This window comes from Ictidomys tridecemlineatus, chromosome 2, assembly GCF_052094955.1.
Source record: "Ictidomys tridecemlineatus isolate mIctTri1 chromosome 2, mIctTri1.hap1, whole genome shotgun sequence".
Classification (NCBI taxonomy): Eukaryota; Metazoa; Chordata; class Mammalia; order Rodentia; family Sciuridae; genus Ictidomys; species Ictidomys tridecemlineatus.
Genome location: NC_135478.1, coordinates 19,991,547 through 20,094,160, shown reverse-complemented (window position 1 = coordinate 20,094,160; position 102,614 = coordinate 19,991,547). Strand labels below are relative to the sequence as shown.

At 46.6% G+C, this 102,614-nt stretch overlaps 4 protein-coding genes and 2 long non-coding RNA genes across 14 annotated transcripts in view; 3 read left to right on the top strand and 3 right to left on the bottom strand.

Annotated features, from left to right (window-relative positions):
- The window catches only part of Zbtb47 (zinc finger and BTB domain containing 47), a 10,189-nt gene extending 9,255 nt beyond the window's left edge, over positions 1 to 934 (top strand). Inside the window, exon 6 of the mRNA XM_005337926.4 lies at positions 1 to 934. This exon is cut by the window's left edge and continues 885 nt beyond it. The gene's annotated coding sequence lies outside the window, so the exon portion shown is untranslated.
- Positions 935 to 19,017: 18,083 nt separating this feature from the next.
- Klhl40 (kelch like family member 40) lies at positions 19,018 to 27,886 on the top strand. Its single transcript, XM_005337924.3, has 6 exons — positions 19,018 to 20,218; positions 21,450 to 21,610; positions 21,871 to 21,978; positions 22,133 to 22,318; positions 24,010 to 24,156; positions 25,001 to 27,886. The coding sequence occupies exons 1-6, from the start codon at positions 19,061 to 19,063 to the stop codon at positions 25,110 to 25,112; spliced, it is 1,872 nt and encodes a 623-aa protein (XP_005337981.2). The 5' UTR covers positions 19,018 to 19,060; the 3' UTR covers positions 25,113 to 27,886.
- On the bottom strand, positions 25,783 to 40,248 carry Hhatl (hedgehog acyltransferase like). Its single transcript, XM_005337925.5, has 12 exons — positions 34,427 to 40,248; positions 32,651 to 32,769; positions 32,220 to 32,287; positions 31,580 to 31,693; positions 31,265 to 31,459; positions 30,701 to 30,910; positions 30,121 to 30,292; positions 29,607 to 29,751; positions 29,435 to 29,470; positions 26,726 to 26,927; positions 26,167 to 26,308; positions 25,783 to 25,988 (listed from the first exon to the last, which is right to left on the bottom strand). The coding sequence occupies exons 1-12, from the start codon at positions 34,816 to 34,818 to the stop codon at positions 25,864 to 25,866; spliced, it is 1,920 nt and encodes a 639-aa protein (XP_005337982.2). The 5' UTR covers positions 34,819 to 40,248; the 3' UTR covers positions 25,783 to 25,863.
- Positions 40,249 to 40,385: 137 nt separating this feature from the next.
- Positions 40,386 to 92,324, bottom strand: Ccdc13 (coiled-coil domain containing 13). Of its 9 annotated transcripts, none has more exons than XM_078038044.1 (16): positions 92,178 to 92,324; positions 78,088 to 78,313; positions 76,124 to 76,272; positions 71,534 to 71,676; positions 69,789 to 69,878; positions 65,694 to 65,810; positions 64,367 to 64,471; positions 62,051 to 62,212; positions 59,280 to 59,456; positions 57,626 to 57,832; positions 55,309 to 55,448; positions 54,682 to 54,765; positions 52,344 to 52,472; positions 42,601 to 42,755; positions 41,679 to 41,793; positions 40,386 to 41,119 (listed from the first exon to the last, which is right to left on the bottom strand). In XM_078038044.1, exons 2-16 carry the CDS (start codon positions 78,306 to 78,308, stop codon positions 40,960 to 40,962), a joined length of 2,154 nt encoding a protein of 717 aa, XP_077894170.1. In that variant the 5' UTR covers positions 78,309 to 78,313; positions 92,178 to 92,324; the 3' UTR covers positions 40,386 to 40,959. The 9 variants fall into 9 exon arrangements, with proteins under 9 accessions (XP_077894170.1, XP_021590700.1, XP_021590701.1 ...); XM_021735025.3 differs by having other exon boundaries at positions 41,679 to 41,757; XM_021735026.3 differs by lacking the exon at positions 92,178 to 92,324 and adding an exon at positions 92,038 to 92,176 and having other exon boundaries at positions 41,679 to 41,757.
- Positions 92,325 to 92,902: 578 nt separating this feature from the next.
- On the bottom strand, positions 92,903 to 95,517 carry LOC120891470 (uncharacterized). Its single transcript, XR_005735898.2, has 2 exons — positions 95,314 to 95,517; positions 92,903 to 93,193 (listed from the first exon to the last, which is right to left on the bottom strand). It is a non-coding gene; the product is annotated as an uncharacterized LOC120891470 (long non-coding RNA).
- LOC120891471 (uncharacterized) lies at positions 93,183 to 93,802 on the top strand. Its single transcript, XR_005735899.2, has 2 exons — positions 93,183 to 93,592; positions 93,726 to 93,802. It is a non-coding gene; the product is annotated as an uncharacterized LOC120891471 (long non-coding RNA).
- Positions 95,518 to 102,614: the final 7,097 nt, after the last annotated feature.

Sequence of the window (102,614 nt, the reverse complement as noted above, 5' to 3'; positions counted from 1 at the left end):
AGACCCAGTTCTATTCCCTGTGTAGTACGCCAGGTGGGGGCTGGCCCCCAAGGATTTGCTTTTCTCAATTATACCCTTGCTATTAGGCACAGAGATCCCCAACCTGCACTACACTGCACCTGGGGCCCCAAATCTGGGAGGTGTCCCAGAGTTGCTGGACCTCAGTTGCTGTGGGCCAGGCCCTGGGTAGGCAGACAGGCTGACTTTCTGCAGTCAAGAAGTCCCTGCAAATGGGTGAGACCCCAGGGGCAGGGCCCCAGGAGGCTTAGGCAAACATTTTAGGGTTCCAAGGTGCTATCAGTGGGGAGGGGAGAGGGCTGCTGTTCATAGAGCACCCCTGTCCTTTCCCAGCTACCCTGGCTATATTGCCTACACTAGGAGACGTGCACATATGTCTGAGTCTGTCAGCTCCCCAAAGGCTAGCTCCAGGCCTCATCCCCTCCCTAGGCCTAGCCACGACCTGCCCAGCTGGCTCCTTGCCCCTCCAGGGTCTCTGCACTGATGGGTGGGCACCCACAGACCTGCCTGTGAGAGGAGCCTGCATGTTCAGGCCCTGGGGGAGCCCAGCCTGTGCCCAATGCTTGCCCCAGGAGGCAGGCACTACTAATAGGATACCTTTTTTGTTGTCATTTAACGTCTTTATTCCTACCTTTAAAAGTGGGAGGAAGGTTCCATAAGCTACATGTTTCCTAGTTAAGCTCTTTCCTATTGTGTTTCTTAGATTTTTGTTTGTTATACTCTTTGCACCTTACACCCCCAATTCTCCCCCCACACCACCCACCACCTTCCCAGTATGGCTGGAGTGGGAAGAGGCCTGGGCCCAAGAGACTGGTAGAGGAACTGAACCCCTCTGACCTTCTTCGAGGCCCATGGCGCGGGGGGCAGAGGGCTGGGGACATTTTAATCATCAATAAACGAAGCACTTTATTCTGTACAGATGTGGGCAGGCCCAAGGTGCCCGAATGATTTGAGGATCTATAGTCCAAGCCACACCACGCTGGTTATTTTGGGCTTGGAGGGGCAATTCCTGCAGTTTCCTGGTACTTGGGCCCTTCCCTGGCCTGGTTGAGTCTGAGACTGCTGTTGGAGCAATACCAACCAGAGTCTATACATGGACCCTCAGGCACCCCTGTGTGTCCTCTGGGAGAGAAGCCCCTTCCCGGGGATGAGGTTCCAGCAACTTGCAGAGTCAGGGCTGAGCCTTGCAGCCTCCTGCTTTACATAGCTTTTTTTCCTCCCCCATCCCCCTTGATCTCTGGGCTTCCGTGATGTCCTCAGGGTCCCCTTCCCTCCCACTTGTTATTTCTAACCTCTGGCCCCAGTGCCTGGCAGCTCTTTAGAGCTGGCTCACGTTTCCCCCCAAAGGTGGATCTCCCCATGTGGGCTGTAGGCAGGTACCCCATGGCTTCTCCAATTCATCACTGGCACTAGGGTCTTCCATGGCCCTCCTTCAGCCTGAGTCGACCTGCAGTCTGCCCTGCCATATTTTAGCAGGCAGAGGTCAAAGGCAGGGAAATGGCAGAGAAACTGTGTGCCAGGAGCTGGATTTCCTGGTCTTGTACGTGTCCTCTGTAGAGGTAGGCAAGGGGGTCCAGGCAACTGGCTGGGCACTTGTCAGAATGGTCACTGTAGCTGTAGGTGGGCATGGCCAGCCCCTCTCCTGGGAGGCCCTGTGTTCCTGGTGCTAAACGCTGTCTTCATCTTGGGCCCGTGTTGAGGGGAACACCTTTCCGGCCAGACCACAAGGCCAGAAGCAATAATGGAACCTCAGCAGTGCCGGTGTGGATTGGGGGGTTCTCGTTTTACCACCTTTACGTTTTTCTTTTTAAGACAAATTGCTGAGTACCCAGGTGTTGGTGTGAGGGGGCTGGGGCATCATACCTGCTTCCCAGGGCTGGGGAAAGGGAGGCTGGGGATCGTCACCTGGGGTGGAACTGCTGGGATCCCTCTGTGCAGCTGGGTTTTTTTCAGTCTGTTGGACCAGATCTCAGGTGGCAGAGCCTGGGCCTGCCACCGCCTCGGCTTCCCTGGGAACTGTGGTCTTGGGCCAGCTGTGGGGGATGGTCAGCGTGAGAGGTGGGCCTCCAGCCCCTTGGCCACAGTTCTAGGAGCCAGAACTGGGGTCAGGACCTGAGACTGTGACCCTGGCTTGTGCTGCCACAAGCTCCACAGTGCCCTTCACGGGGGCCTAGGTGTGGGTGCCCTGCAGCCCCAGAATGTGGGGGACAGCAGGGTGCGAGTGAGAAGAGTGAAGGGGAATAAAGTCAGTACAACTCCTGTCCCTTGGCCTTTTCTTTACACCTTGCTGCCCCGCTGCCCCGAGCAAACGCAACACGTCATCCAGCAGCTTGGCACACAGGCTCTGCTGGCATCTGCACCTTGGAGCACCATGGGCCTCATCTCCCTCCTTGTCAGCATGGGCTCAGCTTCATAGAACCCCAGAGCTGAGGCAAGGGCTGGGTCAGATAAGGAGGGGACCCGAAAGAGGAGAGGCTCTGTGGCTGCTGAGGTCCTAGCAACAATGGTGATGTCCACAGGAAGCCAGGGCCCTGCCCGTGTAGTTTCCCATGATCACCAGGCATGGAGCCCTGGGCTGGCAGGGACTAGTGTCTCCCATCCGTGTGCTCAGCCCCAGGGGTGCTCTATATGAACCTATCCCTCTCTCGTCCCTTCAGTCCCTGGGGAACTCTGAGGATTATTTTATTGCACAGCTAATATATGTAGCATGCTCTGTGTGCTAGATGGAATTCTAGGCCCTGGGGACATACAGTAAATGAGACCCTAATCCCTGGATACATAGAGCAGGGTCAGACAGGACCTCCTGGGACTGGGAGAGAAGTGTTGTGGGTAGGTCCATTGACGGGACAGAGAGAAGGCAAAGGGTCCCAAGAGGTAGATGTCGCCTTGCACGGTCCCATTTCTTTGAAAGCCACAACCTCAAATCGAGGCTTGCCTGGGAACTTTTGGTGATGATTCTTTAGCTGTTTCCATCTCTTGTCTCTCTATGCATCCTTTTTCCTTCAGCTGTCTGTCCTCTGTCCCTGACCCCACCCTTCTACCTGCTACTATTTTCACAATAGTTCCAACTTCACACTCCACAGAGCCTTGGGCTCTCACTGGGCCACCTCAGAGACTGCTGGGTGACAGTGAGTTTCGGGTGGTGGCCACAGTGGTCGGCATAACTGGAGCACTCACCTTCACCCAGTTTTGCCCTTTGGGTCCACGCAGCTCACAGACCCCTCCCTCCCGGAAGCCTAGGTGAGAACAGAAGGGCCCCTGGGGGAAGTTGAACTTTCTGTCCTAAAGCATGGTAGGCAGCCATGAGAAAGGAAGTGCACCCCCTTGGCCTTGGGCCTACACCCCAATTATGTGGCTTTCAGAGCCAAGGCTGGTAAAGAAGCGGTCAGGCTGGGTTCTGCTGCAGTGACAAACCACCTGCACATCTCAGGGGCTCAACGCTCCTGGCTCCGGATGCAGATCCAGAGCAGGCGTTCTCCACGAGGAGCCTCTCTGTAGCTCCATCATGTTGACAGAGTGACTAGAGCCAGGGAGGACACAGGCCGGGGAACGACACCTTGGCCTTTCAGGGCTGCCATCCAGAGGTGGCTTAAGAACACTTCTGCTTGTCCATGATTATCCAAAGTTCCATGGCCATGCCTCAGTTCAAGGGGATGTAGAGATACACCTCTGCTGAGTGGACGCAAAGAGAAGAGTCCTGGAAACACGGATGGGCAGCAACATGCTCTCCAGCGGCCAGGCTGCTAGGTGACCAGCCTGTGGAGCAGATTTCTATAAAGTCCCTGGAGGGTCAGCAACAAAATTGAAAAGCAGCATCTACCAAGGCTCTGGGCAACTGGAGGTGGAATGAACCTACTTGGGTCATCCACAGATGACAGGCTTGAGGCCTATGTAGAGCAGGGAGGAGGACGGGTCCATCCATCCTCTAACCATATCTCCAGGGAAGAAGCAGCAGCTCGGTTGGACGACTTCTTGAGCCTATCTTCTCACCCTTGCCTGAATCCAGCTGAGATAGAGCCTCTGGAAAACCCTGTGGCCAAACCTATCCCCATGCACCCTGAGGCCTCTGCCAAAGACAGCAGCTGTCACAGACTGAGAACACTGTACAGTCACCCCTTACCCTGCAACCTTCGGAAGTGTCAGAACCTAAGAACGTAGGCTCAGAGAAATAAAGCCTCAAAAAGCAGTGGATCCAGGACTTGAGCTCAGAACTGTCAGGTACCATGGCCACATTCTCTAGGCACTGCACAATGCCCCTTCCCCCTCCATTCAGGAGAACTAGGGATGTTGTTTGCAAACAATGGAGCCCCTCTAGCTAACTTAAGCAGAAAACAACTTCATGGAAGGCATCAATTAAATCTGAACAGAACCAGAGACTTAATCTCTGGGGGTGTCGTGGCACTTCCTCCTCCACAGAAAATCTGGGCTAAGCTTCTCCAGAAATCTTCACCATAATTAATTTTAGGACTATCAGCAAAAAGTCTCCATTAAGGAGTTCAATGTAAGTGAACTTCCTATTTTCCTGTTGCTCTATTTTACTTGGCTACTGGCCTGGAAGAAATCAGCACTCCAGGTGCTGAATGCCTCTTTACTAGTTTTTCACAAACATTTATTCAGTATAGTAGTTTGTAGAAACGTGTTTGCAAATGCGAAATGTGATAATAAAAAGATAAATCCTTTAACAAGGCCTCTGGCCTTGAGCTGGGGCTTCACAGAGATGTCTACATTCTTAAGATAAGTTACCAATTGGGCTCTTTGGTAACAGCTGGCAGGGGGAGGAAAGAAAGGGGAGAAGAAGCTCTCCCCTTCTCAGGTGCTGTCCTTGAAGGGTTTACTTGCCCAGAACAGTGAAAGAAAAAAAAAAAAACTGCTTTTATGTGAACTTCTACAGACTGTGAACTTCTGAGCCCCTCCCCTTACACACTGGGTATAAAGTTCTGAAACTACCTGAACTTGGGGTTCAGGGGATTGCTTGATTACAACGAAAGTTATGCCCTCTGAACCTGGCTGTAGCCAAATAAAACTGTTTCCTGCTATCTTTGGTGCTGTGCCTCCTCTGTCTCCTACAACAGGATTACATAGCCAAGAACAAACCCAAACTACTCTGCAGGACTTGCCCCAGGGAGGTGCAGCTGCCTCGCCCACTTGAAAGTAATGGTACTACTGGATGCACACAGGAAGCTGTCTTAGCTTGCCCCATCTGAATCCAAGTCTCACATGGGAGTATCTAATTGACAGATCCAAGTCACATGTTTATACCCTAGCTGCAAGGCAGGCTGGGAAAGAGTTATGCCTTCCACTTTGGACAGGTGGTGCTCACAAGGCAGTTCATTCCCAATCAGAACAAGGCTGTCTCAACTTATTGGGTGCCAGGAACTGTAACATGAAACCACCATCTAGCATCTTACTGCCCAGTGGCAGCAAAATCCTCCTCCATACAACAGGAACAATATTCACATACACCAAAAGTGCTCTTGACTAACAACCTTCCTTGTAGAAATAAGAACAGATCCATCTTCTCCCCCAAAATGGGACCATGTAATTTCTCATTGAGAACTGTGTCTATCTCCAAACCCAGAATCTGCTGGCAATCGCTGCTCCTATTCTAGCTCAACTGTGATCCTGTTTCAGTGTTTAGAAATGTGTGGACTCTATTTTAAATGTGAACATCACCAACCAGACCCTTTATAAACCAAAAGGGAAAAGGGAGGAGGAAAGAAAACTCATTACGATAAATACTTAAAATAGCTAAGCTACGGAACCAACATAAGTGCCCTCAACAGATGAGTGGATAAAGGAAATGTGGTACATATACACAATGGAATATTGCTCAGTCATAAAGGAGAATGAAATTATGGCATCTGCCAGTAAATGAATGGAACTGGAGACTATCATGATAAGTGAAATTAGCCAATCCCCCAAAAACCAAAGGCTGAATGTTCTCTCTGGTATGCACATGCTAACACACAATAAGCAGGTGAGGGAAGGATAGGAGTTCATTGGATTAGACAAAGGAGAATAAAGGGAAGAGAAGGGGGATGGGAATAGGAAAGACTCTGGAATGAACTGGACATAACTCTACTATGTTCATTTATGAATACATGATCAGTGTAACTCACATCATGTACCATCACGAGAATGGGAAGTTATACTCGATGTATGTAAAATGTGTCAAAATCTACTCTACTGTCATATACATATCTAAAAAGAACAAATAAAAAATTTTAAAACAAGATAAACACTTAACTCTTATCCAGTGAAATGTTAATTTTAGTTGTCATCTTGACAGAGCGAAGGGATGCCCTGGTTGCCCCAGGGAGGTGCAGCTGAAAAAAGAAAATTCTCACCAGTGTGGATGGGCATCATCCATTCCACTGAGGGCCCAGACAGAACAAAGAGGCAGCAAGGGCTGGGGGTGCGGCTCTGGGGTAGAGTGCTTGACTCCCACCTGCAAGCCCCTGAGTTTGATCCTCAGCACCACATAAAAATGAATTTTAAAAAAATGCAAAATGTGATAATAAAAAGATAAATCCTTTAACAAGGCCTCTGACCTTGAACTGGAGCTTCACAGAGATGTCTACATTTCTAAAATAAAAGAAGTAACCCATTGGGCTCCTTGGTAACGCTGGCAGGGGGAGGAAAGAAAGGGGAGAAGAAGATTTCCCCTTCTCAGGTGCTGTCCTTGAAGAGTTTACTTGCCCAGAACAGTGAAAGAAAAAAAAAAAAAACTGCTTTTATGTGAACTTCTACAGACTGTGAACTTCTGAGCCCCTCCCCTTACACACTGGGTATAAAGTTCTGAAACTACCTGAACTTGGGCTTCAGGGGATTAATTGATTACAGTGAAAGGTATTGTGTCCAACTATAACTAAAAAATAAATTTAAAAAAAAAAGAGGCAGCAAAAGCACAAATTCTAACTCTGCTACGGCTGGAATATCCATCTTCTCCGGTTCTTGACCTTCAGTCCTGGTTCTCAGGCCTCTGGTGTTGGGCTGAGAGTTAAGGCATTGGCTCCTTTGGTTCTGAGGCCCTTAGACTGAGCCCAGATAACACCCCTGACTCTCCTGGGTCTCCAGTCTGCAGATGGCAGGATGCGGGACTTGTTAGCCTCCATGGTCATGTGAGCCAATTTTCCCCCCCATAATATATATAATTATTATATTATTATAATAATATAATAGTTATATTATATTATTATATTAATATAATAATTATATTATTATAATAGAATAATAATATTATAATAATATAATCATATAATTATAATTATATGATTATATTATTATATAATGTATATAATATACATACATTATATATTTCTGATTCTCTGAAGAACCCGGAGAAACACACCTGGGATGGTCCTAGGAACTCACCCGCAAGGGTGTCCCAACTCTATAAACTTGAACCATAAGAGCCCCTAGTGGTCCTGCAGGGAGTGGCTTTAGTCACCAGCTTACCTTTTTACGATTTTCCCCCAATTTTTTAAGTTGAAACGTGATATGACTTGGGTACGAGGCCTCCCTCAAGTAGCTCATGTGTTAGGCAATGTGGGAATGACATGATTCGATTATGAGAGCGGTAACTTCATCAGTGGATGAATCCATTCTACAGATTAATAATTTGAATAGACGACTGAGTCAAAACTGTAGGGGGGGGGCGTGGCCGGAGGAAGTAGGTCCCTGGGGGTGTGGCCTTGGGATTCTATCTTGTCCCTGGCTTCTTTCACTCTCTGCCTTCTGGCTGCCACGAGATGAGCAGCTTTCCTCTGCAGACCCAGAGTCTGACGACCATGTGCTAAAACTCTGAGACTGAGCCAACATGAACGTTTCCTCCTCTAATTTGTTCTTGTTGGGTATTTGGGTCCCAGTGACAGAAAGCAAGGTGAAATTCACGTCACATAAAATTAAGCATTTTAAAGTGAACAATTCAGTGACCGTTTAGTGCATTTAGAATGTTGGGTAAGAACCACCTCTCTCCAGTACCAAGACGTTCTCACCACCTTGAAAGGAAACTTCCTGTCCCCATTCCCTCTTGACCCCAGCCCCTGGCAAACACTGATCTGCGCTCTGTTGCTGGGGGTTTGCCCATTCTGGATATGTCATGTAATCGGACTGTATTTAGCCATTTGTTCTGATTGATGTCTCTCATTTAGCATGTACTCTGTAGCACAATTTCATTCTTTTTTATGACTGACTAATAGAATCTATTGCCTTGGGTCTTTCAGGATGGGGCAAGACTCCTTCTTTGGCTTGTTCTTGAAAATCAAATGGTCCAGTGGCAGTCTCAGCTTCCAAAATAATGGAAAGATGCTTGAGCTCCCTAAGAAAACAGTCCTCTCTCAGGTACCCTGACCTTTTCAATCAGCAGAGTCTAAGACACAAACAAGGATGTGAATTCCCTGTGACTGGGCCTCTGGCTATGGGAGAAAGAAGTCCCTACCCCACTCCACAACCTGGTTCTGGGGCTCAGGCATGCGGAGAAAAACTGAGCCACATATATACCGGGTGCAGGTTTAGAGTATATTTTGTGACCTGTAGACTGCTCCCCAGCCCGGCAGGCCCAAGTCTCCAGACTGGTGCCTTGTTTGATCCTTTCGTGGACAGTGGTATAGGAGGCACCTGGCCATCATCACACAGCTGCCAAGTAGCCACACCCACGTGCAACGTCATCATCATCATAACTTGTGAACAGCACAATAAGAGGGCTAAAATTTGGAAACTTGAGAAGCTGCTTAAAAACAACCCTCCCAAGCCAATTCCCTGTTAACACTTGGCTAAGAATGTACCCTTTTAAATTCATGGCAGAAATCTTTAACTTTTATGGTTTCTGTCTTAGTGGACTGATTTTTTTTTTTTTCCCTAAGCCTACAACTTATCTCCTCCTTAGGATCCTTCAGAGGATTAAATTTCTGGAGATAGTGACTGCTTATTTTACCCTGACACTGGAATGAGTTTTCCTGGGTACAGAATTCTAGATTGGATATTACTTTCCTTTAAGTGTAGATGTTATTTTGATTCTGGATCCTGTATGTTGGCCTGTTCCTCCACCCCACTCCTATCCTGTTGTGACCTGTTTTTCTCCCTTGGAAGTTCTCAGAATCTTTGCTTACAGTCTCCAGTTTCATGAACCTTCACAATGCTCTACTTGGTGTGGATTGTTTTTTTTCCTCATCCATTAAGCTAGATATTTGGTGAGCTCTTTCAGTCTGGGATGCATTCTTGAATTCTGGCTGTAAGCAGTTCTTTTCCACACTTTAAGATGTGATCTTGAAGGCAATGATTTTTTTTTTTTAGATTGGATCCCAAACACACAGGCAACAAAAGTCAAAATACACAAATGGGATTATATAAATTTAACTAAGGAACTTCTGCACAGCAAAGGGAAAAAAATCAACAGAATTAAGAGACAACCTACAGCATGAGAGAAATTTTTTGCAAATGGTACATCTGACAAGGGATTGACATCCAGAATATATAATGAACCAAAAAAGCTGAAAGAAAAAAAAAACTAATTTAAAAAATGGGCCAAAGAACTCAACAGACACTTCTCAAAAGAGACATGCAAATGGCCAAGAGGTATGTGGAAAAAGTGCTCAATTTCACTAATCATCAGAAAAATGCAAATCATAGTCATTATGAGATATCACCTCACCTGGATTAGTATAGCTATCATCAAAAAAACCCAACCAAAACAAAATGCTGGCAAGGATGTGGAGAAAAGGGAATTCTCCTACATTTTGGTGGGATTGTAAATGAGCCCAGCTGCTATGGAAACTAGTATGGAGATTCCTCAAAAAACTGAAAATAGAACTACTAAAAGATTCAGCAATTCCAGTTTGGGGTAAACAGCCAAAGGAGATGAAATCATTATGCCAAAAAGATACCTCCTCTCCCAAGTTTACTGCAGCATTATTCATTGAGAATTTTCTTTTTAATATTTACTTTTTAGTTTTTGGCGGACACATTGTTTGTATGTGGTGCTGAGGATCGAACCCGGGACGCACGCATGCCCGGTGAGTGCGTTACCGCTTGAGCCACATCCCCAGCCCAACTGCAGCATTATTTATAAGCTAAACTATGTGTGAGGTTTTTATCAGTCAAACTTCACTTTCACGTGTCACACTTTTGGTGTTGTGTCTGAGAATTCTTTCCCTATCCCTAAACACTGATGATACTCTCCTGTGAGATTCCTTAGAAAACTTGGAATGGAACAACCATTTGACTCCATTATCCCACTCCCCAATCCTTGGTATATAGCCAAAGGACTCAAAATCAGCACACTACAGTGACACAGCCACATCAATGTTTATAGCAGCTCAATTCACAATAGATAAGCTATGGAGCCAACCTAGGTGTCCTTCAATGGATGAACGGATAAAGAAAATGTAGTATACATAGTCAATGGAATATTATTCAGCTTTAAAGATGAATGAAATTAGAGCATTTGCCAGTAAATAGATGGAGTTGAAGAATATCACGCTAAGCAAAATAAGTCAATCCCCCAAATCCAAAGGCTGAATGTTTTCTCTGATATGTGGATGCTAACACACAATAAGCAGGGGGAGGGAAGAATAGAAGTTCATTGGATTAGATAAAGGGGAATGAAGGGAAGGGGGATGGGAATAGGAAAGACAGTGGAATGAATCAAACATAACTTTCCTGTGTTCATATGTGAATACACGACCAGTGTAACTCCGCCTCACGTACAACCACAAGAATGGGAAGTTATACTCCATGTATATTTGGTATGTCAAAATACACTCTATTGTTATGAATAACTAAAAAGAATAAATAAAATTTTTAAAAGGTACTCTCCTGTGTTGTTTTTTATCACGTGTTAACTTTCTTTTTTTAAAATTAGAGTATTTTAGTTACATATAATAGATGGGTCCTGTGGTTTTTTTTCTTAAAAGCTTTATACTATCATCTTTTGCATTTAAAAAAATATTCATTTATTTTATTCTCTGAGTCAGCCCCTGACAGGACTGCCTCGTGTGTGTGTGTGTGTGTGTGTGTGTGTGTAGTTGTGATAAGATACACATGCCCTATCTTTTTAACCATGATTGAGCATACAGTTCTATGGCACTATGTACGTGCACAATGTTGTGCCGCTGTCACCACCATCCACCTCCAGAACTCTTTGTCATTCCAAATTGAGATTTTGTGCCCATGGAACAATAATTTCCCCTTGCATTCCCATTCCAGGCCTGGACAACGTCTGTTCTACTTTCTGTCTGTATGAATTAACTACTCTAGGAAACTATATAAATGGGATCATACAATATGGGTCCTTTTGTGACTGGATTATTTCACTTAGCCTAATGAGTTTTGTCTGTGCTGTAGGATTTTCTTCCTTTTGAAGGCTGAATAATATCCCATTGTTTGTATATACTGCATTTTATTTATTTATCCATTGATGAACATTTGGATGGTCTTGGCATTCTTTCTGAAAATCATTTGATGATACATGTGAGGGTTTATTTAGTGGCTTTCTATTATATTCCATTCCTTTTCAGTCTATTCCACAGTTCATATGTCTGTCTGCATATTAATACCAGACTGTTTTGATTACTGTAGCTTTGTAAGAAGTCTTGATACGAGGAAGTATGAGATCCCCAACTTTGTTCTTCTTTCTCAAGATTATTTTTAGATATTTTATGTCTCAAGCTTATGTCTCATCTTGGGTTTATTTTTATATGTGGTGTGAGATCTAGCATTAAAGTCTGTTTGTTTTGGTCTACAGTTTCTCTAGCACCATTTGTTGAAAAGGCTGTCCTTCCTCCATTAATCTGTTTTGCACCTTTGTCCAAGATCAGTTGAGCATACTTAAATTTAATTTCTGGGTCCCACTGATCTGTGTCTAATCTATGCCAAAACCATACAATCTTGATTACTATAGCTATATAGGAAGAATTGATATCAGATAGAGTGATTCCTCCTACTTTATTCTTCTTTGTTAAGATTATTGTATTTATTATAGGGCCTATGCCTTTCCATATAAATTATAGAATAAGTTTGCCTAAATTGATTAAGAACTTTGCTGGCCAGGTGTGGTGGTGCATGCCTGTAATCTCAGCCACTTGGGAAGCAGAGACAGGGTTATCTTAAGTTTGAATCCAGCTTGGAAACTTAGCAAGAATCTGTCTCAAAATAAAAATATAACAAGATCTGGGGATATAGCTCAGCAGCAGAGCATTTGCCTAGCATGCACAAGGCCCTGGGTTTGATATCTGCAATATCATAGAAACATAACAAAATATGCTGGGAAGAATTGATATCTTTACACTGTTGAGTTTTCCAATGAATATTGTATACCTTTCCATTTATTTAGATCTTCTATGATTTCTTTTTTAAAAATTTTTTTAAAATATTTATTTTTTAGTTCTCGGTGGACACAACATCTTTGTTTGTATGTGGTGCTGAGGATCGAACCCGGGCTGCATGCATGTCAGGCGAGTGCACTACCGCTTGAGCCACATCCCCAGCCCCTCTTCTATGATTTCTTTCATCAGCATTTTGTAATATTTGGCATATAGATCCTGTAGGTTTTGTCAAGTTTATGCCTAGTTTTAAATTTTCTTTGGAGTGACTATAAATAAATGATATTGTTTTAAATATCAGTTTCTACACATCATCATTAATAGATAGAAATGTAATTGATTTTTGTGTTCATCTTAAGTCCCCTGACCTTGATGAACTCATTTATCAGTTCCCAGAGAGTTTTCTTATTAACTTTCTTGGATTATTTAATCTTTATTCCTGAAAGATAGTCTTCTTGTATATAGAATCCATGAGTGACAATTCTTTCAGTCTTTGAAAAATGTTGTGCCACCTCTTTCTAGTTTCCATAGTTGCTGATGAGAAATCTGCTGTCATCTGAACTGGCAATTTCTAACTCCACTCCTACTCCATAGGTAATGTATCACTTTTCTTGCTTTCAAGATTTTTCATTTGTCACCAGGTGTGGTGATGCATACCTATAATCCCAGCATCTCAGAAGGCTGAGGCAGGAGAATCACAAGTTCAAAGCCAGCCTCAGCAACATAGTAAGGCCTTAAGCAACTCAGTGAGACCCTGTCTCTAAATAAAATATAAATAAGGACTGGGGATGTGGCTCAGTGACCTGGGTTTAATATCTGGTACCAAAAAAAAAATTTATTTGTCTTTAGCTTTTAGAAGTTTAATTATGATATGTTTTGTTATGAATTTATTTGGGTTCATCCTGTTTGAGATTTGTTCAGCTTCCTCATTCTGCTTAATTTTGTCTTAAATTTTGGTGGTTTTCAGCCATTATTGCTGCTATTACTCTTTTAGCTCCACTTTCTCCTTTCTTGGATTATAATAATACACACATTGGATCTTTGTTGCTGTCTCAAGTATCCCTGAGACTCTATTCACATCTCTGTATTTTCTTTCTGTTGTTCAGATTAAGAAACTATTGTTCTGTCTCTCTTCACAGTGATTTTATCCTCTGTCACTTCGTCTTTTCTAGTGAGGCCATCCAGGAAATTCTGTTTCTGTTGTACTTTTCAGTTTTATCATTTCCATTGGGTTCTTCTATTTATTTGCTGAAATTTTCTATTTTTAAATTTTTGCTTTAGGAGAATATTTAAATTATCATTGAAGTAGTTTACGACAGCTGCTTTCAATTCCTTTCCAGATAATTCTAATATACGATTCATTTTGGTGCTGGCCTCAATTGATTCTTCCATGTTCCAATTGTGGTGTTCCTAGTTCTTGGTATAATGGGTGGTTTTCAATTGCATCATGGACAGTTTGATCATCACGTTGGGAAATTCTGATTCTTGTGTCGTTCTTTTGTAGTAAGAGGCACTCATCTTGCTTAAGTGTCAAATGCAGGTCCCAGCCTATGCTTGTGGGCTAAGATTCAAATGAAGATTTAATTGTCAGAACCTGTGAATCGTTGCTTTCACTTGCTTGGTTTATCTGAGGGTGCTGTGGCTCACACTGGCTCCTGCTGGTGCTGCCTGACAGCCAAAGGAGCTTCCTTAGGAAAGTCTGCCCAGTGTCTCCCAGTGGGGGAAATAAGTCTCTGGTCCTGTGTGAAAGGAGAGCACTTCTCGTGGCTACTTATTGTTAGTGGAGCTTCTGATTAATCCCCTTTGCTGGTGGTACTGGCCTGGAGTTGTTGGAAATATTCCTGTTCAACTTGCAGGAGAAATGAGCCTATCTAGGCTGCCTCTGTTGCTAGGTTGGGGGTCAGGGTCATCTTCTCTTGGGGCACATGTAAAACACATGGCTGCTGAGTAGTTCCTTCCTTCTCAGGTCCCGAACCAATTCATCATCCTCTTGTCAGAGTTATGCTTTGATGCCATTATTTTACGGTTTATATTTATACATTATCTTGTCTAAGATATAAGTTGTCTTTTCGATTATTTTTAAAAGCGGAGAACCAAAAAGCTCATTGAAAATTCAACACGTGTGAAGGGACAGCGTCCCTATAAGGTGATCTGGCCAGGTTGTCTTTTAGAGGTCCCTCAGTTTTTGCTATCTTTTGTTTTCCTCTTGGGCAGTCATATCACTCAATTACGATTCCCTGTCTGCAGGGCATCACCAGGCTGCCAGCTTTGGGGGAACCGAGTGGGAGCAGGAGCTGTCCAGTTAGAACATGGAGTTGCTCCTTGTTGGGTGTGTGGGAGACTCCCCCTTCATCATGGAATCCCTTACCCCTCCCCCTCCTCGCCAAAGGGTGCCAAGCCCAAGAGCGCCAAATTCAAAGGTTTTCTCAACCAATCCGCGCAGGACACGGTGTCTGATCGCTGTTCCTGAGTCACCCTGCCAATCAGCACCCGCCACGTCACCTAGGCAACCCTTCTTAAGCCCAAGCTTGCAAGCTCTCTGTCTCTGCCCTCTTCTTCTTCTTTCTCTACTCTCTTTCTCTTCCTTCCTCTCCTCTCTCTGCCCTCTGCCTCTCCTTTCCGGGCATCCCCCCAATAAATCTCTTGGTTGAATCTCTGTCTCGGGTGAGTCACTTTCCTTTCACTCGTGATGGCCCTGTTTTCACCTGATATGGCCACCGCCAGCCCTCCTGGGTGTCTGTCAAGAGCTCTCTAGTTTGTCTTCTCTAGAAATGAAACCTTTAGCTCTGCCCAGGTGCTTTGGTGTGTGTTGTGTCTCACTGCTTCTGAACATATCTTAAAACCAATCCTCCTATTTATTTTCAGCCTTCTTTACTTTCAGGCTCTGGCACTGCCAACTCTGGATCTGTTCTGGGGGTTCTAATGAAGATAGGGGTTGCACCTGAGTTTCCATTGCTCTCTCAGGTGGTAAGCTTCTCTTCACAAATCGCCCACTCTCCACAGTCCATGGTGTGTGGCTGGTTAGTAAGTCCTGGGAGTTCCCATTATGTATTTGTTTTCTTTTGATTTCTCTACTTTAATTGTAGTAAAGTTCCAGGAAGAAGCAAAAGAAATGTGTGAATTTAATATGCCATCATTAACTGGGAGACTTTCTTCACTTCTATCAAATGAGAGTGTAGGTCAGAAGCAGTGTTAAGTAGGTTCCATGAAAATGAGTAAGGCATTACGTCCATGAAAGGAGGATGGAGAGTTTGAGCCCAGCCCAGGCAACTTAGTGAGACCCTGTCTTGAAATCAGAAAATAAAATTTAAAAAGGTGGTGGGGGGGCTGGTTTTGTAGCTCTGTGGTAGAGCACTCGCCTAACATGTGCAAGGCCCTGGGTTCAACCCTCACTACTGCAAAAAACAAAATCAAAACCAAAAAAATGCAAAGAAACCAAGGATTTATTTGCAACCCACCCCCCCAAAGGTCAGATCTCATTACCACCCATGATTTACACCCTGCTCCACCTCTTAAAGTCCACCACCATACTGAGGACTAAGCCTCCAACATAATCTTTAGAAGGACATATAAGGACATATCAAGCAATGACTTGATAGTTGCTAGAAGCAGGGTGACAGGTACACAAGATGTCAGAATATCATTCTCTCTACTTTTATATGTTTCTGCATTTTCTATAATTATAATCTAAAATAAACAGTGGATCTCCATTTCATTCAGAGAAAAAAAACCCAAAGTCCTCACAGTGGCCCACATGGCCCTTGTTTTAGTCAGATTTTTTGCTGCTGTGACTAAAAGCCCCCACCAGAACAATTGGGGTGGGGGGGGCTGCCGAGGATTGAACACAGGGGCATTCGGCCACTGAGCCACATCCCCAGCCCTATTTTGTATTTTATTTAGAGACAGGGTCTCACTGAGTCGCTTAGCCCCTTGCTTTTGCTGAGGCTGGCTTTGAACTTGAGATCCTCCTGCCTCAGCCTCCTGAGCTGCTGGGATTACAGGCATGTGCCATCATGCCTGGCCCAACCAGAATAATTTTAGAGGAGGAAAGTTTATTTGAGGGCTCACAGTTTCAGGGATCTTAGCCCATTGAAGGCTGGCTCCATTCCTCTGGGTTTGAGGTGAGGCAGAACATCATGGCAGAAGACTATGGTTGAGGGAAATGGCTCACATGATGATCAGAAGCAGAGAGAGAGAGAGACTCCACACTCCAGATACAAAATATATACCCCATAGCCACACCCCCATGAACTACTTCATCTAGCCACATCCCACCAGCTTCCAGTCACCACCCAGTTAATCCCATCAGGGATTAATTTACTGGTTAGGTTAAGGCTTAACACAATCATTTCTCTTCCAAACCTTTCACTGTCTCACATGTGAGCTTTTGGGTGACACCCCACATCTAAACCATAACAGCCCTACCTGACGTCTCCACCCTCACCTCTTCCCCAATCTCCTCCTACCTCTCTCCTCATTCACCGCTGCAACCCCACTGGCTTCCTTGCTGTTCCTGGAAAACACCAGGTGCTCTCCTGCCTCAGGATGTTGCTTCCCCTGCCTGGAAACCTCTATGGTTTGAACCTAACCAAATGGAGTCCTTTCAGGGAGTCCACCTGGAGTCCTCCATGTGAATTTCTACGACTTTAATCTATTGCTCCCCACGTTCCCTTCTCTGCATCACTTGTCTCCACAGCCCGTCTTCACCATCCAAAGTCCTATATCAATTTTTTTATGTGTTGCTGTCCCCTCTTAAGATCCACTCCCAACAAATGCAAGTTCCATAAAGACAGAAATTCCTGCCCAATTCATTCACTGCTCAGTCCTCAGCATTTACAACAGTGCACAGTAGGTTCTCGAAGAATGAAAATGTGCAAGTCACGTATAAATATTCTAGTGGAACGCCTCCTAGGGAGTGAGCACTATGGGATTCATCATTCTCTAAAAATACCTCATTAAGTCATTTGATAAGTATAAGCGAATTCTTTAGTCAGTACCTTTGATCTTGGGTATATATAAGAGGAAAATAAGGTCATGATTACTGGAGATTTTTGTTAATCTTGGGAAGCAGCACTGTAGAAAAGGATTCCCCCAGCCTTCAGAGGTGGGCAGATCTGCTTTAGATCCTGAGTCAGTCATGTGGTCATTGTGTGACTTGGCTAAAATGCTGAGCCTTTAAGGCCTGTCAATGAGGACATTGACAGTGCTTGCTAGAAAGGCTTTTCAGTCCAAGGCTGGGTTGGGGGCTCACCACAGGTCCTCCCTGAGTGAACCCTTGCACTTTTAACAAGGTAGAAAGGATCCCCTCTGGGACCTGCTGGTGATGTGAGTGATGGTCAGATGCACTGCTCAGAAGAGACAGGCAGTGGCATTTCAGAGATCACAAAAGGGGAGGTGACTCAATCCTGGCCCAGCCCGAGGTCCTCTCTCCTATCCCCCTGCCAAAGCACAAGGTTATAAACAAATGACTCAGAGGAATGATGGGGGAGTGCCCCATAAGAGTTCATACCAGTGTCCTGAGGCTAAATTTAACCTACAGCTGCAGTCTCGGGCAATTTGGGAACAAGTTAATCTTGGTGGTGTGTGTGTGTGTGTATGCGCATGTGCGCTTGTGCTGTGGGGGGAAAGGATGATCAGGAGTAGGGTGGGCATTGAGGCTGACTGTCCTGGGTCTCAACACTGATGCCTTAGAGCACAAGTGGGGGCAGGAAAGGACAAGCCTAGTAGGGACCAAGGAAAATGAGCCCAACAGCCAAAGTCCTGGAATATTAAAGATTTAGGCATTACTCTTTTGACAATAGAATTCACAATAGCACTCCCCTAGAATGTCAAACCCCTGTGTCTAAACACCTAGAATAGTAGATCCTAGGGAGAAATTTTTCTAGCATGCCTGACCCCTTAGAATGCTAAAAACCATCTGTGCACTCCAAGGAACACAGGACCTCGGTGCTTCCAACCCTCATCAGACTGGACTGAGACCCTTAGAGTCCAATTCTCTATCTTCTCATTGTATGGGAGGGAAAACAAACGCTTGACAGAGAAATCCATCCTGTCCCGAGCTCCACAGGAAAATGGTGGCTATCTTCAAAGCAGGAGGATCTCAGAGTTGGGGAAGAAAAAAGGAAAAGGTCTTCCCATTTTATAGGTGAAATTCCACACCCAGGTTCTTGGAGCAGAAAACACGTTGGGTCCAGGGTTTTTCCAGAGTTAGATATGCTCCAGAGAGGGAGGTGGAAGTACAGAGAGTGCCCAGGCCCAAAAGGCAAGAAGAAAGGGAGACCCTTAAAGAGAGGCTCTCATGCTTCCCCATTCTCCCAGAGTCACAGCTTGAGCCACCCTCTTTCCTTGAGGAAGCTCCAGACCAAGAAATCCAGAGTCAGGGTCTGGATGTGCATTTTTTGGAAATGAGGCAGGAAAGCCTACATCTTTCCAGGAAAGCCCAAACACCCACCTTTGCAGCATGAGCCCCCAGGGTTGAGTCAAGGCTTCTCCAAACACCTCACCCTTGCCCCATGAGCCCCCAGGGCTGAGTCAAGGCTGTTCCAGGAGGGGCCTCTGTCCAGCTGTCTCCTGTGCGTCATGTGCAGGAGGCCTAGCAGCTCATCTTACAAGCCAGGGCCACCTTTATATATAGCCCTGTGAGGACAGCTGCGCAGTCTGAGGGCTGCCCAGCAGAAAATCAGGGGTGCAGAGAGGAACACTTGGCACTAAGGGCCCCCACCATGACTCTGGGCTTGGAACAAGCGGAGGAACAGCGGCTGTACCAGCAGACGCTCCTGCAGGATGGGCTCAAGGACATGCTGGACCACGGCAAGTTCCTGGACTGTGTGGTGCGGGCAGGAGAGCGCGAGTTCCCGTGCCACCGCCTGGTGCTGGCCGCCTGCAGCCCTTACTTCCGGGCACTCTTCCTGGCTGAACCAGAGACCGCTGGCGAACTGCGCCTGGAAGATGTGTCCCCAGATGTGGTGGCCCAGGTGCTGAACTACCTGTACACGTCAGAGATCGCGCTGGATGAGGCAAGCGTGCAGGATCTGTTCGCCGCAGCACACCGCTTCCAGATCCCGTCCATCTTCACCATCTGTGTGTCCTTCCTGCAGAAGCGCCTGTGCCTAGCCAACTGCCTGGCCGTCTTCCGTCTCGGCCTACTACTCGACTGTGCCCGCCTGGCGGTGGCTGCCCGCGACTTCATCTGCTCGCGCTTCACGCTGGTGGCGCGCGACGCCGATTTCCTTGGGCTTTCGGCCGATGAGCTCATAGCCATCATTTCCAGCGATGGCCTCAATGTGGAGAAGGAGGAGGCGGTGTTCGAGGCGGTGATGAGGTGGGCTGGCAGCGGTGACGCCGAGGCGCAAGCAGAGCGCCAGCGCGCGCTGCCCACGGTTTTCGAGAGCGTGCGCTGCCGCCTGCTGCCTCGCGCCTTCTTGGAGAGCCGCGTGGAGCGCCACCCTCTCGTGCGTGCCCAGCCGGAGTTGCTTCGCAAGGTACAGATGGTGAAGGATGCACACGAAGGCCGCATCACCATGCTGCGCAAGAAGAAGAAAGACAAGGGGAAGGAGACTGCTGGGACCAAGGAGGCTGATAAGGGCTCAAATGAAGCCAAGACAGGGGAGGATGAAGAGGATGAACGTGTCCTGCCTGGGATTCTCAATGACACACTCCGCTTTGGCATGTTCCTGCAGGACCTCATTTTCATGATCAGTGAGGAGGGTGCAGTGGCCTATGATCCAGCAGCCAACGAGTGCTACTGTGCCTCTCTCTCCACCCAGATCCCCAAGAATCATGTCAGCTTGGTCACCAAGGAGAACCAGGTCTTTGTGGCTGGGGGCCTCTTCTACAACGAGGACAACAAAGAGGACCCCATGAGTGCTTACTTCCTGCAGGTGCCTGGCTGATCTTGGGAGGGACCAGCTAGTGCTGGGTTCTGGGCACTGAGGGGCAGTTTTGGGGGCCAGGAGAGGTCTGTGTCTACTTGAGGGCATTTTACTGCGTCTAGAGTGAGATAGTAGAAAGTTGAAGATAGTTATAGGCAGCTGCACAACTTTGGTATCTCGGTTCCAGATGGATGTTAGGTCCAGATTGGAGCATATTGGGAGTTCTAGCCCTACACAGTGGTTGGTTCAGGCACAGTGAATAGGAAGAGAAAGGCCAGTGTAGGGAGGAGCATTTGCATGAGCATTTGCAAGTCGTGGGACAGGACTTGGCTTATGAAACACATAGTGTCCTAGATTGACCATCCTGCCTAATCCTCTCATTGTACAAATGAGGAAACTGAGACTGAGGAAGGGTCAGGACAGTGGAATGCTCAGTCCAAGTTGGGGGTTGTTACTCTGGAATCTCAGGGGGCAGAAAGAATTTCCTGGAGACTAGCAGTGTAGGTTTGAGCCTTTCTAGTTGGGTGGAATTTGGAGATGGAAAGGGGAAGGTGGCAGTATTCCTGATCACAGAACGGTGAGCAAAGGACAGAGACAGGACTGGGATATAGAAAGCTGAGGGGGTGAGGGAATCCTGGTGCCACGGTTAAGCTCACTGGCTTCGATGGGACCTAATCATGGTTGTGAGGGGCAGCTCCAGCAGCCAGGCCAGCAGTGAAGTCACTGTTTATTTTCACTGATCCTCTGTTTGTCAATAGGAATTATTCTTCCTGCTTGATAAGGTTGTTTGAAGGTTAACGATGCTAATGAAAGTGCTCATCAGCATAGCCCTCAGCTCTCAGAAAACGTTCCAATAAGATGAGCCACTAGTATCTTTATTATAAGAATATGGAGGTCGACAGGGCTGAAGACTGTAGATTTTAAGGATGTTTTTAAGGAAGTAGGGTTACTTTGAAGTTTCCAGAGCAGAGGGCAGGCAGGCCTCGAAGAGGAAATGGCACTAAGGAAGGGCCAAGATCACTGCCGGACCTTTCTCCTCAGTTCTGTGCCCTGGTGCCCCATTATGGTGCTACTTCTCGGCTGCTCTCTGCCCAATGATGGGATGGCAGAGGGGCACCGCCTCCAGGGCCGCCTCCAGACTGCGTTGGCCCGCAGGGAGCCCCTACTCCTTTCTGACCCGAGGTGGCTGGTGGGGGCGGGAGCGGGGTGGGCGGTGGCTGACTGGACGCCCCGCCCACAGTTTGACCACCTGGACTCGGAGTGGCTGGGCATGCCGCCGCTGCCGTCTCCGCGCTGCCTCTTTGGTCTGGGAGAGGCTCTTAACTCCATCTACGTGGTCGGCGGCCGAGAGCTCAAGGATGGGGAGAGCAGCCTGGACTCGGTCCTGTGCTACGACCGGCTGTGAGCGTGGGCTGGGGCGGGCCGGGTCCTGGGGAGGGGCTGTGGATCGAGGTGGGAGCCCCGAGTCCCATACAGTCCCCGACCGCTGGGAGGGGCAGAGGAGGCGAGTCCTGGGCAGGAGCGTGGGTGGGTGGGGCCCAAGGGGGAGTTCCTGGAATGCTTCGGGTGCACCCCGAGTGAGTGTTGGGTGGGAGGGTGAACCAAAGGCCGGGATTGGGCGCACCCTTGAGTCGGGCATCCGCCCCTTGCGTCCGCTCTAGGTCCTTCAAATGGGGCGAATCGGACCCTCTGCCATACGCAGTGTATGGCCACGCTGTTCTCTCCCATATGGACCTCGTCTACGTCATTGGTGGCAAAGGCAGCGACAGGTGAGGCTGGGTCTGCTTCAGCAGAGTTGTAGGTTCCAGCGAAAGCAGAATTCTCCTGAGGCTGGAGGTTTGTCCCCACTGTCCTGGGAGGCGGCCAAGGGCGGGGAGGCTGTATTCAGGCCTCCCTCTAAGCACTCATCCATCCACCCCACAGGAAGTGCCTGAACAAGATGTGCGTCTATGACCCCAAGAAATTCGAGTGGAAGGAACTGGCACCCATGCAGACTGCCCGCTCGCTCTTTGGGGCCACCGTCCATGATGGCCGCATTTTTGTGGCAGCGGGGGTCACCGACACAGGACTGACCAGTTCCGCAGAGGTGTACAACATCGCAGATGACAAGTATGTGGCTTTGGGCCTATGTCAGTCCTCCCTGTGTCTGCCCTGGCAGGAGTCATAGCCCCTGTCTTGGGTCCCTGCTGTTGATTTGGAACATCCCCACAGTAGTCCCTCTCTGATCAGCAGATAGGTGGGGAGGGGGCTTCCCCATGAGGTAGGGCAGGGTTATGGGCGGCAGGGTCTGCAGGAGGGAGCTCCCAGGTGGAGGAGACAAGGGATACCAGGTGCTAGTGAAAGACCAGTGAGGGAGACAGGAGCTGCCCTGCTGGGATGTTAGGAAAGAAAAAATGGAGCTGACCTCCAGCTGGGCTCAGCCAGCAATAGTGGGAGAAGCCAGTTCTGGGGCCGGGTAGGTGACCAGAAGGGCTGAGACACTTTATTCTGAGACTAATGAAATGCTTCTGATGGGTTTTAAACTCCACCTGTTTTTCTAACATGCCTCATGGCAGCTGATGTAGAGAGCAGATCAGGGATTTTCTAGGAGGCAAGGGGGCAGGGGGTCAGGGGTGTAGCTGTAGCAAGAGGTGATGGAAGTCTGGAGCCTGGAACTGGGGTGCAGTGGGGAGGAGCCACTGGAGGACTTAGGCCAGGGCCTCTCTGGCTGTAATATACAGAAATCTCCCTAGTGTCGTGTTAATATGCAGATTCTGGATTTCAGATATGGGGAGGGGCCTATATTTCTAAGGATACCCTGGTAATGTTGGTGCTGCAGGCCTAGGGACCACCCTCTGAGTAGCAAGGGTTTAGGAGATGAAAGAAGGAGGGCATAGTGATGATCTGGATGTTGGGGCAAGAAAGAAGTGGATGCTTTTGAGTGAGAATGGGAGGCCATTTGTTGAGGAAACATTGGGGTTTAGATGGCAAGAGTGAAGGTCCAGACAGGACATGTGGACTTGAGATGCCTGCCTGAGGCTATCCAGGAGGAGCCTACAGGGGCAGAAAGGGGGCTGAGGTAGAGAGAGAGATTGAGGGCCCAAGAGTACAGAGGGGACAAACTTCATAAGGAGGGGGAGTGCCCATGGCAGGAGCAGAGGTCCAAGCCCCAAGAATGATGGGAGAGATGCATTATCCAGGAAGAGTAAGAGAAGCTGACCCTGGAGAGGCAGGAGGTGAGGACAGTCACCTCTGTAGTGGCAGGCCGTGGGCCCTGAATTTTACAGCCCTGGGGTGGATGGGGCTTTTGGAGGGTGGGAATGAAGGCCCAGCTGCAGGAGCCAGGGAGTGAGAAGAGTTAGGCTGCGAGAGGAGACAGGAGTGCAAGGGAACAGGGGCTTAAATGGCCACTGAGGAGCCAGGGGAATGTGTCCAGGGCAGTTCTGGGGGCCTGCTGGGGGCTGGGATCCTGAGTTAGCAGGCAGGAGTTAGTTCAGGAGAGAAGAGGGACATGGGAGATCCATGGGGGACTTTGCTGGGCCAGTTGGATAAATGACAAGGGGGCAAGGAAGGGAAAAGGGAGGAGCAAGAGAATGGGGGAGGAGGTGAATCCAGAGGGGCCCCCGAGAACAGAGTCAGGATGAGCTGAGGCCCAGGCAGGGGCACCGGGCAGGCACCCAAGAAAGTCGGGAAACAGGAAGCTGCCCTGGGAGTGTGAGAGGCTAGGACTCAGATTTCAAAGGGTGCAGCTGGAGTTGAGAGCACCGGGATAGCAGGGACAGGCCCTCTAGATGATGCACCTTCTCACCCCACTGCCACAGGTGGGCACCCTTTGAGGCCTTTCCACAGGAGCGCAGCTCACTCAGCCTGATTAGCCTGGTGGGCACCCTCTATGCCATTGGTGGCTTCGCCACACTGGAGACTGAGTCCGGAGAATTGGTCCCCACAGAGCTCAACGACATTTGGAGGTGAGCCTGGCCCCAAGGAATCAAGGGGGAATTCAGAGCTAGGCTGATTTCCCCACAGCCTTGCAAGCTCATGTGTGGGCAAAGCTGATCCCTCTTCCAGGGAATTTTGGGGGAAGGAATAACAAACACACCCGACTCGCCCCATTTCTACCAGTGGGTCTAGATTTGCACATGTGGTACCTGCCCCACTGAGGAGCTCCAGCAGTGCTGCAGATGGGAGCTGACCCTCAGCTTAGGGTACAGACCCACAGACACAGGGCCCAGGTAGCATCCAGGCCTCTCATCCCCGTTTTCTGGGTGTTTGGTCTAGAGGAAAGTGAGACCAGGACTAGGAAATAGCCTCTCAGCCATTGCTTCCCATGGCTTGTCCTTCATGGGGGTAGGTGGAAGAGGCTCAGCCACCTGGGGCATACCTGAACCTTCAGTCACTTGGTGCTGCAAGTGGCCTCTGGAGGAGTAGGGCTGCTAGGGGAGTGGGGTGCGAGGGACTTCTGGAATGTTGAATACGGAACTCTCGGGAGGACAGGGTGGGTGTGTGTGTGGGGGGGCCAGTGTAGATCTTCCTGGAGGGAGGTGGATTTTGAGGAGTGTGGGAACCCTGGAGAGGTGGCCTTTCCTGAGGAGGTAGCTCTGGATTATGGGGTGGATTTTCTTGGTGGTGACTCTTTGGGAGGCCCCCTTCCAAGAGCATGGGAATTTCCAGGTATCTAGAGATAGACCTGGGCTGGAGTACACTTCCTGGAGATGGGTGTAGTGTACCCAGCCAACCCTCCCTGCTGGGTCCCATTTTGGACTCAGCTGATGAAGCTCTTCACCCTTGTCCCCACTCTTTCCCCCACCCCAGATATAACGAGGAGGAGAAGAAGTGGGAGGGCGTCCTGCGGGAGATCGCCTACGCAGCCGGCGCCACCTTCCTGCCTGTGCGGCTCAACGTGCTGCGCCTGACTAAGATGTGACCAGCCTAGAGGGACCTAACTAAGAACCCCTCCCATCCCACAGCCCTCACAGTCCTGACCTTGTGGGGTTCTAGGGAGGAGGCTGGGAGAGGCAAGAGCCCACCTGGATCTGGTTATGGTGCCCGAGGGGCTGCTTCAGCCAGAGAAGGGCTGTTGCTGCCCAGTGTTAGCCTTTCAGGCAGGGAGGAGAAACTCAGGGCCCCTCCAGGGTTATCATATTTCTCCTGGGTCCTCCTGGCTCATAAGCCATTATCACAGGGGAGTATCCAAGGCTGTGTCCTGGCCAAGCCCCCAGTCTGGCCATGTGTGCAGGTAAAGTTTCCCACAAGACACGGTCCACTTGCCCATCTGATGGGAGTGTCCCCATCAAGTGCAGCTTGCAGTGTGGGTACGTCTCCTTCTTCAAGAAGAATAAAATACCTTCTAAGCGAGTAGTTCAGGGTCTGAAATCAGGTTCTCCAAGAGTCAATAATCAGGTGGTTTGAAATTTCGGGCCTTAATATTCTGCTTTTGGGTTGTCAAGGTGGGAGGTCTTCCCCTCATGTGCTGTCCCTTTCACACTGTGTGGGACCCCCCCCCCCCCCCGGAGACCTGGAAACTCCAGCTCTTCAGCCAGGATGGACAAGGAGCCAGGAGATTGCTGGGAACAAGGGGAAAGGAACAGCCCAACTGTGGTAGAAAAGTCTTTTATTCTGTCAATGAGGCCCTCTCTGGCCCCGCCTGGGCCTGGGACCCAGGAGCACCCTCCCACCTACTCTAGCTTCTCTTTGTCCTGCCTCTGCTCCTCCTCCAGTGCCAGGGTTCGCTCATGTTCCTTCACCAGCTGGACACCACAGTAGGTGACAAACAGGATGGCCAGTGTGGTCTGGGGGAACCCTGTTGGGGAAGGAGTCATCAGTGCCCACAGCAGCCCATCCGCAATGACTTTTCTCTTCCCATCCCTCTCCCCATTGGATGGCCCTCTTTGCCGAGTTCCTGGGGTATTGGGGTATGGAAGGAGCATTTTAGAAGGTCACAGTCCTTGAGGTTGATGTATCCCAAACCCATCTCTCACCTGTAAGTAGCAGACGTCGGGCGACCAGTTCTGTGAACTCGAAGCTGTTCAGGCTCACAAGGTTGTACATGATGATGGCCCAGAAGTTTATGGCCCCACAAAGAGCCCGGACCCTACGGGACATCTGCTCTGACAGACGGGCCTGCCCAGTTCAGGAGAGCGATGGCAGCAAGGTGAGAGGCCCAAAGGAAAGAGGACATGGTTAGTCAATGGCCTGGCCTACAGGGCCACTTGTCCTGGGGATATTCACGGGTGTCCGGGAATCCCAGGCCAATTGTTTGTCATTATTAAACCCGGGGAAACTGAGTCCTGGGGAGAGGATAAGAACTGGCAAACAAGGCCAGGCCTCCGTGTATTGGGCCTGATCCACAGAAGGAAGAAAGGGACAGATTCCCACAGGACAAGCCATTGACCTGACAATCTGGAAGGCGGTGGTGAGAAAGTTCTAGGCTGGAGATCAAGTGTGTCTGGACACCTCCAGAAAACAGCAGTGCCACCCTGTCCTGCGGGCGACCCTACCAATCTCAGCCCATCCCAGTCCCAGACCTCCCCTGCTTACCTCAACTTGTGCAAGAGGCCCGTGCTCTGCCAGCTTCTGTACCCACAGCTCAAAGTTGAGGCCAAAGCAGTTAAGGAATGACCACAAGTAGACAATGTCACAAGGCCCAAGCCACAGAGTGGTGATGGCAAATGTGGCCACTGAGGCCACCAGCTCTGGGATCACTGCAGAGTGTTCCCCACCAAGGTGGTCATACACATATCTACAGAAAAGATGAAAGCAGAGGCCCGTGGGAGGGTGGGAAAGGACAGGTGTGAGGCCAGCAGAGGATGCACAACAGGGGCAGCCCTCTTCCTGCTGTCACCCTGAGGACAAGACAATGTTTTGGACTTAGGTGACTGCTTTTCCTCTGCCCAAATCCAAATTGCACAGGGCTCAGCCTTGGACTTTGTATCTTCTCTAGCTGTGTTCATTCACTCCTCCAAAGATCTCTCTCAGACTCAAGACTTTGAACACTGCTTGTTTAGCCCAGTCTCTCTTTGATTTGTGTCTCCAATTGCTTCTAGACATCTCACTTGAATGACTGATTCCCTCCTCTCTGCCCAAACCAGCTCCATCCCCATCTCCATCATCCCTTCAGTTGCTATAAGCCCTGGTACCAGTTGCATTCTCAGTTTTCCTCTTCACTCACATCCAAACCAGCAAATTCTATTGACTCCGGTCAGTCCTGACCACTGCTCACAGCTTCTAACCTCCTCCCACTCGAGTCCAGGTGGACTAGACCACTTAATGACCTTCCTACTTTGGCCTCTGTCCGCCGTCCCCCAGCCCCTTCTTCACACAGCAGCCAGAGGCTTAGCTCAGATCACGTCATTTCCATGGTTAAACCACGCCCCCATGACTTCCGGGAATTCCATCACCCTCCTCCACCCCACACATCTCCTTATCACTCAAGTCAAATACCTCCTCACAGAAGGCCGCCCAGACCCCAGCTAAAGAAGCTTCTACCCTGTAACCAAATTCTATCCCCTTACACTTACCACTCTCTAAAATTATCTTATTGATGTTTGTTTGCCTGTTTATGGTTTACCTGTTTTTCTCCCCCACTAGACTGTAAGCTCCCTGATTTCAGGGTCTTTGCCATATTCACTGCTTGTATCCCCAGTGCCTAGAACAGTGCTTGGCACACAGTAGGTGCTCAATAAATATTTGTTAAATAAATTCAGTGGAAGACTCATTGACTAACCTCCTCATTTCCATTGGTTTCTTCTCCACAGCACCTCAGCCACCCACTCCCATGGTCAGACCCCAACTCTGTCACCCTTTGAAATTTCACTCCTTGTTAATTCTCACTTTTTTTGCCCAACCCCTTCTGACACTTGGCTCCCCAGCTCGTTCTTCAATCCCAGTGATCCCTCCCATCTTTACCACCCTCTTTAACAGGCTTATGCTCCAATGAGTCATCATTATAAATAACCTTAAGCCCCTTATTTTTCAATTCTTCCTTCTTGACCATCTGGGAGAGCCGATTACCAGCTTTCTCTTGACCTGCACCCCCACAGCTAAGCCCTGATGGGAAAGCCTCACGTCTTCACACGTTGGAGGCTGAAACCCACTACCTCCAACCCCACCTGGCCTCTTGGAGCTGAGCTCTCTATAGGCAGGTGCTTCTCCCACATTGCAATGGCTACTGCACCCCTCTCTCTCCTGAAAGTGTAAGAGGGTGTGGTGGGCACTTGGGAAGGAGGGCCTGTATGCTGCCTCCTCAGCCTATAGTGGCTTCTCTTCTTCCTCCTGAAGGTGGGCCTCTGCCTGAGAGTGGACACTATCACCTCCTTCCTCCTCAGGACCTCAGTCCACCAATTGCCCCTCCATCCTGCATTACCAGCTCTTCTGTTGAATAGTTCCCCTCAGCACCAGGGCTGTCCCAGTACCTCCTACCTTTAAAACACCCCACAACTCCCTTTGGTTACCCCTCTGTCTTACTCCTTCAGTCCCAGGCTTCTCCCAGTTGTCCACACACTCCCCCACAGTCCCTCGATTCCCTTTCACTGCCCCTGCCTCCCCAGGGGAAGGCTGAAAAGCTCCATGTCACCAATGCTAATCCTCAGCCTCCAGCTCCCTTGAACCTCAGCAGCACCTGGCCCCGTGGCCCCCTCCACGCCTGGATGGTCTTTCCAAGCTTCCAGGGTGTCATATGGCCTTGATTCTTCTCCTGCTCCTCAGTTCCTTCTCCTGGCTCTTCCTTCTCCCTCCAACCAAAGTCCTTGCAGGACCAATATTGGCTGACCCCAACTCTCCTCGACCTGTACCCCAGGTTTTATGCACTCCCAAGGCTGCAGCACAACTACCCTCCCTCATGACACCCACAGTCCCACTGTCCTCCTGACTTCTCTGAGTCCCTGACCCTCAGATGCAGGCACTTCCCTGGATCTCCCTAAGGGTGCCCCCCACAGATTCCAACTAGATGTTTCTCAAACAGAACCTCTCTCTGGAAGTCACTCCATTCTTCCAGGCTGAAGATAGGGGCCCAGAAGTCATCTCCTTCTCCTGGTGTCTCTGCCCCCCACCCCCAGCCCCTTCTCTCCACTTCCAGGGCCCTCAGCCAAGTCCAAACCTGTCTCTCACCTAGACCTCACTCGTCTAAGACAGACTTACTGTCTCCTTGCTTTCCCTGGCCTAGGGGTGATCTCTAAAACCATGGGTAAATCTTGGCACTGCCCAGACACGTGGCACTATAGCTGTGGCCACCCCCTCACCCCAACTTACTTGCAAAGCCAGTCATTGATGCCCCGGTCAAAGTGTCTGTGTGGAAAGAGCAGAAGGGTGTGAGTCCACCTGACACAGAGCTCCCATGGCACAGCGGGAGGGGACATGGTAGGATGGGAAGAAGCTCAGGGACGGTGGGCATCCAAGGTGGGCATCCACTGCTTGTACTCACGTTTCCCCAAAGACATAGAGCGCAGTGATGCACTTAGGAGGCTGAGGCGGGTCCAGGTGGTCCAGGCGCGCCACGGTGTTGACGACACCAAAGAGGACCACAGCCTTCACCCAGTCATACACCAGGTTTGAATAGGCCAGGCCAGCTGGGGACAAGGTGCTGTCACTACCCAGGGCCCATCATCACCTTGGCCTCCCTTGATGACCCCCAAGTCCCAGGGGAGGTGCTGAGCCCTGCCTTCCCCCTGGACACTTCTCTCCAAAGGTTGGGGGAAAGGAGAAGTCCTTGCCACCTGCAGCCCACAAGGAGAATTTGCCTCTTCCTGGGGGAGCACCAGGCCCCACCTTCCCCGTGGGGACCCCCATCTCCACTTGTGAAAATCAATCACAGCCCTGACGAAGGGCAGGCTGTTGGAGATACTGCTCCAGCCTCATAGGACAAAGCTAAGGTCAAGTCCCAGGCATTTCAAAGAATAAGTCCCCGTTCCTGCACCCTTGGTGATGTGGGGACCCACCGAGGGCGCTGTCTGGGAGGCGATTGGCAAACTTGAGGTCATTGGGGATGGTGAGGATGTAGAAGAAGTGAAAGAAGATGTCCACTGCTATGATGGCCACCACGCTGAGACCTGCCTGGGCCCGGATGCGCCACAGCTCGCCCTCGGGCCTCACTGGTTCCACCTCGCTCACCTGGAGGGATGCAAAATGTCTAGGGGGAGTGCCAAGTGTCTGCTGTGAGGAGCCCTGACCTAGTGGGGGTCACCCTGGGTGGGAGGAGGCAGGCTGCACCCAGGAATTCCGCTCAAGGGTGGAGACACCCTGAAGTCTGGGGAGGGTTCTGTCCGACAAGGGGAGACCAATCCTGTCTTGGGAGCCCCATTTGAGCAGGAGGGGAACCGTCATAGCTTGGGAGTCCTGTCTGAGAGAAGACACATCTCCACCATGTGATCCTTGTCTAAGGCGGAAACGTGGCTGCATCCTGGGGTCCTACCTGAAGATGGGGTGCAGCCTGCCTGGGGAGTTCTACCTGAGATAGGAGCCTCTGTCTGAAAAAGGAGACCTAGCCTTGTTCTGGGAGGCCACAAGATGTCCCCTCACCTGAGTGTGGAAGCGATCAAAGGTCATGATGGGCCCAAAGAAGAAGAAGGGCAGGTAGAAGTTGTACTTGAGCAGGTCGGCTAGGGAGTAGCGGCGGTCAGGGCGGGCACAGCTCTCCAGTGCGAAGCTGGTGCAACGCAGCACGGTAAAGCCGCAGCCCCCATGAAACAGCACCTCTTGAAGATCAAAAGTGCCTGTTACAAACCCGCTCTGGAGGGGAGAGAACAGGCCGCCAGCTCACCAGGGGGCCTCACACCTCTGGGGAAAAGCAACCCCTTTCCAGCTTCCCAGGGGGACCCCAGCCTGGTCCCACCCTTCCCCTCTTCCAGAGCCAGTTAACATGGACGATTGCTCTATCCCAGCAATGTGATAGAACAGAGGACCGGCTGGACACACCTGTGCTGCAGTGCAGGTGACCGCCTGGTTGTCAGGGCACACTCAAAGGCTTGAAGATGGGTAGAAAAGTGAAGGAAATACTTGGGGATACTTGGGAGGCAACGGCTTTAAATGAAGCAAAAGGCTTGGGGTCCTATCCCTGTACCCTTCTAATACCCCAGTGCATACCTGCCAGGAGATGAGGGGGTCCATCTTGAAAGAGGCCAGGCTGGCCAGGCCAAGGCCAAGACAGAGCCAGGGTTGACCCAAGAGTGAGGCCACATAGAGGGCCACACAGTGGCCAAGCAGCAGCAGCAGGTACCAAGGGCCCATTGTGCCCATCACAGCCAGGGCTCCGTACACAGCATACATCCAGGAGCGGAGCTGTGGAGAAGTGAGGTTCTGGTTTTCCTATGCTCCTGGGGGTAGGACCCCTAAATAGATTTCCCACAACCTTTGCAGCTAAGGAGAAGCTGATGAGGGTGGGGGGCAGATTCAGCTCACCTGGGGGGCAATCATTGTGCAGAGTTTGGCAAACAGCACGTGTCCAGAGAGGGCGAAGATGATGACATTTCGGAAGGAAGTGAACCACATCACCCACTCAAAGTCAGCTACATCCTGGGACAGCCAGGGACAGGAGATGAGGAAGGTTAGGGTGGGTGAGGGAGGACAGCAGGCCGGTACCCCAACTGGGAAGAGCCCTAGCACCTTCCCAGATTCCTTGTTCTTTTCATGCATTAGAAGAGGAGCAACGGCTCCAGGTCCCTGCAGTCCCTTCTGAAGGAAGTACCCAGGTAGAAAAGAAGGGAGGAATGAGCGCACCACAAGGACAGCACTGTCCCTCAAATCCCTCTCCCCCTCTGCTCAGCACAGTGCCTGACACTGTACCACTGCTGCCCTGTTCCTGGAAAGGGTGGTGCTGGAGGCCCCGCTGAAGCTCATCCTGCTTATGAACCTGTTTTCTAAGTGAGTGGGGCTGGGGAGGGGCCGTGGAGAAGCTGAGGTGCTGAGGCTCAAGCTAGAGACCCCCTTTGTGAGACGCCAGAAAATCTGGGATAGCGGAGAGTGGGGAAGAGTTAGGGATGGGGACACGTGCCAGGGGTCAGGGACCCTAAGCAGGGACCCTGGGATGTGGGAGACCTACCATCTTCCGGCCAATGTACTCCCAGCCGGGTCGCACAGACTCCCGGAAGGCCTTCCTGTGGGCCCCATCTGAGAACAGAGCGTGGCCTCAGTGGAAGGGGTCTTTCACATGCCCTCCCAGGCCTGTCCCCAAGGACGAGGCTGCCCCCACCTGGGGAGAGGGGAACAGGTCTGCCAGGTGTCTAGCTCTGGGAACAGGGCAGAAGTTAGGGGAATGTGGGTCTCTTGTTCTGCCCCGGCCTCGCCCTGGGTCTTGGTGTGTATCTATCTGGGTCCAGGTCTCTGTCTCTGAGTGTCTATGAATGTGGGGGGACAGGCTCTGTGTCCATGTCTCTAGGTCTGGAACCTATATATTTCTTGCCTTGCTGATTAGAACCCTGAGGCCCCCAGGGGAAGATAGATCCCACCCCTGCCTCAGGGCCCGGTTGTTACCTTGGGATGCTTCAAGGAGGCCCCTGCCAGCATAGGCCAGGGACCCACTCAGCACCAGGAAGTAGAGACCCAGCTCAGCTGCAGGCAGTGCTGTCTTGATGCCCATAGCCTGGACAGGGCTGGGGAGACAGGCAGGTGAGGGCCCAGCCTCCAGCCCCACCTGGACCTCCACAGGGGTACTAGGCCTCCATTCTGAACAGAGACCACTCCATCCACCCCTTGGGGTCTGGGGGAGTACGGCATCACTCTCCCCACCCTTGTGTGCCCTTCACTCCTCCCCTCCCGACTGCTGCTCCAGTTCCAACCCCTTTCACTGAAGGTTCTTGAAAGTCTAGTCTCCACTCAGTCTACCTTTGTCACCTTCCTTTACTCCTTCACACCTTTCGGATGGATTGGTTTCCACCCTCTGCCAAGACTCCTGCCAAGGCCCTCTTGAACTTTCAGGAGAGCAAACCCTATCTCTAGCACCTCAATCAGGTTTCTGGCCTCTAGGGTCCCCCTACCTCAGTGAGACTCCTTCAGCTCCTAAGAAAGCCAAACTCTCTCCAAGACCCCTTCTCTGACTCCTACTCACACCCTGAGTGGCCTTTCCTTCTCTGAGACCCTGTAACCTCCCAGGTCCTGCCCCCAGCACCAAGCCTCCCACCCTGTCATTCAGCCTTTTATCTTTTGCAGACCCCACACCCAGCAAGCCCCCCGTGCTCTAGCCTGCCTCGTCCCTGGTCCCTGCCTGTGTCTGCATACTGTCCCACCCGCAGTGCTCTGTGTACTCTGGTCCTGGCCACTGTCTGGAGGCTATGCTATTTGAGAAGGTGCCCTGGAGAAGTGGGTGTGGGGCCAGGGCCAGGAGGGCACAGGGAGCATGCTGGCTGCTGTCCAAGGTGCTGATCAGTTTAAGGGCCAGGGTGAGTCTAGCCACTCCCTCCTGCCAGCACCCAGCTTGTTCCCAGGAGTCCTGCTGGGCCAACCCTGGGAACTCAGCTAGCACCTATGCTCTTTCCACCCTACTTCAGCCTGGCCCAGTGTCAGTTCCTAAGGGACCCATAGGTACAGACTCAGGGCCTAAATGAATGAGAGGAACTTGTGTAGGTGCCCCTTGGGCTGAGTTGGGCCCTGTCTCCCACCTCAGTTCCTCCCCTAAATCACAGGCCAGCCTTCCCCACCCTGCGTGCAGCTCTTCTGGACCCCCCAGCTGACATTCTCCCCAGATGGAGGGGGTCACAGGCCAGAATGGGGAAGGGACCCATTAAAGCCACAGGACGAGCCTGGGACAGGCTCAAGACCAGATATTCTCCGTGAGCCCCTCTGGAATCTCAGATGAGGCCATTGCTGCCCTGCCCGTGTCAGGGGGCTGCCAGGGGGCTGTCATCGGAGCCCGGGGGCCAGTATGCCTCCTCATCAGCCGGGTGGGGGGAGGGAGGGGATCAGGTTAATGGAGCAGAAGCTTGAAACCGGAGCACAGCGAAGAGCCCGAGGAATAGCTTTGTCAGCTGCCTCCCACTCGCCACTTTCCAATTTTAGCTCCCCATGGCCGGTGCAGAAGTGTCCCCAGTGAGGCTTCAGTGAGGAGCTGGCCCCCAGCCCGGGGCCTTTCCTGTTAGACCCCCCAACATGGACCGGCCTGTGGAAGCAGGAGTGGTCCCTTCCCCCGGTCCTGTCTCAGGTGCACCTGGAGTAAAGCCCACCTTGGGGCCTGTGATCTGCAATCAGGAGCCTGGGGTGGGCCCCACAGGTCTCCAGGGCCCCAGAATGGCTGCATCCCCAGCTGGCACTGACCTTGAGGAGGCTGCGAGGGACCCTGGCACACTGCCCACCTCGGGGCTCCGGGGTCCTTGTATCCGACTGTGCGTCTGTCCGACCAGCTGAGCTCTGGGGCCACGGTGGGGTGTGTCCAGCCCTGGGGTCCCCACCCCCTCGAGGCTATGAGCGGTGAGTGGTGACAGCAGGCAGAGGAGGGGGAGGAGGAGGGTAGGGAGGAGGTGGCCTTCCTGGAGCGGAGCTGAGCAGAGTGCTGCAGAGCTGCTGGCCGCAGGGAGCCGCAGGGAGGCTGGGGGGGGAGGGGGTGGCCAGAGGCACAGACTCAGACAGGGACACCTGGGTCTCACTTTAGTTTGTGCCCTTGCCCCTAGAGATCCTGTGTCTCTCTCTCTTGCTACTAGCCAGGACATCCTTCTTTCAGGAAGCCTTCCAGGTGGCCCCACGAGCCTCTACAGACTTGTGAGCCCTGCCCCCGTTGTAGTATCACATTCACACACACACGAAAATGCTTTCCCATCTCTGCTCTGTGGACTGTAGCTCCCACTTTACATGCCACCTCCCGAGGGCTGTCCAGGGAAAACCTCTCGTTCCTTTTTATCAAGCCAACTCCTGCCTGGACAGGCACTAGTACCTGGGGGAGGACCGACTTGCCTAGTGGGATTGGAACTGGCACGGGGTGTGTTTGAAAGGGGCTCCCACCCCCAAGCCCTGTCCTATAGGGAGTTGCCTGGATGGAGGGGTGCTAGAAGGGTCACTTGGCAAGCCTTGAATGGGTACTTGCAATGGCTGGCATTAGCATTTTTTTTTTTTTTGTACCAGAGATTGAACTCAGGGGCACTCGGCCACTGAGCCACATCCTCAGCCTTATTTTGTATTTTATTTAGAGACAGGGTCTCACTGAGTTGCTTAACACCTAGCTTTTGCTGAGGCTGGCTTTGAACTCCCAATCCTCCTGCCTCAGCTTCCTGAGCCATTGGGATTACAGGTGTGCGCCACTGCACCTGGGAGCTAGCATCATCTTGATGGCAGAGTAGAGCAGACAGGAAGAAATGTCCCTAACCTACTGTGGCTCCTGGAGAGAGACACAATACCCCAACCCTAGTAACCTGATGGGAAGGGGTAAACTGATGGCCCCATTGAGAGGACAGGATCTTCCAATAGTTCCCCTTTGGGATGAGGCCCCCATAGTCTTGGGAAGCTGTATGTATTTTGTCATGTCTGTGGGGACCTGTTCATGCATATGCTCCAGAGAACGGGGTTAGGGAGGCCCCACTGGACCTGGTTCAGCTGATCTCCTGAACAACCCCCCTCCAATAAGGTTCAGGTGAGGATGGGCAGTAGAGCCCTGCAGGGGCCCGTGCAAGTCCTAGAAGGGAGAGAGAGACTGCACTAGGCAATAGATCCTCCCAACCTCCAGACATGCTGGCCCAAAGGAAGTCAATATGAGAACCAACACACACTCTACAGAGAATGACACAGAGGTGCATGCCACTGATCCCTGACCCTGAGAATCATGAGTGACAGCCTCGACACAGTGTGGGGTCTGGGTTAGGGCTACAGCTGGGATCATGGGCACTAGAGGAGGCCAGTGTCAGGGAAGAAAGACTTCCAGTCTGGAGGAGGAGTCAACGGTGAGGAGTAATCGTAAGCCAGGATTAACATACATGGATCAACTTTTTAATGTCACTGCAATCTGTAAGGAAAGAGTTACCATTATCTCCGGCTGGTAGAAGAGGAAACTGAGGCACAAGGTGGTTAAGTGGCTGGATCAACCCCGTAAGCTTCTGGAATTGACTGTCCTTCAGGCTGAGAGCCAAGCTCACTCTCACCCGCTGTTGGGCAGGACCAGCCTAGGCCAGGTCTCCACCTGGTGCCCTCCGGAGGCTCCAAGAGAATGGCTCAGGGAGGCAGACAGGGTGGTTTGTGCTGGGACGGAGAACACGGTTGCAGCCCACTGACAGGAACCAGAGCTTCAGCCTGCTGCTGTGTGCTCTGGGCCTCATGTCCTCATTTGTAAAATGGGCACACTGCTGACCTGGCCTCCTGGGTTCTTGGGGGGATCCAGTGACTCACCCCATGACAGAGGCTTGATTCACTGCTTATGAAGAGAGGCTGTGAGGGAGCCACAGCCCCCTAACTCCAGAACCCCAGAGAGGCAGGGCCCACTCAGCAGAGATGTTCCCCAGTGACCCTGCACTGCAGGACCTGCAAGGAATTTGGCACATGCGGATGGCAAGAAGGGTGGAGGCTTAGGGAGGCCAGCTCCACCCTAAGTGTGGGGTATAGGATGGGGGGCCACTGGCTTGGTCAGCCCACAAAACAAGGGACAGGAAGCTGACTGGGCTGAGATCAGCACAAGGACCAGGATCAGCTTCCCAAATGCTGATTCTTCCCAAGGTCCACTGGAAAAGATGTGGGGAGGGAGGCCAATTCTCTCAAATCAGAGTCCCCTTTCACCTCTCAATGTTTTTGTTTTTGCTCAAAATGAAAATGTGGGCAAGTTTCCTGTGTGGGTGTGCATGTGTATGTAGTTGTCTTGTATTGGTTCTGCATAGGGTCTGGGGGTATACACTTTGAGGTATGTTTATGACAGGTGCTTATTGTGTGTGTGTGTGTGTGTGTGTGTGTGTGTGTGTGTGTATGTGGTGTAGCAATGCACTGTGTGGTGTCTGAGTGTGATGTGTGTTGTATGGGTGTATATGTGTGAATATGCAAGGCTTGAGAACTGTAGGTGACGCTACGTTTGTGAAGGTACATATGAGGAGAGGGGGTGGGCAGGTGGAGACTTCCTTGTGCTAAGGGCTGCCTGAGGGCTCATTTGGGGCAGAGGGAAGAGGCTGGTTCTGACCACTGGATGTGGAGGTGCCCAGAGGAGCAGGGAAGGAGCCCAGTGGCAATGGAATGTGTTTGAGTCAGCCAGAGCCAGCCTGCAGTGTTGCTCAGCTGAGCTGCGGTGCCCCAGAGGCCCCACTGGGGACAGTGGCCAAACCACATCCACGTCTCAACCAGGTCTCCCCGGTCAGTGCCGGAACCTGAGCACCCAGAATCACAGCACCTTCCTGCCTAAGGTGTGGCCGGGGGATCATCATGTGAGGTCACTCCACCACTCCACCTGCCTTTTTTTTTTTTTTTTCCACCTGCCTTTTACTTGCCCTGTCCCTTGGCCCTCCAGGGCACCTGCCCCCTCCATGCCTGAGGCCCTGGGCAGGAGCCTCAGGAGTTCTCATTCAGCCCACCTGCTGCCCACCTACCTGAGAGATGGGGAAGCCTTCCTCAGGGTCTGACGATAGTTGGTGCTGCCAGGAGGGGCTGTGGGCACCAACTTGTGCAGACCAAGCTCTACTCCCCACCGCCAGCTGGGTTAGATCTCTCAGGTTCCAGTCCTTGGCCCCCTGACAACTCCTCCTTCCCTTAAAAATCCTTCCAGATTATCCCATGACTCCCCTCTTCATCCCTGCACCCCTACATGAGAGCTGGAATTAGGGGGCTCTGTGGTGCCACAGCCTGTCTCTGCATCCTTCCCCTTCCCCAGCCCCCATCATAGCCCCATTTCCCACACTTCTCTAATGGGACAGGGAGCTCCCAGAAAGAAGGAAGTAAGTCACTTTTATCCCCACTCCCACCCCCACCCAGGCCTGGTGAGGCTGGCATGCAGTTGGCACTCACTGTCTGGTGACTGGCCAGCAGAATGGATAGTGACCTGAAAGGAGTCTGTCTCCCCAGGGGCCTGAGAGTTCCTGGAGTTTGGGGGCCATGTCTCAGCACCTTCATACCTAGGCAAAAGAGCTGCTCAATAAATATTTGCTGACCTAACACAGGGTTATTAAGAGCTAACATTTATGGTGTGCTTACTGTATGTCAGTAGCTGCTCTAAGCCATTTAACACTTTTTAACTCCATGAATCCTAAAGAGGGTTGCGATGATGGAATGGAGTGGATCTGGTCTAACTAAGCTGAAGGTGCCTGGTGCAAGTGCCAGTGGGTGTGATAAAGCCCTGGAATATAGCCCCATGGTAAAACTCTCAAGGTTGAGCCAGAAGCAGTGGCGCACACCTGTAATCTCAGTGATTCAGGAAGCTGAGGCAGGAGGATCACAAGTTCAAGGCTAGCCTCAGCAACTTAGCAAAACTCAAAATAAAAAAAAAATAAAAAGAGCTAGGGATGTAGCTCCGTGGTAGAGCACTCCTGGGGTCAATCCTCAGTCCAAAAATAACAATAACAAAAATGCTCAAGGTTGCCTTTAGAACTTGAAGATTGTATAAACTAGATTTTATATCCACAGGTGACCTAAGTAAGGACTGAACTATGCGCAGACTGACACCGAAAGATGCCAACTCATCAGTTTATCTAAAAATGTGTAAACAAGATCACTGTGTCTGGCTAGCAGCAGCTTTTCTCCCCACTCTCTTATTATAAATCCTATTTTTATTGTAGTGGAATTAAATTAATCTATAGATACATGTTCCTTGTATCACAGTAAACAGCAAGGCAATAATTAGCCTTTTGGGGTATTCTTTGACACCTATTAACAGCCCTTAAGGGAGGTTTTTATTATTGTCCCCATTTTATAGATGACATGGAGTCTCAGGGAGGTTGCTTGATTTTCCCAAGGCCACACAGCTGGCAAGTGGAGAAAGAGATTCACACCCTTTGATGGGATGCTCCTTTCTCTCTCAGCCCAGCCCCAAGCCAAGAAGGACAGCAGAGGTGGGCGTGGATCACACCCTGCCTGCTCTTCTCCAACGTGATCCTAAGGGAGGATGGTTGGTCCTGTGCCTCCTTCTGTCCCAGGGACTCTGCTGAGGACTGGAGCCTGGGTCCCCACATGCTCAGATCACCCTCAGGAGGCTCCCCACAGCCTGAAGAAAGTGCCAGTTACTTGACCTGGTGTCCACACTCTGCATTTGGCCCACTCCTCACTGTCCTTCACTGTCCCCTCCCAGCACAGGCCCTCTTGCTCTTCTCTGGCTCTCTGCTTGGCCATTGCCCTTCACAAGGAACCAGGAAGAAAGTCTGCCTTCCCAGAAGCCCTTAGAGCCCATCAGAATTGCCACTTCATTCCAATGGGCTCTGTGCCACCTTACTGTGGGAGCTCTAGACTGTGCTGCCCTTGGAGGACAGAGGCTCCCTCAGGGGGGTGAGGGCAGTGGGGCCAGCTCTGATCCCCTCCATTCCCATCTCTGAGGGATGGCCTGAGCAGATGTAATCTCAGGACCTCCAGGTGGAGGAAGGAGACGAATTGTCATAGTATGTGCTCCTGCATTTGTGTCACTATACAAGCTACACACATAACTGTGTCTCACGTGGGGACTGTCTGCATCCACATCCACATGTGCTCACTTGTGCTTGCATGTGTGTCTACCTGTGTGTACACAGCTACATGCTCCTGCACCTAGGTGTCTGTGTGTGTCTGCCTCTGTGTGTGCGCCTGTGCACCTGTATGGCCAGTGCGTCTAAGGTGGTGTGTATAGCTATAGGCTACTCATCCTCCCTGGAGTCAGCCTTCCCTGTGGCTGTAATTGCAGCTAAGAGGATGATGCTGTGACAGTCACACAGAAGATGGGGGCTCCCAGGGTCACCTCCCCAGCAGCCTTCCCAGCTCACCATGGGGAGGGAGGTGCACCACACCTATGTCGTCACACACTTCCTTCTGCCCAAAGCTCCAGCCCAGCCCCACTTCTGCTCTCCACCACCAGCGCCCACCCACCCAGCCTTTTGGGAGCAGCAGGAGGTGCCTTCTGGAGCAACCAGTGAGATGCAGAGCTGTTCAGCAGTGAGATGGGCATCCCTGCCCTGGGGAGCTGCTCAACTGGGGACTCTGGTTTTGGAGGCTGACCAGAGTGAAATAATAGCTTCAATCCTCCGAGCCCCATTTTCCCCATCTGTGAAATAGGGCGGCAATCCCCTGTATTATTAGAGGACAGATGGGTGGGGTCAGGTTTCCATGAGAGATGACCACTCACTGGAAGATGCAGCAATTATGAAAATAACAATTATTATTACAAGTCCAAGCTTGGCATCTGAGCAGCAGGCTGACAAAGAGGCCAGGAGTGTGCTGCCCTACTCTGTGGATGGGGAGGGCCACAGATGGAGCCAGGGCAGGGCAGGAAGATGCCTAGTGAGGACCACCAAGTAGGTGGGGGAGGCTGGGCAATGTGCCCAACCCAGGACACCAGGGGTTCTGCTGTGCGTATGGAGCCTGTGGGCATGCAGGGGCCCCCAGGCAGGTTCTAAGACAAGGGCCATGAGCACCTGCTCGGGGGACTGCATCTGTCCATCCACAGCTGGCTTGTCCCAGAGCTCTGGCTGATGCTGATGGGCTGCTGGGCCTCCTCCCATCACAGCCACATCTGCCCAGTGTTCCTGCATGGTTCTGCCATGGCTTCTCCTCTGGCTTGAAGTGTGGGCTGTGGTCATTCTGAAGGAGCTGCTTTTGAGGGCAGAGCTGAGCTGGGGCCCGGATGGCTTCCTGAATCGGACACAGTCCTCAGACAGCCTCATCCTCTCAAGGCCTGAGCTGTCCCACTGGCCTTGCTGACACAGGGCCGCATCCTAGTGCTTGTCTGCTTTCTGCTGCCGCAGGGCCTGCAGGAAGACCCCTTTCACCTGGCTAAGGGTCTCGTGGTACATGCGGAAGTCCTCCTCCTTTCCCCGCAGGGCATTGCCCAGGGCGGCTTTCAGCATTTCGTTCTCCTCCACCTGGATGGCCAGCCTGGACCACAGGGAGACAGGGCTGAGTGTGGTCTGAGTAGCACATGGGTGGTGGGGTCCAGGGGGCCCTGGATTGCAGCTCCAGCATGGCTGCTGTTTAGGCTCAGGGTTTTCTCTGACCCACCCCCTCCCCTGCCCTCCCCCCTCCCCAGGAGGAATACCATGCTGGAGTCCTCTCTGGGCCCGCCCACAGCTTTGGGTCTGGTGCCCAGTAGCCTCAGCATTATCAGCCATCCCAAGCAGGAGCTTCATTTGTAGAGGTGCTTTCTCCCCTTTCCCTTTGCATTGTCTTATAAGGCCCAACTGAGGGAGAAAGTGGGTCCAGCAAACCCCGCTTAATAAAACTTCTCTTGGGACTCTGGGGTCATCAGGGAGTGCCTGGGCCCCTTGGCCACTGCAGGGAGATCTCTGAATTGGAAGCCTAGAATCTAGGACCCAGCAGAACCAGCCCTCTTGGCAAACAGAAGTCAAAAGTGCGAACAGGGAGGGACAGTCCCTCTGCCCTTCGTAGCCCCTCTACCTAGACTACTACCCTTTCAGGAAGAGGGGGCAGGAAGCACCTGGTGGTCAGCTCCTCCATCTGCAATTCCACAGGTACACTGGAGAGTTGGGCAGAGGATGGGTCCTTTTTCTCACTTCCTGTTGGGTTGGGCCTGGTGTTAGAGGCTGGCAGACCTGCAGGGCAGTCTTATGGCTCTGCCATCCTGACCCCTAGCTCACCCCAGCCCACACCGTGCTGTCGTGGCTGGCCTGGGACCACCCTTGAGAAGCAGCATTACAGCGACTGGCCTTTCACTTAAAGACAACTTCCCCCAGCTTCAGCACAAGCCTGGAGTGTGTTCTTCTGTCTAGGGTCTGGGTGTGACCACAGCACAAGTGACGCAGGCCACCTTGCAAGGTGAGAGGCAGGTTGTCCCCTCCTTCCTCCCCTTCCTGCTGCTGGCAGGGAAGCTCCAGTGGCCCCCTTGGACCAGGAGTTGGAGCTGTGCGTTGAGGATGGTGGAGCCACAAGACAGAAGAGCTTGGGTCTCCCAGCCTATGGAGAGGCCATGAGAGCCCTCATACAAGTTCACCTACGTGGTGGCAAAAGGGTCTCCTCTGCTGTTTCAGCCACAACTACTTTTGGCTGGCCCAGCAGAGCAACTGTGAACAAGGTTCACTCGGTACAGCAGGTAGAGGGCTGCTGGGGAGGCAGGAAGTAGTGGCTGAGGACATTCAGCAGAGGTACTGCCCCCTCATGCTAAGGGCTAACACGAGGCTGGGCCAGGTCCAAGTGGGCCCGTGGGTCACTGGGGCTCCTACTTCTGGCTGGGAGCTGAGAGAGGCTGCACAGTAAGAGAGGCAGGCAGAGCTCTGCCCTGATACAAACTCCACTTCCCATACTCCCTGATGAAGGCCAAAGAGCAGAGTTAATTGCTTTTTCCTCCCTCAGCAGCGAGGCTGCCCCTACTTCCCACATCAGGACCCTTCCTTGGTCCCTACCTGGTTTATTTTTGGGGGCTGCTTTCTGTGAGGCGGATGCCTTGCCAGGCTCCAAGCGCATCTTCTCCAGATGTTGCTCCAGCACCACAGTGTGGTGCCGCTCCCCCTGCAGCCTCCTTTCCGCCTCCAGGAGCTTGCTGTTGCTCTCCTCCAACCTGATCATTATAGAGGGGCTGCACACGCCCTGGCAGGCAGGGGCAGCCCCTGGTCCACCTACTGAGGCTCCCAGAGAGGTGGGCATATCTTACACTGGGTGGTGGAAATTGTTCTGGATTTTCATTGCAGTAACACAGAAATGTGCACTGAAAAACCACATAGTTCTCTTCAAGGCTTAAAATGAAAAAAATTGGCAGCCCATCCCTACGCCCTTCACTCCGGATTCTTGTTCCCCAGAAGCAACCACTTTTAGCATTTTAAGCTGCTTCTTTGAGTGTTTACTGCCACATTTCTACAGATGCTTGTGCTGCTTTTTTTTAAAAGGTTTAAATATAATCTTTTGACTTCCTGTCATGCGGAATCAGAATTTGGTTTTATTTTAGCACTCTCCCCCTACCCAACAGAACCTACTTTCCTCTTTTTGACTGAATTGATATTAGGTGGTGTGTTAGTTTTCTGTTGCTACTATAACAAATTACCACAAAACAGGCAGCTTGAAATCACACAAACACATTGTCTCACAATTTCTGTATATCTGAAAGGGAGCTGGTTCTTTTGGGTTCTCTGCTCCAGGTATCACAAGCCAAAATCAAGGTGTCAGCTAACCTGGGCTTTTATCTGGAGGTTCTAGGGGAGAATCTGTTTCTAAATCCATTCAGGGTGTTGGAAGAATCCAGTTGTAGGTAGCTGAAGGACTGTTTCCTGCTGCGGTTGGCTAGGGGTCATTTTTAGCTTCTAAAGGGTACTTTGCCCCCTCTGCTTCATAGTCAGCTCTGAATCTTTCATGTGTGATGCCTTCTGCAGCATAACTCTTGAATGACCCCAGATGGAAAAATGTCTCTGCTTTTTTGGGCTCAAGTGATTAGATTTGGCCCACCTGATAATCCAGGATAATCTTCCTATCGTAGAGGCCATCATGATCATTACATCCGAAAAACCCTTCTCAGGCATAACAGCAAAGGGCACAGGCATCAAAATCCTGTCTACCACAGGGAATACATTGGACAATTATTCAGAGCTGACATGTAGTTCACTAATGATTACATTTCCTGGAGTTAATGTTTGTCTTATGTTTATTGTTTTGTTTTCTATATGCCTGTCATAAATCCATGGGCCTTGAAGACCTTGCTGTGTGGTTATTTCACCTGAAAATTTGTTTAATCTTTTTTTAAATATTGTTTTTAGTTGTAGTTGGACACAATACCTTCATTTTATTTATTTTTATGTGGCGCTGAGGATTGAACCCAGCACCTCGCACATGCTAGGCGAGTGCTCCATCACCAAGCTCCAGCCCCAATCTTTAAGTCCCACTAACAGGGGAAAGATAAATGGTGACATATTCATACTATGAAACATGATAGAATATGACAGAACCATTATACTATTCAACACAGTGGCCTTTCATCCACATGAAGCTGTTAAAATTAAAGTTATGATAATTAAATAAAATTTAAAATTCAGTTCTTCAGTCATACTAGGCACACTTCAAGTTCTCAAAAACCACATGTGGCTAATGGCTACTGTATTGGTCAGTGCAGATCTAGAACAAATCCATCATCTCAGAAACTTCTATTGGACAGCACTGGTCTAGCAACGACAAAGAACAAGGTAGAGCTATACATACAAACATGGCTATTCTCCAAGTCACAGAAAAAGAGCAATTGCCACAAGAATACATATTATACCATTTATATAAAGAAGCTCACTAAATAATGACATGTCCAAGGCTACGTATTCAGGTCTGTAACTTCAAGTACAAGGGTCAGGAGATAACAGGGTGGAGTGGGATAACATAAGGAGCAAGACTTGGAAGTGACATACACATGAACCTGACCTGTTGTCTACAGGGGTAACAAGGAGACTCTGGTCCTATGTCTGTGTTAACAGGGGTTTTTAAGAAGACTGAGGTGCTTTCCCCTGTGAGTGGTCAACTGGAGGCCAGTGAGTGGCAAGAGGTGGGTCGGCTTCTCCCACCTGCCTGGGCTTCTTGAAGAAAAATCCTGCAGTCATTGAAGGTGACTGAGCAGTGATGGCCCTTGGGGCTGATATCCTGGGCTGCAGAGGTCAGCCTGAAATCAAGGTGTCAGAGGGCTGCTACGCTAGCTCATCTTGGGGTCTTCTTCCAAGCTCATTCCATTTGTTAGCAGAATTGAGTTCTCTTGTGGCTGTAGAACCTCATTTTCTTGCTGGATATTGACTAGGGGTGGTTGCTAGCTCCTAGAGTGCACCCACCATTCCTGCCACGTGATCTTCTCCACAGCAGGGCAGTCTGCAGGAGAATGTCTTCAAGGTCAGCAGAAGACTAACTCTGCTGCTTCAACTCTCTGGCTTCCTCTGTCTCTGACCTCTAGACTCATGCAATGAAGTCTGCCTTCTCTCTCACTTTGATCAACTCAGTCATCTGACTAGTAAACTTAATTATGTTTGCAAACTCTCCTTTGCCATGTAAGTTAACATAATCATGGCAACAATATCCCACCATATTCACGGGTTCTGACCACACTGATGGGGATGGAAGTATAAAAGGCCTGTATACAAGGGGGCAGGAATTTGGGGGATAATATTAGATAATGTTCTGCCTTCCACAGTGAAAACACAAATTTTCTTTTTTAAGAAAGAAACTAAAGCCCAGTGGTATTGTTAGAGAATAATACAACATTGTTCCAGGCACACTAGAGTCAACATCAGAACTAGGATTAAAGGAGAAAAATCACATGGGTCCTTCAACAGATGCTGAAGAAACATTGGTAAACCATTCCTTATTTCTGATTTTAAAAACTCAAAGTGACTGGAAATATAGCCAAGTGGTAGCCTGATTGTCTAGCATGTATAAGGCCATGGGTTTGATTCCCAGCACTGCAAAAACAAACCAAATCAAACAAAATGCTTCAAGTAAAAAGGAAAACAGAAGGAAACATCTTAACACAATAAAATATTATAAATTTAGAAACCAATAACTCATGAATAGAGGAATGGTAAATCAATCGGTGGATTTACATGATAAGATACTCTGTAACCATAAAAAGAATATGTACTGACATGAAGAGAAGTTCTGCAATATGTTACTAAATAAAATAAATAGCTGAAGATTATGCATAGTATATGATCCAATTTAAACATTTATAACAAATTAAAAATTTAAAAACAAATAAATATAAGGCTAATATAATTCAGAGGATGAACTGAAAACAAAGATGAACAAGCAGAAGCTACTGAAGCACTGTCTGTGGGGTGGGGCTTTCATTTTTCTGTTATGGATTTCAGTAACAGTTTCCTTTTGTTTAACTTTGTATTCCATTCATACTAGGCAAAACAATAAAACAGCAGCAAACACCATATTAAAATGATAAAAGCATGTTATGAGTTTCTTCAAAAACTTAGGAGCAATCAAACTCTGGATTTCTTCCCCAAATTGTGCCTTCACCATCTTGATACACATATCACCATCACTCATGTAATTGCTCAGCCCCCAAAGCTGAGAGTCATGCTTGCTTTCTTCCTCACCTTCGGCTTCCACTCTATCAGTAAGTGCTACAGCTTTCCCACAAACACACTAGAGCCAGCTCCCTCGCATTCCTCCTCCTGTGGCCTGGTTGAGGCTGCTCCTCAGGCCTGGATCCATAGTCTTTGCCCTCAAGACTCTCAGATCCTTCGGATCTCCAATTATTCTCTTTGGGACAGGCTTTGTCCTCACCAATGTTCTCTTCCTCAATTGTTAACTGGTCTAAGTCAGCCAGACCCTCATTTGTCAATGGCTTGGAGTGTGATTCTAACAGTCCTCTGACATCAGGTGTGTCAACTACATGAGAGTCCAAATATTTTGAAAGACTTGTCTTGTTATTTCAAAATCGATTGTCATTGTATTTCAAGAGTCTGATCAGATTGGCCCAATGCCAGTGTAAAGTGAAGAATATTAAGTGGTCAAATTATTAGTAAATATTTTGATATTAAAATTTTTGCTTTTGTAAAGTTGTGGCTCAGTGGCAGAGCACTTGCCTAGCATGTGTGAGGCACTGGGTTCGATTCTCAGCAACACATATATATTAATAAAGTCTTTTAACAACTAAAAAATATTTAAAAATTTTACTTTCATGTGTGCTGTAATTGTGAGTATTTGATAAACAATATTCAGGAGATTCCACAACCCAACAATTAATTTAACATAAATGATACAAGGTCTTTATGAAGGTAAACAGGCATAACATTATATACATAATATTATATGTGTAATACGTAAATTGATCTTCTATAAATTAAGAAAAAATTATCAACAATTTCAAAAAATGAGCAATGGCACAAATAGGTAGTTAACAGAAAAGAACACATACTGGGGTTGTGTGAAAAACATGCTCATCTTCAATGTTTTTGTTTTTTTAAGTTTTTTTTTTTTTTGTGGTACTGAGAATTGAACCCAGGGATACTTAATCACTGAGCCATGTCCTCAGCCCTTTCTCTTTGAGAAAGAGTCCCACTAAGTTGCTTAGGGACTCACTAAGTTGCTGAGGCTGGCTTTGAACTTGCAATCCTACTGCCTCAGCCTCTTGAGCTACTGGGATTACAGGTGTGCACCACCGTACCCAGCTCCTCATTTTTGGTCATAGCAAAACAGATGAAGATAATAATGAGATATTAGTGTTTCTTTATGAGTTTGAAAAAAATGTTAATGACTGATAAAACTTACTATAGAAGAGACTATAGGGAAAGGATCAAGAGTTCACATGATTGGTAGGAATGCAAATTCGACTCATTTTAAAAGGGCAATTTGCCATTATTTGTAGAGATGTTTAGTGTGAAGCTACTTTTTGATAATATATGTAATATATGTGTTGTCCATATGGCTGAATACACACATATACACATGTATGTACATATGCATGTATATATTATTGGATGTGGAAAGAAAAAATTTAGTAGTTTTAATAGTTCTTATTTATGAAGAATGTGGAATCGGGTGTTGGAGAAACAGAGACTTTTTGCAATAAGTACATATACATTTCTAGTAGAAAACCTAGCAAAACTTCCAATAGTGTAAGGCAGGGGTTTTAATGCCAACATGAGGGCAGCTGATATAAACTTGTACATCTCTAAGGCAGCAAGTTACTTACAAGTGAGTTAATATAATTCTAGATACTTCAACAGAATACCTTGGTTGTGATAATCAGAGTTAAGATAATCTCCATCAACAAGTGCAGGGAAGTGGTGAGGAAGCTGTAGTCCACTGGGGCCTGGGGCAGGGCAGGGTGGAGGCTCATCAGTCGTGAGAAACTGAACACAGGCAGCACTCCTGTGTTCCGGAAACCCTAAGCCAATAAATTAGCATAAAGCACTGATCAGAAACCACTGAAACCTCAAGGGCTCCATAGAAACAACCGTAGACCCACGCTCTAGGAGCACTTTCACAGCCTAAGAACTGCCACAAGAAAATCCCCACTGAAAATGAGATGAGCTCACACCACCAGAAATACAAGCCACCTGGGGAGAACATTCATCCCAAGTGAAGAGTCAATCAACAGACGCTATTTACATCCCTAGGTAATAAAGGTGATACAACTATTTGAAAGGACTAAGTTAAGTTTAAAATTATTGAAAAGAGAAAGACAATACATCTTTGTTTGTTTGGTTGGTTATCATGCTGGGGATCAAACACAGGGCCTTGCACATGATAGTCAAGCTCTCTGCCACTAAGCTACACCCCCACTCTGGAAAGGCAAGAAATCTTAATGAAAGGACAAATGCTATAAGCAAGAGAATAGGACAAATGCTATAATAGCACACAACAGTTATTAAAATAGGTTTCATGGTAGATGAAGTGCAACTCAAGAGATTTAGTGAACTGGAAGATAGATTTGGAGAAATCATTTGGAATTCAGCCTAAAATATAGAGTTAAAAATTATGTAAGAAAGCAAGGAATTCTAATGTGTGGTGGCTGAACATTTTAGTAAAAAGAACAGGGAAAATCAAGAAGCAACAAATAAAGAAAAGTCCTTGGCAATACATAGATTGAAGTCCTTGAATTAAAAAAGTACACTAATTCCTGAACATAAAAATAGACTAATAATAATAATATATAGGAAAATAATATATATAGGAAAAATGTATAGAAAATATATACAGGAAAATATCATAGAAAATATATAGGAAAATATATATGTATATGTAATTGGGAAAATAAATTTGTTGGAAAATATATATATAGGAATATATGTGTATTTATATATGTATATATGTGTGTGTGTGTGTATCATATTTTTAGACACATCACAGTGAAACCTTACAATATAAAAGACAAAGAGAATAAATGAAAAAGTATCCAGAGAGAAAGGATATCTACACAGAGATGACAAACTGCTAGCAGATTCCTTTTAAGTAACAGTGGATGATAAAAGATGAAATAATGGCCACAAAGTACTGAGAAAAAATACCCATCTACTACTCAGAATTCTATGCCAAAGTTTCTCCTAAATTCTCATTTAAGAGAATGGTACAATAGATACACTTAAAAGTAAGGATTCAGGGAGTTGACCATTTTTATGGCCCCAATGAACTAACACATGTACCTCAGTAGGGAAACTGAACCCAGAAGGAAGACTGAGGTACAAGAAGCAACCAAGAGGAAAGACATCTGTAATGAAAGGAATACCAAATCAGCCGCAGTGGTGCACCCTCTTATCCCAGCAATCTGGGAGGCTGAGGTAGGAGGACCTCAGGTTTGAGACTAGCCTGGGCAACATAGTGAAACTCTGTCTCAAAAATTTAAAAACATGAAAAAAGGTCTGGGGATATTGTTGAGTGGTAGAAAGCTGCTGGGTTTAACCCCAAGTATCACAACAAAGGAAAGAAGTGCAATCTACTTAATATTTTCAGGGTGTTTAAAGAAAGAATGTGAACAAGAATGTTAAACAGTCACATGGGGGCTGGGGTTGTGGCTCAGTGGTAGAGCGCTCGTCTAGCATGCGTGAGGCCCTGGTTTGATCCGCAGCACCACATAAAAATAAATAAATAAAATAAAGGTATTGTGTCTAACAAAAAAAATCTTAAAAAAGAGAAAAAAAGAAAAAAAAACAGTCACATGAAAGACACAAGTGGAAAAATTAGAGTTAAAGCATTCACACACACACACATACACACACACACACACACACACACACACACACACACACACGGGATTGAACCTAGGGGTGCTTAACCACTGAGCCACATCCCCAGCCCTTTTCAATTTTTTATTTTGAGGCAGGGTCTTGCTAAATTGCTGAGGCAGGCTTTGAACTTGCAATCCTCCTGCCTCAGCCTCCTGAGTTCCTGGGATTTATAGGCATGTGCCACTGCACCTAGCTAAAAACATTCTTAATTTATTCTATTGCTCACAATATGTAAAGAAACCTATTGATTTTTAAATCTCCTGAGCTGTGTTTTATGTTAAAAGTTAAGGATCACACTCATAGAATACAGATAAAATGTATAACTTCCAAACTTGTATAGAAGAAAGGGAAATAAAACTTGGTCAGTCTAGTATCAGGGAAAAGAAAGGAGAAAAAGGAGCAAAAATCATTGCAAGTAGAAAATATTACTTAAGATGATTAAATACTATAAAAACGAAAATAGGTTAGACTCCTCTACTTAAAACACAGAAAATTTCAGGTTGAATTTTAAAACAAAGCCAACTACATGCTTTTTTTAAAAAAGAGACATATTTAGTAACTTTTGCTGTGGTAGACTAACCATACCAGCCCTCCTATTGTAAACAATTAGAGAAATGGATGCAATCTGAGAAATAACTTGTTTTCAGACAATAGGTAACAGGACAACAGGCACAGAACTCAATACTTGAGAGAAAGGAAACAATGACTTGAGTTCTACTGTCCTGGATTTTGCCTGAGGTCTTTTCTCAGCATGAGGGAGAGGGAATCCCAGCAGAGCCCAGTAGTCTTACTGGGATAAGGACAGGAGACTGGCCAACAGGACAGAGGAGGGGGACTAAGGTCCCTGGAATTTGTAGGGCAGAGTACAGGAGGGGGAAGCTCCATAAAGACCACTCCTGTGTAAGCTTGTGACAAATTCTAAGGATCAAGAAAGGAATGAACATTGAGGATCTCTGAGAAAGGAAGTCCAGTGCTTTGGGATCAGAAGTCCAAACAGATTAGGAAGTTTGGAGTGTGGAATGAGCTCCATTTTCTTGCTAAAAGCCCAGGGAGAGGGCAAGCCTCTAGAGTAAGGAAAGTGATGTGTCTTGGTTGATGGGCCTGGGCCAGCCTCACAGAGTTTCCTGGCACCCTCCAATGACACATGGGAGCAGAATGACTCTGAGGACTCCAGAAGGTGTGAGCTGACAGAGTGTTGTATGTGCATGACTCTTAGAGTGACAGCCTCCTTAGATCTGGGTCATGGGTGTCATGGTTGTAGATACTCTAATCCCAGCACTGCATGGAGAGGTCCCAGAAGATGAGCTCTCTTAGGGAGAGATTGCATGTAGAAGAACCAAGGTGGCCCTGCTGGGCTTCCAGCTGAACGAGGCCATCTAAGTGACCCAGCAAATTCCCAGTGAACTCACAGAATCAAGAAAAAGAACCAACCATCGTGTTTTATGCCACTAAATTGTGGGCAGCTTGTTAAGCAGCAACAGATGACTGAGTCACCTCCCAATTGCAGGTGTAACTTAAGGGAAGTGGGAAAGAAAGCTGGTGTTGAGTATGTGTTTGCACCCAGAGGGGCTATAGTCATCATGCCCCCTCATGAGGGGCAGACATGGGGGCTGTACAGGCCAGCTAGACCTTGTTCCCCAGAAACCACTGGCATAAGAACTAAAAGTCATTCCCATGCCCCAGAAAAGACTGCCCAAAGATCCTTGCTTCCAAGATCCCTGTATCTTCTTGGGCTCCCTGCTCTTCATCTTGGAGTTTTCCAGTACCTTCCAAAAATTTAATTCAGCCAGAATTGGTTTCTATTATCTGTCATCAAAGAAACTTGACTGATACATGATACAGCCTGTTAGGACAGAAACTCAATGGTGTCTTTTGTATTCTTCAGTGCAGAGGTCACATGGCTGGCCATGTGTTGGCCTGGGCGTCTGCAGTTCTTGCCAAAACGGTCACTTGAGCAAGAAGCACTGATTTATTTGAGTGGAAGTCTGTCAACAACCCTTTGGAGGCCACTGTACCTCCTGGTCCACTGCCTCCCCAGAGAAGTCTCAGCCCCTCGTCTCTCTTGCTCTTGGTAATTCTAGACATCAGCCCAGCCTGCGTCTTCTCCCCTCCAACCTCTAACACGACCAGGTACAATGCCGGTCCTGCCACAGATTTTAATTTATTGCTGGATTGATTTGACCGACTTAACTACTCCAAAGTGTCCCTCCCCTGAGAATCCTACCTCTAGTCCACGTGCCATGATGTGGTCCTACTGGGTGCACATAGGATAGAGTTGTGGGAAAACCACAGCGTGATGAAAGGGCCCCAAAGTCATGGGGCATTTGGGTGGGCACATGAGTGGCATAGCCTGGACCGACACCACAGGAGCCAAGCTCTCACATGAGGTAGATCCAGTTCCCACCACATGTGGGTCTAAGGGAGAATCCCTGGGTGACAGGTATTACCGTTTCTGCAGGACAGTAACAAACTCAGTGAGCCGGTCTCGCTCCACCTCGGTGGCCTGCCAGAGGGCCTTGATCTCTGTCACTTGTGCTTGCCAGCCTTTTTGTTCTGGGGAGTCCAAGCACCTGGGACTAGGGAGGAGGGCAGAGGGCAGAGGTCATCTGAAGCCTGAAGACACACACTTACCCCTGTGATGGTGGGAGGGAGTGGAAGGACAGTCAGAGGTTCTCAGAGACAGCCAGAGAAGGAACCTAACCCAACCCGTCCTGGTCCATCATTCCTAGCCTTACTTAGCTGCTAGAGTTACACTGACCTCTGTCCATCCCATTACTGTGGGGTCTGAGATTAGTCGAGCTGCTATGAAAGCTGCCCAGGGTACCCATACCTGTGTGGTCTCTGGGGTTTGGCTACTGTGCCCAATATCAGGAGGCCCTAATCTGTGGTCCTGCCAGCTTGTCCCAGACCTTCTGCATCTCCTGGTTTGGCCCTGAATCCAGTGCACTCTCCTGGAGCCTGGACATTGGGCTTTGTGTCTTGGCCAATGTTCTCCAGTCCATCACTGCTTTGTTCCTTACCATTGGTCCTGTCTACTGGTTCCTTACCTGTTGCCTGGGGCCAGGTCAGAAGGTGGACTCTATGCTCCAAACCCCCAGATCCCATGAGTAAGTTCCCTGTTGTTCTCTGCTTGTGCCCTCACATTTCCTAGTGTGACATTGGGTGAGCCTGGACTTGCTCTTCCAGCAATGTTGGATATAGGGAGATTACGGAAATGGGCAGCATCTTGAAGCTGATCTGGCATGTGAGCCTGAGGGCCAACTCTCTCTGGGGTGTTGGGAAGGCCTCTTACCCTCTCTTGGCCCCAGTTTTCCTCTGAATATTGAGGGGGTTGGTTAAGATGTGTTCTGAGGACTGCAGACCTCTCTGTGTTCTGAGTCCTAAAATGCTTTAGGGCATTGCTACTCAAATCAATGGCTAAAACTATTCTGGATCAGTGACTTTAGCATGGCCTAGAAGCTTGTTAGAAATGCAGAACCCTAGTCTCCATCCCAGACCTGCAGTCTCAGAACCTATATTCAACCTAGTAGATCCCTAGTGACCTATGTGCATGGCACAGGTTGGAAGGCCCTATCTAGTCACCTCCATGATTCTCGAATGGAGCAGAGGAGATGCAGGAAGATGGGGCTGACCCCCAGCTCTGTCCTATTCCCAGGCATTCCATTAGAGTCACCTGAAGAGAGCTCTGTCCTATTCCCAGGCATCCCATTAGAGTCACCTGAAGAGAGCTCTGTCCTATTCCCAGGCATCCCATTAGAGTCACCTGAAGAGAGTGGGTCAAACCATGGCAGCTCTTTCAGATATATACTCTCTGCCCCATGAACTCCTATCCCATCACTGATGGGAAGGAACTGTAAGCTCCATGAAGGCAAGGCCTATCTGTGTATTGTAGAAGAAACAGGCTTGAAAACCAGCAGTCTGGGCAGCCAATCCTGTGTCCCTGGGGAATTCAGAGGTCATAGCCACATAAGTTTGGAAGGAACTTTGAATGGTCATTTTGCTCATATCCCTGCTTTCAGAACTGTGATTGAAACCTCACAGAAAGAGTCTGCCCATCCTCCTTTTGCTGTGATGAGGCCTCCCCACCCTCAGTAGTGGCATGTGCCCTGTGGCTCTGTCAGTCTACTTGCCTCTAAGTGCTCTTGTGACCACAACCTGATGGGTAGGACAACTGCAGGTCTGACCTTGGTCCAAACATCAGGCCAGAAGTGTCCCAGGTACTTTGGGGGAGATGATAGCCCAGAGAGAGGACCAACTTGCCGAGAGCCACACAGTGAGTCAGAAGTAGGACGGAGCCCACTTGGGGACCTTGCCTGGAACCTGAGCTGACCTGCCTGAGGGGCGGGGGTGTACTGACAAGCAGGAGCATGGCTCCAGTGGACAGTGGGCAGGGCTCGGGACAGGACTTAGAGGTAGGACAAAACCATCCTTTGTCTATGAGCTGGCAGTAAGAACAAAAGGCCCATTTAAGCCCTTAGGCTTGATTCTATCAACAAAGAGAGGCCAGAGAGCTGAGGGGATATCAGTGACTTAAAGTGGGAACCCATATGAGGTGAAATTCTCCCTCTAGAGACTGATTTTCCATGAGGAAGAGAAGGCCAGTGAAGGTACTGGGAGCCAGGCCCAGGAAGATAAGGAACACAGTCTGGCATCAAGAGGCCAAGGTTCCAGTTCTCTACCAACTGGGACCTCAACTTCCTTGACCCTCCACATCCTTACTTAATTGAGGAAGAGTCCCTAGCTTTCACCTGGCCTCAGTTTTCCCTCCTTTGAATGGGCTCATACCTGGGTGAGGTCCTGTGGGGGCTGGACAGGGAAGGCCTGGTGAGAGCAGATTCCACCAGCGTGTGACCCAGGCTGCTCACAGAGCTGTGCAAAGGCAGAAGGGACCCATCAGCAGGGAAAGGCAGACTGGGCATGGCTGGGCCTCACCTCTGTGTGTGAGGTGGAATGGGGGCCAGCAGGGCTCCAGGAAGCCTGTGGAGGTGACCAGTGTGGGCCTTACAGCAGGCTGGGCTGGGTGGCCCTGTAGATTTGCTGCTCTTCTTTGCAGAATTCTTACTTGCTCAAAATGAAACAGAACCTGGTGATATCAGAACTTTGAGCAACCATCCCAAGTTTGTTTGGGGGTCCTAGAAGCAGATGCATTCTGAGGCCAGCTCAGAGAGGCCATTATAGGGAGCTGCAACCAGTAACCAGCATGCTCTTGAGGTAATAAACCTGGACCTAATTGGTTCGTCCTGCAGATGCAGAGCAAAAATACTGGGAGAGGCCCACGTATTGGAAGAACAACAGCCCAGTCATCTTAAACTTGTTCCTATGGTTTCCCATCAGGGGCAGCAGGAAGCAACTTTTCTTCTGAATAATTAATAATTCACTCTCCAACCCCTCTCTTACATTTTTTTTTCTTACCGAGAAGATCCCAGCCTGCTGATGTGGTTGCCTGCTGAGGCTGGAGGCTTGGCCAGACCCTGGTCCTCCAGGAGTCTGGTGTGGGCTGGGTGGACCTCAGGCCCGCTGGACTCCTCACCCATTACTTTATTCTGAAGATACTGTAGGGGACAGATGTGGGTTCAATTCTCAGAGCTTTGGCACAGTGGCCTGGAAAAGGCAGGAGGGGGCCTTGGCTCCCTTTCGGGGCTTTCAGGGGAAGTGAAAGAGGCTTCTTTTCAGAAGTGAAAAGCCAGGCCTGTGTGGTGAAGGCACTACTTGCATGATAATGACATCTAATAATGCCTCTCTTCAGAAAGGGAGCTACATGGTATGAGCTCGGTAGCTGGGCCAGGAAGTTGTCCCAAAGGGAGGTGTGCAGCCTTAAAATTGGGGCAGATTGGAGATTGATATCTGCAAGCAGGCCCCCTTCTCAGGGCAGCTGCACATAAATGCCAGGCATGACTGAGGCCAGCCCCCTTTGGCAGTTGGAATACCTAGACCTTTCATACACATCTGGAGCCAGAGAGATTGGCAGGGTCTCGGCAAGCACTAGAAGCCTTGGGTGAAGGCTGGGCTTCCAGGTCCCCTCCCCTCCCACCACCCCCTCCTCTCCTGGATACTTGGAGGGGCCAAGCTGAAGAAAGAACATTAGAGGACTCTCCACAGGAGGTCAGGCTGTCATTAAGGAGTGGACAGTTGGTGTGAGTTCCTAACAAACGGGCAAGACCCCACTCCTAGCCATTCTGAGAAATCTTGCAATAGATGCCATCTTGTCTATGGGTAATGCTTGGTCCCCTACTGGCTGGTGACATCTGATATAGGATCTGTCCTCTCTTGTATGCCTGGAGCAAGGACAGTGATGTGAAGATTCTGGAATGTTGCTTCGTGCCCTTTCAGAAGTCCCTCCCTAGTGAGCTGGGGATGAAAAGTGAGGTGAGGGCTACAAAGCAATATTCCCCCTCCCTGTCACACTGATTCGGTTCCAGCTTTCCTCCTGCTCCAGGCCCTCCCTCAGCCCTAAGGGCTTCAGCATTCTTTACCACAGCCAGTCCTATGGTCCCAGGCTATTGTGGCCCTGGAGATGGACTGCTATGTAGGACAAATCATGCTGGACCAAGCTCTCACACCTCTGACTGGACCATGAATCCCTAGAAATAAAGGCAGGGCTGCTCTGTGACACACCGGTGGCTCTGCCAGTCAATCTCTCAGTGGAACAGAAACTATAAGTCTTCTTTGTCATTGGGGGACCTTCATGCCTGTCACAGAATCTTTATCCCCAGAGGCCAGTGATTCCTCTCCCCACACCTCAAGCTGGAGATGCCTGACTCCTAGCAGCCCCAGCTGTGCCCTCAGGCACCTGCCATGGAGCATCCACTGTGTGCTTGATTCAGGGGCAGGCACCAAGGCATGATGGGCTGTGCCCCCTTGAAAAGGTTTAGCTTAGGGCTGCAGAGGGAGTTGGAGAGTGCCTGGGAGGGCCACATAACACATTCTGGGGGTCTGGCGCTTCCTGGAGGTGCTCAGGACTAACAACTGAGGGGTAGAGCTGGCCAGACAGAGGCAGCTAGGGAGGAAGTATAGGTGCTCTTCAGGTTGGAACAGCCCTGGAGTGAGGAGAAAGCAGTCATGTGAGGAGCGAAGTGGCATCTGTGTAGCAGAAGATAGGAGGAAGGGGAAAGGTGATGAGAAGATGCAGGAGGAATGGCAGCAAGAACAGGTCACGCAGCTAACTGGAATCTGGATGAAGTGGTGTGGTCTTCTGGGGTTGGGGTTGTAGCTCAGTGGTGGAGCACTTGCCTAGCATGTGTGGGGTACTAGGTTTAATCCTCAGCATCATGTAATAATAAATAAAATAAAGGTATCATGTCCATCAACAACTAAAAAAAATATTAAAAAAAAAGAAGTGTGCCTTTCTTTCCGCTGTCCTACTGACAGCAACGTGAACATAATGGCTGGAGCTAGAGTCACCATATTGGATTAGGAGAATGAGAGCCAGAGCTGGAGATGGGCGGCCTGGATCCTTGAGCACTGAATAAAGCTGAGGTGATGGGAAGCCATGGGCAGATTTTAAATAGAGTGAGTACACAACCAGATTTCTTTAGAAAGGAAAGGTGTGTGTGGAATGAGACAGGGAGCCAGATGGAAGCAGGTGGCTGAAGTAGAGCCAGGAAGGATGTGGTGTGGCTTGGCTAAGGCAAGTGGAAAGAAATGGAAGGAGCTGAGATTTCTCTGGATGTGGGATGGATTTACCAGGGCTTGGAAATGGATGTTGGGGCAGTGCCAGCACGATACTCACCTGCACACCAAGTTGCCCGATCTCTAATTCCAGCTGCCGCACCTTGGCCTCACGCTCGGCCACCATGGCCTGCAGCTGGGCCACAAGGCTGCTGCTCTGTTGGGCCTGGCTGTTGAGATTCTGGTCCATTTGGTGCTGGGATGTGCGCATCTTTTCCTCCTGTAGATTCAAGCTGCCCAGAATGTCCTGTAGCTGCTTCAGCTGGTCCTGATGGGTGGGCAAGCAAGAGGATAGATGGGGGTCAGTGGAGGCTGCTCTGGGCAGGTAAGGATAAGAGGAGACTGCTTCCCCACCTGGAGCAACCCACCCCTCCCCCTAGCCACTGGGAACCTAGTGGTGGGACACTAACTGTCCCACTGAGAAGGAAGAACACATTCCTTGCCTGCCCTGGGTGGGGCTCAAAGCAGACAAGTGGGAAATGTACACATCTTCTGTCCTTAAATTCCTTCTTCCTAAGATGAGGACTGAGAAAGATATCGAAAGAGCTTTCGAGGACAAGAGAAAGTTACTCAGAAGGTGGCTCTTCAGCTGGTAGGACAAATATCTGGGTAAAAGAAAGCCTGATCCCACTGGTTGGGAAAGTACCTTTGGAGGCAAGATCTAGACTCTCCCAGGGATTCTTTAGCATCTGGCTGAGGCCCCCATCCCTGAAAAGGGAGACTGGGGTGGGGGCAGGAGCCTCCTGCCTGGGGGCCATCAGGAAGGACAATGTCAGTGATTGGGAACAGGTTGGGGGCTGTCGTCCTCACCTCCTAGTGAAGGAAACTAAGGCTCAGAGAACCCAAGGACACATTTCTGGTGAGTGGATGGAACTGATTTACAGCTCTTATTATGCCATCTTCAGTGCAAAGGATGGTGGCATGCATGGACTTCAGGGGACATCTGCCCTGTACCCTATTTTAAAAACTGGTTTCTGAGACTCAGAAAGGAGATGCACTGGGCCCCAGGACATCCAGCAAGGTACCAATGGAGGCAAGCCTATCTTACTGTTCTACAGCAAGCCAGGCATAACATGCCTGGGGTGTGTGGGTACAACTTAGAATTGAGACACCAAACTCTGGGGGTACTTCAGGTCCCACAGAGAAAAGCCCAGGCTGTAGGAAAGCAGTATGGCCTTGCTCATCAAGGACAGGTTTATAGTCAGGAAAACCTGCTTTGAGCTGAGCTGTGTATTCTTGGATGAGTTATATGACCTTTTTGAGTTTTGGTTTCCCCATCTGTGGAAAGGGATTACACTACGTGGCTCTAGAATCAACCATCATCACACAGGCAAGGGTCTGCACTGGCCCCTCAGCTGTCCCCTCATTCCTTGTTGAAAAATAACCCATGGTGTGATCCTGTCTCTTCCTTCTTTCCCCCATCCTTTTCTTTATCCTTTGAGGTCCATACAGCCAAGGCCTGAGCTGGGTACTGCCGTCCTAGCCCTCTTCATGCCTCAGGCAACCCCTCTAAGCTGCTTCCTGTCCCAGGGGTAAGGCCCTGGTGGTGCGGCCCATCTGAAGGCAACACCTTCTGGGTTAAGCAGGTGGCCCTCTGTGGGAGTGAGGGCTCACTCAGGCTGCTGGGGCTGGGTCTCAGGTGTCTGGGAGGCTGGTAGCCCATCCTTTGGGAATCAGGCCCTGGCTCTTGCCCTGCCAGAGTGGCTGGGCCATACCATGAGGGCATCAATGAGCTCGTCATCATGTCTGCCCTTCTCCACCAGGGTCCCCATCTGGCTCCTGAGGGTCTTCACTTCGCTCGATAGCACCTTGTTTCGAGACTTCACTCCCTCAGACTTCTTTCTCAGCTCTTCCAGCTCTTTTTGGAGGGTATCCCGCTCCCCAGCAAGTTTCTGTAATTAGAAATTGAGGACAGGGCAGTAGGGCTGGGTGGGGCCTTGGCACATCTGGTCCCTGGCTCCCACTCACTGGGGAGGCAGGGGCTGAGGCTAGGGGCACTGTTGAAGGCTGTAGAGCAAATCAGTAGAGCCGGCTCTGACTCCCACCCCCACTCCTCAGGAGTGTCAGGCGGGTCCGTGCCTCCCAGCTTGCCCTAGCACTTGACAGACAGCACTCATGGATGACAGTGCTCCTGCCCTCAGCCTGAGAACTCCGCCTTCCAGGCACATGGGAGAAAACCCACAGGCAAATCTTGGTGTGACCTCCAGAAAGCTGCCCCACCTCTTAGCCCCCTTTCCAGCTAGATAAAGGAGAAAAACCACACTTTAGGGAAGAGCACTAAGTCTAGGGTTCAAATGGAAGCTCTTAGCCCCTCAGAGCTTGAATGAGAAGTTGCCCTGCCTCCCCATCCTCTCACCTCCTCCACCAGCACCCAGCACAGCATCCCAGACTGTGCCTTGCTTGGTCAGTGATAAACTGGAGACTTGCATGTTGCACACATCTTTGAGGCTCTCATTCCTTCATTCTCAAGTGTTTCCTGAGGACCCATTATATGCTTGGCATTGTGATAGGTGCTGAAGGTACAGCAGAGGACAAAACAGAGTCCTCATTCCCAAGGAGCTGATAAATGCCAACTGAAGAGTGGGGGAAAGGAGTGGGAAGATGGAATATGGTCAAGCAAGGGCTTCCCCGAAAGGTTATAGCTGAGGAGAGACTGAAGACAAGAGCAAAGATCTGGGGTGGAACATGTGTGGGTGGAGCACCGTGAGTGAGGGGGCAGCTCAGGGGCAAGGGCAGAGGGGCAGAGGCCAGAGGAGGAAATTCAAAGTTAGCTCTGAGACACTGAGGGGGAGTTTGGGATAGTGGGTGACATAATCTGACCTGGTGCTGAGGCTCACTTAATGCTGGAAACATGTCTTCAGATCCTCAATGGGGTAAATTATGGAAACGCAAAATGAGTAAAACAATATAAACCCACAGGACCATGAGCCCTGTGGGGGGAGGCAGCCGTTGTTCACCTGTGCTCTGATGTCACGCTCTGGGCTCTAAGGGACAGCGGGCCATTTTCTCCCACTAGTATTGTAGCTTATGGCTGGTCAGCCATTCAAGATGCTCTCTGGAGTGTGAATGTGCAAGCCCAAGCTGTGTGCATTTCAAATCTAACATTTCCAATCCTCACCTCCCCTTTGCCCCTTGAACCTATTTCTATTTCCCCTAACCACATGTGACACTCTCTGAAAGTCCTTTATGATTCTACCTACTCCTTTTCCTTCCATGTTCAGTCACTCACAGAGTCCTGGAGTCTACTCTTAATGTCCAGGTGTCCAGCCCTTCCACTACAGTCCTATTATCATGTTGTAGGTCCTTGGTCATGTCTTGAGCAGATTATGCTCTGCCTCCAATATCTCCTCCGCTTCCCAACTATGTGACATTTTCAAAAAGCAGTTAGCCATGTTCATTCACAGCTTGAAACCCTTTGGAGATGCTCCACTGCCTTCAGGATAAAAGCCTGCCCCCCCTGGCTGGCATTCAAGGTCCAGCAGGTCCTGGCCCTACCTACCTCTCCACTCTCACTGTTCCCCCTCCTCATAACTGATGGTCTAGAATGCTGGGAGGAACACGTGATGATGGTCACCAGGTTCCCAGCACAGGGTCCAGCCTGGAGTTGACACAAATGGAAGCCTCCCAGTGAAAAGTTTAAGGCTTCACTATCAGGAAGGACACTGTCTCAGGGTCACTAAAGTGGGCCAATTGTTTGGCTTTCTAGCACCTCCTCCTGCTTCCTCAGCTACTTTCTTTGAAGTAGACCCTACTTCCTACTCTCAGTCCAAATCTGGGGAAACTGACTCAATACCCAAACTTGGTACAGGTATCTGACACCTGATCAATAAAACCCCTCGTATCCTTGGCCACAAGGATTGGCTCAAAGATGGGCACCTGATCCAAGCTAGGCCAAACTTTGTTGGAACTACTGGGATAGGCCCTTTGTCTGTGGGGGCTGGGTTAGAATAGAGAAGTCAGGACTACCAGGGATTCCCATGGGAGCAAGTAAAGTCAATCCAGGAGAGAGTGTACTAAGACAAGATCTAAAAGTCCCTGGATCCATCCATACCTGAAGCTAGGACACTTCTAGGCTAGTCATTTACACGGGCTAATAATTTCTCTTTGATGCTTAAACCTGGTAGAGTTAAGATGTTCAACACCCTCAAGCTGCAGACTCTGCTGCTGATTCCAACTTGCCCATCTCTTTTATTAGCCTGGAACTCTCTATCCTCCTTTAAGACCCATCTAATCTTACTCCACTTTTGGAGCTATGACTCTCCTCCTTGCTCCCTTTCACAATCAAGGTTACTCAAAATTCACTGAATGGTCCCTGGGCGAAGCCCCATCAGGCAATTAGAGCTGGATTGATATGAAGCAAGGAACATGCCTAGAGGTGACCCAAGGCCCCAGGCATCTCCTGCCTGTGGGGAATGCCTCAGACCCTCCCAGGAACTCTGATGATCTTCCTCCTGTCCACCTCACCTCCTTACTGGGCATGCATTACCTCCCAGCCTTCCTGTTTTTCCCTTTCCAGGCTGCGGATCCTCAGTAGGTTTTTCTCCTGTGCCGACAGCTTCTTTGGGTCTGGGTAGATAGGGAGCTCATCATTGGCTGTTCCTGCAGATCTACTCCGGGTCTGTCCCAGCTGCTTCTCAAGCTCCCGAACCTGAGGGTGGGAAAACTTGCTCTACCATGTGTCTGCACTCAGACCACTACTCTGAGGTGCCATGGATCCTGAAGATGGAACCACTGATCCAGATGGCTGTGGGAGCCCCAGACAAGGGGGCCTGGAGTGGAAAGATCTGAGTTGGTATTTTGAGCAAAGCAGGAAGACACTCAAGAGGTTTAGCTTAGAAAAGACACACTTCAAGGTGAGAAAATCACCCCACTTCTGAGGGGCTGTTTGAGGGCAAGAAGCAGATGTATGGCCCCAGAAACCTGGAGGGATAGGAAGGCAAGCCTCAGTACAAGGAAGAACTCTAATAGACAGTGTGGAGGGGGGAGGTTCTTGGGAGATGGTGGGCCACAGGCAGGAGAAACAGCAGAGGGAGGTCAGGGTTTGGAAGTGAAGAGCCTGGCTCAAATCCTCACTGGCTGTGTGATTTATGCACACCTTACTTAACTTCTCTACATCAGATCTCCAGGGCAAGGGTATGGTTATCTGCATCTTAAACCAAGGCTATGGGTGACTTTTAAGATTAGGCGATGTAGAGAAACCCCAAGATGGCCCTGGTGAAGCCCTCAACACAGAGCTCAGCACACATGGGCTCTCACAGGTCACAGGTAGATGTCATCCCACAGAACAACACCTTTATCACACTGGAATCTAATCAGAGAACTCCCAGGGTCCTTCTTATACTGGTTTCCATGTCAACACAACCAAATGATGGAAGGAAGTTGGTGAACTCGGGCCAGGAGAGGAGGCAAGACTCACTAGGATCACTGGTAAAGGGCAGGAGCATTGCTTTGAAAGCTCAAATTAGTGTCCTCCTGTGGTACTGTATGGTAGCTCCAGTTAAACCTTAAAGAGCACAGTGTTAGCTGAAGTTATTTAATATACTACTTGAGTGCTGACTGTGGCAGGCACTACACCCAGTGCTTTACAAATATTATTTTTATTATCATTATTGGTACTGAGAATTGAACCCAGGGGTGCTTAACCACTGAGCCACATTCCCAGTCCTTTTAAAATATTTTATTTAAAGACAGGGTCTGGCTGAGTTGCTAAGTGCCTTGATAAATTACTAAGACTGGCTTTGAACTCATGATCCTCCTGCCTCAGCCTCCTGAGCCGCTAGGCATGCAATACCACGTCCAGCCAAATATTATTTCATTTAACCCTATGACACCCTACAAGGGCAGTATTATGATCTCTGCTTTGCAGATGGGAAAATAAGAGATTTGCCTGAGGTTACAGACTAATAGAACAGTGAGAGGCTAGATTCAAACTCAGATCTCTTGGATCCCAAGGCCTTGCACTGATCAGCAACTAGAGGTTTTGTTTTTTCTTTTCTTTCTTTCTTTTTTCTTTTTTTTTAAACCTTCATGTTGGCTTCAAGTAGACCCTGAGAATAAAAGCCACTAGTCATGACCCTGACTGGGAATGAAAGTGATGTGCTCATGTGTTTTTCAGTTTAAGGGTAAAAAGAAAAAAAAAAAATCAGTGCTGCTAATCTTTGTCTAGGCCTTTCTCTGGGCCAGGGGCTATGCCTAGCACTCTGTACACATTGACTCATTCATTCCTCCTGGCAACCCTGGGGGTAGGTGCAGTTATCTCCATTAAACAGATGAGGAACTGAGGCACACAAAGGAAGGAATTTGCTTGAGGTCACCCAGCCAGTGAGTGGAGAATCAGGGCTGGAATCCAAGCAGCTGGACTCTGGAGCCCCTGTTTTCAGCCTCCTTTGGTCTGCTCCAAAATATTTAGAAAACAAAGAGGGAGACAAGGCAAAGTTTTTATTGGGTAATGAAAACTTTCAAAAGACAACAAGCATCTGGATGAAACTGGAAAAAGCCTACAATTACAACAGTCACGCAATCTTACGTGAACCAGGAAAGAATATGCCTGGAGAAGAAGAAGTCAAACCAAAGGCATTGGCATTCATTAAGTGCCAGTGCCTGGCATGTGGTGTTATGTAAGTGCTTGTTCATTAAATAACAAATTAAAATCAGGCTGGGTGGAGAACATAAACACCGGCCTGAGAGTACGCTCTGCAGGACGTAGGCCTTTGGAGCTCTGAGCGCTCACATCTCTAGCACAGGTCTCTGGGCCTTTTAAACCCTCTGTTCTGGGCCAGGAGCGGGGTGATGACACACTCACCTTGCTTTGAAGAACGAGAATTTGTTGAGCCCTTCCCCTCCAGGTCCCTGGAGAGGACAGGAGCTGCTGGATGTTCACATCTTCCCCAACCTCACTGGACAAAACCTGCAATGAGGCAGCGTGTTCAGAATGGCAGGAGACAGGGCTCCACCAGAAGCGGTGCTGGTGTGTGGGACTCCTGGGGGCAGCCTGCACCACACGCCCCACTTCCACTTCAGGGCGTAGCCCTAAAGGCTGGTTTGCCACTTTCCTGGCTCAGCTCTCCAGGGAAAGTAGCAGATCCATCATTGACAGAGTTTCTTCATGATGCTTAGAGGAGCCATTGCCAGGAACTGCTAGCAATGGCCAGGTAGGTCCCCTTGCTCATGGCACATTCTGTAATGAGTGGACCACAGGGCTGACCAATACCTGCTTCCTTAACCCATTCACTTATCAACTAGACCTGAGAGAAGTCTGGATGGCTACAGGAAGTACACGGCCTCAGGGTCTTGACCTTTACGAAAAGCCACAGACCAGTGGCCATCTGAGTGTAGCAAGGAGGAGTGCTGGAGTGGCACTTGAGGATGCTGTGCTTCAAGAAGGGCACAACTCTGTGGCTACTGAAGTGCCCTGTTCAGCTCCACCTCAGGGGCTGAGGCGGAAGCAGGACACTCCAGTTTGTGACCTGAGCTCTCTGAAGCCCAACAGGAAATCCCATTCGGTGCACCAAGTTACCAAGTCCTTGGTGCTTGTTTCCACAATAGAATGTTGTTTTGGAAATCTTGGCTGGTCTGAGAGGTTCCAGCAGGGAAGACAAATGCCAGAGAATTCACTACATAAATAAAAATAAACAACAAACCAGCTGGGCCTCCAGGGCCTGTGCCCTACGTCTGAGTGCTTTCCTTTGAAAGGGCCCTTTAATGCACAAACCACCTGTTCATTTTCTGATACTACAGATAGCAGAAGGCAGGGGGAAGGTCTTGGCAGAATTTTGAGTCAATGATGGCTTATTAAGTGGAGACCCAGGATCTATTAGGGCACAGGGAATGTAGGGAAGGCTTAAAGGAATCCCCCTGGGTGGAAGGGGTATCCTCCCTTAGTCCAGAGCTAGGCAGGCACCACAAAGGAATAACCCTAAGGCAGCTGGTGATTGCCCATCAGATGGGACTATACCAAGGAGCCCTGAAAGGAAGTTACTGGATGTGGAACCTGACCCAGAGCAAGCAGGATGCTCTCTGGCAGGGCACTCTCTGCTCCTGGACAATGGAAGCTGTGTGCCAGCTGTGCTCTTCCCAAGGCCAGCCCCGGCCCTCAACAAGTCCCAAGTTGAACCCAGGTTCTGAAAGACCTTCTGGGTCATCCGGAGCTCCTGCTTCACAGACTGAACCTGGTTGCGCAGATCACTCATCTTCAGGTTCATGGTTGCCAGCCTGTCCTTCAGGGCCTTCACCTCTGGAGTCTCCGGCTAGTTGGCAAGAACAGGGAGAAAGCAGTCACTTGTTGCCTGAGTTGTAATAGCAATCAGCCCCTATTTATCCAAGTCTGCACCGGGCACTGTGCTGGGTGCTAGGTGCTTGGTGCTTCCTAGCATGGACTCTCTCTGCTGTGCTCAGAGATGGCATCACAGCTAGTTTATCTGCCCTTAGAAGAGGGAGGGAACTTGTTCATTCACAGAAGGCCACTCCAACTTTGCAGGAGGGCCATGACCTTCCTAATTCATGGTCTCCCTTTCCCAGAATCACACTGATCAATCTGGGCCTTGTCTCTGACAGATGAGGGGCTTTGGGTTCCCTTGAGGGCAGTGTGCTCACTGAACAGAGAAAAGGACCAGTTTCCCCCCTAAACACTCCATCTCTGAGACTTAAAAAGCTGCAGCAACCATGGAAACTGACTGTTGGACCTCTTAGTGATGTCTTTTTGCTTTTTTAAAAAAATAATGCTTGGGGCTGGGATTATAGCTCAGTGGTAGAGCACCCGCCTAGCACATGCAAGGCCCTGGGTTCGATTCTCAGCACCACATAAAAATAAATAAATAAAGGTATTTTGTCCAACTATAACTAAAAAATCAAATATTAAAGAAATAATGCTTGATGCAATGTTGCAATGTTTGGCTACAGCTTTTTCTCCAATGAGCTGACTACCTCTCTGTCTTCTATATACACTGAGGAAGCCTCCAAGATCAGCCCATTCAAACTTCTTCCATCAATGATGAAAATAAAATCCAGAGAAGGGAAGTAACTTGCCCTCGGGCACACAGCTGGTTGGGGGTGACATAAGTAGGAACAGAACCCTGGAATGGACCCTGTTCTGGTTGATCTTCCCAATTTACGCAGTTGCTGCTGTTGCTGTTGCTGGCAGCAGTAATGATTGTTGGTGGACTGAGCATCACCAAGCAATGATGCTGGGTCCCTCTGCTCCTGCTCCAACAGACTCAGAGTGCTGGACTTCTAGGAAGCAGGGTGAGGGTATAGCAACGTTCTAAATCTTCTTCAGTAGGCACAAACAAAATCTCCTGTGGGTACCATTATGAAAGACAGTATGGGAAGTTCCATGGACCCCAGAGGCTCTGAATAGTTCAACTGAAAACCAGCAGTCAAAGAAATTATTTGGACACATGGTCTAGAAACCCTGATGGTATTTTTCCTCATCTGTGGAATGGGTGTCCTGCTTCCTCACAGCACCATCATGGGGCTAAAACAAATAACCAGTGTGGACAAAATTTATGAACTGGAAACTTATGTGAAATACAAGTATATCCTTTTGTAAAAAAGACATTTTTCCCATGTCTCCTGCATGTCTGGCTGCCTGCCATCCCCTCATTGCTATTGGGTGCCTATCTTCTTGCCTGTTAAATGTGTGGCTTTGAATCTGTCCTGAGCTGGAAAGTAACACCTACTTCTGCCTGTCAGATCTTCATGCCATGAATCCCAGTAGTCCTGGCAGCCCTGATGCTGAGGGCTGAGGGAGTACATGGGCTTCTCCTGGGGCTGCTATGACCCTGCAGCATCTCTCTGGTCAGAGCATGAAACTAGCACCCAGGTTGAATCTGGCTCTAGATCCTGGTTAATGGTGCCCTCTCAGCCTCCTGTCCTCACCTGTAAAGTAGGGGTATGTGATATTCATTTCTGTGTACCTGCAACGGTTGATGGGATAACTCTAGTAAAGGGTACTATCTAGGCCAGGTTCTGACAGAGGGCAATGCCATGGGCCCTTTCTCAGCTCTGGCAGCCAGTTGGCAAAGTGGACTGAGGCCAAATGATACTCTGGAAAGGGCTGGGCCAGGGCCTAGTCCTTTTGGGCAGCTGGGTCCGGCCTACCTTGCAGCCATTTTGGACCTCTTTCTACCCAGAGTAAAATTCTATAGGCTTTAGGGGGGACCTGGTATAGGCACATCTGCAGCCATCCTGGGCTGTTTCCTTTGAGGGAATAACTGGAATGCAGTCCAGGAGAGCAATGCCAACAGTGCTCATGCCTCAGCCTCACGCAGCCCCATGCAGAGCACGGGGCCTCAGCTCCACTCTGGAATGTACTTTAGAGGCGAGGCCAGAATGTGGCAGCCTGGGCCACCCCACAGAGTGATGAGGGGGAGCATTGCTCTTATTCTCACTCTGATCCTAAGACGCCAGGGAAAACATGTGGTATGGATGAACTGAAGCTTGCAGCCCCGCACATGCTCTTCTGTCAGAAGCTCCCCAGGCTGCCCAAGGCCACAGAACTGAGTAGAAACTCCTGCTCCACTACCTTCTGAGGACCCCCTCCATGGGTGACCCTGCCCCAGCTCTTTTTGGCTCACATTCCTTTTCCCTGCTGTGGGCTCTGGGCTGTAGCCCAAATGCTATCCAGCTGGCATCCAGGTAAGCAAATTGAATGGGAAGGCTGAGTGCTTCCTAGCCTTGGCCCTGGCTTGCACTGTGCTCCTGGAAGGCCCTTCCTTTTCACCAGAAAAGCCAAGTTCAAGGATGCCCCCATCTCTCTTCTAGCTGATTTTCCTGAAGGGTATACTCCCTTTGTGAACACAGTGCCCTGGGGCTTTCTCTGAAGGCCCTGTCTGTGTCCTTCTTTCACATGGCTATTTCTGTCCCTCTTGGATGCCTCTGGGGACAGAGGTCCTGTTTTGATTCCTATGTTACAGGGCTCAGAAAATCCCAACAGGCTCAACAGGTGACTGAACAAACAGTTTCTCTTTTAGGGATCTCTCCAGGGAACATGGAGGTGCTTGATGTTCTGGATAAACCTGGGGCAAATTAGCAGCATCCCTCAGAGCCAGGAAAGGCCTAGAAGAACACTCAGTCCAGTCCCTGCCAAGGGCAGAGTCTCACTTCCGCCTCCCCAGCAATGAGACAAGTTTACACAAGGCTAGACTTAAGGGGACACACACACTCCACACTGGGGGACTGAGTCCTCAAGACAGGACTGAGGTGGACTAATCCTTCAACACGGCAGAGGGGGCAGGAAAGGGAGCACCAAACTAGGAGTTCTGGGCTCAGCTTCCGGTCACCAATTGACCTGGTTTCCCAAGAAAACCCTGGTGAGTCCTCCCACGATATTATGTTTTTGTTTTTGGCACAGAGGATTGAACCCATGGGTGTTTTACCACTGAGCTATATCCCCAGTTCTTTATATTTTATATTTGAGGTAGAGTCTTGCTAAGTGGCTGAGGGTCTCACTAAGTTGCAGAGGCTAGTCTTGAACTTATGTTCTTTTCTGCCTCAGCCTTCCGAGTAGCAGGGATTACAGGCATGCACCACTACATCCAGCTCCTCCTGGGATGTTCTTGAGACTGATGCTGTTTCTAGTCTGGCTTGGGCTACCTGCCTCTGGCAACCCACTGGGTTGGCTTCCTTTCATAAAGCTACAATTCCTACCTCCTGGCTTTCATGGACTGTGTGCTGGTTTAGTAAAAATAGGATCTGGGGAACAAGCCCCTATTCCCCAAATTTACTCTTATTCTGTAGTTTTGGAGCTCTGCAAAAAGCAAGACTCTTCATAGTATGATTGCCCATAAAGAACAGGAACCCATTGGGCAAGGGTGAATTCCCTGTCCCTGGGGCAAGGTAGAGTTGGATTTCCCTAGTGAGGAGCTATAAAGGTGATGATTGGACTGTAGCAGAGGCCAGTTAGTCCAGGCCTGCCCTTCTGGTGCTGAGGTTCTAGGATTCCAGGGGCCTGAGGTCCCTCCCACCTGCCCTCTCTGGAGAATGAATCAGAGCTAGATCCACCCTGGGGTGTAGCCAGGGCATCCTGGCCTCAGGCCATAGGCTGCCTAACCTTCCTGATAGCAGCTCTGAGGAGGCTGCAGTGGTAGACAATGAGCCCCTGTCTCAGCAACAGGTGTGTGTGGGTAGGCCCTGGCAGAGGCACCTAGGCTCTGCTCTGGTGGAGGAGGGGAGGCCCTGGCTGATAGCTACCTCATGCACTCCCCTGTACAGAAGAGAATTCATACCAAGGCTTTGTCTCCCAGCTGGGCCCTTGGTGGCTTGGCTCCTGCATCGGTGGACCCCTTGGCTGGCAGCCTGGACAGGGCTGTCTGCAGCTGAAAAAGCAAAGCATGCACTTAATGTTTAATTCTGCTCCACAATTGCACAGCTCAGCTGAAGTGCTCTGAGTGTATGGTTACCTGTCTTAGAGATTTGTCCTTTTAGTTCACTTTAGGATCATTAATGGAAGAATTCTCCTTTACTAACTGCTCTGTGATGGGAGAGAGTTTAATTGATTGCCTCCCCCACTCCTCAATTGAATGGTAAGAAAAGTTTAAGGCTAATAACTTAATAAATAATAATGCTATAGTCATAATCTGTCTCCAGGAATTCTATCCAGAGCCAAGGAGTGGAGAATAAAGGAATTATGGACTTCAGGTTACAGATGGGACAACAGAAGTAGAGACACAGAGATGCTGCCACATTGGCTCAAGGCCTCATGGCGAGACTGCTGCAGACATCCAGACAACTGAACCTTTAATTATTTCTTTATTGTTCTTTGCACAAAGACCATACCCTATCTGACACTGTGAGGCATGGCCCACTCTTCAACCTCTCTGACACAACACATCTTGTGTCTGCTCTTGACCATATTCAGGCCTTCATTTTGCTCAGGGCTTTTGTGCCTGCTGAGCCCTCTGCCTGGAGGCCATTCCCCACCTACCTCTCTGAGTCTTGTATGTATGTACCTACTCCTTCCATGATATTTTTAAGCAGCTCCCGTCCAGGCCCTCATCATCTCCTTGCCATGGCCATTACTCAACATGTTGCTCTCCTTTACCTCTGCCATGGTTTATTCATAGTCATGCACAAATCTGTATTGGTCTGTCTTCCAGGAGGCCAGGAATCATCCTTCCCTACAGTCTCCCCCAGGGCCCAACAGAGACCTTACATGGTTCTCAAAAAATACATCACAGAAAAAAGGAGCTCTTATTCAAGGCCAAGTGTGATGACTGACATGGATTCTGGAAGGGTCTGGAATGGAATATAGCCTAATACTACCCCATCTGGTGTGGCCTGAGAAGGCCTCTCAATCTCTGGCAGCTTCAGTTTCCCATGTTACACTGGGAGAAGCTGTGAGGTATCCCTCTAGCCTCTGGATCCATTCTAAATCCTAAGGGACCCTGAGCCATTTGGGCTGTGCTTTCGATTGACCATCTGTGGGATCATCTGTGGGAGGGCAGGAGGCTGCAAAAAGGAAGAGGGACATCAGCGAGATCTACTGATGGAAGGTCTCTGGCTCTGGCTTCTGATGAGCAAGGATCTCTGTGAATTTATTTAGCAAATGTTTATCTAGTGCTTACTAGGTGCCAGGCAGTGTTCTAAGCACTTTATAATGTTAAATCATTTAATCCTCATAAAGCCCGAGTGGGTACAATTATTGCTACCATGTGACAGATGGAGGATGCTGAGACACTGAAAGCTTATGATGTGCTCACAGTCACAGATCTATCAGTGCTGGAGTTGAGAGCCACACCCTGGTAGTCCGGCTCTAGTTCTGTACCCTTAGCCACTCTGCCAGGCTGCCTCTCAATGGCCTGTGTCCCCTTGCTTTCCCTCTCTGGATGTGACAAAGACTGAGGAACTCATTGCAATTTCAAGCCCTTCAGAAGAACCCAAAGCATCTAATGGCTCTCTCTCTGGACCAGGGCGCTAGGAGTGTCCACCCCCCCTCCCCTCCCCCCAAGGAAAAATGACTTAGGCCCCTCACTTCCCGCTCCAGCTCCTGGATCCGATTGGTCAGCTGCTTCATTTTCATTTTCCCACCCTCTGACTCTGCCATCAATGCCCGATTCTTTTTGGAGAGTTCCACAATTTTGGTTGCGACTACATCTCCAGCCATACCGGCACTCCCTAAAATGAAAGAAATGGTGAGGTCAATTAAAAACACAGGTCTGCACATCAGACTCATGCCACACCTCCAACAGCACCAGGGTTTAAAAGCCAAAGTACTGGGAATGAATGGTCACAAAGGGTAGAGGTCCCGCAGAGTCACCACATGCCAAGGAACCCTAGGAAATGCAGCCACTTAGATTCAGTCTTTCCTCAGTTGTTCTAGGAAAATTGTAAGATCAGAAAGCAGACTTTTACTACACTGAGATTCCATCTCACCCCAGTCAGAATGGCAATCATCAAAAATACAAGCAACAATAAATTTTGGCAAGGATGTGGGGGAAAAGGCACACTCATACATTGCTGGTGGGACTACAAATTGATGGAACCACTCTAGAAAGCAGTATGGAGATTCCTCCAAAAACTTGGAATGGAAACACCATTTGACCTAGTTATACCACTCCTAGGTTTATACCCAAAGGATTTAAAATCAGCATTCTACAGTGACATAGCCACATCAATGTTTACAGCAGCTCTATTCACAATAGCTAACCTATGAAACCAACCTAGGTGCCCTTCAACAGATGAATGGACAAAGATGTTGTGATATATATATATATATATATATATATATATATATATATATATATATATATATATTACACATATATACATACATACACACACACAGACACAATGGAATATTACTCAGTCTTAAATAAGAATGAAATTATGGCATTTGCCAGTAAATAAATGGAACTGAAGAATATTATTCTAAGTGAAATTAACCAATCTTAAAGAATCAAAGGCCAAATGTTTTCTCTGATATGTGGATGCTAATTCAAGGTAAGACGGGGGTGGGGGATAGTGGTACTTTGGATTAGACAGAGGGGAGTGAAGGGAAGGGAGGGGATACAGGAGTCGAAATAATAGTCGAATGAACAGACATTATTACCCCATGTGCATATATGATTACATGACTTGTGTAACTCTACATCATGTACAACCAGAAGAATGAGAAGTTATACTCCATTTATATATGATGTGTCAAATGCATTCTACTGTCATGTATGACTAATTAGAACAAACTTTTAAAAACATTTTAAACAGCAGAGTTTTAGTTCTGTGGGACTCAAGTTTATTGCTCTTCACATAATCTCAGTGATGGGATTGTAATTCACACCCTATGATCTGTGATTTTCCAGTGTCCTCAAACGATCAGGGTGAGGTGTCCTCAACCCTCCTATATCTGCCTGGCTCTGGGCTTTGGCTGATGAGATGCCAACAGCTGAGGTGTGGGCAAAGGCTTGGAGAGCATGCGTGTAGTTAGGCTTGCTCTGCTCACATATGCCATCTCCACAAGAACAAATCCATGCCAGCTAGTTGATCCCAGGAGAAAGAGGGGCACATGAAACAAAACTGAACTATTACAGCCAAGCCTGGCCTGGCCTAGCTCAACCAATCTCCAATTAACCCCTAGATGTTTGAGCTAAATAAATTATTATTGCCAAATGCTGCTGAGATTATGCAGTTGTTTCTTACACAGAATTTTGTGGTAACATCTAACCAATATACATTCATACATTCACTCAGCAAATGTTTACTAGTTTCTACCAAGTACTTGACCCTTTTAGAGATTCAGGGGTGAATAAAAAAGATGGATGGGATTTACATTGTAATTAATTATCTGTAGGGAAGACAGATAATAAAACATCAAACAAATAAGTATTAGAAGATCTGGAAGGAATAAGTGATATGAAATAAAAAGAGAGGCTGAGCAAAGGATGTTAATGATGGGGTGATGCTACTTTACCCGGAGCAGCCAGGATAAGGTAATATGTGAAGAGACCTGAGTGGATAAAGTAAGGAATCAAGCCAAGAGAAAGCAGGTTCTCAACTAGGAAGAGTGTTCTAAGTAGAGGATACAGCAAGTGCACAGGCTTGGAGATGGGGGCATGCACGGGGAGTCTGAGGAACATAAAGTAGGCCGCAGTAGCTGGAGGGCTACTTGCCGTGGGCAAGGGAAGTGGTTGGTGAGATGTGAATGGGGGGAGTTGCATGTTGTGAGGGCTGTGCAGAAGGCAAGCAGTGAGAGCTAGCCAGATTGGCCACTGAGTGCCTGGGTAGCCTTGGTAGTCACTTGTCTTCTTTGGAGTACAGTTCCTCTACCTGTACAATAACAGTTCCCTGAATGCTTTTGACACTCCAGAAGTATGTGACTGGCAGGTGTTTTCTCAGTTCTACTTTTTAAAAAGACCATGATATGCTGAAGAACAAGACAGAAGGTGACAACCAATGGAAAGCAAATGGTAGCCCTTGGTGGTTTTTGAATTACTGCAATCCAGGCCTGCTACAGGTAGTTAGGAACAGCAGCCCTCAGAACCTCACATCTGCTGAAAAGGCCAAGCACACATCAGGAGAAAGAGCTCAGAACAGACCTGGAGCCCTGGAGTATCTGGAGGGAGACAGGAACTGCCGAGCATCAAGAGAGCACACTGGGTCCCTAGCTCCTTTAACAATTTATGGGCAGGGAGGGGATATCAAGGGTCACTGGGAAAATCATCAACACTAGCAATTTAAGAAACACTGTTGTAACACCAATTCTGGTTCTGGTTGAGACAAAGTCAGCACACTCTTTCTTTCTCATTGAAAACAACTAAAACCCTGGGACAGTATGTGTGAAGCAGCTACCTGAGGGCTCTGGAAGTAAACGGCAGCAAAGCATATGGGGGTAGGAAACCAGACCTAGAAGCACAAATGATCCAGAGGGGAGTTTCTTTCCCAGGTCTCAGGCAGCACAAATCCTAGAACTAGCCATCAGAAAGAGGTCAAGGGAAGCCCTCTTTAGTACAAAGTGAAGGAAGAAGAGCCTGAAGTGAATGAAGAAAATCATTTTTTCTTCCTTTTGTCTCCCAATCCTGTCTCCAGGCCAGTCCCACTTCTGGGGCTGTCCCCTTGTTGTTAAATGGTGGCAGTAGGGGAATGGGAAATCCCAGAAATGCTAATAGCTAAGTATATAAAATAGACTAATTTCATCTCTGTAAGTTTTTAAGACTTATAATGTTCGTAAGCCAAAGCTTTAACAGTGATGGAATTACCAGTTTTGTAGGTGTAATTCACGTAAAGGCTGCAATTTATAAGTGGGGAGGGTGAGGAACCTATGTGGTGACAATACTTCTACGTTCCACTTGACGTGGTAAAACTCTAATCCTAAATAGATTCTAAAAAGGTGAGTATGTATTTTGTAATCACTAAAGCAATCACTGAAAATCCAAAGAAAAATAGTCCATCAGCTGTCAGTAGCCTGTCACTTGTGGCTTGGTTTAAAAACATGAACTGAACCAGTCAGACCTCTCTCTGGATTTAAGCAGTCCCTGTTATCCTGATGAGGCCATCAAGGAGTCTGAAAGTTGGCCAAAGCAGCTTGTGGCAAAGAACAATGGACAAACCCAGGAGGAAGGAGCAGCCCAGGTTCTCCCTCCAGGCTCTGCTGGGATGAAGATGGGTCTCCTGCTCCCCCTGGTGCCCATCAGCTTCTCGACAGCCTTGCAAAAGTATAAGCAAGCTGCCCCTGGAGCAGCTGAGTCTGAAGCCAGGTTGTGTCTATCCTCGCAACACAAAACTTACCTACAGGGTTTTTGTTTTAGATAGAAAAGGTCAAAGAGTAGGATAGGCACTAGGGATTTTAGGACACCAAATTCCTCTTGTTTTTTAATTCAGCATTGACTGATCAGATCTTAGTTCTGAGCATTTATTTTCAAAAGCAGGGAGTGATGTTGGCAGGTGCTGGGTCAGCTCTGTTGCTCTCTATGATTGGTAATACCTACTTTCTGGTATTTTGGCCTCTTGGGAAATGTTCAGTGGGTGTACACATGACAGAGCAAAATCGGGGCCAGAACTCCACCAAATCTGCAAAGCTAAGGTCAAATTTATAACCGCAGGGCCAATGTCCTGCTCACACCCACAGGGTCAAGTTCATCCCCAGCCCAACAAAACCAAGGACCACAGGGCCAAAGTCTCCACCAACTGAGCCAAGGTCCAGCATAGACTCTGCTGAGAGGAGCTGGGTCCCAGGAACTTCTCCCAGAATGACCAATGTCCTTCCTGGAAGCAAGGCAGATGCTGTAGAGTTAAAGCCTGCTTCTATTGGACCTTCTTAAACATCCTTGATGTGATGTTTGAGCCAGAGCACCAAGGAGAAATAGATCCTAAACATGATGGAGACCCTGGCTGGGTCATCCACATTGCCTTGATGATTGCCTATTGCCTTTGCTGCCCCTACTGTTCCTTGGCATGCAGGCCTCCCTGGCTGCTCTCTTCTTCTACCCTCTGCCTCACTTCCAGAATTCATCTGGACAAACGTCACCACAACTGACTCTTGGCACTATCTCTTGGGCACCTGCCTTCTGGAACCATGCTAACTCCCCTGGAATTCAGGGCAGGACTGTTGCAACAGTGGTGGAGCTACCTGTGAAGGCAAGTCTGTCCTCTTCTATTTTCTTTTTGAGGTGCTTGATTTCAAAGTCCCTTTCCTTCAGCAACTTATACAATCGCCCGTTCTCATCCACCGTTTCTCTGAGCTCCTCCCGAAGTTGCTGGATCTCATCTTCAAGCACCCTGTGAGGCAAAAGAGGGCAGGTGGGCAGGGGTAGGGCCTCTTCTGCCCAGGCTTGTGGTACTTGGGTACTAGGTGGCGATAAGAACTTGTTTGCACAAAATAGGAAAGAGAAACTAATGAAAGGCTTGAGCAGATTTTAACACCCTGTTCTCGGATCTGAGTGATTAAGCAGGTATTCCCCACATGAGTGAAAGAAGAATGAAGGTTTGAAAAACATTGTTTATTCGTTGGCTTCAAGACACTGATATAAAACCTGACTCAGGAAATTGACACAACTTTCAAGCATCCAAAGGACATGCATAAAAATGAATTGTAGGCTGTAAGGCAATCTGAGCAAATTCTAAATAAAGATATCAGAGAGATAATTTCCCCTAATGGCAATTAACCAAATTAGAAATTGATATTTAAAAAATTAGCAAACACCATCATATATTTGGGACTTAAAAAACCTGAATTATATATTGTATTATGAATCATTTAGAATTAATAGACCACAGAAGCTATATCAAAACTTGTCAAAGGCAGCTATAATTAAGGCTATGATTTTCTTTCCATTTCTTTAGCTGCCTTGCAAAAGTCTGGATAAGACTTACACACACACACACACACACACACACACACACACACACACCCCAAACAGGAATTTTCTAAGTCTTAGGTTGAGGCTAGGTTTCTAGGTTTCAGGCAAATTTGACAGAAAATTAGAACAGGAGGTTGATTCTGTGTATTCCAAATTGTACTGGGAGGGTCCTTCAGAACTCTAAACCACTAAGAAACCTGTGATCATGTCTGCTAAGCAGAGAACAGATTCCCTAGAGACAGTTGCTAGCAAAGTAAATATTTTGTAGGTTACCGTAATTATTAGGTAAATTCATGTTATTATTGCTGCTATTATTATTATTATTATTATTATTATTATTATTTTATAAAAGGTTCTAGTCTCCACTAATTTCAGTTTCTCTGGTTTGGGATAGATCATTTGGAAATAGGTCTGAGGTTAACTTGAGCTTATATATAGGAGTTTTATGTTTTTTTCTCAATTATTGACAATTATTTTTTTCCAACTGACATTTTTAAGTAGGTCATTTAAAAAATGAAAAATCATAAAAAAGTAAAATTTGAAGATGGAGAAAAGAGACTCTGGGAAAAATCAGAAGCAGAGACAGCTCAACAATGCTTGTACTTTTTATGGCAAAATGATCAGCAGAAGATTTTGTATCAATGCAGTCTCCTGCTTCCAATAGCCTTATAGATCAATGTGCATCTGTGTAACACTGTTGAATATAAAACACACTAAGAAGATTCTGGATACCTTTCAACTTTTCCACCAGCTTTAAAAAAGCCAGGAATCTACCAAGAGCTTCTTTAGGACAGGGTGTGTTCATGCGTTGCTATATGTGAGGAAAGGAAAACTGGAAGAGCAGAATAAACTGGAAGAGCAAAATGGTCCTAGATGGGATTTGGAGCAACAATCATATAAAACCATCAGTCAGCCAACCGGTTCTTAGAGACGCACACAGTTTACACCAAAGACTGTGAAGGAAAATCCAACGTATAAACCACACCTTTAATGAGTTTAAACATGTTCCCTTTGACTGTAAAATGATTTTTAAATACATTTCATATCTATTTACGTTCACAGGAGCACAGCTTTATCAGATGCAACAGTCTTTAATAAAAACCTCTGTATCAAAACCACTTTCAATTTAAGAGGCTACATTGGGTCAAGCTGAGCTGCTGGATGCCTGCACCTGTTTCTCCCCCACCTCCCCTACCTTATGTAATGTTCCTGGAGAGGTCAAACTTGCATTTACCTCTGCTCAAAGATGTTTTTCAAGTTTTGCTCCTCTGTGTGGAGAAGGCTGAGGCCATCGGAGATCTCCATGGATTCTTTTTGGTCATCATCTCTGCTTTCCTGTTCCTTTTCCTTTTCCCTCTTTTTCTCCATCTGCTGCTGTAACCTTCTGTGCTGCAGTTCCTGCATCGCCTTGAACTGGAGCCTCAAAGTATCCTGTGAGCCTTCGTCGGCTGCCATCTTGCCTAGGAGTCAGCAAAGAAGCCTAAATCAAACTCCACACTGAGTACTCAGTACACGGTCAGCCTTGTCTGCAGCCTGGAGTTTGTTGTTGAGCTTTGCCTGTGTGTTCATGTGTGTCCATGCAAATACTCAGGAGCCCCATTGCCACTCTGGATCATCTGAAACCCAAAGCTGAGCTGAGCCTCCTCCCCCAGCCCTGGACTTGCCACCAGACTGCACATGGCATCAGGATGCACCCCATTATGCAGATATGATATTTGCCTGTCTCTTAAGTCAGTGGCTCTCAACTCTAGCTGAACATCAGAATCTCCTGAGAGGTCCTAAAATAGAAGAATGCTTGGGCCCTTATCCAGATCAATTAGATCCCAATGTCTAGGAATGGGGCTATGCATCATGACTTCCTTTTCTCTTAAAATTGAGGTATAATTCACATACAGTAAAGTGCATAAAGCCTGAGTACACAGCCCAGTGAATCCCCCAGGTGTGTACTTCTGTGGTGACCCACTGCTGGGGCTTAGAAAATAAAACCTCCAACTATGGTGTTTTGGACCTGCTGAGTTGAAAATATTTCAGAATCAAGATCTTTCAGGCCTATTCCATCCCCCACTCCCATCTCTTGGTCTTATTTCTCCTCCTTAGGCATAGGAAAGGGCTTTTGCTGAATACAGTATGTCACCCTGAAACTCATGTTGAAATTTTAATCTTTGTTGTGAGGTACTAGGAGGGTAGAAACTTAGAATCTGACTGTGGTGGTGTTTAAAGGTGAGACCTTTTTGAGTTGATTTGGATTAGATGAGGTCATTAGGGTAGAGTTCCCATGACTGAATTCTAGTAGCTGTATAAGAGGAGAGAACAAAAAGACACATATATACACATGCTCCCTATTTTTTGCCATATGATGCCCACAACCCCTCAGACTCTGACAGCGAGAAGGTCATTACCACAGCCAAGCACAGTGGTGCATGCCTGTAATCCCAACTACTCCAACTACTCAGGAGGCTGAGGTGGGAAGATTGGTGAGTTTGAGGACAGCTTAGGCAACAGAGCAAGAGGCCATTACCAAATACAGCCTCTCAACCTTAGACTTCCAGCATTGTGAGCCAAAATCAACTTCTTTTCTTTATAATTCACCCAGTCTTCAATATGGTGTTACTGGCAACAGAAAATGGACAAAAATACATGCATCATCTAATTGTTATAAATCCAATTCTCCATAAAAACCATCCAATCTGACCCCGTATCTCCCCACAACACACACTCCCAGTTCTCATTAGCATGCCACTCCCTCTCCCTGGAACAATCCTCTCTCTGACATCCACCTCACTACTTCCTCTTAGATGTCATCTTGTCAGAGGCCCATCTCACATTCTACTGGAGTAAGCATCCCTGTCCTCACTCTGCATACCCCTTACTGTTTTTATCTTTCTCCATAGCACTCAGCCTCACTTGATTAATTTTGTATTTATCTGTTTATTTGTTGACTGCCTGTCTCCCTCCCCACCAGCTTCATCGTGGTGGGCATTCTGCATTGCTCACTGCCCTATCCTCAGTGCCTCTAAATTGGTTCCTATGCCCTAGCTGCCCACTCCTCCTGGCCCCACTTGTAGTCCATCATGCACTGGTTGAGGGACTGGTTTCTCTAAAGTATAGCTTTGAACTTGACATGCCTCTTTGCAAAAAAACAAAAAATAAAACAAAAAACTGTGATGCTCATTAGCCACAGAACTAAATCCAAAAGCATTAAAAACTTTGGGGGATTTGGCTTCAGTCTCTCCTTCTAGCTTGTTTTTCTTTCATAATGCTAAGTTCTAATTTGTTGTGTCCACTTGCTCCTTTGTCCTGTATAAGCCCCCTGCTGGTCCTTCCCTGACCCAGCACTAATACCACGTCCTTTCTGGATCCTTCAGGAACAGTACTTTCCCAACTGCTTTAGCCATACCTTCCTGATACACCTATCTCTATTTTATGGTCCCACAACCTCTACCCAGTGGTTCTTAAACTTACTTCCATTATGAATCTGCAAGGACACAATCTAAAAATACTGATTCCCAGGACATATCCCTAGAGAATCTGACTTTGTTATAACAGTCTGGAGTGGAAACCAGGCATGGAGCTTTGTAAGAGCTGCCCAGGTAGCTCTAACATGCTGTCTGTGGACTGAGCCCAGGGTTGGAGAAAGATCTGGCCAAAGCAGGAGCTGGGACTATGTTGAAATTCCTCAGCAGATAGATTTGCTCAGTAAGAGAAATTGCACAGGAAACAATTAACTTGCAGGTCTGGTTTGTCTACACTTTGTGTGTTTCAAAGAAAGGTTTCGCCCTTAACTTGCTGCTAGGAAATAACCTCTAAGCCTTGGAATATCCTGCCTGGTTAAGAGTATCTTTCTTCACTTGAGGTCCTTGGAACACTCCAGATAGTCTGTGCTAAGAATGTGGGTGAGCATATGGTATCTGCTTGACCTCTGGAGGGGCTGGAGATTGAGTGACTAAAGTCAGCTATGCCAGTGGTCAGCCATTCCTTGGTGACCAGCTCCCAATAAAAACTCTGATCACCAAGGTTCAGGTGAGCATCCCTGGCTGGTCATACTTGATTCATGTTGTCACATGTTGGTTTTAGGAGGAATAGGCATTGTTTGCATGACTCTGCTAGAAGAGGACAACTGAAAGGTTGTGCCTGGTGTCTCCTGGACTCTGGCTTTCTTCCCTCGCTCATTTTTATCTGTAGTCTTTCACTATAGTAAAGCATAACAGAGTATAATATGATGGCTTTTCTAAGTTCTATGAGTTCTAGAAAAATCACTGAAACCAAGGGTGGACTTGGAGACCCCTGAACTTCAGGAACCCTAGAACATTTCTATTGAAAGTGTTATAGTCACAACCACCTCAGTGGGTTCAAAAAGATGGGGATACCCAAGGATATAATGTAAACATAACAACTAGACTTAATGTTTTACATTTCAGGCAAATTGTACTCCATGTTTTAAATTTAGACAGGGATCAGCAAACTTTTTATGTTAAGGGCCAGACAGCAAATAGTTTAAGCTTTGTAGGCTATATGTTTTTTGTCACAATTACTAACACTCTGCCATTGTAGCAGAAAGGAACCAGAGACAATGTGTAAACAAATGGTTATGGCTGTGTTCCAATAAAACTTTACTACAAAAAGAAGCAATGAGCTGGATTTGAACCATAAGCCCTTAGTTTACCAGATTGTTATAGAGGAATTTCACCTGAAAAAAATTTCCAGGGATTGATGTAAACCTTATTTCAGTCTTTTATTTGAAAATTTAACTAAAACAGTTTAAAATAAATTTATCTTGTGATTCCCCTTCTCTTTGTAGATTACAGGGAGAGACAACCATATCCTTCAGTTTCCAAACTGCGTTACCTTGGGAAGAGAAGGGATGTGCTATTATTAATAATTACTCTTCATCAAAGCAGGCCAGGAAAACAAATTAGAGTGTAAAGTAGTGGTTCTCATTCCTGCTGCATGCTGGGTAACTAGGGAGTCTGAAGGTACTGGGGTCTGGGTGCCATGCCAGGGATTCTGAAGTCATTGATAAGGGTAGGGCCTGGGCATTGGATGCTGCTGGTTTGGGAGGCCATATTAGTAGGATGGCCTGAGCGACAGCACCTGGAGTTCAAGGTGGACTTGGCTCTCAACCAGATATGTGTGAATTTTCTAGAACCCTCCAGAACTCAGTCCCTTCTTCAGTAATTAGGAGATGATGGTACTGAGGTCACAGATGTGCGGTGAAGGGCAAATGCAAAGGGCAGTGTGAAAACATTTTGTCAACTATGGACTGATAGAAACAGTATCTCTCCCTTTCTGTTGGTTTCATTGGAGGACTCCCTTCCTCCTCTACTTTACCCAACATCCAGATTCTCATGGTGACACTAGTGACCCACTAGCAGAAAGTCTTCCCTGGCTGCTAGGCCAATAGTGACTAAACCCTAAAATGCCACTGTCTCTAGCCTCTGTACATACCCTCACGTCACAGGGTCACTTCACCCTCCCAGGACTTTCCTGTCTCTGTACCTGATCCCTCCTCCCTAGCAACTTGGGTCTTGCACATTTATCCCATTAATCCATTCTGTACACGACCATCTGGGACCTTTCTAAAACAAGATCGAAGTAGCTCCTGCCTCTGCCAGACCCCGCCAGGATTCAGGGGGGAAAACTCTGTCTGGCTTGAAGGCTGAATGTATCCCACAGACATTTTTGTTCAACTCTTACAGAGCACTATGTTAGGATTTGATTTTTTTTTTGCCAGCATTTAAAGATCTATAGATTTTAATTAAATCCATATCTGCAGATTCTTTTATAAGTTAATAGGTATGGCAGTACTAGGCCTATAGTCCACATGGTCAGCAGGCACTAGGCAGAGGGAATTCCCTCTGTGGGGGGTATGTTCTTCCTATTCAATCACTGTCCTGGCCACTTTTGGAAGCAGCAGCTGGCACATCAGCTGCCCATTATCATTGCACATAAAAGTTCTTTATCTTACACCTTCTGGATTCACCCATTTCACCATTTCATTTCCTACTGGTGCCTGAAGATGCCTGGGTTAGTGACTCTTGCTAAGGATCAGGCTCAGAGGCATCTCAGGCTTTCTTCAGCAACTTCCCTGCCGAGGATGCCTCTCTCCTATTACCTGAGTTGGCCCTTTACCTTTCCACTAACTTCCATTTAGTCTTTAGGATTCCCCTAGGGGCATTCTGTGGACTCTCAGAATCTCTTGGACATACCCTGGTCACTATACCTCCAATATTATAACTACCTATAATTTTATTTATATTCCCTTTACAAAGAGGTCTCTTAAAGGCAGGGCCTTATGTCTTATTCATTTATTAATTCTCAGCATCTTGCCCAGAATAGGCCCTTAATTGGTGTTCGCAGAGCTATCACTGAATTAATGTAGCCAGTGCTCAAGAATGAGAGAAAATAAAGTTTGAAGAAGTAAATGAGTGAATGAACAACACAGTAACTTGTAAAGTTTTTTTTTTTCCTTTTCCATTCCCAATTTGCTCTTGAAGACACTGGAGAACCAATACTTCTTTGATGTTCACTGTGCTATGGGAAAATTACTTAATCTCTTTGCTTCAGTTTCCTCACCTGTGAACTTTCTGGAGAGATTTATAAGGATTGAGAGAGCACATGGAAACTACTATCTTTATCATCTTATGAAATGGTGCCCTTGGCCCAATCCAATCTCTGGTAGATGGACAATCATGCTTGCACTGACAGCCACCTGTGGATCAGACCAGCCCCCAGGGCACTGGCACCTGCTCTGTGCTACACAGAAAGTCATTAGAGATTTGGATTTATGTGGTGTTGGCTGTGGCCAGGGCATCTGTCTGTTTTTAAAGCTCCCCAGGTGAGTCTAATATTCAAGGAAGAGTGAGAATGACGGTGGAAAGTGCACTGAGAGGCTGGTTGGGCAGGGATGCTACAGGAGAGGCAGGCACCTGTCAGCTGGTCCAGCCTGGCAGGGAGGGAGGAGGAAGAGTGCCTGAGTGGGAGGAGCAGGGGATTTTTCTGCTGGGAAAAGAGCACTGGCAGGCAGAATGTGGTGTGTGGGGAACTGAGAGAGATTCAGGATGGCAGAAGGTAGGGTGGAGATTTGAGGAGCTCTGGACTTGCTCCTGAGGTGCTGGGGATATTCAGAGGGTGCATACAAGATCACACTTGCCTTTCATGAAGTTGGAGGTCTAGTTGAGAGGAGGTTTCTAGAAAGGAATGTGGGCTGAAATCAGAGCTGTGGCAGTGCAGATGAAGAAAAGGGAGCAGGAACTGCCACCAAAGGACCAGAGGTGGTATGCAAAGGGGAAGGGGAAGTCTAGAGGGCTAAGGCCTGGGTTTGAGTGCCTGGGGAGATGGGGGACTCTGGCAGAGAAGCAATTTCCAGGCTGCAGGCAAGGAAGGTGGTAGACTGTTGGGCTTGAGACCATGGGCCTTCCACATGAAGAGGGCGTGTATGCAGCTGCTTGGGTGGGTTTGAGCTCAGGAGAGAAGCCTGGGCTAGAGCCTCAGGTAGCTGAGACCAAGGGTTTGGAGAGAGTGTAGAGTGAGAAGGGTGTGGCAAAGAAGGAAGGGGAAAATAGAGGAAGAAGAGACATCTGGGAGCAGACACAGGTGAGTAGATGTCACTGGGTAGAGATGGGGACAGATGTGTGAGTCTGATTAGGGTAGACACCATGGAGACAGGAAGCTGTGGTTAGGAGCAGTGGGAGGGTGGAGGCCAAGGTCTCCTCAGAGATGGACCCCAAACCATATTCTTCCCTTTCTTCCTAAGCATCTTAATTGTAAGTCAAGGACAAAAGGATCTCAGTGGGGGCTGCAGACTTCCAGGTCAGAAAAGAAAGTGTTTGCTTTTTCAAAGCACATAATAACACTGAAGGTAAATTTTTCAAAGTGCACCTTGTCCCTATGTGATTCCTGATAAATCCATGACAATGTAGTACACATCAAAAACAGGTTCAAAGATGTGCCTGTCATTTGGGGGAATTCAGATAAGTAAATGGAAGGCTTTTGGTCATGTTCTACCTGCCCTGAAGGTAGACAGTGTTGTGTTCATCTTTGAATCTCATCTCCACAGTACAAGCCAGCACATGCACACATTGGGTACTAAATTAGCATTTGTGCCATGATGAATAAACAATCCACAGCAGCAATTTTGACACTAAAGCACTAAAAGCACTCAACTTGGATCCATTAGCTCATGTAGAATGTGGGTCAAAGAATCAATGTGCAAATATTTATTGGTGCAACAGAGTTACAGACAGAGCTCTGTTCTTATGGAGCTTATGGTTTGGCAGGAGAGCAGACACTGATCAATTGACTATGCAGGTAAATATACAGAGCTGTGATGCTCTGAAGGAAAGGTATGTGGTGCTGAGACTCTTTATCAGGGGTCTGGGGATCAGGAGGACCTCCCAAAATGAGAAATGAGAAGAGACCTGATGCACATGCAGGAGCTAACTAGAAGAACATTTGGGGACAGAGAGGCAGCAAATGAAAAGTCCTGTGGCAAAACTGAACAATGGCACTGATCAATTTTTTGCACATCCAAACCATCAGCAAATTCTCTTGGTTCTTTCTTCAAAACATATCTAGATGCTGAACACTTCTCCACCTCAACCACCCTAGACCAAGAAGCATCGTCTACTTGGACCATTACCATAGCTTCCTAATGCAGACTCTGTATTTACTCTTGCCCCCACCCCATACTCCAGTCTCAGCACCTTAGCCAGGGTGACCCTGCTACCCCAGGCTGAGACCATGCCCACCTCAGTACAAAACTAGAGCCTAGTGTAACCTGGCTCCCCTTCCAGCACCCACTGCATTATCAGGGATGCTTGAAGCTCACAGCCTTCTGCACCTGCACGGACTGCTCCCTCTACACTCTTCTCCAGTCATTCACATGGTTCCTTCCTTGACCTTGGATAGGTCTCCATTCATAGGGTATCTTCTCAGGATCACCTTCCCTGATCATCCTAGTTAATGCTGCATCCCCTCCCCTCCACTCTTTCTCCCATGGGTTTAATTCCCTTCATTGTATTTTTCACCACTTGACCTAGAGCACAGTTGACCCATTCATTGTTTTTTTTCCCACAAGTATGTAAGCTACCTGAGGACACATATTTTTATCTATTTTATTCATGGCTGTATTCAGCACCTGTGACAGCAAATGGCACATAACAGGTGTTCAATAAATATTTTCAGAACAAATCAATGAATTTGGTTTTCTTTAGATCACCATCCTTGGTAGTCAACTAAGGCTATCAGTAAGTAATTGTGACTATAAAGAGGCTATCTTTAAGTAATTGTCATAAATGCTTACATAAGCATAATCCCTTAAATAATATTTAATAATATTTGTGCCTTCCACTTGTGGTGCTCTGGGGCAGGGCCAGGTCTTGTTACTTGCTCTAGACTTAAGTAGTAGAAGCTGATGCAGAGAAGTTCAAAACTTAAGGCTAACTAGAATTTCTGGTCTCTGGTATGACATGTAAAAAGCTTAGAAGCTGCGGCTCCCATCCTCAAAACAAGAAGAAAGCTGAAAAAATGGAAAATTGATAGTACTTGGATCCACAGAGAACTGTGATATATGGCAAACTGAGCTGACAACTGGAAAGACAGGTGCATGCAGAGAATCACAGCCTACGGGGAATAGAAGCTCACAGCTAGAGCCAGTATCAACAGGGACACTTTAAACTGTACCTGATGACTTGCTGGAGGCTCAGTGTAGATAGCTTAGGAGTTTAAAACTTGAAGGGGTCCAGCTTAGGAGGCCTTCAGACTTTCATAAGTTTTACCTCTAAGAACCCTACCAGGTTCTCACTATGAGGTCACAGGGAAGCCCTGACATACTTTTGGCAGGGAGAAGGGTAAAGTAACCATTCTGAAATATGCCTAGAGCTCTCTACTAGGCTCCTTAATGTGGACTGCCTTCAAGGGACACTATTTTATCAGAGTTTAGTTGACGGGAGTTTACTAAAACCTAATAGATTCAGGAAGGGGAAATACCCAACTCAGGCTCTCTAGGATACAGCTCTCTTTGTACGACTATAGAATGCTCCCCCTTCCTCCATACTTAGCACCACATCAATAGGATTCTTGTGTAACAGAGGGTTCCAGTTAAAGAACCATAAGCCTTGGACCCTATTTACAGAGTTTTTTAGGAAAACCCATACAGGAGGGGAGACAGAAACAAGGACAGCAGAGGAAATTTTAGTCTCTTGACATCACAGCTACAGCAAATAACAAATATAGCCTAACTCCTAGCCAGATAAACATAAAACCTCACACTAAAGCCCTGTCTACCTCAGTTTAATTTACCAAATAGATCATGTCTGTATCTCAGTAAAAAATTTATAATGCATGGTAAAAGGCAAAACAAACAAATACAACAGTCTGAAGAGACAAAGAGAGCATCAGAACCAGAATCAAATATGAAGGCAATTATGGGAATTATCAGACCAAAAATTTGAAATAACTATGATCAATAGGCTAAAGGCTCTGATGGAAGAGGTGAACAACATGCAAAAACAGATGGGTAATATAAAAAGAGCAATAAAAACTAAGACTACATGGGAAATTCTAGAAATCAAATATACATTAATGGAAATGAAAAGTGTCTTTGATGAACTTATCACTAGACTGGCCACAGTGAAGAAGAATCAGTGAGCTTGAAGATGGGTCAAAAGAAACTCCCTGAACTAAAATGCAATGAGAAAAAGAATGAAAAATAAAGATAAACAAAACCCAGAAGAGAATATCCAAGAATGGTGGAACAATATCAAAAGTGTAACATATGCAGCTGGCAGAAAGAAGTAAAGGTACACTTGAATAAAAGAATACCATCAAACAACTGAAACCAATGGACATTTATAAAATACTTCATTCAATGACAGCAGAACACACATTCTTCTCAAGCTCACATGGAACATTCACCAAGACAGACTATATTCTGTGACATAAAACGAATCTTAACAAATAAAGATATCATACGAAGTAAGCTCATAGGCCAGAATGAAATTAATTAGAAATTAATAACAGAAAAAAGTCTGGAAGTTCCAAAATATGTGGAGATTAAATAACATACTTCTAAATAACACATAAGTCAAAGAAGATGTGTCAAGAGTAGTTTTAAAACATTCTGAACTAAATGAAAATAATGACCTTATTAAAACTTGTGTAATGCCACAAAAACAGTGCTTAGAAAGAAATTTATAGCATTGAATGAATATATTAGAAAGGGTGAAAGGTCTAAATTGGTCATTTAAGATTCTACCATAGAAAACCAGGAAAAGAAGAGCAAATGAGATCCAAAGTAAGTAGAAGAAAAGAAACCATAAAAATCAGAGCCAAAAATCAATGAAATAGGAAACAGGAAAACAATAAAGTAAAAAACCCCAAAATTGGTTCTTTCAAAGCATCAGTAAAATCGATTAACCCCTAGCCAAGCTACTCTCTCCAAACCTTTCAAAAACAAAACAAAACCCAACCCAGAAAAACAGTGTAAATTACTATCAGAAATGGAAGATGGACCATCACTACTGATTCCATGAACATTAAAATAATAGTGGAAACAACTTGATGCCTACAAATCTGATAACTTAGATGAAATGGATATAATCTACCAAAACTTATACAAGAAAACAGATTATCTAAATAGCTATATATCAATGAAGCAAATAGAATTAATAAAAACCTTCCAAAACAAAAAATATCAGGCCTGGATGTTTCACAAGTAAATTCTACCAAGATTTCAGGAACATGATAACAATTTTCTACAATCTGTTCCAGAAAATAGAAACAGAATATTTTCTAACTCACTCTAACTTAATATCAAAATTAAGATATTATAAGAAAATAATTACAGACCAATAACTCTCATGAACATAGATGCAAAAGTCATTGAAAGATGTTAACAAATCGAATCCAGGAAGATATAGAAAGAACTGTATACCATAACCAACTAGGGGTTATTCTAGGTATTTAAAGGTGGTATAAATTGGAAAATCACTTTATGTAATCCATCACTTCAACAGACTAAGAAGAAAAAATCACATGATCATATTAATAAATGAAGAAATGCATTTGACAAAATCCAATACCATTCATGACAAAAACTCTAAGCAAAATGAAGAAAGGGAGTTTTCTCAACTTGATAAAGAACATTTGCAGCTGGGCCCAGTGGTACACACCTGTATTCCCAGTAACTTGGGAGACTGAGGCAGGAGGGTCACAAGCTCAGCACCTTAGCAAGATCCTGTCTCAAAATTAAAAGAAAAAAATTTTAAAAGGGCTGGGGATGGAGTTCAGTGGTAAACTGCACCAGAGTTCAATCTTCAGTACAAAAACAAACAAACAAACAAACAAAAAACAACCCAAACAAAACCCTATAGCTACTATTATACTATTGTACTCAATGATGAGAAACTAGATACTTCCTCTTAGACTAAAAATACGGCAAAGATGTTCCTTCTCTTCACTCTTATTCAACATCATATTGGAAGTTCTAGCTAATGGAATAAGACAAGAAAAGGAAATAAAAGATATGTAAGGTGAGAAAGAAGAAATGATACTTATCCACAAAACATATGATTATCTACATAGAACATTCTAAAGAATCAATAAGCAAATTCATAAATTTCAGTGAATGTAGCAAGGTTTCAGATATACAAAAATCAAATGTCTTTCTATGTACCAGCAATAAGCAATTAGAAATTGAAATGAAAAACAACTATTTACATTAGCACAAAAAAGATTTAAATAAGTATAAATCAAACAAAATACCTACAAGATCTATATGAAGAAAATTATGAAAATCTAGAAAAGAAATCAAAGAACTAAATATATATGTATCTCATATTCATTGGAAGAATCAAGATTGTTCAGATATCATTTCTTCCCAACATGATATACAGATTTAATGTATTTACAATCAAATTCCTAGACAGTTACTTTCTGGATGGTAAAAAGTTGATACTAAAGTATATATGGAAAAGCAAAAGACCCAGAATAGCGAACATAATATTGAAGAAGAGCATTAATCAAGACAGTGTACTATCAGTGAGAGAACAGACAAATAAATCTATGGACCCAAATAGAGCTCAGAAGTAGATCCACATAAATAGTCAACAGGTCTCTGACAAAGAAGTAAAGGCAGTCCAATTGAGAAAAGACAGGCTTTTCAACAAATGGTACTGGAACAAATGGACATCCACAAGCAAAAAAGAAAATGCATCTAGACACAGACCTGTCTCAAAAATTAACTCAAGCTAAGAACACAACTGTAATCCTAGTGACTTAGAAGGGTGAGGCAGGAGGATCTCAAATTTGAGGCCAGCTTCAGCAACTAAGAGAGGCCCTATGCAACCTAGTGAGACCCCCATTTCAAAATAAAAAATAAAAAGGGCTGAGGATGTAGCTCAGTGTGAAGTGTTCCTGGGTTTAATAGCCATTACCAACCACCCCCTCCAAAATGAACTCAAAATAGATCATATATCTAAATGTAAAGTGCAAAACTATAAAACTTCTAGAAGATAATATAGAAGCAAATCTAGGTGACCTTGTGTTTGGCAATGCATACAGAAAATCAAAAGCATGATCTATGAAAAAAATTGATAAGTTGGACTTCATTAATGTTAAAAAAAACTTATCTGCAAAAGACACTGTTAAGAAAATGAAACAGAAAAGCCACAGAATGTAAGAAAATCTGCAAAACACATATCTAATAAAGGACCGTATCCAAAATATACAAAAAGTTTAATAAGAAAATATCTTGTTAAAGAGTTGTCAAAAGTTCTGAACAAACACCTCAAAGAAAATATGTTAATGACAAATGAGCACATGAAAAGATGCAAAAGATCATAGTTTATTACGAAATGCAAATTAAAACAACAAGATACTGCTATGTATCTTTTGGACTCATCAAAATCTAGAACATTCATTTATTGCTGGTGGGAAGGCCAAATGGTAATGCCATTTTGGAAGATAGTTTTGACAGTTGTTTTCATAGCTAGAGACTTACCATATGACCATATTTACCCAAATGAATTGAATACTACTCCATACAAAAACCTTCACATGAGATGTTTATAGTAGTTTTATTTTTCATCATTACCCCAAATCAGAAACTACCAAGAAGTACTCCCATAGGTGTACACTCACACAAACCATTGTTCAATGGTGAAAACTGAGCTATCAGGTCATGAAAAGACACAAAGGGAACTTAATTAGAACATATTGTATGATTGCAGCTATATGACACTTGAAAAGGCAAAATTATCTAAAAATAAAAGATCAGTGATTGCCAGGGGTTGGAATTGGGGTGAAGGAATGAACAGTGGAGCCAAGGAGGATTTTAGATACTGTAATGATAGAAACATGGCATTAGACATTGATCATAACCTATAGAACTGTACAACATAAAAAAGAATGCTAATATAAATTATAGATTTTAGTTAATGTTTATCAATATAAGTTTATCAATCGTCAACCCATGGAAGAGGTTGTTTAGAAGGAAGGAAATGGGGGTGGAGAATTATATGCAAACTATTTTCTATTCAATAATTTTGTAAATCTAAAATTGCTTTAAGAAATGGTTAATTTCTTTCTTTCTTTTTTTTTAAAGTTAAAAAAGCTGCATGGAAAGAACTCTCGGCTCAGGAAGGACTTAGAGCCATGGGATAGGGAGAGTGATATTTACTTAGGAGTCCTGTGGAGAAGCAAGGACTTGAGGCCGTTGAGTGCATAGGGGACAGGGACCAGTGAAAGACTGAGTCCCTTGTGGGTACCCGCTTCCCTTACCCCACCAGCCTGCCACTTTCTTTCCTCTTTCTCCCTCCCTCTCTTGCTTTTAAAAACTATGTTCTCTTTGATATTCCCAGGGGTGACAGGGTGATGCCTCGAGATGCCTCGGTTAGGCACTGCTGGACAATGCCTAGAGGAGTGGGGTGGAGAAGTCTAGTTCGCCGGGTTGGAGTCCCGCTGAGTCCCTCTTCCCGTCCCGACAGGGTTAACTCTGGAGAGAGGAATGAGATAAGGGGCTTGGATGCCACCTGGTCGCGCAGTTCCCGCTGCACCCTTGGAGCGAGGGAGACTGCTCCTGGCAGTGCGCGGACGAGAGCGCGGGTCAGGCGGAACCGAGTTCGAGTTCTGCCTGTACCACCCACTATGTGTCTCTGGGCAGGCGACCCCCCTGCGTCACACTAACCCTTGTACCGCGCGGAAAATCAGTGTCTGGCGCGGGCGGGTCCGGCCAGCGTGTGCGCTCGGGCTCGGGTCCTGCCCCGGCGGCTGCGAGCTCTCCCGGCTCGGCCCGGCCCGGGCCCTGCCGCCCTCCCAGGCACTCACAGCGGTCTCTCTCCTTCTGCCTTCTAGGGTCGCCGGGCTTCGTCACCTCTTCCGGACGCGTGCACGCGCTGCCCTGGCAACCGTCACCAGGGAAACCAGCGTCGTCGCATTTATGACGTTATCACGTCTCTACGGGGGCTCGAGAGAGCCCTTAAGCTCTGAAAGTGACCGAGGCGCCGCGCGGTGTGTTGAGGTGGTAGCAAGTAGACGTGGACATTGGCGCTGTGAACTGGGTGGAAGAGGTCGCGGAGTCCTTGAGACTTTAAATTGTCTGAAGTGTATTTAATTTATTTTTTTCTGAACTTGTGATTGAACCCAGAGGACGCTTTCACTACGTCCGCACTTTGAGAAAGGGTCTTGCTAAGTTGTCCAGGCTGATCTCCAATTTGCAATCCTCCTGCCACAGCCTCCCAGAGTTGTTGGGATTACAAGCCTGCCGCACAGGGCAGGGACTGAAGTGTGTTTTTAAGTTTTTGTGACGTTCTGTACAGAGATGCACATTTTGCTGTCCTGTAAGGAAGTTGGAAAATGGACGATTTCACCATGAAATTTAACGTAGCCATTCAGAATATCTTTGAAAGTGTAAAACAGGATGGTGGAAGGTTGAAAGCAAAAGCATTCTACTGTCATTTTTAACTAATTAAATAAAAAAATATATAAAAAGAGATAATTCACTTATATTTACTTCTTAAAAAAAAAAAAAGTAAACGAATCGGGGACAGACCTGGATGGATCAGTAATGTTTTATTAGGCACCTGAGGGGCATATTTTCAAGAGACAAAATGGCAACTGATTATAATAGGGGTCTGAATTTTATAGGGTTCAGTTAGACTTGAATCAGCAGAATGTGTCGGTTGCTGGGAAATGGTGAAAATCCAGAGCCCATTGTTTTCCATCTCTTCCTGGGACCTATGGTCTTCCTTTATTCCCTGGAGATTGTGGTTCCTCTTTTTTCCCTGGCGGTTGTTGTTTTCCATATCGAGGTGGCACTCCTGTAATCCCAGTGGCTTGGGAGGCTGGGGCAGGAGAATCATGAGTTAAAAGCCAGCCTCAGCAAAAGCGCGGTCTATGCAAGTCAGTGAGACCCTGTCTCTAAATAAATATAAAATAGGTCTGGAGCTGTGTGCAATCCCTGGTACCCACTTCAAAAAGAGGTTATATTATGATGGAAAGTGAAAAGTAAAAACAAAACCAAAAAACAAAACAAAACAAGACACAAATATGCTAATACTTTGTTTTTTCAAACTAGGCACAAAATCAAGACTGATATACAGTGATTTAAAGTGGTTATATATATTTTTTTTTTTTGAGAGAGAGAGAGAAAATTTTAATATTTATTTTTTAGTTCTTGGAGGACACAACATCTTTGTTTATATGTGGTGCTGAGAATCGAACCTGGGCCGCACGCACGCCAGGTGAGTGCACTACCAATTGAGCCACATCCCCAGCCCCTAAAGTGGTTATATGTGTGTGGTGGAATTGCAGTAATGTTTTTGAAAATTTTCATGTTTCTCAAAACTTTTTTCTTTTCTTTTTTTTCCTCCATAGTTATGAGTATGCGGTACCAGACCACCACCAGCACTGCAGGTATAAACTCAAGACTTTCTGATAAAGAATGAACAGATCTTTCTGGTTGGTCTCCAGTTGCCTGCCTACTGAGCTGAGGGGGAAAGACCTGTAATCTGCAAGTGATAGTGTTAGGGACAGACAGATGAGGATGGTGGGAACACGAGGTTAAGAGAATAATTCTATAAAATGGGCCCCCTGTGCTGACCCCCAGATGCTTTTTTTCCCCAAAATTTACCTGCAGCCCTGCCTGACCTAAGTGGTTAGGATATGTCACATTCCTTAGCAAACTGCCTGTTCACTGGAGGAGAAATGCAGGCCCAAAATAATTGATAAGAGGGACCCAAGTTACCCTGAAGGAGTAGACTTTTGTGACCAGATTCTGAAACTCTGGGAGATAAGGATTCCTCCTAACCATAAAATCTGTAGGAACTCATGGTTCCAATTAGAACTGGTCAGCATGGGCCAAAGTGATCTAGAGTTGCTATGGCAGTGGGGACTTGAAAGTCTGATGTCATCCTCTTGTCAGTCAAAAGTCAAAAGGTGGACCTGGGCAGGACTCTCAGAAAACTTCTCTGGGTACCCCGGTAAAACTGGAGTGCAAGACAGGCACATTGTCTCTCTCCTCTCTGAGGGGACCTACTGTCTCCCTTGAGAGTGACTCCTTTGCCTTTTCCTATCCCTTCTATAAACTCATTTCTGTTACTCTGAGAGACATGTCTAAAATCTTTCTGACTTGATTGCAAGAATCAGGGTTTGAAGGACAGATCTTTGCACTGCCTCAGTTTCTTGGAAGCTCCCAGCTCTGTAACAATAGCAAAGGCACAAGATGAAGAGTGGGATTCAGGTACATATATGAGCCTCAAGGGGTAGGGTCTTTTATACGGGGCATCATTCATACACCTCAGGATATCAAGGGGATTATGTGGCATGGGATAATGAACAAAGAGCTAGATCTACTGAGAAGGCTTCTGAGAAAACACCATTCCCAACCCAAAGCCAGGTTTCCATTAAGATAAGAACAATCTATGACAAAGTTAAGGCTGCAGAATTTCAGAATAGGCATTCTAGAATGCATATTAGAAGAAGGGAATTGGTTACATTTGTGCCAGCAATCAAAGGATTCCCCAGCCCCCAGGACACTTTGCCACTGAGTCCCTAGGCCCCTCAGTGTTTTTTTTTTTTTTTTTTTAAATTGAGATAGGCTCTCACTAAATTGCCCAGGATGGCCTCGAACTTAACCTTCCTGCCTCAGCCCCCCATATACTTAGATTACAGGCATGTGCCACAGTGCCCTGCCAAGAATTCCTTTTGACAAGGATTTTCCAGTAATCCATTCTTATGAAACCAGTAATGACTTTTTTCTAGGTTTGTTATCTCAACACTGCTAGTATTGAGGCTTTCCAGCCATTTTTTTCCTGATAATTTTTAGTCTCTTGATAATTTTCTTTAGTTTATAAACCTAATGTTTTATCATCTAGGAAGTCAAGGGAATTTGGGTCACCAGAAACTTCCTCTGGTAAACTGTCCAGATGTTTGTTAATCCCAGCCTGCTTTCTGTTTCTCTTACCAGAATTACTTGTAGGATATTGCTCTTGCTTGCTTTTAAATCTGAAATGTTTGTTGAGATGATTATACATTCACATGCAGCTGTAAAAAAACAATACAGAGATCCTCTGTACACTTTACAAGTTTAACCAATGGTATCATTTTGCAAAACTATTCTATAATATCGCAACTAGGATATTGACGTTGATAAAATCTACTGATCTTATTTCCATAATTTTTCCAATTATATATTCCAAATATATTTCCATAATTTTACTGTATTCATTTTTGCATTTATCATGCATAGATTCACATATCTACCACCAGTAATATACTGAACACTTTAATAAATAACACAAGAATTGCTCTTTTGTGTTCTTAGGTCTATTGAGGGACATCTGGGCTCTTTTCAGTTTGGAGCAGTTAAAATTAAGCTGTTATGATCATACATGTACAGGTTTTTGTGTGATCATGTTTTCATTGCTGTGGACTTCATGCCTAAGTGAGCAGTTGTTGACTACATTGTAAATGCATAGTTTTTTATTTTCTTTTGAGATGGTTTATCTCACTATGTTGTTCAGGCTGGCCTCAGCCTCCTGAGTAGCTGGGATCACAGGCACATATCCTCACACCTGGCACATATTTAGTTTTTTTTACTCTTTTTTTTTTTTTTTTGGTTACTGGGATTGAATTTAGGGGCACTCGACCACTGAGCCTCATCTCCAGCCCTATTTTGTATTTAATTAGAGGCAGGATCTCACTGAGTTGCTTAGTGACTCAACTTTTGCTGAGGTTGGCTTTGAACTCCTGATCCTCTTGTCTCAGCCTCCTGAGCCACTGGTATTACAGGTGTGTGCCACCATGCCTGGACATAGTTAGGTTTATAAGAAATTGCTAAATTGTTTTCTAGAGGGACTAGACACATGATAAAATCAACTAACAACACATTTCTTAGAATTTATTCCTGTGATTAAGTGACCTGTGACTGTACTTGTAACCAGTGTTCATAGCAGTATTTGTATATCAGTGTTCATAGCAGCAGTATTCACAACAGCCAAAATGTAGAAGCAACCCAAGTGTTCCAATGGAAACAGATAAGCAAAATGTGATATACACACATACTGAATATTATTCAGCCTTAAAAACAAATGAAATTCTGATATATGCTACAACATGAATGAACCTTGAAATCTTATGGTAGGTGAAATGAGCCAGGCATAAAATGGACAAATATTGTATTATCTACCCACATGTCTATCAAGAATGGACAAGTTCATAGAGAAAACCAGAAGAGGTCATGGGGGTGGGGAAAGGAGAAATTGGAGAGTTTGTGTGATGCCTGTGCAGCTTGGGATGATGAAAAATTCTAGGGATGGATAATAGTTGCACAGTGTTTTAAGTATCTTTTAGTTCCAATGAATTAGACATCTAAAAATGGTCAAAATAGTAAATTTTATGTTGTGCAGAGTTACTGCAATATTTTTTAAGAAACCGAGCATCTTTTTTGTGTGGGTCTAACTACTTTTCCTAATTCCTAAAATAGATTCTTTCCACAGTTCCCCACAGTACCTTTATCCATGCTTATTTATCTTCTTTTTATCTTAAAATATTTTTAGTTGTAGGTGGACACAATATATTTAGTTTATTTATTTTTATGTGGTTCTGAGGATCAAACCCAGTGCCTCACATGTGCTAGGTAAGAGCTGTACCACTGAGGCACAACCACAGCCCTTATATATCTTCTTAAAGACAATAGGATCACCAAATAGTTTCCCTCACTGAAATTATTCTCTCTCCTACAAATAAGCAATATAATCAGTGGTTCTACTTACTATCAGAAATGAAACTGAATTGAACAAAATCAGAAGGAATTGCTGGATATAACTGTCATTAGTCAAATCACAAACTTCAACTTCTTTCATAAATAGCAATATTATCCTTAATCAAATAGGTCATGAAAATGCTTTGTAAACTGTGTACTGCTCTTTAGTTACCTATATTATTTTAGTAGTAAGGCATTTTATCTTTATTACTACAGATTTAGCTGTTTTGCCTCATTTTGGAAGTGCTGCAACCTAAAACCATGGTCCCATTTGGCCTGGTTTCATTGTTCTTCATTTTGAATCTTTTCAGGTCTAAAATACAATTTGGTTTTTATTCTGTGAGTATCTCTTTGGGCTAGACTTGAGTCATGATATTGATGACAGGTAAACCAGGAACACTAAGGCACTAGTTTATATTCAGGTGTTGTGGCCTGTATCCAAAGCTTCTCCCTTCTCATAATCCGACACTCATGAAGTCAAGAGTCATCACAAAGGTAATATGAGCCTGAATTAAGAGCAAACAGAAGCAAATTGCCTTATTTTTGGCCCAAGATTAAGCCTGATTAAATTATACCGCTCAACATTTATTAACACACATAGATAAAAAAATGTTCATTTACTCCAGGTTCAAGCCCCTTTTTGATGGACGTTCTGCGATGGATTTGACTTTGTTGGCCACTAACCTCCAACAGACTCCCCCAGCACGTTTTGTGTTTTAGCCTAACATCGTTTTGGCCACTATCAAGTCTTATTTTACCCATGGAGCTATTCTAAGATATGTTTATATGTATGGTGATCTCAGTCATCATGTTGACCTTAATAAACTCAATGTTCTGCCAAGACTTAGCAATCCTCAGTCCCAAGGAACTCCTTGATGGATGAGATCTACCCTGGCTTTCCATCAAGCCTTCTGAACAATAGATTAGTAATGTAATTTTCCTCCCTAATTTCTCAGTTTTGTTCTTGGCTCATATGTCAGTCTTGCAAAATATTTGGATGAGTCACCTGATTTCAGTAATTATCTGTTTCTGTCCTGTTGAGAGGTCCCCAAGGCTTCATGCACTTACTGTATTTACCATCTCCATAGTAAAGAGTATATGTAGGTGAGACCTCCTCAACCTCCTTCTTAGAAAGGCTGAAACAATACTGACTAGCATTAGGTGACAAAAACAGGTGAAGGGCCTAGTGATGGCAACAGGGAGAGGAAAAAGGACAAATCTGAATGATGAAAAAGATTCTGCTAATGAAAAACAGATAGGACTTGGTGATTGGTTTAATGATAAAAGAATAGGAAGAAGGAAAGATGCCCAGGAGATGACAGTGAGCAAGGGAGGTATTGCTGACAGGATGAGTGACCTAGGAAGGGCCGCCAACAGGGAAGACAGCAAATATGGTATGAGATGATGTGAGATTAAACATCATTGAAAGGCGTGATGGCAAAAAATTACTCACTCAGTTTCACCAAGGGAAAAAATCACCAATGTTATGAAAACTCACAGAGAGGACTTGATCCTGGGTTCCTCCAAGGGGGATAAACACATGCTGACCTCTATTCTAGACCCATCTATCACTGCTGAATTTAGAAGAAATTTGCCTCACTTTGTTATTGCTAAGAACAAATTCTTTCTTCTCTCCTTAGTGTTTAAGGGTTAAAAGTCTCTTTTTTTGGGGAGGGGGACTGCAAATAAAAAACTTAATTTCAGAACCTGAATCCATCATTTATATAGTCTCTCTTTGTTTAAGAAGGAAACAACTGCATGTACAGGGCTGGTTCTTCCCCTACACTGATCCCAGGTTAAAGCTTTACTGGGAAAACAGCAATCCAGTCAAGGCTGGCACACATTCAGTTTCCCTTTTGAAATTTGAAGAGCTTTCAAACAGGAAAAGCATATAAAGTTATTGACAATCCCACTATTGGATAACTTTAGATTAGCATGGTTTTGGCCTAGTAGCTATGATGTAGCTAGGGCTATAGATTTACATGGGGATGAAATCTAAATTCAACTTCCTCAAACTATCTGAGCAGCAGGCTCATCTGTGAGATAAGAGGCAAGACCTACATTCTCTCAGGTGGAGCTTGGACCACTCCAAAATTCTGGCTTTGTGATAAGGAAAACTATACTTAGGGACTCAACTATAGACTCAAATTCCAACTCTCACCACTAGATGTCGCTGTTGCTCAGAAATTAGAAATAGATATAGTCCTCTCTGGGTAACTTCAGCAGATAGGTCCCAGGACCTCTTGTGAACATCAATATTCTTGGATTGTCAAGACTCTTATAAAAAATCGCATAGTATTTGAATGTAATTTATGTAAATACTCGAATAAGTTGTCTCTAATTATAATACATAACTATACATATATACATAAACAGTTGTTAAATTGCTTTGTTTATTAACAAGAAAATAGAATCTGTACATGTTCAGTAAATACACAATTTTTTCCCCCAAACATTTCTAATCCACAGTTGAATTCATGGATGTATAACTTGCAGATATGGAGGGTCAACTCTAACTTTTTTCTAGGGGTGGCAGGACTGAATGTAAAAAAACCCCAAACCTTCTCTAAATAATTCAACAAAAATATACTGGATACACCCATGCTTCAACATCCAACATTAAGCCAAGAAATATAATTTCAATGAAAATCAACATACCATCTCCTTAAAGTAGAATATTGCTTTCTTGAAGAGACCTCTTCCAACCCCAACCCTGGGATAAGTCCTTCAACCAGATGTCCGCATTGCATCCCGTACCTAGTAGTCATCATGTAATAACTTATTTAAACCAGCCTCCCCTCCTAGACTTTATATGTGGAAGGGCAGGGCCCATTTCTCCTATGCTGCTGCATTCCTATACCTAACCCAGTAATAATGGCAACAGCAACCACCAATTGAGAATGTATCACATCCATGTTGAGCCCTTTACACTTACTACTGTTATCTTGTCCTCATTTTATAGATGAGAAAACCATGGCTGTTTAGTTAGAAGTGGTGGAATCAGGATCCCATTCAATAAAACACAGTATCACAGCCACTTGAGCCACTTCCAAGAACTTCCACCCTATTCATCCAACTTATTTATCATTCCCTCCTTCAGGAAAGCACTCCCACTTATTTTCTCTTGATCATATAATGCTTATTATCATCTCAACACTTCATCTTTATTCTCTCACCATCCTCTGCCATTTGTCTAGAAAAATGATTCTCAAGTTAATAATGAAACGAAATCAATAGGGTACCTACCTATCTAGTAAAATGACAATTTTCTGAAAACATAGAGAACATAGAAAGATCAACACCAAGACTAGAATAATTGAAGTTCTGAACTTACTAAAGAATTTGAGCAGTGAAGCAAAAAAAGAAAATCCCTTATTTAGGGGAAATTTCACAAGACTTAGGCTTCTCTATGTCAATACATTTACAATATTCCCAAGAAAAATGTAAACTAGGAATTTTATATCTAAATTGTTTTTACTGTGTAAAGGTTACAGATAAAAATATTCTAATATGCAAAAATTTAGAGGAATTTTTCCATATGTCTTTCTGAGGAAACTATTAAAAAACTATCATTAATTTCTGCCAACCAAGAGATTACTGAGAATGTTTGTCTGTTTTCAATGTTTAAATTGTAGAACTAGAGAGAAAGAAGTGTGCAAATGGCAGAACAGAACGTAAACATTATATATTCCCACAATGTAGAAATGAAACAACTAATAAAACTCTGGAAGGTAAGGAGAAAGAAGGCATGGGATATAGAATAAGTTCTCTGGTCATGTAATCTCTAATGGTTGGCAATCAAGGCCTATCAGTTAAAAGCTGAACTGACACATCACATCAAATAGAAGTATAAGCATATTTAAAACAGTACAAGAGAAAACTCTTAGGAAAGATAATATTGGCTAGTATTAGAGGTGGAGGGGAGACTACACTAGTTTTAAATATGGTTCGTATGGCTGCATAGGGATGTATGCTTGTAATCACTGTGACCCATGAGAGTTTTAAGTTTGAGGCCAGCCAGCCTTGGCAATTAAGTGAGATCCTGTCTTAAAACAAAAAATAAAAAGAACTGGAGTTATTGCTCAGTGGTAAAAATCCTTGGGTTCAAACCATAGTAGCAAAAACACTAAAAAATAAGAGAAATTATTAGTGGCTGCAAAGAATGTTGCAACTGCCAGAAAAAAACTACCCACAAAAGAAAGCATATCATATATTAAAATACCTTAAAATTCACCTAAATAGCAAAATATGATTAAAGTAAGCTACAAAAAAAGGGGGAGGACAAATTTCTAAAACTTATTCCCAAATTTGTTCCTTTATAAAAAGTTTATCTTTCATAAAACAATTGCTAAGATTGCCTACGAGCACCTTGTTATCTATCCAAAGCTGAAAAAAAAAAAGTTTCTAATTAGAGCTCATAAAGCTAGATAGGACCACAGAAGTTCTCTAGTCTAAACTCTCATTTCATGGGTAGGAAAAGACTGAGAAAACTCTGATTTAGTCCAGGTAATTCCAGCATTAATCTTATATCGGCCAACATTTCAAGTACCTAATACCAGTTGGTATCAACCATATTACTTATCATCCTGGGATTTTCTTAAAAAAAAAAGTTCCAAAATAGTAGATTGTTACTCTTCTTACAGAAAAAGTCAATCCATCCAATCAAAAGACATACACACACACACACACACACACACACACACACACACACACACACACACAAATAACCATTTTCTCAGTTCTAGGGACAGCATAATATAGTGGAATACTGGCTGTTCAGTAAGGCTGCCCAGGTTCTAGTCCCACACTTAAAACCTTCTCTAGCTACGTGACCTTGGGCAAGTTGCTTTTGCTATCTTTGCCTCAGTCTTCTCACTGTGAAACAAGAATAATAGTTCCTACCTCTTAGGGTTGTTAGGAAGCTTTAGTGACACATATAAATAAAGTTCTTAGAGCATGTGTGACACAGTAAATATTCAATATATATTATTTATTATTTCCACTTCATAGGTATTCTTAAATGGTAGTTCCTACAAAAAGCATAAAACATTGTTTTTTCTTGGAACCTAATTTTTGTGCTACTCTGAAGAATGAGTTATTTTTCCAAACAAACAGATACAAGACATTTGATGTGTTCGTTATTTTAATAACAACACATATACCATGTTATTACCATGGAATGTAAGTTCAGGTTAGACAAAGGAAATTTACAAGTATACTAAAGCATGCTGTAGTTTACCAAAGCTTGTGTATAATGTCTGACCAGACCAGCTTGCTCAAAACCAGCAATCACTTCCATTTTAGGTAATTTGTTTAACACTTGCAATTCATACAGAGAAAATAAATATACTGCACACATTAAAACGGCGTTCTTAATTTACCTTTGTATTAGCACTTAAAATACATATTTCTCTTTCAAGATAACATTTAAAAATTATTCTAATACAACAGCAAAAATATAATTCTGCAATTATAAAAGAGCTAAAGTGGAACCAATAATT

Bases quoted from the DNA above. Each gene is read 5' to 3' on its own strand.
- Klhl40 (XM_005337924.3), top strand. From the start codon at position 19,061: ATGACTCTGGGCTTGGAACAAGCGGAGGAACAGCGGCTGTACCAGCAG. The intron at 21,611-21,870 runs GTGAGCGTGGGC...CGTCCGCTCTAG, and splicing joins GTCCTGTGCTACGACCGGCT to GTCCTTCAAATGGGGCGAAT. The intron at 22,319-24,009 runs GTATGTGGCTTT...CCACTGCCACAG, and splicing joins TACAACATCGCAGATGACAA to GTGGGCACCCTTTGAGGCCT.
- Hhatl (XM_005337925.5), bottom strand. From the start codon at position 34,818: ATGTCCTGGCTAGTAGCAAGAGAGAGAGACACAGGATCTCTAGGGGCA. The intron at 32,770-34,426 runs GTCAGTGCCAGC...CTGTCTCCCCAG, and splicing joins TCCCTCGCAGCCTCCTCAAG to CCCTGTCCAGGCTATGGGCA. The intron at 25,989-26,166 runs GTGAGAGATGGG...CTTCCCCAACAG, and splicing joins CCGACGTCTGCTACTTACAG to GGTTCCCCCAGACCACACTG.
- Ccdc13 (XM_078038044.1), bottom strand. From the start codon at position 78,308: ATGGCAGCCGACGAAGGCTCACAGGATACTTTGAGGCTCCAGTTCAAG. The intron at 57,833-59,279 runs GTATGGCCCAGC...CCCACCCATCAG, and splicing joins AGCTCATTGATGCCCTCATG to GACCAGCTGAAGCAGCTACA. The intron at 55,449-57,625 runs GTGAGTATCGTG...TGTCCCCTACAG, and splicing joins TCGGGCAACTTGGTGTGCAG to TATCTTCAGAATAAAGTAAT.